At 39.1% G+C, this 144,179-nt stretch overlaps 2 protein-coding genes across 2 annotated transcripts in view; one reads left to right on the forward strand and one right to left on the reverse strand.

Annotated features, from left to right (window-relative positions):
• Positions 1-15,483: 15,483 nt before the first annotated feature.
• mrpl23 (mitochondrial ribosomal protein L23) lies at positions 15,484-105,189 on the reverse strand. The gene is made up of 5 exons (XM_061970014.1): positions 105,053-105,189; positions 98,655-98,777; positions 69,326-69,408; positions 61,290-61,363; positions 15,484-16,430 (listed from the first exon to the last, which is right to left on the reverse strand). The coding sequence occupies exons 1-5, from the start codon at positions 105,070-105,072 to the stop codon at positions 16,266-16,268; spliced, it is 465 nt and encodes a 154-aa protein (XP_061825998.1). The 5' UTR covers positions 105,073-105,189; the 3' UTR covers positions 15,484-16,265.
• A 32,245-nt stretch (positions 105,190-137,434) lies between these two features.
• Positions 137,435-144,179, forward strand: part of LOC133612143 (SITS-binding protein) — an 89,206-nt gene continuing 82,461 nt past the window's right edge. The window contains exon 1 of the mRNA XM_061969310.1: positions 137,435-138,152. Within this exon, the coding sequence (XP_061825294.1) occupies positions 137,682-138,152 (471 nt within the window). The 5' untranslated portion in view covers positions 137,435-137,681. The remainder of the gene's footprint in view (positions 138,153-144,179) is intronic.

The raw sequence follows: 144,179 nt of genomic DNA on the forward strand, positions 1-144,179 counted from the left end.
GTTTTGTTTAGTTATGTTCTGTTAGTTTTGGACTTCTTTAGTTCCCGTTTAGGCTTCCTTGTTTGCTTTTGTCACAATGGCGACTTATTGTGTTCACCTGTCTCTGATTAGTGCTCGCCCGCTCACCTGCTTCCCGAGCACTAATCAGAGGCATTATTTAAGTTGCCTTTGCCAGTCAGTCGGCCTGGCTTCACTGTTTATGTCACGCCTGTACCAAGTGAGTTTCTTGTTCCACGCCATAGCTTCTGTTTAGTCCTAGCTTCACGTGTTTTAGGCACGCCTTTCTTTTTGTTGTGTTGTTTGTGTTTTTGGTAGTTTGGATTATTTATGTTAATAAATCCCATCCTACCTTTACGCCTTCGTCCGGAGCCGTCTTTTTGCATTGAAAGAACGAACCGCAGCAAGCTGCAACCCCCAAGTGACACCCGTTGCATTTTGTGGCTTTAAATGCCTGAAATACTGAACAAATGTTTACCTAATCCCAATAAACATCTGTTCAGTATTTTAACATAAAAATGTTTGATTGTGAGGCATTATAAGCCACAAAATGCAACGGGTCCATCAGACCCACAAACGCTGGCTGAGTAACAACAATATGAATGTTGCACGGATTATTTCTCTGCCAGTTTCTGCATCCCACAGGGATTCTTCTTTTGTGTTTCTGCACCTGCGGTTCCCACACAAGGTTGCAACATTGTTTGTCAACACTGTCTGCTCTCATTTTCTCGCACAATTGACCCTCTGATGTTCTGTGTACCTACACTCTGTCCTCCTCTTGTCTAGGCCTGCTGTGTGTGTGTGTGTGTGTGTGTGTGTGTGTGTGTGTGTGTGTGTGTGTGTGTGTGTGTGTGTTACACAGAACATCAATTTCCACACTTCTATTAGCCCCGGGTCCAGTGGACCTGGACATCTTATATGTAATAGAAATCATAGGGGGGGTGTATGGTGTGGGGTCATTAAATATGTATTCTGATAGATGTTCTTCACAGAAAATGAGCCAAAGTCAGTGAGTCTCAATTTGAAAAATTAATTAATTGTATAATTTTTCTTTTAATAAAAAATGTCCCACAGACCCGAACACCACACAAGGTGTTAAAGTATGTTATGTTTATTCAGCCAAAAGGGACTATTTAAACGTGGATGCATATGCAAAAGTGCAATATATTTATCTGTACAGTAATCTATTTATTTATATCTGCACCTTATTGCTCTTTTATCCTGCACTACCACGAGCTAATGCAACAAAATGTTGTTCTTATCCGTCCTGTAAAGTTCCAATTTGAATGACAATAAAAGGAAGTCTAAGTTTAAGTCTAAATATACCTTATTAGAAATGTTTACAGTCCACGTTTAAAATAATTAATGCATCACACTTTAATTGATTGTAATTATTATGTTTGTGTGAATCATTTGTAAATGTACTATTTTATCTTGCTTTATTATAGTGAAGATCATGTACCGTATTTTTCGGACTATAAGGCGCACTTAAAATCCTTTAATTTTCTCAAAAATCGACAGTGCACCTTATAACTCGGTGCGCCTAATGTATGGAATAATTCTGGTTGTGCTTACCAACCTCGAAGCAATTTTATTTGGTACATGGTGTAATAAGTGTGACCAGTAGATGGCAGTCACACATAAGAGATACGTGTAGACTGCAATATGACGCCAGTAAACAACACCAACACTTTAAATGTTTTATTGAAAATAAAGAACATTACACACGGCACTCAAAAATCTGTCAAAATGTTTTAGTATGACTTTGAAGCCGCACCGCTTGATGGATTGTCGGCCCATCACGGCTACCGTAGTCAGATATACAAGTATTACTATGGTGTGTGTATAAGGACCGCAAAATGGCACCCATTAGCAGACATATTATCCAGCGTTTTGTTTCACAATATTATGCAAAACCAAGTTTTCTTACCTTCTAGTACCTGCTGATGTGTATTTGAGATCTGCATAAGTCCTGAAAATTTGTGCACGTCCGCCACTGTAGTAACGTAGTCGATAAACTTCTTCTTTTTCACTATCTTCTTGTTATGGGGTATTCACCCTCCAGTGTTGCCATTTCTAATGTAAAGTAGCAAAAAGTTCTAACTTATATCTCCCCATGAAAGCGCTAAAAACTACCGGTGTAGTGAGTATACATTATTCACCCAAGGACCTTTAGTTATTAGAGAGTTCCGGTCGAACGTTTTTCACGGGACACATTTCCGGCGTTGTTGTTGCACTAGTGAGCCACAGATGAGGAGATGCTGCTCCGTTATTGATTTAAGTAAAGTCTGAATGTCACTAAAACAGTTAGCTCTATCTTTTGACACTTCTTCCACTCCCGTTCTTGCACGCTACACCGCTACAACAAAGATGACAGGGAGAAGACGCTGTCAAAGGTGAGCCCACAAAACGGCGCATCCGAAAGCGACTGTCAGAAAGTGCCTTGAAGATGATCTGTAAAACATCATCTATGCAACATTTTGACCAAAGAACCACCATTACATGTTATGTAGACCACAAGGAAGTGTTTATATTTAGAACAAATTATAAAAATATGACTCCTTTAATGCGCCTTATAATCCGGTGCGTCTGTTGTATGAAAAAAGACCTGAATTCTGCAGTGCGCATCTGCGGTGCGCCTTATGGTCCAGAAAATACGGTAATTATGTTCTTATTATTATATATTATATTCTCACTCTCTCTTTTGATATATTTTTTGTTATTCCTACTTTTTTCTTTCACATTGTTATCGTGTGACATTTTGGAATGATGGAAATTACAAGTAAATGATACAAAAAATGAGGAGTTCCTGGAGTTTTTTTGTTTGTTGTTGTTGCAAGCAGGAGGACAATGAAGTGGAAGAGCGTCAAGATAAGGCTTCATTAGGACACTATAATAAGTATTCAGAGCCTTTGCTCAATACTTTGTAGATGCACCTTTGGCACCCCCCCCCCCCCATACACACACATACATTCTTGTATTTGCTACCTTCTTGAGACCTCCAAAAAATGCCTACCTCTTTAGGACCACCCTTTCTAGATATATAAAGATTTGTATTTACATTATTAATATATACATACTATGCAAATGTATAAAAAAGGCAAGACTCTAGTCATTTTTGTTTTTTTGTTTGTAATTGTTTTTTAATCTTCATTATTTACTTGAAGTTATTACAGCATGTCTCGATACATATTTATTTTTTTAAATTATTTTTGGCCAAAGGGGGCGCATTTCAATTTCTGACACACACTTGTTATTACATATGTTGGTCAGAGGGGGAGCACTTCAATTTTTTTTTTTTACACACACTTGTTATTTCATATGTTGACCAGAGGGGGAGCACTTTTAAAACAGACATCCATTTTCTACCGCTTGTCCCTTTCGGGGTCCCTTTGAAAAATCCCTCCTTTTTGGGACCACCCTAATTTCGATATATTTCACCACCAGGAGTGCAAATGAGACATTCTCTATTAGATGCAATGGTTTTTTCTGTATTGTTCACCGGTCCTCATATGGAAGGTACTTTTCCTTGTTGATGTCTCAAGAAGGGTAGGAACACACACACACACACACACACACACACACACACACACACTTTAATGCCACTGGTGCGCAGGGCCACCCCTGACAGAAATGTTGAAATGTAATATAAATGTCAATTAATATATAATTGTACCACAAAAGTATTACTAGCCTCTCCCTGCTCTGTCACTGGTATGACACATTTTACCTAAACTTTTCACTAAAATTAGTGCTGTTCATGTCCCAGATCAGAGTTGTCTCTGCTGCAAATTTGTTTGGAGTAATTCATTATTTTGCACTTAAAAACCAAATATTAAACCATTTATTTCCCATGAATTTGTTTTAGTACAAAACATGCATCAAATTAAATTCAAGTCTCATTAAAAAAGTACAAGTTGTGTCACTTTTTTTTTTTTTTGAGATAAAGATTATTTATGTATTTAATATTTGTTTACTTACTATGGTATATTATTTATTTATTATTTATTCACTGTTCTGTTACAGAGAACAAGGAAATGGGATAAAATTGCTATGGTATGAAAAGGGATAGGATTAAATAAGCTCAGCTTCTTCCTACTCCTTTTCGGACGTGCTGTAATGAAACAACTGGAAATATGTGATGCATTACATTGTATCGTATGCATGTTCAAAATAAACTGAAACTGAACTGAACATACTGCAAACAAAGTCTGAATGTTCTTGTCGTCAAGGTTTGGGGGCCTCTAAATGAAATTCTGCAATTTAATCAGGGAGCCGCATCCATCCCATGATGTTTCCCAAGTATAAGAATGACAGCACAGTCAGATCAGAGGAAACTGACGCCTCGCCATTGTTTCTCTGTCTGAACTCTTGCTGAAATATTGCAACATTTCACAGCAAACAAGTTATATGTTGACTAAGTTGACCCATCTTGAAAGATATCCACACAAACTGCTATTTTCAAATAAACATTTCCTTTAATTTCCATCACATGTCTTCTGGGACCGGCTGCTCCCAGGCCAAGCAGCTGACTCGGTCACGTGTTCTCATAACTCTGGTCATCAACAAGGTAGTTTTTACGAGGTGTGACACAAAATATATATTTCAAATCCAAACTACCAAGTTTCCCCCCTTGAAGTACAGTGATTCCCCCAGGAGTCCAACACACTTTCCCAGCCTACATGAACTCTTGGAAGGATTCTTCCTTGCTCCGTTTAGTCACGGCCATCTTCATGTCTTCAAAACAGGACCCCTTTCATGCCCCCCTTGAGCTTTGGAAATGAGGGGGGGAAACACGGGGAGTCAGGTTGGATGAGTAGGAACTGTCCGATGCTAACGGCACGACTCCTGCCTCAACTCTCCACTGGCCGTGTGGCAACCACTGGCAGTGGACCATGCACCACACTTTGAAGAATGCAATCAAAAGTCCTGCAGCTTTGCTGACACATGCATCAAGTATTTCTTACATTTTGACTCTACCTTTAACATCAGTGCTCACTTACTTACAAACCCCGTTTCCATATGAGTTGGGAAATTGTTTTAGATGTAAATATAAACGGAATACAATGCTTTAGCAAATCATTTTCAACCCATATTCAGTTGAATATGCTACAAAGACAACATATTTGATGTTCAAACTGATAAACATTTTTTTTTTTGCAAATAATCATTAACTTTAGAATTTGATGCCAGCAACACGTGACAAAAAAGTTGGGAAAGGTGGGAATAAATACTGATAAAGTTGAGGAATGCTCATCAAACACTTATTTGGAACATCCCACAGGTGAACAGGCAAATTGGGAACAGGTGGGTGCCATGATTGGATATAAAAGTAGATTCCATGAAATGCTCAGTCATTCACAAACAAGGATGGGGCGAGGGTCACCACTTTGTCAACAAATGCGTGAGCAAATTGTTGAACAGTTTAAGAAAAACCTTTCTCAACCAGCTATTGCAAGGAATTTAGGGATTTCACCATCTACGGTCCGTAATATCATCAAAGGGTTCAGATAATCTGGAGAAATCACTGCACGTAAGCAGCTAAGCCCGTGACCTTCGATCCCTCAGGCTGTACTGCATCAACAAGCGACATCAGTGTGTAAAGGATATCACCACATGGGCTCAGGAACACTTCAGAAACCCACTGTCAGTAACTACAGTTGGTCGCTACATCTGTAAGTGCAAGTTAAAACTCTCCTATGCAAGGCGAAAACCGTTTATCAACAACACCCAGAAACGCCGTCGGCTTCGCTGGGCCTGAGCTCATCTAAGATGGAATGATACAAAGTGGAAAAGTGTTCTGTGGTCTGACGAGTCCACATTTCAAATTGTTTTTGGAAACTGTGGACGTCGAGTCCTCCGGACCAAAGAGAAAAAGAACCATCCAGATTGTTATAGGCGCAAAGTTGAAAAGCCAGCATCTGTGATGGTATGGGGGTGTATTAGTGCCCAAGACATGGGTAACTTACACATCTGTGAAGGCGCCATTAATGCTGAAAGGTACATACAGGTTTTGGAGCAACATATGTTGCCATCCAAGCAACTTTACCATGGACGCCCCTGCTTATTTACTTATTAACTGTTGAACAACTTAAGCTGTACATCAAGCAAGAATGGGAAAGAATTCCACCTGAGAAGCTTAAAAAATGTGTCTCCTCAGTTCCCAAACTTTTACTGAGTGTTGTTAAAAGGAAAGGCCATGTAACACAGTGATGAACATGCCCTTTCCCAACTACTTTGGCAAGTGTTGCAGCCATGAAATTCTAAGTTAATTATTATTTGCAAAAAAAAAAAAAAGTTTATGAGTTTGAACATCAAATATGTTGTCTTTGTAGTGCATTCAATTGAATATGGGTTGAAAAGGATTTGCAAATCATTGTATCCCGTTTATATTTACATCTAACACAATTTCCCAACTCATATGGAAACGGGGTTTGTACATGGAGCCTATAGGAAACAATAACATAAACCTTGTTTTTGTTGTTGTTGATGGTCCGTGCGTGGGGTTAATCAGTGTCCTGGGCATGACGTTAAAGTGCATCCGACAGTGGAGTTTCCTCTATGGGGTCTTGGGGCACTTAACCCTTTACTACTGTTACCCCAGGTGGCCCTTGGCAAAGGCCTAGTACCTGACTGCCCCCTAGCCAGGGATACGGTGAAGACCTCAACGGCGGAGCAGGCGGAAGACGGTAGATGTATGAACCACCACAACGGCTGCGATGGCGGAAGAAGGCACCCCCACATCCATGTGGGCTCAGTTATGCGGAAATAACAACCCAAGACCTCAACGGTGGAACAGGCGGAGGATGATTGCTAACCCTATGGAGCGTCACAACGGCTGGGATGGCGGATGAAGGCTGCAGCAGAAAAGTGTCATAACGGGGACTATAGGGTGTTTGTTTTCCCGAGATGCAAGTAAAGTTGGATCGGACATGGCTCGGAGGTAAGTACATAATTTATTTTAACACTGACAAAAGGAACAAACTAAAGGCGCGCACAAGGCGGAAGAACAAACTTGGCTTTGAAAACAATAAACTAGCACTTGGGCAAAAGCTATGGACATCAATCAATCAATCAATCAATGTTTATTTATATAGCCCTAAATCACAAGTGTCACAAAGGGCTGCACAAGTCACAACGACATCCTCGGTACAGAGCCCACATAAGGGCAAGGAAAAACTCACCCCAGTGGGATGTCGATGTGATTGACTATGAGTAACCTTGGAGAGGACCGCATATGTGGGTAACCCCCCCCTCTAGGGGAGACCGAATGCAATGGATGTCGAGTGGGTCTGACATAATATTGTGAGAGTCCAGTCCATAGTGGATCCAACATAATAGTAAGAGTCCAGTCCATAGTGGGGCCAGCAGGAAACCATCCCGAGCGGAGACGGGTCAGCAGCGCAGAGATGTTCCCAACCGATACACAGGCGAGCGGTCCACCCCGGGTCCCGACTCTGGACAGCCAGCACTTCATCCATGGCCACCGGACCTGTGTGTCTCCCCCTCCACAAGGGATAGGGGGGAGCAAAGGAGAAAGGAAAAGAGACGGCAGATCAAATGGTCTAAAAAAGGGGGGCTATTTAAAGACTAGAGTATACAAATTAGTTTTAAGATAGGACTTAAATGCTGACGTTTTCAATGGACATGGAAAACGAAAACACTTACTGAGACATAAAAATAGACAAAACTCACTTGGCATGGAACTATGGTAACATGGGTAGCAGAAGTCATCAGAGGTAAACAGGGGTAACAGAGTTAAATGTCGCCAGGCCGACCAACAGAAAAATACGAAGTGCGTGAGTGAAAATGTGAACCAGGTGAAACTAATGGTTGCTATGGTGACAAAGCAAGGGAGTGAAAACAGGAACTAAAAAGAGTCCGAAAACCAAACAGAACATAACTTAAACAAAACATGATCACAGACATGACAAAAAGGGTCCCCAGTCGTCTTGGTCTCCATGCCACCGCATCTGTCAAGGATCGTGTGGTGACTGTCTGTGCACCAGTCTCCCCGCGTTAAACAAAGTCACGCACAGGCATCCTCCATAAAGGGATACCGCCCTACCAGGAGGACGTCATACTCGCTTCGAGTGACCGCCGATGATGATGGGGTTAATCAAAAAAAAAAAAAATAATAAGTGCGGAAAAGGGTGGAGTGCCATCTTCTGGTTGGGGAGGAGACCCTGCCCCAAGTGGAGGAGTTCAAGTACCTAGGAGTCTTGTTCACGAGTGAGGGAATAGTGGATCGTGAGATCGACAGGCAGATCGGTGCGGCATCTTCAGTAATGCGGACGCTGCATCGATCCGTTGTGGTGAAGAAGGAGCTGAGCCGGAAGGCAAAGCTCTCAATTTACCGGTCGATCTACGTTCCCATCCTCACCTATGGTCATGAGCTTTGGGTTAACCGGTAGGAGGCCACGGGGAAGACCCAGGACACGTTGGGAAGACTATGTCTCCCGGCTGGCCTGGGAACGCCTCGGGATCCCCCGGGAGGAGCTGGACGAAGTGGCTGGGGAGAGGAAAGTCTGGGCTTCCCTGCTTAGGCTGCTGCCCCCGCGACCCGACCTCGGATAAGCGGAAGAAGATGGATGGATGGATGGATAATAAGTGGACAAAACCCAAAACCAGTGAAGTTGGCACGTCGTGTAAATCGTAAATGAAAACAGAATACAATGATTTGCAAATCCTTTTCAGCTTATATTCAATTGAATAGACTGCAAAGAAAAGATACTTAACGTTCGAACTGGAAACCTTGTTATGTTGTTATGACACAAACCTAAAATCTAAATTGTTTCAAACGCGTATGTTGAAGCTTTTTAAAACAAAACCTCCACTGGGGCTCTTTCCCAAAATCGTTTTTAAGGACAAAAATCAACATTAACATGTGGACGATAGCCCAAAACACACATTATTAAAATATCTGTGTTCATGTGGACATACTGTATCCTAAGACATACATTTTATGTTTTATGTTAAGCTTAATAAGACAAAAGAAAAGAATGGAGGTTTAAAAATGTGTTAACACATCACAGCATCATCATGGATTCCCAGAAAACATGCACATGTGCCCCCTAGGGGCTGCCAACAGTACAGTGATGACGTCACTGCATCATTGACACATTCCTGTTGCATCACTGCTTTTCTCTTTCATAAAGAAGAAATGAATCATCATTGATCATATAAAACTAATTACACAATAAAACATTCCAAACGTGGAGATGTCGGACACACAACTGTGTCAATGCTTGTTTGTCAGCACTGACACAGGTGTGCTGTGGTGTGCGCACTATGAAGGTTGGATGACTCATCAGTCCTACCTCCAGTCATCATGCAGACTTTAGAGGACTTGGAAAAATCCAGAACTATGGTAACGGTAAATGGAACATACTACTGCTGTGTAACGCTGTCTCCTAAATGTAGGAGACGGTATAATGTTTCAAGGTAAATGTTGCATTCAGTGGTCGACCTCCGTCTTCTTTTAAGCCAAGATCTTATGCCATCTGGTTTATTCACTACCAAGCACGATGTTATTTAGGCTACATTTCCCCATTTATTATAAAGACTTTATATATTTTTAAAACTATCGTATTCCAAGTAAATCTATGTAATTATGGCAAGTATATGAGGGTGTAAAATTCTAGTTTGTACGTCTGGACCACGACTGCCAGTGAATCATTCAATAGTTTGACACCTCCTGCAGCTGATGCTTGTTTATTTTTCACTGACTTACTCATCATGGTGAGCAACACTGAGCTCATCAACAGACTGACCGAAGATGTTGTGGAAAAACAAGCTTCAGATCGTTTTCTCTATGTGTCATCATTCGACCAATCAGCATTCGGCATCAACACAACTTTACAACACCATACAATTTTTAATGAATATTAATTAGAATTGCTCTGTATGAATATCATTGTGTCAATTATTTTTTTTAATATTGAATAAATAGCCAAATCTACTTTTCTTAATAGATACAATTAGGGTTGTACGGTATACCGGTATTACTATAGTACCGCGATATATTCGGTACTATACCGCCTCTAACAAGTACCGTTCCAACACACCTCACATCCACTGTAATGATATCAAGTACAGGAGCGTATCTAGGCGATATTACTATGATTAAATCGATATTTTTTAGCATGACAAAATCTTTTTTCATTTTTTTAAAATGTATATTATGTTTATAAACTCAGGAAATATGTCCCTGGACACATGAGGACTTTCAATATGACCAATGTATGATCCTGTAACGACTTGGTATCGGATTGATACCCAAATTTGTGGTATCATCCAAAACTAATGTAAAGTATCAAACAACAGAAGAATAAGTGATTATTACATTTTAACAGAAGTGTAGATAGAACATGTTAAAAGAGAAAGTAAGCAGATATTAACAGTAAATGAACGAGTGGATTAATAATAAATTTTCTACCACTTGTCCTTAATAATTTTGACAAAATAATAGAATGATAAATGACACAATATATTACTGCATATGTCAGCAGACTAAATTAGGAGCCTTGGTTTGCTTACTTACTAATAAAAGACAAGTTGTCTTGTATGTTCAGTTAAGTTAAGTTAAAGTTAAAGTACCAATGATTGTCACACACACACTAGGTGTGGTGAAATTTGTCCTCTGCATTTGACCCATCCCCTTGTTCACCCCCTGGGAGGTGAGGGGAGCAGTGGGCAGCAGCAGTGGCCGTGCCCGGGAATCATTTTGGTGATTTAACCCCCAATTCCAAGCAGAGAGGTAATGGGTGCCAAGCAGAGAGGTAATGGGTCCCATTTTTATAGTCTTTGGTATGAATATTTTATTTAAGGACAAACTTGCAATAAGAAACATGTTTAATGTACCGTAAGAGTTTTTTGTTAAAATAAAGGCAATAATGCAATTTTTTGTGGTCCCCTTTATTTAGAAAAGTATCGAAAAGTACCAAAAAGTATCGAAATACATTTTGGTAGCGGTACCAAAATATTAGTAACATAAAACATAAAAGTAACCTAAAACATAAAAGTAACACATTTAAACATGTTCCTGGATAAAATGCCCATACAATTGCATGTGTCCAAATTCTGAGGCCTTTCTTAAGTTAATTCAAATTATGCAAGCGAGTAATAACCTGTGATTAACCATGAATCCAAATTCAAAAGTTGTGATTATTCCGATTTAAAAAATGAATTACTGTATTTGCAAAAATGCACAACTTAAAAAAATAATGCTGAAATATTGATACTTAAAAATAAATATACCGTATTTTTCAGACTATAAGTCGCAGTTTTTTTCATAGTTTGGCCAGGCTCCAGTGCGACTTGTATATGTTTTTTTCCTTTTTATTATGCATTTTCGGCAGGTGCGACTTATACTCCGGTGCGACCTATACTCCGAAAAATACGGTATGCCTGGATTGGAAATGAAAGAAGCATCTCCCAGAAGATGCCTTGATGTAAAAGAGGCCTCTTTTTGGGAAAAAAATTATTGTATCTGCTAATAATGTGTGTGAATGGGTAAATGTGACATATCATGTAAAGTAAAGGACTTTGGGTATCGTGCAGGTATAGTAAAGACAATTTTACCATCTAAGCGTTTATTTAAAATTGAACCAAAACTTTAAAGGTCTAAATTTACCATAAAACCTTTTTTGTACAAACTACAGTATATAAATACATCAAAGTGGCCACCCACATCCTTTTGGATTTTCAGTATGCAACCCTCAGTGGAAGAAGTTTAGACACCGTATAGATCAGGTATGTCCAAACTATCTGACTTGGGGGCCGCATTGGGCTAAAGAAATTTGGCCGGGGGCCAAAAGTCGACTGCATGTAAAGTAACAATATATATAGCCTATGTACATATTATATTAATATAATGGAGATATTCATACTATAAGAGAGAGTATGTGAAACTTCGACTCCTACCTTGTTTACTTTTGTGGCGACCTCCTTAGAGTTTTGTAATCAATCAAAAAATATCAAGCAGCTAAAATGCATCAAACACAGATAAGTGTGGAGAGAGTGTTTTGCATTTTTTCCCATCTGACATTTTAATGGATTTAAATGGGTGTAATTTTTAAAGTTTTATGGTGATTGGACATTTTTATAATACCCACAAGGTTTTTGTTATGTGTGTTGACTTTTTTTTTTGCGCCATGAGTAGTAGTAGTGAATTTAGTCATAAAAGTGAATGCTTCTAATCACAATTCATGGTCATTAACCTGATTTACTCACATTGTCCACAAAATGGCAGAACATTTGCTGCAATCAGATTGTCAGATAATTCAAATTAAAGTAAAAACACCCCACAGGGGCAGCACGGTGAAAGAGGGGTTAGTACGTCTGCCTCACAATACGAAGGTCCTGAGCAGTCCTAAGTTCAATCCCGGGCTCGGGATCTTTCTGTGTGGAGTTTGCTGTCACGGCGCGGATTCGAACCCGCTTCTACCCTGCAACTGAGTGTCACAGTTCCTCCTCTGGCTGCTCGGCTGGACACGCTCACGCTGAGCGCAGCACGCCCACGCAGCGACAAGCCTGCACGCAATCGCAATCTGCACACCTGCGACTGATGAAGATGAGCTAGATAAAGGACCAGTGGACCCAAGGATCGGCGCGGGAACTTAGTTACCTCTTTGTGTACCGTAAGCCTTATGCTCTCTTACTGTGTTGTTTTTCCGTCCGTGATCCTGACGTCCATGTTGCTCTTCCGCAGTGCCTTCCCGAGTCTTCTCTCCTCGAGATCTCCCGTTGTTTCCCCGGTGTTTTGGACTGCCTTCCTCGTTTCCCGACTCCTCGCTCGCCCCTGGACTCTGACGTCTCTCTCTGCCCCACGGACCCCTCGCTGATCTTGGACCCCTTTTGCCTTGCCCTCTTTGGACTTGTCTGCTTTTTCTCATCAACACTTGGTAACACACACTTCAGATATCTACACACAGTCTTACACCACACACACTCTTGTATTTTAGTCACACACTCCATTTCTATAGTTTAGTTGTATTGTTTGTTATTATTATTATATATATTTATTATATATAATAAATTATTGAACATACTGCCCTCTGGTGTCTGAGCCGTCACCTCCCCTTTAGTCTAAACACAACATTTGCATGTTCTCCCCGTGACTGCGTGGGTTCCCTCCGGGTACTCCGGCTTCCTCCCACCTCCAAAAACATGCACCTGGGGATAGGTTGATTGGCAACACTAAATTGGCCCTAGTGTGTGAATGTGAGTGTGAATGTTGTCTGTCTATCTGTGTTGGCCCTGTGATGAGGTGGCGACTTGTCCAGGGTGCACCCCGCCTTCCGCCCGATTGTAGCTCCAGCGCCCCCTGCGACCCCGAAGGGATTAAGCAGTAGAAAATGGATGGATGGATGGACACCCCACAGGCCAGATTCCCTATTAAACTCATGACGTTTTACGGGCCAAACTGAAGACGCCGGCCCCTGGGTCGTAGTTCGAACATCACTGGTATAGATGATAACACAGCATATACTCACGTTTAACATGCCTAAATTATGTCATTTGGACTACCGTATTAAAGGAAGTGCTTCTTTCTTTATTAAATCGCTGACACTTGCAATTTTATATGGCCCCATCAAAAACAGCATAGAGAATCCATCAATCACCAAGGTGTGGATTATTTGTTTGGTCCGAGGAATGATATGCAGGCAAATTGACTAGTTTGTTATGCGCAGTGTTTGGTCGTACAATAACTCAAGACAATACTGTATAACAACTGGGGCAATATTATAGCAAAATTGTGTTAAAAACAGAATGCAAAAAACGAGGTATATTTTCAATATTATCATTATGTTTCTGCGCTAATTGGCTGAGATAATTGCATGGTTGTTCTTTCTTATAATGAGGTGTGTATCTTCGGGGGTCGGAAAAAGATGGGGGGAAAAATATTTGTTTTGTTTTAATATGGTTTATTTAGGACACACGACATAAACCTTCCTAATTGCTAGAAATCCCACTGTTTATAATAAACATGCCTCACTGATGAGAGTATTTGGTGAGCGCCATTTTGTCGTACTAATTTCGGCGGTCCATCGACTCACTGTAGTTTGTTTACGTGTGCAACTTTCTCCAACGCTGCCACAGAAAAACGTGTTTTATGCCACTCCTTTTTTGTCTCATTTTGTCCACCAAACGTTTTATACTGTGCGTGAATGTACAAAGGTGAGCTTTGTTGACGTTATTGACTTGTTGGAGTACTAATCGACATATTTGGTGCGTGCAACTAATCAATGCTAACATACTATTTAGATTAGCTGTATGTACATATTGCATCATTATACCTCGTTTGTAGCTATATTTCAGCTCATTTAATTTCCTTTACTTATGTCCTCTGTGTATTTAATTTATATTTGTCACATTATTTGTATGTAATATTGGCTGCATTTCTGATAGTTGTTTGTGTGCCATGTCGTTATGGACTGCAGCAAACGTTACTCAGCATGCTAAAAATTGTAATAAATCCATTACAAGAAGACAGCCTGCCGTTTCCTTTAAGTTGGGACACACACATCTATGCCTTTGGTGATTCTAAGCCAATAATTTCCAGGAGTTATCTCACCCCCTTTACAATGTTGTAAAAATGTGTAGAATAAATATTACATTTCAACAATTCTGTCAAAGAAGATTTGCGTCAGCTTGCAACACATAGTCATTTTGATAGTTGGCTAACATAGCTAATATAGACACCACATCATGTGTTGCCTTCATTATAAGACTTATATAAAGTGTAACATTTTTTGCGGATCCAGACATCTTTTTGTTGTCTTTTTTATCCCAATATTGTTCTTTCAACATGTTGGGTTGCCAACCCCTGATTTAGACTGAAGTTAAAAGTTCCAAATATGTAATGTTTCCCTAAAAATGTCTACCTTTTGGGGGTCAAATGGGGCGAACATGACAGAAAGAAAAGAAGAATTAGATGTTCTAGTTCTTTTGTGGTCACAGCAGAGGAAATTGGAAAAAGTTAAAAAAAGACAAAGTAAGTGAGTAAAAACACAACAGACAGAAAAATAGCGAAGTAATAAGCATATTGTTCTCTTCAAAAGTGTCCTGTTTTACAGCAGCACAGGGGGTAAGCGGTTCCAGGCAGCACACAATGGGCCAACAGGATCAATATTGACATTCTCCTTAGTGATAGCGGTGTTGGCTTGCTCAGGGTCAGCGACTGGACCTTTTGTATGAGCCAGCATTTTGTGGTCACGGCTGGGGGACACTTACAGTAACCTTGGCCTCAAGGCATAATGGAGGGTCTGAGCGAGACCTGGATAGGTCCCTCCCCTTTATGGGCCTTTTTACCGTAAGAGTGCTCAGCCCTCCAGTGGCCCGATTCAATCACAGATCATTACTTTGTCAAAACAGCTACCAGACCGTGTTGGCACATGCGCTCGCCAGCTCGTGCGGCGAGCAGCAGCGTGGAGTGCCAGTTGTTCAGTGCAGCAGCAGAACAAGACAGAGCAAGCACACCAATTTTGTACGAGTGACTGTTTATTACTTCTAATTGCAACAAGTAGTAACAATTAGACAGATTTTCCCAACGTTATGGTGAGAAGGGCTATAACTAAATCATAAAACACTCCATGATGTTGCATTGCTCAACCAATGTTTACCCAAACTGGCCAATTAATCCGAGGCGAAATCATAAAAAGGAAATGATGCAAGTTATTTTGGTGGTCTTTTCCAATTGGCTGAAAGTCAAATTTGTAAGGGATACCACGCAACTTTGTTTAGTGTGAGAGGAAGATCAGTGAGGGAACGCAAGGAAAAGAAAGAAATATGAACAATAGCAGGCATGGGAGTTAACGTTCAGAAAAGCCTCTAATGTTGAATGCTCGAAAGGTCGTACATTTGGAATTTAACCAAAATATGCATCTGGAGTTGCACAAAATGCAAGCTTGGTTCAGCGAATATCAAAGGGTCAATGATAGATCATTTGTATTATTTCATAAAGGTGATGATGGGTAGAAAAAAAATGTGGTCCAAGAGAAGGAGGTGAGAAAAACACATTAGAGGTAAGACAAGGTCATCTGAGCAGATGGGGTTCTGTAGGGTAGGTTGATTTCATGAAACATCAGTGCAGAGTCGTTCTTTTTCTTCTGGGATTCTCTCACTCACACACACATGTGCATACATCTTCATTCCTCTGTCCAAACTTTGAATGCCGAAATAGACACTCCATCCATGTTGTACCTGATGTAACAGTTACATACATGTACGTACAGGCAAGAACGTCTCCTAGTCGGTGGGCCGCCTCAGAGTCCGAACCACTCTGTGATCCCTCCTCTCCTGGGGTCAGGTTTCTGCCTCTGTTTCTCATCTTCCATAAACTTCTCCTGAATTTCCTCCATGGAGCCCTCCGCTGGCGTGTTGGCCTTTTCCGGGAAGATATCAGGGAAGGCGAATGTCTGGCCTTGAGCCTGAAATGCAAAGTTAAAAACAGAAACTGTTAAAGAAAACTGAAGATTCTCTAATAAGGAAACACTGAACCATGCACTTTGCGGTCTATTCTCCTGGTTGCACATAGGTTAGGGCTGGGCGATATGGACGAAAAAGTATATCTCGATATATTTTTACTTAAACTCGATATTCGATATATCTCTCGATATATTTTCCGGTAAAAATAATACATATAAAGATATTAATTTTTGAGCGAGATTCACTGAAATTGAAGTGTAAACGGTCAGTGGCACTTTTATTAACCCAGTTAGTCAAGATGGGTTTTAACAGCACAGAAAACAAACTGTTTAAGTAGCACAGAATTACATAACATAAATAAAACAGAAAAAATATTCTTTCTACGTAAAACAAATAACACAGCTGTTCAAACAATACATTTTTGGCAGCATTTCTCGAGCTAAATATTCCAAGCTTGGCAACTTGAGAACAGTTTGGATTTGGGCTTACATGGTAAACAACTCAAATGAAGTTTTATATATCTTACAAACTCGATATAACATAGGTGCAATTTTACCCACTTGTAGTTATGCACATTTCTCCTATTCGTATTCTCCCATCCAACCTGTGCACATGCCCACCCCACACAAGTTTGGCAAAAGTGTTTAAGTCTGTAATGAAGGTGGGCTCATTAGTAATTAGGCAGACTTTGCTACAACAATTTTCTTTTTCTGGCTGTGTAAAAAATGTGGACCATGGAGTTATACTAACACTGGTGAATGTCATTGTAATCCATGAAAAAGATAACATGTTAAATTGTATATAGCCGTATCAATCCACACATCGCTTGTCACACCAATATGTGTCGTCATGGTGATGCGTGTGTGTGCATGCTACAACAGCTTATTCTTCCTGGCTGGATGTGAATAATAATCCATGGATGAAACTTTGTTTACTTGTTATCATAACTACCCTGATGTTATTTGTGATTTAAAGAGTTATGTTTAGTAAAAATGTTTGTAAAGCCGTGACGCATCATCGGGGCCAAAAAGCTGTGTGAGGGAGCGTGACAGTTTGATATTAACTGTCAACTAGGGATGATGTTTGATAAGAAATTATCGAGTTTGAGCCTATTATCGAATCCTCTTATCGAACCGATTCTTTATCGATTCTCTTATCGAGTCCAGATAGGTTGTTGTATATGGAAAAAAACACAATATTTGGTTGAACAAAAGCTCACTTTTATTATATAAGAAAAAAATAAAATCTAATAAATAAATAAATATTGACTGTTACCCCCCTAAAAAAATAAAATGAAATGAATAAATATTGACTGTTGTTACCCAAAGTATATTAAGTGGGATTTTTCAGAAAAACAAATATATACAGTAACACAAAAACAACCTGTCTCTGCGATTACTATAGGTGTATAAATAATAATACAGTGTTAAATAAAATCAGTCCATTGGGCACAAAACTGAAAATAATACAGCTCTCCAAAAAGTGCACTTCTGCTGCTATTTGACATAACTGTTTGTTATGATGCTTTGACATTTTTGCACTTTATTTCTTTATTGAAAGAAAATTCTATGAAGAGAAAAGTTGTTTGCAAATGTGGTTACAATGCTAAAAAAATGAATAGTTAAAGCTAAAAAAACAAATACACTTTGTTGAGTTAACATTATTTCTTTATAGGGGGAAAGATGTGATGTTATGAGTTAGTGAAAATAACAACTACACTACCCAGCATGGAACGGGAGTGACGAGCATGCGGTAGCCCCGAAAAGTGTTGTTGCATGTTGTCACCCGGCAGCTAAGAATGAGGTTATGAGCACGCTGTGAAAGTAAACGTCAAAAACTCAGCCAACACGCCTTGTCTGCATTATTTATAATTAGACAGACAACACATATACAGTGGGATTTTGTTTTGTTTACAGGGAAAGAAAAACAAAAGTTAAAAAAGGGAGATGTCATGTATGTTGTATATTTATGTATGTGCTGCGGTTGCTTTAAGAACGTTGCGACAGCTGCCGTAAAGGAGGTGCGTTGCTAGCCTGGTTGGTATGTTTCCTGTTGGTCGTAAAAGTGTTCGTCATGTGTTTGTACCCTGCTCAAATCTCTCAGTAAAGTTATTCATTGGATTATACCTTTTGTTTTGAACTTTATTACATCTTGGAGTGCTTTTTCCGGTCCATTGTTTTCCTGCTTTCGCTATCTGCGCCTAATGACTGAGCTACGTGACGTCATTTCTTGTGATGTCACACGGAGCTTTTCTGGTCGGGACGGGATTCTTTCCCAGGGATTCGAATAAAGAACCAACTCTTTTTCTTTACTATAGTGATCTCGATAACGGGTACCGGTCCTCAAAAAGGGATTCGAGTCCGAGGACTTGGTTCTTTTCTTATCGAACAACCGGGATAACCGGTTTCGAGTATCATCCCTACTGTCAACAAATCAATTGAAACACTTGATACATGCTACATTATATATATATTTTTTCTATTAAATGGCTCATAGCTTAATGATCTTGGTCCAGATTAAATTGTTGCATTAAACGTCTAATAGTACCAGAATGTTCAAACACAGCAGATATAGGCGTGGCCCCCGCCTCTGCTGCGGTCAAACTCACAAGACAACTATGTGCATTTTGATTTTTGATAGTTAATAGAGATAGTTAATAGACATCATTGTCCTTTTATCTTCATCTCAATGGATATTTCCGGGTGTCTCAATTGAAATGATCAGAATAGATTAAATAGTTTCTTTACTCATTTAATTATGTGTGGTGTACAATACATTCCCCCCTTTAAGTGCAATATAATATTTGACTCTACAGGAGTGCTCAGCTTATTCCAGCCTCAAAGGTGCATAACAATAAAAGTATTTTGGTCAATGGGAGAATATGCGAAACCTCCCTATTTAACCCTTGCTTCATCCGCAGTGCTCATCTTGGATGAAGGTGCAGAGTGACAGTCTTAAATTGAGGGGGAGAATACTGCACGGCCAGAATCCACGCAATTGCACGGCTTTTTTCACTCAAGCACTTTGGAGAATAGGGCCCTTTTAGAATACTTCTTTGTGGACATACAACGTACGATCTTGGAATGGACAATATAGTCTAAAATCCATGTTCTGATATAAAGTATCTTGCAGCCTCTTGCAATAACGATATACTCCAGGGCTGCACAATTAATCAAATTTTAATCACAATTTTAGTCAAATGAGGCTGATCATTGCAGGCTCCGCTGGACATCAAATCAAGTCCTTTCATATTCTACGGGGAGAAACGAGCAACAGCGGCTCATTTTAAAGACCCGTAAAAGGGCACTCGTCTAGGCCAGAAGCCATTGTGTATGGACACATGACTTCACCGGCCGGCAATATCAACATTCTCCTGGGCTGCTGCAGCTGATGAGTAATCAAAGTCAGCAAGTCAGATCCGTAACTTCCGGACGCTGGTCTACCAATGGCAGCTTTTTTCCAAGAGTGATTTAGCTTTATTTAAACAGTAAAACTGCATTATCAGCTGTATTATACACATTCTGTGTTAATGTCTTACTGTAGCAGCTGGTCATAAGCAACTTTAAATTATGTATATTTTCTTTGAAATACTATCATTTTAATCTTCTGGTATGACAAGTTTTTCATTTAACTTCTGGCAACCCTGCTCAGTGTATTTGCTTTGATTGTACCGTATTATTCTCTCTGTAGACTCTTTTTAATCCATCCATCCATCCATTACGTAATAACTTCCTGTTCATAACTGGTTACCGTATTTTTCGGACTATAAGTCGCAGTTTTTTTCATAGTCTGGCCGGGGGTGCGCCTTATACTCAGGAGCGACATATGTGTGAAATTATTAACACAATAGCGTAAAAATATCTAATAATATTATTTACCTCATTCACGTAACAGACTAGACGTATAAGATTTCATCGGATTTAGCGATTAGGAGTGACAGATTGTTTGGTAAACGTATAGCATGTTCTATATGTTATAGTTATTTGAATGACTCTTACCATAATATGCTACGTTAACATACCAGACACGTTCTCAGCTGGTTATTTATGCCTCATATAACGTACACTTATTCAGCCTGTTGTTCACTATTCTTTATTTATTTTAAATTGCCTTTCAAATGTCTATTCTTGGTGTTGGGTTTTATCAAATACATTTCCCCCAAAAATGCGACTTATACTCCAGTGCGATTTATATATGTTTTTTCCTTCTTTATTATGCATTTTCGGTCGGTGCGACTTACACTCCGGTGCAACTTATACTCCGAAAAATACAGTACTTGCCACTGTGATATGGTTCCAGCTACACTTAAGTTAAAGTGTACTTCTAAGCACTTACTGTTTCGCTTTACATTTCAAGCTAGCTTAGCAATTAGCATTACCTCTTGTCTCAGCGTGTTGCATTTTGGCTGTTGTTCCAGTGATGATGACAATTGATATTAATGTAGTTTATTTGCTGCCATGGAGGCGAAGATTAGTAGCTTAAGCGGCTCCACACTGTGAATGGATAGACTTTGATGCTAGCCTTCACTCAGGACCCTGCATTGCATTACATTGCAGTGACCACACGTTCATTGCTGCCTATTGCAGCTTGCCGCTCACAAATTTGTGGGACACAGCTAGAATGTGTCTTCAACATGCATTATCGCAGAAGGGTGATAGAAATACATTTTTTATCGTAGGCCAAATTTATAATGTTTATATCGTACATCGTGCAACCCTAGTGATATTCATTCTCATTAGATTAATTTCTCTTCCGGTTATACAAATACTCTTCCCTTGCTGACTTTCGATTTCTCCAGCCGTCTCCTGGATGTCTCTCTCCCTTTCTCTGGTCCTGATTTATTCAGAGGTAAAGGAGGGTATCCATTATTTATTCCATACCAACCCATCTCTCGCCATGGCTAATGCATCGCTGGCACACCAGTCTGTCAGGCTGGTGTGGAGTACAGTGTGTATGTATACAAACACACACGTACACACACACCGCACATTAACGAACGAACACACGTGCACACACACACACACACACACACACACACACACACACACACACACACACACACACACACACATTAACAAGTCAGTGGGTGCAGGCATACACACATCCAAAACTGCCTGTCCTTCTCATCCTATCCAATAGACACCTGGCAGTGCCTTTCAACTGGAGCCAGCTCTCTGCAGTCCTGAAATGACTCCACTGTATCCACAGCCAGATCGTAACTCGTGATCACGGTTTGGATCATGTGAAAAACCATTAATCATCATAAATCCATCACCCCAGTTGATTTATGCTTGCAGACGCACTTAACGGAACCTTCCACTATCACCCTGTTATATGTACTTCAATTATCTTATGATGATGTTGAACACTGCAACATACATTATCAGCATGTACACCACAGTATAACAATATTCTGTTCCTATGAAGTATTCAGTTTGGGTTCAGTAAGTAGGCATAAAATAATGCCCCAACTCTGATTTAAATGTTATATTATCCGTTTCCAACCCTCCCAAATACCAAGAGACAAGCTTTTCATTAGCACATTTCAGGGGCGGTCTGTGCTGTCGAATGCTGATTGGTTGAACACAGTTGGGGGCGTTCCTAAAACTTTTTTTTCAAACACACAACCGCCATTGGTATAAACGCGCTGACTTGTTTATTTCCTATATCTTGTGCAATTCTATTACCTTATTTTTCAGACCATAGGACGCACCGGTTTATAAGGCGCACTATCGATGAGTTGGTCTATTCAGGTCTATTTTCATACAAAAGGCGCAGCGGATTATAAGGCACATTAAAGGGGTCATATTATGATTTTGGAAATGCTGGAAAAACAACACCAAAATTGTAGTTCAGTCCAAAGAATTTGAATACTATGGAATTTGAAACTGTGAGTGCTTCATATTTGATGGTTTTTTTGGACATATTATTTCCCCAAACACTCAAAGTAAATGGTTGAAGGTTTGACGTTCTACTGTATATACTCTGTAAAACTAAAGAAAAATATATGTTCTGCCTCTTTATGATTTAAAACAGCAACTTGGAATTTTTTATTTTATAGGACATTCATTTCATTTTACTTTTTACAGCATGTCCACTGTAATATAATTTTTTTTTAGCTATGGTACTACAGGAAGCGGTGTTTTCTTTATTGTAATGAAGAGTGGATCTTGCAATTGACGTATTGCATGTATGTTTTGCCCTTGCAGCCTTGGTTTTGGCACCTGTCTGCTTGGCTGCAGTCTACCATCGCTGGCATGTGTCTGGCCTCATATTTTCTTTATGATGCTTTTGGTATGGAATTCTACTTTTAATGGATGGCTCACACTCTACTTTGCTCTCATTGCGATCATCTACTCTCTTTGGAAATCCAAAATGGCATTGCTGAAACAAGTAAAGAAGCTGTAAGGTACAAATGTGAACAAGAACGAACACCTAACTAAACGCAATGCTGATATCGCCAAGAAAGCACGCGGCTTGAGGAAGCAGAGGAAAATTCAGGGAACCGGGAGCGCCTACTTTAAAACTGAATCAAACTGAATGGAGGTTCAGAAGCAAGAATACTTGTTGTCAAAGACATCAAGGATCTGGACAATTATTGAAGCTCTACGACAACAAAGGAGTATGAATGAAAACAAACATCGAGATTCAACTTCAAAATTACAATGCTACAGGGGATTACTGAACAAGAACATCTGTACTTAGGAGCACATTCATCCATACTTATGGACATTTGTAGAGCAACACAAAAGATTGCTGAACAGGAAAATGTAGAACTGAAAACCTTCTTCAACATAGAGTATAATAGTCTGGATTTGAAGAACGATACGTATCAAAGTACAAATGTTTTCTCCCACATCGGGAGTAACTGTTTTTATTATACAGATGAACAATATAATAGCAACCTTAAAACTGACAACAAACTGCAGATAATAAATTTCAACCGCAGAAGCTTGTATGCAAACTACAACAATGTGAAGCATTTTTTAAACAATTCAGCAAACCCTTCAAAGTGATCGCTATCTCAGAAACATGGATAGATAACAAACAATGAATAGATTTTGATCTGAAAGGATATGAACTAAATTATATCAACAGAACGAACAAGAACAGAGGAGGAGTAGCTGTTTACGTGATGAAGAACTTGAACTACAAAGTGGTAAAAAACCATGTCATTAGTTATCAATATTTTAAAATGTTTCACTATTGAAATATGTATTGAAAAAAGCAAAATCAACTGCACATATAGAAACACCTAAGTCAAACATTAGCCACATGTACATGGGCAAAATGTATTTAATCGGATCATCCATCCATCCATTTTCTACCGCTTGTCCCATTTGGGGTCGCGGGTGGTTGCTGGATCCTATCTCAGCTGCATTTGTGCGGAAGGCGGGGTACACCCTGGACAAGTCGCAATCTCATCACACAGTCACACTCACATTCACATAATAAGGATTAAAATGTTACAGTGTACATGGGCCCTGAACCAAATTATTTGATTAGGACGTGCATTTTCATTCTTCACACCTTAAATCGGAATACTTTATTTTGACATGCGCAACTAATTGTAATGTAATAAATTGTAACTGTATGCATGTTGGAAATAAACTGACACCAACCAACATGCCAATGCTGTCAGGTTCTTGGTAGTTCATTTGGTATTTTGCCAGATGCAGTTTGAAGTCCAGGAACTGATCCGTGTTCTTTGCTGATTAGTTAAACACTCTGCTGTCAAACTTGTAATGCATCCAGAAATTTGTGATGGCAACATCACAGAAATAAGCAATCACATGATAGATCCATTCCTTGAATCTGCCTGTCATGCAACAGAAGCGGAGCATGCTGTCACACAGGTCCACATCACCCATGTTGTCATTGTGCTCCCATTTGACTGAGGTTCCTCTTATCTGACCCTGTACTTGGTTTTAGTCGACCATATGACATATTTAGGATTCTTCAAATGTGCAGAAGCCATCATCACAGACTTGAGATGGCCGACTCAGGATTCTCTTACAGTCACTGACGCTCTTCGCTCTTCTCTTTTCAATAGTTAGTCTTCCATGAATTTGATCAAATTTCTAACCTTCGAATAGCAAATGTGGAAATCTGGAATGCGGCCACCGCGGTACGAACACTGTATTTTAAAGTCTAGCGTCAAACTATCTTGGGAAGGACGGACAAAAATCTTTAAGCCTGTAGGAAATGGCGTGCGTGGAACAAATTGCCTGATGAGACAGCAACCCTGAAAATGTCCAATCATTTAGTTATTGTTACTGACATTTCCTGGATTAATCAGGCTAAGGTACATGCTGTGTTCAGAAGAGCCCTGACTGTATTTCGTCTTTGTTTCCTCTGTTACATACAGGTCATTGACAATGTTCAGCGAGTTCCTCAACTTGTATAACCTGCTCCTTGTCATTTTCTGGCTTATTATTGGCACTTGGATTTTGCTGGCCCAAAATATGTTGATTCTAGGAAAGCTGAGGCAGATCATTTGGGTTGACATGCCAGAGAAGGGTCTTTCTTCGGCGGTGGTGTTAAGGGAGACATTGCTCATGTATGTGAAAGCCAAGTTTTCTAAGACTTTGAATTCCATGTACTTTGAAACATATTCCACAGGACTACAGTTTCTATAACTGGTGGGGTTAGACCTAATAGATGCTAAGCCTTGGTAAAACATTGGAATCTATAATTGGAATCTACAATGGAGAACTCCCGCCTCCAAACAATCAATTAAGTGATGAAAACAATAGCCTACTTATCTTATCTATGTATCTATTGATCTCATGATGTGTGCCTCCAGCCTCTTATTCTGAGCTGCGCGGTATACACGGCATGAAACGATATAAATTTGGCCACGGGGAGATTTGTGCTCTACCATCATACCGTCGATGACGTAATCGCACCTGTCTCTGTGTGAAAATGGCCGCAAGCATGGCAGAAAAAGAGAAGCTGGTAAAAATAAAACTACATTTGTGATTTGGATGTGGTTTGGGTTTACAAAGTCGGATGTCGAGCAGAAAAATGTCATTACAATTTTTTTATACAATCGTAGTACTGGGCCAATAGTAGTAAGTCAATCAATCTAACAGTAAATGAAAATGAACTCAAGAACTTTGCCGTCATCGATACCTTGCTACTACGTCTGTGTGTTTCTTATCTTTGGCTGCGGCTTTCAAACTGGATACAAGATGTCTTGTAACGTCCAGTCCGAAAGTGTAAAAAGCGCTACATCAATATGGCAAAATGAGATGGCTCTGGGAGCCCAAACTTTGCCATTCTTTGGTGACTGTAGGTGTGTAGTCCTAAACTGTGACACATGTCATGTTAAAAAGGAAGCTGCACTTTTTTAATACACAACTCCTTTATGTCAGTCGTCTCCAGTTCAACACACATAAGCTAACTTTGCTAAAATTAGCAGCTGTTGTGAGTTGTGAAGCAGGCATCGATGTGACCGAGGGTGGCCTACAAGGCAATTATCACAACAGACCACAACTCTTATTTTCTGACATTCCCACAGTAAATGAATTAATTAAGAGTTAATTCAGCTGCCTGACACTTTATTCATAACTTTCTATCTATTGTACCTATTTTAAACAACTTAGAGGGGATACAATACAATCTATTCAATATGTTTGAATGATTCAGCTTATTTTAATGCATCTAAAGGATGCATTAAAATGTTTAAATCAGTCATCCATTTCCGAACACATGCATCATTTGCATTTTTAGTATGATGTTTATTTATTATTCCATGAAGTCTTTTTGAAATATTTAATTTGTATCTGATTTAAAAATCTGTCCTCCAGTTTGTGACTATTATAAGACATATTTTCTGAGTATATGCATTTTTACAGCATGTTTTAAAGAGAAAACAATTGAAAAATGCCTCAAGGGTATATTATGTTGATCAACTAATTCTTATTTAGAGGGCTTTATGGGCAGAACAAAGGCGCTCTCAAATAATTACATCATATCTTCTTTTTTTTTTTAATCAATTTAGCTTTACTAAGGGTCTACAAAACCCATTCAGAAACACTTTTATTGTAAATTATACAGCTTAACAGTTAGACCGCGCTATATACCGTTACAGTGAATGGATTCAATTTAATAATAATAATGGATTACATTTTATATCGCGCTTTTCTATTATTAGATAATTAAAGCGCTCACACAGAAGTGGGAACCCATCATTCATTCACACCTGGTGGTGGTAAGCTACATTTGTAGCCACAGCTGCCCTGGGGTAGACTGACGAAAGCGAGGCTGTCAGTTTGCGCCTACGGCCCCTCCGACCACCACATTCATTCATCATTCATTCACCAGTGTGAGCGACACCGGGGGCAAGGGTGAAGTGTCCTGCCCAAGGACACAACGGCAGCGATTTGGATGTCAAGAGGCGGGGAGCGAACCTGCAACCCTCAGGTTTCTGGCACGGCCGCTCTACCCACCATACCATACCGCCCCTAAATTTATATTGTGATATACATTTTGAGTGATAGCGCCCTGCCCAATCCTTACTTTGAACTCTAATTTAAGATATAAAACAAAATACTATTATAACACTGCAGATAATCCAAAAACACAGAGCAGGGTCAGCCCTCTTGTGTATAAACATAGTAAAAATGAATCATCTTTGCCAGAGTTAGACCCAGAACAAAAACAAAGTCATGACAGTGTAGTGACCAAAATACTGCAGCACGTTGCACAAGTCTTATTGTTGGCAACAGGCCGCATACTAATCGTTTATGTATGTGTTAAAAGTCTACTGGACACAGCAAGACAAGGTCCTGGCAGAACGCAATCGTATCATCAATATTGTATCAATCACACGAGAATACAGTTTCAGCTGGTGTCCCCTTGGCCCCCATGTGATCCCAAACAAAGTTGTGTGTCTTGTGTGTCTGTCCATCTCCTAGTATATTTGCCTGTGAGAAATAGAGAATTTAGATTGAATGATTTATAGAGAAGACTGAGAAGAGGCCAAAAAAGGGCAACGATGGAGCCATACTGCCTCCACAACAAATGGAAAGTGTGGAGACTTTTTTGCCATCCTGCCATCATCTTCCCTAAGCTTTCAATTGAATCAAGCTGCCATACAGAAATACTGGGACGAGGCCCCACGCTGTGAGCCAAATAAACATGCCCCTCTTATGCACATGATCCATTACACTTATTACACCCACTCTGAACAGGAAGAATGAAGGTCTCATCCTCCCATCTGTGTGTCAGTTTTATTATTAAGGTCCAGTTTAAAGCTCTGTTTTTGTCCAGCCAGTTTGCTACAAGTTACTTGCATGTAACCATCAAAACACAAGTAATGTTAAAAAAATTGACCTGAACAAACCAGAGGCGACGTTTAGTACTGTGTTCAAGCTTTTGGGTGGATCCATTCCAGATCCATTCCAACTTTCAGTTCTGATCTGATGCTAAAATATAGAGCTGAAATATTTTACACCAAGGTACCTAAACTAAATACAATAACGCATTTTTAGAAGGTGTATCTTATTCGATTTAGAATTTGCTAGTATTGTTCTAAATCCGATTATGTATGAAAATGTGTGGTACTGAATTTTGCATACATTTTTTTCAACAAAATTAGGTGCATGATGACTAAACAAAAGCAAAAACTGCTATTGCTCCCATTTAAAATGGTCATATTATAATTGATGTATACCTTTAAAATACCTCCTTGTGGTCTACATGACATGTAATGGTGATTCTTTGATCAAAATGGTGTATAGATTATGGGTTACACATCGTCTTCAAGTCAGTTCTTGACCGTCTCTTCAGGATGCACTGTTTTGGGGCGGTCTTATTTACGTGCCTCCACTTTAACTGCGTCTTCTCCCCACCTGCCATGTTGTAGTTTTTAGCGCTTCAATATCGAGTCTACTGTCATATCCTGTAAGTTAGAACTATACGTCACAAAAATGGCAACAGCGGAGGATGCATGTGCATGTACAAACCATTCTGCCCCACAATAAGATGATAGAGGAAAAAAAGGAGCTTATTATCGACAGCGTCGTACTACAATGGTGGCAAAGTCTTTCGGGTAAATCTCTACAATATATGGAGATATCCGCTGAAATCACACTTGGGAAATATGGGCAAATTTCAAACGGCTGTTGTGGAGGAAGTAATATTGTTTTAAAAATATTTTCGCCACGCTTTCATGGTTTGATTTAAAAAAATTTCGGGACTTATGCAGATCCAGAATACACAAAAACAGGTACAATTAGGTAAGAAAAGTTGGTTTTGCATAATAGGTCCCCTTTAAATCATTTGGGTTTTGCTTTTAAAGCCTTCCTTATCCAATAAACAATAACAAAAACGACCAATAAAAGGATTTTGCTATAAAAACAAAAGGAAAAATATCGCTCTAATTACTTTAATATCGTTTATAGACTTATTCTAAAACGAGTACCCCTACTTTACATTCAAACTTTAGCTGTTAGCTTTTTGTGTCGTCCTGTGTGTCTGTTTAGTATGCTTAGCTATTCCTTTTCCCCCTAATTCTTTTCTTATAGTTATGATACTTGAAAGAAATTTAGTGGTGAGGATTAGTATGTTAGTGGTGGCTTCGCACTGTGGATACACAACACATTTGTTGCAGCTTACTCTCAAATATGAGCCAGTGTTCTGGAAAGACATGCACCCTCCTGGAATTCATGTAACTCCTGCATGTGTGTAGCAAACAGAGGTGGGTAGTAACGCGCTACATTTACTCTGTTACATTTACTTGAGTAACTTTTGGGATAAGTTGTACTTCTAAGAGGAGTTTTAATGCAACATACTTTTACTTGAGTATATTTATAGAGAAGAAACGCTACTTTTGCTCCGCTCCATTTATCTACATTCAGCTCGCTACTCGCTACTGATTTTTATCGATCTGTTAATGCACGCTTTGTTTGTTTTGGTTTGTCAGACAGACCTTCAAAGTATGATCTATCGCATGCCTGCATTTCACCAATCAAATACAGTCACTGGTGACGTTTGACTACGTTTCACCAATCAAATGCTGTCACTGGTGACATTTGACTCCGTTTCACCAATCAAACGGAGCCAGGCGGTCACATGATTAACAAGCTTAAGCTTACATGAACTCAACGTCAAATTTGAGGAAGCACATCGCGGTAAGTAAAGTTAGTAGATATTTTGGCTGTCACCGTAGGCTGATGTTAGCTTCCCTGCTATGAATCACTGTCAAATGTACATCGTGTGGGTACATTTATTAACGCACTGCAGCCTCATAGACAGACAGACAGAGACATACTCACATGCATGCATAGAAACACCAATTAGAAGTGCACAGTGTGTTCCCAGGTGCACCGTGCAGCCCACACCTATCAGTTTATGGTTTGCGTAAAGGCTAACTTGTTATTTTCCATTGTAATTTCTGCCTACTGAGCCTATGGTGCTGTTAAGTTATTGTGGCTCAATTTGCCTTAATTTTTTTATGTTAATGTATCATTATTTAATATATAGTATTGTTTTAGTTGCTTAAGAGATCTTCCTGGCTCTGAATTTGCTCATTGCTATTTTTATGTTTTTGTGCATTAGTTGTTGCCGTCATCATTAAACGAACAGGTTACTCATCAGTACGTAGTTTTTTCATAACATACTTTTTACTTTTACTCAAGTAAATATTTGGGTGACTACTCCTTACTTTTACTTGAGTAATAAATCTCTAAAGTAACAGTACTCCTACTTGAGTACAATTTCTGGCTACTCTACCCACCTCTGGTAGCAAACAATATGGAAATGTCATTGTGTCTCCCTAAATGTGCATAGTTTCTGAAGGATTCTTTGATTTGAGTATAGGCATGCGCAATAAATCGAGTTTATCGATACATTAGAGTTTTTTGTTGCAGACATTTGAAAAATAAAAAATCCAAGTTTTTCTCCTCTTGCTTTGGGGTATACATTTTGCCCCCAGGAGCTTCCGTAACTTCCGCCATGCCCTCCTCTTTATTTCCTTAGTGGAGATTCAAACACAGAGCTACAACAATGCTACTGCTAACGCAAACAAGAGCGAGAAAGAAAAGTGTTGTCAGTGGTTTGGATTTGTGACAACAAACCTCGTTTGTCTTTTTTTAAACTACTAGTTTTTCATCAAATAAAAGCAAAACTTGTGTTGAATTATCGGTCATTTGTATTTATTGGTTTCTTTAAGAAGTAGGGGAAAAATCGTAAATCAATTTTTTTTGTTAAAAAAATCTAATATATTATTTTTAGGCCATATCGCCCTGGAATACATGAGTACAATCTTTAGCCATGTAAACACTGGGATACAGCTGGGGTTAAGATTGGCTGGGCTTGGCAGCTCATCGATTAAAAAAGGCAAATATCAGCTCCCGATCAGATCCCATGATCAGGATCGGGACAACTTTAGTTTTCACTGTCAAAGTGACAATCTTTTGAAAGAAGTCTGGTCAATAAGTGTGACAGGTACTGTACTTATAAGAAATTACTTTGGGGTAGGTGTAAGTACAACAGACAATGCAAAATGTACCGACATTTGCTATCAACAAAACATTCTAAAATGTCATGGACAAAATCTCACTCATCCACAGTAAACATACACGCATAATGACACACTATGGGGCAGGTTTTTTTTTACACCCGTGAAGCGATGATGAGCGAGTTGCGCTGCTCAAACATAGGTCAGCGGTGATCAATTCCAGGTAGTAAAATCAAACCTTTTGATCATCTGCAAATTTTGTGCCCATATTGTAAATTTTTACTGGCTTCTTCACTAGTCTCTACAGCAACGTTTACCATACTTAAGGTCAATTTCCACTGGGTCCCCGATCGTCAGAGTAAAAGGTTATGTCATGATTTGTTTTCATTGCTGAATGTCTCTTTATAATAATACATATGCATTCATATACTGTATGTTCTAGCAACCATTAATGCTTTTTTGTAAGTTTGGGTCCCGGAAAAATGCCATAAATTCAATTTGGGTCTGATGCTGAAAGCGTTTGGAGAACACTGTTCTAGAAAACAAGTTCTTCCATTAAATGTCCCTAAATGAAATATGGGTTTAAGTTTCTGAGTAAGATTGTCCCATCTGTAGCCACACAGGAAATGGAGACACACAAAGAATAACTGTGTTCTATTCAATTGACCTTTGTTTGTAATTTCCAGCAAAAATGACCATGACGTACAAAAATAACTTGCGGGAAAAAAGTTTTTTTTTGTGTATTTAAGAAGAAGAATTTCCCCCTTATGAAAAAAAGGGAAAATCTGTAGAGTGTCCAGCAATTTTGCAATGCATGTGAAATCAACTGAAGGAAAATGTGAGCAGGGCAAATCTTCTAGTATTCATAAGCTGAGATTTAACAATTAAATATAAAAGACAAAGTTGTTCTCACTTGTTAAAATGTATTTGATAAAAACAGGGAGTTCCAGATTTCCTATAATTGATGTAATTGATCGTGGCGGCTTGCCAAGGCAAAATAAAAGCTGCCACACCTTATAAATGAGGGTTTTTTTTTACACAAAAACAAATTAGAGTGCGATGTGGACATAATATAGCCAAGATATACCCACCAAATATTAAGAGGAGAGTGGCAGCTTTTAAGGGGGAAAAAAAGCAGTTTGATCCGCAGCGCGAAGCAAGTCCAACTTCAGGCTCGCTGCAGCTGTCATCGTTCGTTGTGGACAGTGTGCGACAGAAGTAGAGTCTCTAAACACAAGTGCAGTCTTCAAAATCACCAGAAAATCGTTTTTTGCTAGTCGTTAATAAAGAAAAAGTCACTAAAAAGAATGGAGAAGTCTAAAAAAAATAGAGAAACATTTTTTGATATAAGAATAAATGTATGTTATTACTATTTAAAAATACCACTTTTTTTTAAGAAGATAAGACAAATTATATGATGATCATATTGACCAGGCTCCTAGCCACAGTAATATTGGCAATCTGGGAGAAAACCCTGAAGGTGTCCGAGCATGTACAGAATATCTTCCAGTTCGTGGCTGAATACAACATTATGGCACAGTCACATTATGTGGGCACTAAAGGTGGATTCAACCCACTGCTTAGAGAGCAAAACCCCACCAGTATCAACTAAACTCAGAGCAATATGAGGACAACACAACATCAAATATAAGTCATGTTACATACTACTGTATTTGACAGGCCTACTAATTACTTTTTTAAAGTAATTTTACCAACACTACAATAAATATGAATACTTGTTAACATAACCATGTAGAGACAGAAATGACATGCGGTTGTATAAATAAGCTATCTTTGTTGAATAAAAAAGCAATGTATAAAATGGTTCTCTATGGTATGTCTCCTATATAAGAAATGAAATTTCAATACAATTAAACTGACCTCGGGTTTGGAGTGGGGGTACTGTTTGGGGAATGGTAGGAGAAACACTGCCCCCATGATGCTTGAGTCAGCCAGCATAGTACCTTAAAAGTGGACAGCTACAAAACAACTTGACAACAGATGGCAACATGGACTCAAATGATCCAAGACAATATGAAATAGAAAATACAACACAGTCTTGAGCTTAGCCTTTCTTATGTGGCCTCGCAAAATTTCAGAGCACTTGTTGAGCTCAGTAAGAGCAGTAAGTACTCCGACTTATTGGGTGACCGCACATGACCAAAATTCCGAATAGAGGAACTCTCACCGAGGTCATAGTGTTAATAAGGCTTTAAACAGTCTGACAATGTGACTAAGTTTTTATCAATTGTTGAGTAGGTATAATCCAAAAGCCTTTAAAAAGAAGACACTTTTACAAGGCAGTTCATAAATGCAACCAAATGTTTGGCAGTTGGGTCTTTGACTAGGACCAAATCTGGCCCGTACATTTCAACAGAGGTGTTGACGAACGCAATGAGAAATCTCTTGAGACTGCGGGTCTTGTGGCCATGGTGGCAGTGTGGTGGGAATGAATCATACCAAAGCAGTCACTTTGACAACTGATGGAGTGTGCGGCTGTGTGTGTGTGTGTGTGTGTGTGTTTATGTGTGTGAGTGAAAGCGACGGAAGGTATTCAAAGTTGTGGTTGAATTCAATTTGACCACACGATAAGAGAGTCTGGCAAACGACAGTGTGAGACCACAGTGGTGAGGTTACAGGGATTAGAACTGAGGGTGACCCTAGTCTCTGTTTTGTCTGTGTGCAGTTTTGATAAAATGTACACAACTATTCTTCTAATGTTAACTGATCATATAAAACATCAGTGACGACTTAAATAGAAATGCCGACAGATAGAGATGTTTGTTCTTTTTTAAGTCTAACCAACACTTGGCAGAGATTAGTCCCTCATTTAAATAAAGCATAAAAAGTCAAACTGAGGTAGATGTGATCTCACATTTGCAAGTCAGCTTTCTTTTGGCCCCAAACACAGGTGAAAATCCACGTTGCTACATTTGTCTTTTTTTTGTCCATTGAAGGTCACTAAAAAGTGCAGTTTGTAAACCAAAGTCAGATGGACTCACAGAAATTTGCCAACATGTCATTTTACAAGGTTACAGATTTTGGCAGGCGAGTAGAGGGGAAAAACAACAACAAATGTGATTCCAGTTATTTTAGTTCAAAAACTAGTACTGTGTTTAAGTTATTAAATTTTTTTCATTATGTCTGCATCTTATATCAGAAAAAGTAGTTGACTTCAGTTGACAAGTGTGATATAAAAAAAGAAAAAATAAGTTTTCTCGGCCACCGGGGCAGTATCTCCTTCAAGCTCGGGTCATCTACAAGAGGCCTTGAAACTTGAGGGTATTGACCTTATGGTTTCTGTGTTAATGTAATCGTGAAATGAATCTCGGAATTTGCAAAAACAAAAAAAAATTGACATACATATGAGTGGAATGCTGTCATTGTGAGGAGAAGAAACAATTGTCTGGGGAAATCATGTGTTCAGGATTGCTCATTCATCCCCAAGACACTGAACCGTCCGCTATCGAACAAAACAATGTCGAAATGGCAACTTGAAACACTGGCTAAGTTTACAAAGAAACTACGAAGTTAATGCTAACCAAGACAACCTATAATCCTGCAACACATCTCATCTGCTTGTTATGAACGACATCACTGAATCAAACTCAATGTACAGACAGGAGAGAAGCTGTAACAAGAGAGGCCCTATTCATTTATTTCAAAACAGCCTTAAGTCATCTCCACACACAAAAACATATCAGTTGTCAAATGGAGAACAGCAGCGCACTTCAGATAACAGTGCTGTGTGCAACATTCGGTCATAATGCGCTAGCAAAATAAAGGTTTCAAATTATGTACATTTTGTACCCAAAGGGGTCATAATATAATGTTTCACATTTAAAACACTTCTGTGTGGTCTACATACCATGTAATGGTGGTTCTTTGATCCAACTTTTGCTTGGATTATAATTTACAAACCATTTTCAAATCGCTTTTTGTCTCTTTAGATTGTGCCGCTTTGTGGGCTGTCTTAAAATGCGTGCCGAAATCCGCCTCCAGACCAAGCCCCTTCGAATGTGTCTCCATCCAGTCAGTCATGTTGTAATGTTTAGCACTTCCATATCAAGTCTACTGAGAGATGTAAGTAACAACTATAGGCTATTTTGTATTAGAAATGGCAACAGCGGAAACTTTAGCATGCGTGTGTATGTACAAGCCGTCTGCCTGACAACACGAGAATAGAAAAATTAAGGAACTTATTGATTACAATTTTGGACTACAACGGAATAACAAATGCAGACTGGCGCAAAGCTCTTTAGGTAAACCTCTACCATATATGGATACATTCACTAATGTAAGTAAGGCAAAATACGTCATTTAAGTCTCAAATTCCAAATGGCTCGTTTGGCGCATGTTTGAAAGAAGGCAAGATTGTTATATAAATATCTCCGCCATGCTTCTATGTTTGGATTTCAAATTTTCAGCACTCATGGGGATCACATGTTAGATTCAAGATGATTAAAAATACATCAAAAAGTTCAGATGGCAACTTTCAACTTAATTTAGTTTTTATACTGATTGGGTTCAGAAGCGCTCGAACATCCAAGATAGATTTAAAAATGCATGCCATACAAGAGTTTGGATTTTAGAAGGTTACAATACTTGTCAGAATTGTCCAAAGATGTATTCCACCAAAATATGTAAGGATTTTTGCATTGCATTGACGGACATTTTTTTTTAATTTTATTTATGACACAAACATGAGACACTATGGTGTGAAAGGTAAAACATGGAATTCCCAAAAATGTTAATGGAAAAAAACCTGAATTTTGGAAAAAAATTAAACAATTTCAAAAGGCCCTACTTCGCTGTTTCCAGACAGAGATGCAAGATTTTGTTCCTGTTATCTGCTTAAGTTATCCACCCAGCTTGGGGGTTTCTGCCCCCAGTGTACCGATCAATCCTGGCACCACTGTTGCCTTCACACCACATATGTTCTTAGCGCTTCCTTCAGCCCTTTGTATTTTCAAGCTGTTGGTGTTTTTTTTGTGGATGTTGCTATCACTCAGGATTGCTACATCTATTTTCTGATGTTTATCCACCACTACTCTGTCAGGCTGTTTGGCCACCACCATTTTGACAGGCTGTATCTGGAAGTCCTACAAAATCACAGTCGGTTTGTTCTCAATCAGCATCGGTGGTGTCTGCCATCTTGACTCATTTTTTCATTATTTATTTATTTCAGGCAATGACATAGAAAAGTACAAAGTTGACAACACATAATAATATACATTAATATAGTGCAAAAAGTAATGTATAGTATGTAATGCATGATTGTCCAGTTTTGCCTGAAAGGGAGTGGGAAGAAGATAATTTATTTAATCCCACCTCCAGTTCTCCATTCAGTGATTATTCACATGAGTTTCACTGTTACTTTGTTCAAGGATTATAATACAGATGTTGTATCATAGTGGCATTACCACAGGTAACAATAATTATTACACTGTAACAATAATTTGTATCAGGCTGCTGGTTAGCGCCTTGCATGGCAGCTCCCGCCATCAGTGTATGAATGTGTGTGTGAATGGGTGAATGTGGAAATACTGTCAAAGCGCTTTGAGTACCTTGAAGGTAGAAAAGCGCTATACAAGTATAACCCATTTATCATTTATTTATCATTTATAACAACATTGGTAATAGACAAAATGCCAACAATGGTAATAGACAACATAGCAATAATGGTAATAGACAACATAGCAATAATGGTAAGGAAACATTGAGCACATGTTAACACTTTGAGACAGAGTACAACAGCAGGTCAAATTAAAGACCCTCATCTCTATATTTGAACCAGACCCCATGTTTGTATAATAGTTTAAATCGATTAATAGTTTGGCATTGCTTGTGTTGTAAGTCCAGTTTGTTCCATAGTTTTACTCCGCATACAGACACACAAAAATGTTTACGAGTGGTTTGAGCTGTCGGCAATGAGAAATAACCAAAGCCTCTCAAGTTATGAGCCTGCACTCGTCTTATAAAAAAACATTGTAGATTAGGCGGCAATAATTTGTTAAATGCTTTATATAAGATTATTAATGTATTATTAATGTAATTAATTTACGATTTCAATTTGGGTACCATCAATACTTATTTTCTGTTCAGACATTATTTTGCGATTTTCAAACATCACTATCTTAGTTTTATTTATATTCAAATATATTTTTTTTTGTGTCCATCCATTTTTTTACTATGTTTAGTTTTGTGTTTACTGTATTTATGAGCTCATTATAGTCATCACTACTGTAGAATATATTTGCGTCGTCTGTAAATAGTATACATTTCAGCACTTTGGATGTATTAAACATATCATTAATATACACATTAAACAGTTTTGGCCTTGGGCGACACCACAAGCAATGCCAAGAGTACCAGATAAAAATGTACCCATTTTTACAAACTGTACCCTCCCTGTTAAATAACTTTTTAACCAGTCACCAGCCAGCCCCCTAATTCCATATCTTTCCATTTTATCGAGTAGAATTGAATGATTAATGGTACCAAAGGCTTTCTTTAGATCAATACAAATACCAACTGCATATCGTTTATGCTCCAGTGCATTAGTAAATTCTTCAATAATAATAATACCTGGGATTTATATAGCGCTTTTCTAAGTACGCAAAGTCGCTTTACATGTAGAACCCATCATTCATTCACACCTGGTGGTGGTAAGCTACTTTCATAGCCACAGCTGCCCTGGGGTAGACTGACGGAAGCGTGGCTGCGATTTGCCCCAACGGCCCCTCCGACCACCACCTATCATTCATCATTCAATTCACCGGTGTGAGTGGCACCGGGGGCAAAGGGTGAAGTGTCCCGCCCAAAAAAACAACGGCAGCGATTTTTGGATGGTAAGAGACGGGGAGCGAACCTGCAACCCTCAGGTTTCTGGCAGGGTTGCTCTACCCACTACTCTATGCCGCCCCCAGCTTCAGTTATCGCCATTGAGGTTGTTCGTTTGGACCTAAAGCCATACTGACCGTCATTGATTATATGATGCTTCTCAAGAAAAGATTCAAATCGAGAGTTAAATAGTTTCTCTAAGATTTTTGAGAACTGAGGCAAAAAAGAGATTGGTCTGTAATTGGTGAAAGCGTGTTTGCTGTCCCTTTTGAAGAGCAGAGTTACCTTCATTTGACTTAGAAAGCGGCCAGTCTGGAATGATAGGTTACATATATAAGTTAAGGGTTTTACAATATTCAGTATAATCTTTTGAACCAATATCATGTTGATATCATGGCAGTCAGTGGAGCACTTACTTTTACACTTCCGCACAATGTTTATCACTTCCTGCTCATTTGTAGCTGAGAGGAAAAAAGACGAAGAATTCTGTTCAATAGTTGATTTTGTAACTCCATTGTCTGGGATATCAACAGCCAACTTAGGACCAATATTTACAAAAAAACTATTGAACTTATTCACTACATTACTCCTATTATAATCTTTACTGTTTTCTTCAATAAAGTAATCAGGATATGTCAACTTTGAATATCCTTGTTTGATTAGACTATTCCAAACATCCCAAGTTCCTTATATATTGTTTTTGTTTTCATATAGTTTTTTTTGATAATATAACCGTTTGCTTGTTCTTATAATATCAGTTAATTTATTTTTGTACTTCTTGTATCGTTGTTCGACTTCTTTTGTTTTTATTTTGATGAACAGTTTATAGAGATCGTTTTTCGTTTTACAGGCATGAATTATCCCTTTTGTGATCCAAGGGCTATTTTTATGTTTTCCTTTTATAAAATATTCTTTCACAGGGCAATGTTTCTTATGCAGGGAAGTAAAGATGTCTAAAAAATTACAATAAGAACTGTCCCATTTGGTTCTCTGTAAACTGAAGTCCAATCCTGAACTGCTAAACTATTGTTTAGGGCACAGATTATTTCCTCAGTTATTCGTTTAGAGACTTTTGCCATAGTGTCTTTGGTTTTCTTGAGATGACAGTCATATAAAGTAAAAACAGGTAAATGGTCAGTGATATCACATATAAATAGGCCACTGGTGACTTATTTCCCATAATGTTAGTAAAAATGTTGTCGATGATTGTGGCACTATGTGTTGTTATTCTGCTTGGTTTGGTTATGGTTGGATATAGAGACAAGCTGTACATTGTGTCAATTAAGTCATCAACATGTTTTTGCTTGGTTGAGTTTAACAAATCAATGTTAAAATCACCACAGATAAATATGGTTTTATGGTTCACAGAGGAAAATAGTTTACTCATCCACTCATTGAAAGTTTCTATGCTTGAACCAGGTGCCCGGTATACACAACTCATGAAGATATTTGTCTTTTTGTCATTTAGGATTTCCACGGTTAAACATTCAAATAATCCATCGACTGCTATGGTCATGTGTGTTAAAACTTTAAATGTAACAGATTTATGAATGTACAATGCAACCCCTCCTCCTATTTTATTTATTCGGTTTATATATCTTAATTCATAGTCATTCAGGCTAAAATCAATACCTTTATCATTGTTGAACCAGGTTTCAGTAATTGCAATAATGGCAAATGGATGAGGAAATTATTTCAAGTAATCCTTGATAGCGTAAAAGTTAGTGTACATGCGTCGACTATTGAAAAGTATTATTGATAGACTATCTTCTGATTTTACACTGTTTTCATATTGTTCACGGGTAAAATAATTACAGTTTTTAACAATCGCAGAGAAAAAATTATTATCAGGGTCTATCTCCATATCAGTCTCTGTTGTGGCGTGCTCTTGATACTCACACATGTCCAGTTATTTTTGTTGATGTTGTAGGATCTTCTGTAACATGTCCATATCAATACTTGGTGTGGTCTGTGTTCTTGGTGTGGGTAGCATTGAGATGATGTAAAGGTCACAAAGCTACATTGATACCAAGTACTGCATCAATGTCAATACTTATCAAGATCTTCTATTTTCCTTATGACCAAGACTTTTGCTTCCTCCGGCGTCCCATTTAGTTTAATGAAGATCTTACAGTTTGTTACCCAGGTTTGTTGAATCTTGCTTTGCCTTTTAAGTTGTCGTGCGACCCTTGCGATGTCAGCATTTTTCTTGGTCAAGTGTTCATTTATGAAAACATCTGTACCTTTCAGTTTGCGTCCTTGCTTTAATAATGCGATTTTCTTTTTCCTGTTTGCGAATCTCATGATGACAGCTGGTGGTCTCTGGTTCCTCATGGACAGTGGGTGACAAGCCTCGATGTGCTCCAGGTCCATCTCTATTCCCCTGCTCTGGAGATAGGAAGCCACCTGCTGCTCCACCGACTGTATCTCCTGCTCGCTGGGCTCCCCACTGTCCGCGACCACCGTACGCGCGTAGGAGCGCGGCTTGATCTTGATGCCGGTGATGACCACATCATTCATGCGGGAGTATTGCTCCAGCTCATCCACTCGCCGCTCCAGGTCCACAATGCGCCGGTCTTTTTCCACGTTCTGGAGGCGTAGTTGTTTCACCTTCTCCAATAGGCCCAGAAACTGCTCCTGGTGCTCTCTTACCGCAGTCACATCGCCGCACAGGAAGTGGAGTGTGAGCCTCATCTCCTCGAACTCCTCCGATGTCGGGCCTTTCCTTGGTCCAGGCATTACGATGGTCCATATGCCGACGCATCCAGCAACAGAAGAAAAAAAATCACACCTCCGTATCTCCGGCTGCTAATGCTAGCCGGCTTTGGTGCGCCAGCCCGCAGCACCGATTGACACAAACCGCAAGTGTCACGGCACAGTGACACAGCGAAGCCAAAAAAGCACAAAAAAGTACAAAAAAAGATGTGCTGGTTTTGCACAAGGTGATCGTCAAACTCAGCAGCCCCACGTCGAAAACAGTCAGTCAGAGGCGCACGTACTCCAAACAGGAGTTGGCACAGAGGTTCCGGTACACAATGCCTACATGTACGCCTTGCCTGCCAGCATCTTACACCCTGCCGCCCCTCTCCTAACTGTTTCACGCCACTACTTTGAAAGTAAATTTCCTCAGAATTATGTTGACCTTGCATTTGCAAATACAATTAAATTAACTAATTTTACATATGGGAAACAAAATAAGCTACTTAGGGCTAAAAATCTGCAGTTGTTGTTGGTCTCAGTCGAAAAAAACAGTGGACATATTCTTCTTGAACCTTACAAGAACAAATGCTACTGTTCTGTCTTTAGATTGCATACCGTATTTTTCGGAGTATAAGTTGCTCCGGAGTATAAGTCGCGCCGGCCGAAAATGCATAACAAAGAAGGAAAAAAACATATATAAGTCGCACTGGAGTATAAGTCGCATTTTTGGGGGAAATTTATTTGATAAAACCCAACACCAAGAATAGACATTTGAAAGGCAATTTAAAAATAAATAAAGAATAGTGAACAACAGGCTGAATAAGTGTATGTTATATGACGCATAAATAACCAACTGAGAACGTGCCTGGTATGTTAACGTAACATATTATGGTAAGAGTCATTCAAATAACTATAACATATAGAACATGCTATACGTTTAAAAAACAATCTGTCACTCCTAATCGCTAATTCCGATGAAATCTTGTATGTCTAGTCTCTTACGTGAATGAGCTAAATAATATTTGATATTTTACGGTAATGTGTTAATAATTTCAAACATAAGTCGCTCCTGAGTATAAGTCGCACCCCCGGCCAAACTATGAAAAAAACTGCGACTTATATTCCGAAAAATACGGTACTTAAAAGGTTAAGTCAAGGGCTGGGCAATATGGCAAAGATCACAATTATTTTTTCACTTCATCCGATCTCAGTTAAAATCACGATTATTTATTTTGTTATTAAAGGCGGATTGTCCTCTGCAGAACTATAATAAATAAAAAATAAAAAAAATATATATATATATATATATATATATATATATATATATATATGGAGATGAGGTAGATCACCTCGACTTGGTCATTTGAAAAGCCCGCCTGCTGAAAAAGTGTGGGCACCCCTGATCTAATGGATAATGATAAACAATACAAAACATACCAATGTCCTTAGAGAAGTCCTTAAGGACGGCAGCATATTGGGACAGACTGTACAGTGTGTCCAGTGAGACATAAATAAGCACACAAGTGCATACCTACTTCCATACTTCTGCCTGGTAACAAACTGAGTCAGTGTGTGTTTGTGTGAGTGTGTGTTTGTGTATGCGTTTGTGCACGCGCTTGAATGAAAGCGCATGTGAGCATTTTCATGTCTGGACATGTCGGCTCCCAGCCTGCTACTGGAGACATTGGACCTTGGTAACAGAGCTCTCAGGAAAAGAATCATCACCATCTAAATACACACCCAGCCACCCACAAAGATACTGACATCCATCTGGTGTTGAACTGGACACTCAGATGATAACAACAAAAACAACACAATCGAATATTCCCATGCTAGATGTGATGGACAACAAACCGTGTATCAGATTGTCTCCTATCTTGAACCGCCCACTTTGTACCTCACACCTAAATCTTGCCCAACGCGAACATCCACCCACACATTAACAGCTGTTCACTATCATTATCCCTTCCATCTATGTCACCCCCAACCCCCACAAAGTACCCCATTTCTCCCTCGACGACACATGTAAACAACAAACCCCCATTACAATCACCTCTGTCACCTCCAGCTACAACTATCTAGGCTACCACACACACACACACACACACACACACACACACACACACACACACACACACACACACACACACACACACACACACACACACACACACACACACACACACACACACACACACTAAGACCCCTACGCGAAAACACTTACACAGTCACCCCTTCGTGCACATGCAACGTAAACATCCAGGCAATGCCCCTGCCCCCTCTCCGACTTCGAGGAATGCAGGACCAGCTGGTGAAGAAAATAAAAACGAAGACGCATTCCAAAACAGGAAATGCATCAACAGGGGCCTATCAGAGGGCTTTATCAGGCCAGTGGCAACACTGCTGAAAACCTGGGTGGCGCCACATGCTGATTGGCTGATCAAAGTGGCAGCTGTGTCATTACAGGTCAGAAGGTCAAAGGTAATCAAGAAAAGTTACAAGCATGCACATTTGTGCATGTGTGTTGCCATGGCTATCTAAATGAGGGGAAACTGGAGGAAATATGAGAGGAAAGGGTGAGGCGGGAGAAGGTGAAGGTGCTACTGAGCGAAAAGATACAATAAGCAACAGTGGAAGAAAACAAAAGGAACCAAATATGCAACGATAGGAGGGACCAACCATGAGACAATAACCGTGCTAACTAATTTATATATATATATATATATATATATATATATATATATATATATATATATATATATATATATATATATATATATATAATATATAATTGGCATCAATTTCCAGTTGTTAAGTTTTTTTTAAAGAAATACGAAAATACATTTTAAAAAATCTAACCAAAATGGTGAAACACAATTAACTCTAAGCACAATTAACAGAATCTGCAAAGTACTTAATTTACATAAAAGCATAAAACAACTTAAACTTAGATCAAGGTCAGCATTTCAACTAGGGCTGGGCGATATTGCCTTTTTTTAATATCGCGATATTTTATGGCCATATTGCGATACACGATATATATCTCGATATTTTGCCTTAGCCTTAAATGAACACTTGATGCATATAATCACAGCAGTATGATGATTCTATGTGTCTACATTAAAACATTCTTCTTCGTACTGCATTAATATATGCTACTTTTAAACTTTCATGCAGAGAAGGAAATCACAACTAAAAAAAAATCACTATTTTTTTCATACGGTGTTGATCTGGAACGGAGATATTGACGTGCGGAGTAAGCCCTCTTCATTGTCTAGCGGGTGGCTTTTCAAATGATGCTACATATTAGCAGTGTAGCCGAGTGTCCTGGGTTCGCCTATACAGTGTACTTATCTAATAAAATAATAAACACATTAGAGCAGGTTCGGTAGCCACTGCTTCTTTAATGTCAACATCACACACCTCCTTCCACAACCACACACACCCTACGTCACAGCCCTAAGGCAACAACTCTGGAGGGACAAAACTCCTCCTTACCTAACACACTCCGGTAACTTGGGACACCCTGAACTGTTTGTTATAGCAGTAATGCTACTTTTTATAGCAACGCTTTTGCCCCACACTTGACAAATTACGGTTGTCTGTTCGACATATTTCCACTTGAAGCCAAACCACTGCCAGACGATGGACCCCCTGCTGTTTTTTGGGGGAATTAATTATTCCTTCATTTGTTACCAGATTCGCACCTTCTTTCTCTCGTATTACCGCTAGCATCACAGCTAACGTTAGCCATGCTGCTACCTCTCTGCTGGGAGAGGGCGTATACGTATGTGATGTATGTGTGACAGTATGTGACGTTTGTAAGAAGGTGCGCTTGCTGTCTGTGAGAAGGAGAGACAGGAAAGAGTGAGGAGAGCCTGTAGTGTAATGCCCGCAGCTAAAAGCAACTGCGTGAGAACGTATACTCGATATCACGATATAGTCATTTTCTATATCGCACAGAGACAAACCCGCGATATATCGTGTGTATCGATATATCGCCCCGCCCACAACAATGCAAAATGTTCTTTTAATGTGTAAAGACAAATAAAATTGCATTAATTGTATGTATTAATTTCATATAAATGCACACGCACTCACACACACACCCACACCCACACACACACACACACACACAAAACCAGTGAAGTCGGCACCTTGTGTAATTCATAAATAAAAACCGAATACAATGATTTGCAAACCCTTTTCAACTTATATCCAATTGAATACACTGCAAAGACAAGATATTTAATGTTAGAACCGAGAAACTAATTTTTTTTTTGCAAATAATTATTAACTTAGAATTTAATGGCAGCAACACATTGCAAAAAAGTTGGCACAAGGACATTTTTACCACTGTGTTACATGGCCTTTCCTTTTAACAACACTCAGGGAACTGAGGAGACCAATTTTCGAAGCTTTTCAGGTGGAATTATTTCCCATTCTTGGAGTCCAGGGTCTCCATTGTGGTATTTTAGGCTTCATATTGCGCCACACATTTTCAATAGGAGACAGGTCTGCACTACAGGCAGGCCAGTCTAGTACCGGCACTCTTTTACTGTGAAGCCACACTGTTGAAACACATGGCTTGGCATTGTCTTGCTAAAATAAGCAGGGGCGTCCATGATAACGTTGCTTGGATGGCAACATACAGTTGTGGTCAAAAGTTTACATATACTTGTGAAGGACATAATGTCAAGGCTATCTTGTGTTTCCAATACTTTCTACAACTCGTATTTTTTTGTGATTGAGTGATTGGAGCACATACTTCTTTGTCACAAAAAACATTCATGAAGTTTGGTTCTTTTATGAATTTATTATGGGTCTACTGAAAATGTGACCAAATTTACCGAACCAAAATTTTTGTGTACCGTTACACACACATATACACACACATACATACATATATACATATACATACATATACCTACATACATACATATACATACATATGTATGTACCTATTAGGGGTGTAACGGTACACAAACATTTCGGTTCGGTACGTACCTCGGTTTGATGTCACAGTTCGGTTCATTTTCGGTACAGTAAGAAATCAACAAAATATAAATTTTTGGGTTATTTATTTACCAAATTTGCAAAATCTTCCACCAAAAATATTTTTCTTAGTGGAATATTTGATGTGAAGTAATCAGAACTTTGGATAGGTCAATAATTCATAATAACATTGATTTTGATTCAATATTATGTTTTGAGCAATGACAGTTTGAAAGAGAAAAAAAACAGCTTTGTTTTATTAGTCAACATTGCAACTTTTTCTAAATTACATTTAACCTTTAAGCTTTTTTATTTCACTTTTGTTATGTTTTTGTTTATTTTAATAGTATTTTTAGAATGTGCCGTGGGCCTTTAAAACATTAGCTGTGGGCCGCAAATGGCATCCGGGGCACACTTTTGACACCCCTGCTATAGATAATAAAAAATTAAATCTAATAAATCTATGGATAAAAATCAGAGCCTGGCAACGCATGCACGTTTATCATAACTCTCTCGCTCTCTAAGTCTCTGCCCCTCCCTCACGAATGCTGCTGCGCGCACAATTTGTTTTGTTTTTAACCCCTTCTTAACCCTGAACGTACATTGAAAATACACGCAACCCTAACTCAAAATGCCGGACATTTGAGGCATTTAAGAAACTCCGCCCTGACAGCTCCGCAAAAGAGGACATGTCCGGTGAAAAGAGGACGTATGGTCAGTCTATCGTAGCCCGTTAGCAGCTAGCATGTTGTGCCTCGTTGTGCATTGTTTACACAACGAGCGTAACGCTACTTAATATGTCCGTGTGGAAACTCGTTCGGTACACCTCTGAACCGAACCGGAACCCCCGTACCGAAACGGTTCAATACCATTACACGTACCGTTACACCCCTAATACATATATATACATATACATACATATATACATAGATATGTCAAACGGTGTAACAATACTAACGATATAATATTAAAACACTAAAGTTAGTGAGAAATTACTGACTTATATTTAATATTAATTGAGAGCAGGTCTACTTTTTCAGAGAGCTATGATGTAAATAAAACTGTTAAATAACTATTGTAAATTACCGACATGCTGGTGTTAATCTGAATGGTCATGTTCAGAGTTCACAAATGTTTGTAAATATACCGTGCCTGAAAGATTATGGATGGAGATCGAGAAGAGTTGTGTATGAGGGAAAAAGACGTGTGTACGCTAGAAAGATTACGTGTAGGAATTGAACATGTTAGGCCAAAATTGACAACAAAAGTTGAAAATAGTGTCGTAGTTCGTGACTTCTTCTGGACCAACAATAACTAAAATAAGCTAAAACACACACATTCACAATTATTTTTACAGCGCACCAAGATATTAAGTACACAATATTAGTTTTCATGCAAATGTTTAATCCATGTTGTTATTTTAATACAAAAATGTGTGCTTTTCTCGCACAAAAGTCTGCTCGCCTATGTTCAGGGACCCTTGGCAAAAACTGATCAATCACAGCTCTGCGTTCTGCGTCACAGAACCTAGGATTTTTTGGTGACACGCGCAAGCCTGGCGAGAGGGTACGCAGGGGGAGGGTGCATGACAGTGTCGCCTACGCAAGACAAGAGTATATTCCAGGCTTTATTGCCCATACGTTTCATTTGCGTGGACTAAAAAGTAAAATTGTCACCTGAAATTAAATCAAATCAATTTAGATGACTACATTTAAATATGTTGGCAAAATGAACACTGTTTAGCCATAACAAGCTTTTGTAATGATGTCATGATGAATGTGTGTGTGGTAAATTTAGCATAGATGAGCACTTAATTGCACGATGACTAAGAAGGTGCAATACAATGTAATGAAATCCAAAACCTTCTGTCACTTTATGAATCTATACAATAATTAGTCATACTGTTGACGTGACCATTTAGTGTGGTTTTATTTATAGTTACTTATTTTAATACATTTTGTTCCTTTTAGTCAAATCACTTTTCCCCAATGTGTTTTTTTGTATTTTTATTAATACAAATTTCTATACAGGAGCTCCGCAGAGCCCGGAACACGAAAATGATTGGCTGGATTAGGGCTGGGCGATATATCGAGTTTGTAAGATATATCGATACATTTTTAAACAAGATATGAATTAAGAAAATATCGTAATATCGATAAAATGTATTTCACGTTAAAATGACCAAACGCCGCTTATTTGTTGTGTTCCTCGTTCTCCCCCGCTCCTACTCCACGGGCTACTAAACCCCTCCCCTTCCTCCTTCCAAGACGTGCTTGCACGTATAAGAACATCAACGATTGGTTGGTTGTTTACTATGATGAGTCACGATTGGTTGAGATTAGGCCAATCAGAGGCAAGATAGGGCGGTTCATGGAACCAGGAAGTGAAGTCACAACAGACATCCCAAATGACGACAAGAGAGTTGTAGAAGAGAAGAGGGAATTCTCAAGCGGGCGATTTATATATTAAATAAAATAGTGGAAGATGGCAGATTCTCTTCCTTAGATTTTTTTTTAGCAATATTGACGACGTCCAGGAAACCCACAATGCGTCTACTTGGCCACATTTGGACAAATGTATGCGTCTGGATAAAACATTCATTTGAGTTGTTTACCATGTAAGCCCAAATCAAAACTGCTCTCGAGTTGCCAAGCCGGGCATATTTCGCACGAGAAATGCTGCCAAAAATGTATGCCGAACTGAGGAAGATCATAGCCGCACAATTAAGGCCATTCACTTACTTGGCGCTGACCAGAACCGCACGTGTGTGACAGTCCATTACATCGTCGACTGGCAATGAAAGAGTGCCTGCCTGTAAATTAATTTTTAATCTGAGTTTGATACATTTTGTATTATTTGCACAGCTATGTTATTTATTTTACGTAGAAAGAAAATGTTTCTATTTTATTTATGTTATGTAATTATGTACTACTTAAACAGTTTATTTTCTGTGCTGTTAATGCCCATGTTGACTAACTAGGTCAGGGGTCGGCAACCCGCGGCTCTAGAGCCGCATTCGGCTCTTTAGCGCCGCCCTAGTGGCTCTCTGGAGCTTTTTCAAAAATGTATGAAAAATGGAAAAAGATGAGGGGAAAAAATATATTTTTTGTTTTAATATGGTTTCTGTAGGAGGACAAACATGACACAAACCTCCCTAATTGTTATAAAGCACACTGTTTATATTAAACATGCTTCACTGATTTGAGTATTTGGCGAGCGCCGTTTTGTCCTACTAATTATGGCGGTCCTTGAACTCACCGTAGTTTGTTTACATGTATAACTTTCTCCGACTTTCTAGGACGTGTTTTATGCCACTTCTTTTTCTGTCTCATTTTGTCCACCAAACTATTAAGGTGAGTTTTGTTGATGTTATTGACTTGTGTGGAGTGCTAATCAGACATATTTGGTCACTGCATGACTGCAAGCTAATTGATGCTAACATGCTATTTAGGCTAGCTATATGTACATATTGCATCATTATGCCTCATTTGTAACTATATTTGAGGTCATTTAGTTTCCTTTAAGTCCTCTTAATTCAATTTATATCTCATGACACACTATCTGTATGTAATATGGCTTTTAATTTTTTGCGGCTCTAGACAGATTTGTTTTTGTATGTTTGGTCCAATATGGCTCTTTCAACATTTTGGGTTGCCGACCCCTGAACTAGGTTAATAAATGTGCCACTGACTGTTTACAGTACAGTTGTCATTCACTTCAATTTCAGTGAATCTTGCTAAAAAAAATGAATATCTTTATATGTATACTTTCACCGGAAAATATATTGAGATATATATTGAATATTAAGTTTAAGTAAAAATATATCGAGATATACTTTTCCGTCCATATCACCAAGGCTGGATGGATAATACAGGTAAAAAAAACACACTAAGACTTTGTACAGTGAAATGTAATGTATTGTTTTTCAGTGATATACATTGTCTATGCATTGAATCAGTGCAACTGGAAGTTGAGCTACTGTGTACGACACTGTGGTGTCAGAATGTAACTACAATACATATTGATTACATTACAAAAGCAGCTAACAATAACATTTGAAAATACGAAATTTCCCTTCCCGCTATTACACAGCAAATTGGGCCAAATACAGAGGGCGATGTGGGCAAAGTGGCACAAGTTAAACATGGTAATTGATGTAATAAGCAAAGGTGAGACAGGACAGGGAAGGGAAGGAAGCAGAGCAGCAGCCAGGCAGGCCGACAGGGCTCAGTGAGGAACGCCTGTGTTTGCGTGACTAAGTGAAAAATAAGAAGAGGGAGGGAATGAGAGTGGGAGCCACAGCAATCCAAATAGTTGAAAATAATAAAATTCCACACAAATAGGCAACAATTCCCCCTCAGCCCAGTACAGTAACATCACAGAACCGCAGCTTCACTAAGACCAGAGATCAACAGAAAGGTTGGGGGTTGCACACTCTCGTCATGCACCGCTTGCCAACAACATACCAGTCAGTAGTCAGTAAGGTGAGGTAATGTGTTCGCACATTTTCAACTCTGTGCCATTACTTCCTATATATTCCTGGTTGCGTTCTTTTTACCTGCTGGCCAAGTAAAAAACATGTAGTTTTGTTTTTTAAAAACTGGTTGAGGAACGTGGATGGTTCCCTTTACCTTTTTTATTATATAATCAAGAACCTGTTTGCAAAAACCATAACAATTATTCAACAGGTTGATCACTAAATTGCCTTGCAAAAGATAATAGATCAATAAATCAGAAAAATAAAATATGGGTGCACATTTAGGGCTTAAATGATGATTGCACCTCAAAAAGATATTACAATGTGGCCCATTGCCTATCCTTACGACCCCTTGAAGATATAGTTTAATTTGAAACAGCCACAGGGGGGTAAGGTAACACTGAGGCAAAACGTTGCCATCTAGTGTCAGTCAAACAGATATAAGTCAGCTCCTCCCTCATAATCGCTTAGTAGGGATGTTTTGTTTGTCCACGTTTTTCTCTCATTGTCATAAAAGTTATGGTGACTGTAAAAGTTTACAGAAACACACATAAAGTCAATTCCAAATATGTATTTTGTCATCCACATTTGACCGTCAAATAATACAAAATGTACAATTATATGGTATTCCAAAAATGTTTGTCTTGTTGATTTCCACAACTAAAGCACAAAAAAATGTCATGTTTAAAAATTATTTGTGATTTTTAACCAGGCATCATTACGTGCCTGAAAACTGAACTAAATACATAAACTATTAAAAACAAAGAAAACGTTTGAATTTGAGTGATTGTATTAAAGTAAGTACATTTGCAAAATAACTTGTATATACACGTAGAAATATGAACAAGCAATAATAACTACACAGCTTCACCCCTTTTGCTTTGCTGTTTTAAAGCACAACAATATTTACTAATCCTAAACTTTCTTTCCTGGACTTGTGTTTCTCTCTCCTCACCGATGACCTCCCACACCCACTTGTGTCTGCTCCCAAAGCTGCCCTGAATGATCAAGTTGATTGTCTGAGTCATGTCACATGAGAGGAATTACAATGTGTGTAGTTGGTCTGTGTGTGTCCAGTGTAAGCGGATGCTTGAAGTAAGTGTAAAAAGGAGTCGACATGGACTTTCCTTGTGTTCTTACTAGTTGGACATGTCGGATGTGTGTCAGCTGTGTTACAGGGCATCCGTTTGGTATGCAGTGTGAGTTAAGGCTTTGTTGGCAGGAGTGACACCCCGCTGCGTTCAATGATTTCTGGCAAATGAAAGCATCATATATTGCCATCTACTGGCTTGTCCTTGTCAAAGCTCAAAGGTACTTGATTTGAACTGCATGAAAGCCAAACAGGTTGAGATAGGATGAATTAGGAAAGAGTCTTTCAGAAGTCTGGGTCAGGATCTAAACGAGAGGCCAGTTTTTGAGGATCCCTGAACCCTTTTTGAATATTATTGCAATCTGAGGTTGTTGGGTCAGATCAGGTCAGGTCCTTTCTATCTGAACCATCAAGTAATTTAAGTTGTGCATCCAGTTTTATATGCTGCCATCAATGGCTGGTGCTCTAATAGCAACTTTGTCACCTAAATCACACCTTAGTATAGTAAAACAAAATTATTGTGTGTAATGAAGCACTGCAAATTCAATATTTTATAACATGACATTAAAATGTTGACAAATTCTAATGCTCAGATTTAGTTTAGAATGTTTTACTAAACCAGTTACTTATCTCATGATTATGTCCAAATGTAACAAACACTGGAAGCTCTCTATGCCTACTCTGCCTTCTGTTGGAATAATTTAATTTATTGGACTACTTTCACTCTCAGTATAATAGTTTGAAGCAGACATTCCTGTAATTATTGTATGAGTGATAAAGGTGATGCTCCCAAGAAGCACAGAAGACTAGTGATGCAATCAACGAGGCTCATTTCTCTGCTTGCGTTCATTGTGTGTGAAACATCTGTCAAGCAAACATGACATTGTGGATCTAAATACTAAAATGTTCTTAGCATCCCACAGGTGCCTGGAAGAGCCATGCACTGCCCAAAACAGAACCCAAATTGTGGTTCCACCACTCTAAAAACAACATGAGGAAAATGTTTGAGATTATCTTCGATACATGGACGCAATCACAGCTTTTTAGGAATATGTTGGGGGTCAGCTAAGGCTGCATCTTGCTTAGCAAAAGATAGAGAAAGTGCATGATAAGTTCAGTACAATGACTTTGACTGTGCAACAAAAACTGCAAATGAATTAGACGTTCTTCATACCTCTGTCACATTGATGATTTCACCCACTGTGCGGAATCTGCTGACACTCAACTGGATCATTCAGAAATGCTGGTACCCATCCAACATCCCATTCATATATTCCCAGCTTCACTCTCAGGGAGCTTTCAACGTGCACCCTCATCACTTCGCTCACTTAAGTGCTGCAACTGGAAGCGACCGGCAAAGCTCGCATACTGTTGCAAGTCCATAAGGAGAGAAAATATAAACGACTATAGATAACTAGACACAGGCTTTTTTATTTTCAATGTTAGGGATTTTACGTAACTTTGAGATCTTTGCAGGGGAAAAATTACAAAAATGTTAAAATGTAGTAAAATTCAAAGTAAAAAATTACACAGCATCAGGAGCAGCTCAGGGTTCAGTATCTTGTTCAAGGATACTTTGGCATGGTGACAGGGGGACTGAGAAAGTTTCCACAGGTATCAGCAAATCTAATGTAATACTTTTTAATGCCATTTTCAATGCCACTTAAAACAATGTCCTACAACATATGGCTATTACATATAGCGAGAAGCTTACAATTGTCTATATAAAGACAATCATAAACATTTGACAATGATAATCTTGAAAAGTTTAAAAGTTGATGCCCATTGAGAAAAGTCTGGAGGTCTTTTTGCACAGGCTGCAAAAAGTGTCTCTGGGTTTACAATTGACAGGCTTTAACCAAGTTCAGAAAAGTTAGCCAGCCAGCCAGTATTCATGTTCTCACTTTCGCCAGAGCATGAGCATGTTCACAGGATGTAGCATTCCAAGTATCAGGTGTTCTGACTTCATGCACCGGCCGTAGACAATAGCCAATTAAGAGGTTCCTTCCATCTGTCAATCATCACACTGTAACTTCAATCAAAATAATTAAAGGGAAACTGCACTTAAGCCCTCTAAATAAACATCAAATTCTGAATTAGTTGAGCAACATAATATACCCAGAAGTCTTTTTTCTATCTCTTTAAAAACATGCTGTAAAAATGAAAATATGCCTTTTAATAGCCACAAACTGAAGGATACATTTTTAATCAGGATACAATTACAAAAAAATAGTTTAAAAGTTTTATGGAATATTAAATGAACATTATTCTAGGAATGCATATGATGCATGTGTTTGGAAATTGATGACTGATTTAAACAGTTTAGAAAAAGACATGCCATAGAATGTTATTTGGAAAAATGCCAATAAGCCCTTTAAATGCATTAAAAATAGGCTAAGTCAAACATCTTAATTATAATTAGATCGTATTTTACACTCTCTTAGGTGTTTGAAATGGGTACAGTAGATAGCAAGTCATGTATAAAGTGTCAGGCAGCTTAAAGGGGAACTGCACTTTTTGGGGAATTTTGCCTATAGTTCGCAATAATTTTGAGAGACAAGACACAAGTTTTTGGGTTTTTTTCGCATTCTAACATATAAAAATTGTCTTGTTCTTGGTGGATAGCAATGCAGCTAATGGGAGCAATCAATTCTACCTCTAAATGACTTTAAACATGCAGTCAAAAACTGTCAACAATACTTCATTTACATTCTGAAACCTGTATAATAACCAAACTGGAGCGACATTGTTATTTTAAGAGCGAACACTGAGGAACTCTTTTTCCAACGAACTATCACATCGGCGTGCTACGGTATTAGCCGTAGAAGCTAACTACGGAAAGAGATAAACTAGCTTCTACGTCAGCACGAAACACGTTTGAGTTTGTAATGCACAACACAATGCGATAAGACACCAATCTGTACTGACTGAAAAACATGAACAATCATATTACAGTATCTGTAAAGTATTAGCCCACATTTCGTGTTTTGTTTGTACACAGCTAGCTCGACAGCATATGCAGTGTAGTGTACGGTGATGTGCTGCATGTATCATGATCAATAGTATAGTGACTCACTCGATGGGACAGTTGTCTGTTAGGTGAAGCTGGCCGGGGACGTTTCCAGTTGATTTGGGCACTCCATTAATTTGGCATAGCTTAGATCAAAAGTTCCAGATTTGCAGCGTGACCATGTCGCATTCTCTCAGCTTCTGTTTGCGCCAACGTTTCCGCCTCTTCTTCGTGCTCGCTTCTATAAGCATCCTCCTTATATTTAGTTTAAAAAAGATAAGTTGTGAATCCTAAGTTGACCATAAATAGCCTTCTTAGTTGTCTATTACCAGGAGTGGAAACGTAATTGTTGTAGGAAGTCGGAAGTTCGCTGCTATAGAAACGGAAACATATGCGCATAAGAATTAGTTACGGCTGTGTATAAAATGACCAAAATATAGGAGTGTAACGGTACGTGTATTTGTATTGAACCGGTTCGGAGATGTACCGAACGAGTTTCCACACGAACATATTAAGTAGCCGCCTCCGCTTCCTTCTGCCTCTGTTTCTGTCAGTACTCTACACAGCACCCAGCATTGTCCCACCCACACAACCATCTGATTGGTTACACGCAGAGCGGTAACAGCCAATCAGCAGTGCGTATTCAGAGCGGTAACAGCCAATCAGCAGTGCGTATTCAGAGCGCATGTAGTCAGTGCTTAGCGTTTAGCAGGCAAGCTTCAGGTAGCGGACTCTCCCCAAATTAGAATAAACACCTCCCAGTCAACTACTAGTAACATCACTATGAGCCCGTTGACGTTCTAGAAACATAAACGGCAGCTTCAGCTCGCTCGCAGTCCTGGCTTGAGGTGAAGGCTAATTCACTTTTAGCGTAACGTTAGCTCATTTTGTGGTGTGTGTGTGTGTGTGTTTTACGGACAGCAAAGCCCTGTCTGTCTGTTATTTCACTTTACCTTTTCTGTGTTGATTGAGCTGTGTTGAAGCAGCAAAAAAGGACATTATGTTAAATGAAGAGTTTCTGTCTCTGATAGTTGATAAAATAATGTAACTGCATCATTAAGCCTACATGAACTCCATGGTGCTCAGGGATGAATAGTCTCTCCTATTGCTATTGTACCATTTTTTCAGTTATAATTACATTAATCGTTAGTAATGCAGCAGCCTGGTTTTGAATGGCAGGGTCCCTGCTATCACATATTGATAAAAATATAACATTTACATAATAAATCAACTACATCAATCAATCAATCTTTATTTATATAGCCCTAAATCACAAGTGTCTCAAAGGGCTGCACAAGCCACAACGACATCCTCGGTACAAAGCCCACATACGGGCAAGGAAAAACTCACCCCAGTGGGACGTCGATGTGAATGACTATGAGAAACCTTGGAGAGGACCGCATATGTGGGTAACCCCCCCCCCCTCTAGGGGAGACCGAAAGCAATGGATGTCGACAGGCTTCCCAAATGCTGTAATAAATTAAGCATGATGAGTTGACTTGAAACTTTTTAATGTTGCACTTTTTATACGTAGAAGAAAAGTTTTGTCATTTTATTTAATCTGAGCAACAACTTGAGGCAGTTTAATGTTGATTAACGTGGGCAGAATTATTATAATGTTCCCAATGTTAAAAGGATAAAGCCATTGTTTACAAATTTGGTAAATAAATAACCAAAAAATGTATATTTTATTGTTTTCTTAGTGTACCGAAGATGAACCGAACCGTGACCACTAAACCGAGGTACGTACTGAACCAAAATTTTTGTGTACAGTTACACTCCTACCAAAGTATGGTAAATATGGTACATTTTACATATTGTTATAATCGTGTCTGTTACTACATTATATATAGATTTGCAGTGTGTATATAAAACGTGGATGGAGGCTTTTGAAGTTGTTTTAGAAGCCTTTGAAGGCTGCAACGGTGACTCCCATTGGCTATGGAGGCAGCGCTTTTGGTCCTTACGAGACCTTGTGTCCAGTTTGAAAGCCAGAGACGAAGAAAAGAAACACACAGACATAGCAATTTATTGATGACCGCAATAATATTAATCGCTTGATTGAAGGACGTCTTGACTATCAGCCAAGTCCTACAATTGTATTACATTTTGTATTGTCTCTGGACATCATATTTAATGCGTTTTAATGCCGTTTAAAGCCTTAATTTTCGCTACATCCATTTTATGACATTTAATGCTGTCTAATGCCCTGCGGATACCCTGACTGAGGATTGAACCTGCAACCATCCGGATTGGGGCCAACCACTCTACCATTTGAGCCATGCTGCCCCAAAAATATGGTCATAAGTCACGGCGTGTCTTCGTGAAGATCCCTACTGAGTCAGTCTCTCCAAAGGATTTGTAAAGTAAATACAATGAGTCACATTTAGGTTATAAAACACAACTTACAAAACAGCAAGACAGCAAGAAAACAGGGTCAAAAGTGTAAGGATGTTTTCACAGAGTATAAGCCCTTTGCAGAATCAATCAAATCCGAAACAAGTTTGACCCCGAGGGCAAACCTTAGCAGTGCTTGAAAGCAGTCTGACTGAACAGTCCAAACTAAAAAACAATCTAATTGACTTAATAATTTTTATTTTTTTTGACTGCCGTTTCTGCCACCACAGCAACAGCATGTCTACTCTGCTGTGTTACACTCACACGCATGCTTTGCCCCGTCTCTGGACCTCTCCGCTCTGGCATGACTCCATCATGGCCTAAGTCAACTCCCCTGCTCAGCCCCCCCACACACACACAATTTCCCACACACAGTGCAGATTTCACACATGCAGACTCTTCCCCCAATAGTGGAATCCCCCCCCACACCATCTAAGCTTGAGGAAAATGGCCGTCACGGAACCCCGCTAACAAGAGGCCTCCCCTTAACCACAAACCAAGAGTAAGGCATGAGAGAGAACAAACACATCACAGATGCAATATTAGCTGATGGAGGGAACATGGAGAAAGAGGGTCGAGATGTAGGGGGAGAGGGAAAGACGAGGGTAGAAAGGGGGGGGCTCGATGTGAGCATCAACCTACAGAACACTCTCCCACATGTGGAGTCAATTAGGAACAATCTTTTGTACCCACTGCTGCAATGGAGAAGGTTCTCCGGGGTTGTATGCGTGCGTACGTACGTGTGCACGTCCGTGCAGCCAAAAAAATAGGTCAGATATTTGGTTTATTTGCAAACATTTTTAAAAGGTGGCCGTGGGCCCAGTACAATACTGCACACGTATGTCATGTGATGAATGCAAATGCCTACTTGTACAACAGAAATCACAGATCGATTCAAAATAATCCACAAAGTCAACGCGTACAGACACATGCACACACAACATACTGTAGATGTCATTGGAGCAGTGTAAGTTCAGGCCAGCAGGGAAGGAGAGAGAGGAAATTGGGCCCAAGTTTGGAACGGCTGAAATGGCACAGTGAGTGCACCCTCGTCCTCTAGGGCCCAGTATGCATGAATTATGTACATACAAGGTTTTGGTGAGACGAGGCAGGATCTCAAACTTTGCAGTGAATTCCAGACCACTTCCTTGATAGCAGAAAAGAGGTAGTCTCCACTTTTGAAAGTTTCATGGCTGCTTTAATTATGTATCTAATTTGTTGTGTTTACACAATTTTCATTATTCATCCATTTCAAGACAGATGGTTGCCTGTCAGGTGGAAAGTGCTGCATAAACAAGCACCAGCATTGGTCTTAGGGTATCTGGGCAAGATCAAAATGCAAGAAATAAAACAAAGGCCTCTTGCTTTTTAGCTGTGCTTCAAAGGAGAAAGTATTGTTTGATTTCATCGACAAGAAGACTTCAAACACTGTCAGTAATGGCCGATGATAAGGACACAAACCTGGGCTCAAACACAGGTGTTAATACTTTTTAATAGGGATGTCCGATATTGGCTTTCTTACCTATATTGCTCACTTCATAATTCCCTTCCGACACTAACATCAACCAGTTTTTCCCTCAAATCAATGTCAGGTGTTATAGAACAAAGTATTATGTAAGGGCAAACTGTAAAACAAAGTATGAAACTGTGTACTAATAGAATATTTAAAAACAATCACTTACAGGTATTTTTTATTTATATTTTTTGCCAACAACCCCCTTTCTTTCTTTCACACAGGAAGGGAACTAAATTGGAACTAAATATGTAAAACTTACAGTGTGAATGAATTAGCAGTATTAGACATGAAGAGGTAGGAATAAATATAAGCTTTCTTCTCTTGTATAAATGTAACAGGTCTGAAACAATTTGTATCATATCATATAATTATAAAGAGCTGCTAATTTATTATTTTTAGCAGGTGTTCTGAATTAATTCTGACATCACACAATAGATGTGTGACATGATGCAGGAGAAACTCTTTCTGGACACAGTCACAGATAGACATGTCATATCACATTTTTCTCTACCTTATCTCTGTTTTTTTTTTGTAGTTCCGCCAGTCGCTTTCATTATTTTGCTGCACGTTACGTGGACTGAAGTAAAACATTGAGAGGTTTTAATGAGTCTAATTAAAGTACTGTATTGAAGGAAGACACCTTACTCACCCCACATAACCAACACTTTACACTCATATAGCAGATTGTACTTTTTCAATCAAAAGGACAAATATGAAAATAATTTCAAACCGCAGATGTATGACGATAAATCCGATATTACGGTTATTGTGACCAAAATTGTCACTGTTATCCTTATAGAGGTATTGTTGAATGTGCTCAAAAAGTACTTAAACACCAACCAAACTCTTAATAATTTTTTAAATAACTAAAATATATGCAGTGTAGGCCTGGGTGATATATCGATTTTATCGATATATTTTTTTGCTGTAGACAATATCAAAATTTAAAAATCGATTATATTCTCCTCTTGCGCCGGCATACTTTTTGCCCCTCAGGAGCTTGAGTAGTTGGCGCCGTTCCCTTACTTCTTTTACGGCACACATAGCAAACCATGGCTAATGCTAACGCTAACAAGAGTGAGGCGTTTGTTCTAAAGAAAAGTGTTGTCTGTACTTTGGTTTGGAGCAAAAGGCACAACTTTTCCTACATGTTTCGTTACAGCCTTATTCCAAAATTTTATAAATCAATTTTGTCCTCAAATTCTCCACAAAAATTCCCTTATAATGACAATGTGAAAAAGTTTTTTTTTAAATAAGTTTTTGCAAGTTTAAAAAAATAAAAAATAAACTAAAGAACTAAAAAAACACATGTACATAAGTATTCACATTCTTGATCAATACTTTGTTTATGCACCTTTAGCAGCAATTACAGTCTCAAGTATTTTTGAATACGATGCCATAAGCTTGGAACACCTATCTTTGGTCATTTTTGCCCATTCCTCAGAGATATTTAATCGGATTCAAGTCTGGCCTCTGGCTCCACTCTACCATACAGGCCTAATTGCTGTATTGCTGCAGAGATGGTTGTCCTTCTGGAAGGTTATCCTCCCTCTATAGAGGAATGCTGTGGCTCTGACCGAGTGACCATTGGGTTCGGAGTCACCTCCATGACTTGGGACCTTCTCCCCCAATCCCTTAGTTTAGACAGCCGGCCAGCTCTACGAAGAGTCCTGATGGTTCTAAACGTCTTACATTGCTCACTGGGATCTTCAAGGCAGCAGATATTTGTATTTACCCTTCCCAGATGTGTGCCTTGATACAATCCTGTCTCAGAGGTCTACAGATAATTCCTTCCACTTCATGCTTGGTTTGTGCTCTGCCATGCACTGTCAAGTGTGAGACCTTATATATAGACAGGTGTTTGCCCTTCCAAACCATGTCGAATAAACTGAATTTACCACAGGCGGACCCCAATTAAGCTGTAGAAACATCTCAAGAATCCATCCATCCATCCATCTTCTTCCGCTTATCCAAGGTCGGTCTCGAGGGTGATCAGTTGAAACAGAATGCACCTGATGTCACTGATAAGCTTCATGGCAAAGGCAGTGAATAATTGTGTACATGTGATTTCTTAGTCTTCAAATTCTAATAAATTTGCAAAAATCTAAAATAACTAAGAAAATGTTTTCACATAGTAAGTATGGGGTATTTATTGTGTGTAGAATTTAGGAATGTAATGCTAAACGGTATAATGAAAAACCGCGGTAAAATTTTCGACGGTTAGTAATACCGTTTAAATTTTAAATTAGAGAAAAAACTTCATTTATTGATGAATTTTAGGCAACACTGCTTACTTCCTGGAATCAAAGTCGCAGCAGCGCTGGCACATGCTTGCTAGTGCCGTTTGGCTTGAAAATCATGACAGACAAACTACACAGACTTTGCCTCTGAGATTTCCGCTTAAACAGAGCCAAGCACTTGGCTTAATTTCATTTTCCTTAGCTTAATTTCTTGGCGTCTCGCCAGATGGCGACAGGTGTGGACAATATTGGAGACGGACGCATCTGTCCCACACTAAAAGTATACAGCGAAGGAGAAAACTTTTTGTTGCTTTTATTTTCTCAATACAATGTCCATCAACTTTTTGATGTTGCGTTTATTTTCTCAATCATCTTTATGTTACGACATTCTGTGTATGTGTCTAAGACTAGCAGTTAGCACTTAAAGTAGCTGTAATATCGCGAAAAAAACAGCTTGTTAAGACGACAGCTGGATCCTTTCTTTTATTGTTACATAGACACATGACACTTCAGACTATACTTTTGTTTTTGCTATCAACAAACTCAACAGAATTTAACGCTATGCCTGTACATGTTGAATTGGGGGGTGTGGGTGGGGAGACAGCAGCAAGACAATCGCTTAATTCCAAGACTATTAAATGTAGTCCCCGCTCCACCACCAAAGTATGGCTGACATTAAAGACATTCGCAGTAAAAATAATTGTAACCCGAATTTTGGGAAAATGTGTTTTCATGTGCTACAATCCGAATAACTTTCGGCATAAACCACTTGCTTCGATTGGAATTAAATTTGGAGCCAAACGTGTGTGATCGAGTCAGAATATTCCGAATGGCGTGCTTACATGAAGCATTTTTATTCCGGTTAGGTTTTTGATCCGATTAAATGTGTCCATGTGCACATAGCTACTGTTGTCCCGTGAAAATATAGGATACATTTTTTTTCAGAAATGTGAGGGGTCATGCATCATATATACATTACATATACAGAGGGTTAGGGACAGAGCAGTAAAATAAGTGTAGAGATCTCCATCTCCCACAGTGAACAAGACAGGAGTCATCCAGCGCTTGCTTTCTGAACAACATACAGAATAGGAAAAAGCGCACGTGTGTGTGTGTGTCTTCTTACCAGCTGAACATATGCTACTTTATAGTCAGGTTGCTTAACCCTCTGGTTGAGGTGATTCCTCTTCTTGTTGGAACCTGACAAATACAAAAATAGATTGTATTACCTCCATGTTTAAACTACATAGAAGGCAAATATGAATTGTTAGACAAGCATTACATTTCAATGTCATGAGAGAAAATGGAATCATTACATTAGTCTGACTGAAACCATACTGTTAGAATAGAGTACCCGTGTACATAAAGACACCCTGATTAGTGTTTAATCAATACATTTGTACAGAATATGAACCATTCCTCCTATTTGGTATAGTTTGAGAGAAAATTAAACAATATATTTTTGGCTATGGAAACAAATCAGTATTTTTTGATGGTTTAATTTTTAATCATAAAAAAACTATAGTATCGTTTTGCTAAATTCAATCGGACAACATTATTGTTCCTGTGCATATTTATTTTAGCTATAGTGGATTGTCAATTGTCATCAGTGGTTTCCGCCTTGTGAAAAACATGTTTTGTTTACTGCAAGACTTCAGGTGCAGGCTTGTGATACAATATTACAACTGCCTTCTTGAAACAGTTTCTGGCCCATCCCACTGTTATGTTTATCCATCCATTTTCTACCGCTTGTCCCGTTTGGGGTCGCGGGGGGTGCTGGAGCCTATCTCAGCTGCATTCGGGCGGAAGGCGGGGTACACCCTGGACAAGTCGCCACCTCATCGCAGGGCCAACACAGATAGACAGACAACATTCACACACTAGGGCCAATTTAGTGTTGCCAATCAACCTATCCCCAGGTGCATGTCTTTGGAGGTGGGAGGAAGCCGGAGTACCCGGAGGGAACCCACGCAATCACGGGGAGAACATGCAAACGCCACACAGAAAGATCCCGAGCGCAGGATCGAACCCAGGACCTTCGTATTGTGAGGAGGACGCACTAACCCCTCTTGCACCGTGCTACCCACTGTTATGTTTATCTTATCTTTTATTTGGTATCAATCAAAGATGCTATATTTGTTTTCTATGGTTTTCAATGCCTTTTAGTAAGCAGAGTTTGCCAGCACATTCCTTTTTAAAAAAAATATAGTGTACCAGATGGGAGATTTGGCTACCCCAACAATTTTGTCAACCTGCCAGCTCGGTGTGTGTTGTAATAATTGCACCATCCTTCATCCTTCAGTCAAAATTTCCAAAAAAAGCTTAACTATTTTATTTAAATCCATTGAGTGGATTTTGGCTAAATACATGCACACATTGCATTGCAATTGCTGCTCTACGTTACATTTCATAAGTAACAAATAGTCAATTAAAGGTGTGTCATTTAATTAATGTGATCCTCTGCATGCAACAGAAGATGAGAAACTGTCTTTCTGTGTTTCCAGTAACTATGCTGTAATCTGTCTTTATGACAGTATGTGCTGAAGTAAAATATTGTTCAATAATGTGCAATATTCAGAATAAATGGTAAACATGCCGCATGTGTAGACAAACATGACATGCCGTCATTTAAATAAGACAAATAAAATAAAACTATTCATTTTGTTTAATAAAACAAGGCACAGACCTGTTAAACAATAACGGTACCCTAAATTTCTTGTTGTGAAATTGACATTTTAGAGAGAAAAAAACACACTAAAAAAAAACGTTCACTTTCCTGAGGGTATCAGAAATGATGCAAATAAATACACAACTAAGTGTATCGCCTGTCCTTTCCCTTCTTTTAGGGCCACGGTTTTGCTTCTTTTTCTGAAATGTTTGTGAGTAAAGACAACTTTTTTACCTCTCAAAGTTATTTTGTTAGTCATCACAAACTTCATTATAGTAATCGGTGGTGTCCTGAATACTATGATACTTATACTTAAAGTTAACATTTACTAAACAACACTTTCAAATTATTATTTGTATTCTTTGACTACTTGTACACATCAGTGCTTCTCACCAATGCTTTGGCAAACAACAAGTGGTGACCTTGATTGTTGGGGTTTTTAAAACTCAAATACCATAATACATGTCCATAAAAAAGTCAAAATAAGTCCAATATAGAAGGCACGCTCATCAAAATGTTCAAATCCGTTTGTTGATGGATACTAGTGGTGAAAATGCCATTGCCATGGTAACAGTTTATAACATTCAAAACATTCCACTGTGGTAGGTTATTAGTGTATGTGTGTCGGGTACATATTGCGAGTAATCACCAAAAAAGTAGCCAACTGCTCAGAAAAAGCCCTTAGCAGAGTTGTAAAAGACTAATTCCCTCCCACCCAAAGCTAACTAGAGGACCCTATGTGGGTGGGAAACCAAGTTAAGATATGTTTCGCTCTGTGTGTGTGTGTTTGCAGTCAAGCTGAAATGTACAGGGAAAATTGAATAGCTCTGACATGTAAGACACTGACTTGTCCCACCATAAACAATAATACAATTACACAATGGCTATGAAGACACACACGAGCATGATGGAAAAACATAAAAGTTCAGGTAATCCTTTCCAAACACATACACACACAGGCAATGCTTTCATAAAACACTTGCAAATGCAAGCACTCCTACTTTCTCCCACTTAGAGATTGCGGTTTGGCAGCCAGATATCACATTACAAATCCCAGACCAGAGGGGTATCCATGGCAACTCCTTCCAAAATAGCCCTGCTACCCATGGAGGAAAGAAAGGGTCCTTTGCGCCCCTCACTCTTCTCTGCCTCTTCAAGCTTTCAATGGAGTGAAACTCTCAACATAGACAGGGATACCTTCTTTGACGCACTACGGGAATCATAGAAGCCCCAAGACGCCCCTTTCTACTCATGCACCACTCACGGTTTCCTCCTACCCCTCTCTTGAGGGGCTCTCCAAGCTTTAGTAAACACATTTGAGGGTCATTCACAATGTAGACTAGTGCTAACAGGGATAAGGCTAACTTGTACCCTTAACACACTGTGGTTATACATGTTTTACGTTTGAGAATTGCAAGTCACGTGCTCAAGGATATACCAAGATCATGACTCTTTCAGAAGGCTGTGCATACTGTGGACAATGTATGGAAGCTTAAACCGATGTTTTAAGTAGCTGTTCCGACATTGTTTAGTTCAGGGGAAGTGGTAAAGTGTTTCAAAGACAAATGAGTGGACCCGGAAACATGATTTCCGCTGACAAACCTTCCTTGTCTTCACGATGACAGCATTTACCTTAATTTCCCGTCTATAAGCCACTACTACTTTGAACCCTGCGTTTTTATACAATGCTTCCCCTAATTTATGATTTTTTTCCGGGTTCACAAGTTTCACATGCCGTCAATAATTGGCCTTGTCACGTCATACCATTGAAGTTGCTCAATGGGTCACGGTTGACCAATGTAATTTGTTCACATAAATCCAACATACTGTGCACTCACCCTCATCTCAGAAAGGACGCAAGGAAATGCTCACTACCCAACAAAAGCCGAAAGCTTTCAACCCGACGTTGGAAAAAGGAAACGGTCCGAATGAAAATTCACCTCCACCAACGGGCTTCGAAAGTCCAGACCACCACACGTGAAAGAAGGAAGAAGCTCAGAGGCCATCCGCCTCCAGACGCAAGTCTCGCCGTGGGACGAAGCAACCCCAAATCCATCCATGGACTGACTGGCGCTAGCTCGAAAGCTTAAATGCTAACATGAAAACATTAACATCTTTCGCGATTCTGCCCACGGTTTCTTTGACGTGGAAATCATAGCCCTACATATTAAATACAATTAAATAACATGTACTTGACTTTCAAGGTGAGGTAGGGACATGCCGTTAAGGGTATGGGGGTAATATGATGGTAAGAAAAATACTGGTTGGTGCGTGCGTGCGTGCGTGCGTGCACGTATAACTACTTAGGGCTCTAACGCCAAGTAAAAGCTGTGTGTTTGTGTGCAACCCTACTGGGTTGTCTTGGGACATCTGGAGGTTGGAGTTCTCAATCATAAGATAGTAAGATAAGCAACAGTGTGTGTAAGATGAAAATGCAGCCAGGCAAAATTTAATAGCAACTAGATGCTAGAATAAGACAAGGCAACCAAACCCAACTCGTCTGTGTACACAAGATAACGTCTCACTGCTCCACTGTGTGACAAACCCTGACTATGTTTCCACGCACTAAATTAGTCTGATTTCTCAAATACTTTGTTTTTTTGTATTGTTACACCTACATGTGAAGTCTCAGTGTCCATGCATGCTCTCTAATTCAACTACTGGTCATACTCCGTGTGCCTCCCGTACACTGGGGGGCACTTATTTCCTTTTAGCATGGATTAATGGATTAATTTTCCGGTTGACCTACGACGCCACACCAAAACAAGAAATCTTTGCAGCTCTTTACATGTCAACAGCCTAGTTCTTGTTGTAGCCGATGTCCGCTGTAATATTGCCACAGATTACAAATATTACGCATTTAATGGCCATGCTGGTGTTAAATAGCAGACAGAATCAAAAAAGTGATCTAAGATTAAGAACAAACATGACACTACTACCACGAAGGTCTCAGAATTGCTGGATTGGATGCGGGTCCAAAGCAAAGACTTTTGGGAGAGAGTTGTTTTGAAGAATTTTGGGACGGAGAATGGAAAGACAACTTTTGAATGTCTCAAAGTTCAATCAATAAGCTCTGTGGATTGATGGAATGAGTTTTGAGTCCGAAGGTATAGACCAGCGTTTCTCAAAGTGTGGGGCGCGCCCCACTGGTGAGGAATAGAGACATGACAGGTGGGGCGCGAGGAACGGGAGGGAATTTCACTTTAATTTTTTTTTTTTTTTTTTTTTTTTTTAGATTTTTTTTTTTTTACTATGCTTTCATTTTCTATACACACTGTAAATCACTTTGTGATTCTGTCTGTGAAATCCGCTTTATAAATAAATGTAAATTACTTATTTTTCCTGTAGGCTTTACATTTCTAGGTAGGAGCAAAAGTTTGACAGACATAGCAACAGTAACTAATGGGGGCGGGGCTAAGCGGAACAAACTTGACGAGACAAGGGCAGCAAAATGAAAAGCTGTCCCACTGTCAAACGACACAGTTGCGAGACGTATATGCGACATTGCAAGTGATCTTGAGGAACAACTCGGAGACAAATGAAAATAAAGTCGTTTTGCTTTACAAGTGGACGAAGCTACTGACAGCAATAAAGACTGCCTGTTCATCGCATACGTCCGCTTTGTGAATGGCGAGTCACTGTGCGAGGATTTGCTGTTTTGCAAATACATCAAAAATAGAGCCTCTGCTGATGAGCTGTTCAAGATAATGGACAGTTTCCTCAAAGAACACGACCTTAAATGGGAAAACTGTGTGGGCTTTTGCTCTGATGGCGCAATGACCATGGCAGGGTCAAGAAACAAGCTGCAGGCTCTAATAAAGATGGTTGCGCCAAATGCGCATTGGACACACTGTGTCATTCACTGGGAAGCACTTGAGTCAAGGCAGCTCAGCCCTGAACTCAATGAGGTTTTAACAGATGTGAGCGCGGTAAATTTGATCAAAACACGACCACTGAAAGCGCGACTATTCTCTGCACTGTGTGAGGAAATGGGAGCTGATCATACAGCCGTGCTGTTTCACCATACTTGCCAACCTTGAGACCTCCGATTTCGGGAGGTGGGGGTGGGGGGCGCGGAGGAGTATATTTACAGCTAGAATTCACCAAGTCAAGTATTTCACACACACACATATATATATATATATATATAAAAGAAATACTTGACTTTCAGTGAATTCTAGCTATATATATATATATATATATATATATATATATATAAATAAGAGAAATACTTGAATTTCAGTGTTCATTTATTTACACATATACACACACATAACACTCATCTACTCATTGTTGAGTTAAGGGTTGAATTGTCCATCCTTGTTCTATTCTCTGTCATTATTTTTCTAACCATGCTGAACACCCTCTCTGATGATGAATTCTGCTTCGTCTCCTTGTTGTGTGCGCAGTTGTGCACTGCACTCTCTAAAAGCCCTAGATGTTAATGTCACATATGCATGTACATTAGATGGCAGTATTGCCCTGTTTAAAAGTGTCACAACATTGCTGTTTACGGCAGACGAACTGCTTTACGGTAGACGAAAACGTGACTGCTGTTGTTGTGTGTTGTTGCCATGCTGGGAGGACGTTAATGAAACTGCCTAACAATAAACCCACATAAGAAACCAAGAACTCGCCCTCGATCATTCTACAGTTATAACGTGATTGGGCAGGCACGCTGTTTATATTGTGGGAAAGCGGACGTGAAAACATGCTGTCGACACGTCACTCAGGTACGCCTGAATTTCGGGAGATTTTCGGGAGAAAATATGTCCCGGGAGGTTTTCGGGAGAAGCGCTGAATTTCGGGAGTCTACCGGAAAATCCGGGAGGGTTGGCAAGTATGTGTTTCACAGTGAAGCAAGGTGGCTCTCCCAGGGCAAAGTGCTGTCACTTGCCCTGTCTTCCCAAATGCATAGCTCCTCCTTTTTTTTTGCAAAGATTGCAAAGTGGCACTTTTATTTTATTTATTTTGAACTTGATGCAAGTTATTTGATTTATTATTGAACTTGATGCAAGTTATAACACTTTTATTTGATTTATTATTGAACTTGATGCAAGTTATAACACTTTTTTTGATTTATTATTGAACTTGATGCAAGTTATAACCCTTTTTTTGATTTATTATTGAACTTGATGCAAGTTATAACACTTTTGTTTTATTTATTATTGAACTTGATGCAAGTTATTTTATTTATTATTGAACTTGATGCAAGTTATACCAGGCAGCACGGTGGAAGAGGGGTTAGTGCATCTGCCTCACAATACGAAGGTCCTGAGTAGTCTTGGGTTCAATCCCGGGCTCGGGATCTTTCTGCGTGGAGTTTGTATGTTCTCCCCGTGACTGCGTGGGTTCCCTCCGGGTACTCCGGCTTCCTCCCACCTCCAAAGACATGCACCTGGGGATAGGTTGATTGGCAACACTAAATTGGCCCTAGTGTGTGGATGTGAGTGTGAATGTTGTCTGTCTATCTGTGTTGGCCCTGCGATGAGGTGGCGACTTGTCCAGGGTGTACCCCGCCTTCCGCCAGATTGTAGCTAAGATAGGCTCCAGCGCCTTCCGCGACCACAAAGGGAATAAGCGGTAGAAAATGGATGGATGGGCAAGTTATACCACAGCTGCACAGTTATTTTATTTATTATTGAACTTGATGTTATTTTATGTTATTGAGTTTGAATGTATACAACTTGATGTTACTTGATGTTCAATAAATTTGAAAATGTTAAGCTTGGCGTTAGCGTTCTGTTGGGGCGAAGGGGGCAGGTGGGGCTTGAAAACTCGCCCTTGTCCAAAGTGGGGGATGACAAAAAAAGTTTGAGAACCACTGGTATAGACCATTCATTCGTGCCCAGATACCGCTTCAAATGAGGGTTTCTATTGTTCTGGACATCCTTTCCAGTTGTGCTGGATACAGATTATTGCTAATCAGTTTAGAGTTCATAAATGCAGCATGAAAATATTTGTGTACGCTTTCTTCTTTGTCTAGTATACAGTACCTGCTTCTCTTCCATCTCACCTGTATTTGTTTGAGAGTCCAAATGAAGCCAGCATTTTCTCTTTCTTTGGCTACCTTTTAAAATACATCTCAGTTTATTATTGCTTGCTTGCTCCGCTGCTTGTATGAATAAGTTATCACTTAACTGTTTTGGTCTTTAGGAGTGGGTAGTTATCGGTAAGCTTGAAAAAAATAAGTATATAGTGTGTCCCTACTTCTTATCATTATTTGTCTGCACATGAACACAGATTCTTTCTGAGATGTGATATTTGATTGAACACCTTGCTCCCACCTTGCATAACCAGTTTGAGGAAGTAATTTGTGCACGCAAAAATGATGATAATCAGCAGAAAGAAAAACTTTACTAGTTTGACCCAATATTTAATTTCTATGCCAATATCAGTTGATAATATCAGTCGGTCGATTTTATCTGACATCCTTTATTAACACTAATAAATAGGGATTCACTATGTCTGGCCAAAGAAAGATAGACACTTACCAAATTGTATCCTGGTGCGAACTACTCCCACTGGGACGTTATAGATCTTCTCCAGGTAGTTTTTAACGTCATTCTTCGTCATCCTAACCAGACATGCCAGGGTCAAACAGAAGATAGAAAAAACAGACAAGGTCATGTAAGACTCTTGGTAGCAGTATAAAAGGGTAATGATTATATTTATCTTGAACCAATGGAGGCCAGGCAGTGACATGTACACACAATCTGCTGTAATATGACTTATTATACTGCAAAACACTATATTCATAAACACTGTATATCCAGTTGTATCCCTTTGAGGCAAGAAAAGTCAGAACAAAAATGTGAGTGATGGTCTTCACCTAATTAGCTGTATGTATTGATCGTGCACAGTGAAACCCTATACAGGAAGCTGGCTTGACACCAACCAATCTCCTGGCCCATCCAAGCTTACGGTAGCCCACTGGGCAGCATTTGAAACATACCGCTCTGACCAGAGGAAGAAAGGCTTTTAACTGCTAATCAATTTAGCCAATTGGATTAGCCTGGTAGAGAGCACTTTCCAAATGCCTGACAAAGTGCTTTAAAGTGACGCTGTGGTCTAACATAAGTACCTCGGATATGGCATCTATCACATGTGCTTCTTTGATTGAATGCGATAATGTGCATCTGAATTTTATAAGGATACAATACAATACCTTGAACGGTTGGAACAATATCAAGTGAGGCAAACAAAAATCTATTCTAGAAACATAAATAATCCTTCAACTTCTGGGTTGTGTAATTATTGTTCAATACTAGACGATAAATTTCCTTTTGCACAATAATGGCATAGATTTTCCTATTAAAACCAAAATGTACCGTTATAATGTTTTGTCTGAAAACAGTTTAATTGGCAGGTAAAAAAATTACACTTCCTTCTCTGCGGAAAGGATCTATAGACATGTACACATTGACAAGACCACTACGGAGTTGTTGAAATGGCTTGTTATATGCCCTGAGAAAAGATCATTTTATTTAAATAAAAAGAGAGATCTTAAAAATTGCAAACAAATAGTGATTCATAATCACAATGAATTATAGCCAATCCAATTCTGATACAACTGTCGACATTTCCCCTGTTAAATTGCAGAAAAATGCACCTTTTGCATCAGATCTGCATACTACAGTGGGACAATTTATTGTTTGATGCCCTTCTGAAATGTACACTCTTGCAAGGACACAGGAACAGTACATCATTTTTATGGTATGTTTGTCAGAGAGAGTGAAAAAATATAATTAAAAACATAATGACAAAAACAATGTGAGTGAAATAAAAATGTCATTATCTACCAACCGGTAACATGATGACCCCCACAGACCGTTATGTCCCCTGAAGCACATATGTTAGTCCAGTCCCTTCAGCAAGTAGCTTGGTGATAAAAGAATACTGCTGTCATAATGATTTTGATCCATTTGTATTTCAATTGTACGGTACAGAAAGCAGATTTCTTGACACGGAAAAAGTGAAAAAAAATGCTACTTCTTAAAGTAGAGTGCCTATCATTCACAATCATTATGACAGACAAAGACACGTCTTTATTTTTAATTAGGATTTTAAAGATGATAAAAAAAACGCTTGGAAGATGTGGCTAATGGGAGTCACCGGCGGGGGTTGGGTCGGCGCATTTTAAGCATTGCCGGAAAATATTTCCTGAGCACACTTATTTCGGTTTCCAAGCAGTGCACTTTCGACATCCGGCAACAAATGTTTGTTCCTACTTGCGGGAACAAACGCAAGTGTGCTTTAATCATGACAGAATTGGAAACTACCGTATTTTTCGGATTATAAATCGCAGTTTTTTTCATAGTTTGGCCGTGGGTGCGACATATACTCTGGAGCGACTTATTTGTGAAATGATTAACACATTACCGAAAATATCAAATAATATTATTTATCTAATTCATAGAAGAGACGAAGCAAATGTCAGCAATCGTCATACACACGTCAGCAATCGTCACACACACGTCAACCAATAAGAATTCGGTGGGTGAGGGTCATGGCAGAAGTGCATTGTGGGTCATGGGATGCTAACTGCTATATGATATATGCTACTGCCGTAGCTATTAAAATGGATCATATCAACATTGGCGGTAACTTATAAAAACTGAGAAGGGCTGAACAAAAATGGCACCGAAAAGGAAATCATATACTAAAGATTATAAACTGGACGTAGTGAAATGTGCAGCAGAAAACGGCGATTGAGCAGCAGAAAGAAAAGACGCTAGCGGCGCATACCAGGAGCGACAACGAGGAAGAAGATTTCATGGGATTTAGCGATCAGGAGTGACAGATTGTTTGGTAAACGTATAGCATGTTCTATATGTTATAGTTATTTGAATGACTCTTACCATAATATGTTACGTTAACATACCAGGCACGTTCTCAGTTGGTTATTTATGCCTCATATAACGTACACTTAGGGAGAGGGAAGTCTGGGCTTCCCTGCTTAGGCTGCTGCCCCCGCGACCCGACCTCGGATAAGCGGAAGAAGATGGATGGATGGATGGATAACGTACACTTATTCAGCCTGTTGTTCACTATTCTTTATTTATTTTAAATTGCCTTTCAAATGTCTATTCTTGGTGTTGGATTTTATCAAATAAATTTCCCCCAAAAATGCGACTTATACTCGAGTGCAACGTACAGTATATATGTTTTTTTCCTTCTTTATTATGCATTTTCGGCCGGTGTGACGTATACTCCGAAGCGACTTATAATCCAAAAAATACGTTAGAACGTTTTCAAGATGCTTTCTCACCAAGGTGCGCCGTTTTGTGGGCGGTCTTATTGACTTGGCTCCACTTCAACAGCGTCTTACATGTTGTAGCGTTTAGCTAAATTCCTATATATGGAGATATCCGCTGACGTCACAATTGGGAAATAACGTCACTATTGGGAAAAAGGTCACTATTGGGGAAAATTCCAAATAGCTAGTTTGGAAAAGGTATAAAGGCAGGCAAGATTTTTTTATAAATATCTCCGCCATGCCTCCATGGTTTTATTTCAAATGTCCAGGTCGCAAATACAAAAAAACAAAAGGTAAGAAAACTTGGTTTTGCAAATTAGGTCCCCTTTAAAGGATTTTCATTAAAATGTTCAAAGAATAGTTTAGCAAGAATACTTTCTCGTCACATTAAAATCTAAATAAATCTGTTGACAAAACAATAACAAATGGAGGCCAAAATCTGAAATAAATATGGCAGGAAGACAGCACTACATGTGCTTCCACAACTCCCATACAAAGTGAAGCACACTGACAGCTGGTGGTACAGTAGATCGAGAGGAGAAATGAGTAATTGCACCAAAAGATTACTTTTCCTAGAAAGATGGAGCAGGGAACTGGAATAGAAGAAAGTGTTTTGGGGACTGTAAAGCCTCCTGTGATTCAGTAGGGGGAATGCTGATACTGATTGATGATGACAGGTTCAAAATCCCTTCAGGCTTTGATATTACACTTAAGTTGTTCTTCAAAATTGCAAAAAATATGCAATTCAGATCTGGTATCATATTAAGTAAAATATAGTGGTAAATTATATTTTTAAAAGTGTCAATATGTAACAAAACAAACAAAGCTGCAGCATTCAAGCAAACTACAACTCCATATCCTATTTCATACTGGTGGGTTACAATAAATCTGGGATAGGATACTCTTGTTGGTTAAAGACAAAAGTCAATCAATATTGTGGGTTCCATGTTGTGGGTTTTTACCAGTTTTTTTCTATATACACTGTTAACAAAAAAGCCTTAAAAACCAGAGGATTAAAATTTGAATTAAAAGTATTCAAATTTTGCGCTGGTGGATTGCAACCAAATTGTAAGTAGATCATCAAAATGCAAAAAGAACAACCAGGGTCTAAATTTAAAAAAAAAGGTTGATCATTTATAGTAATTTTAATTTGATCTACTGATAGCAAGATTTTGAACTGACAAGCAAGGCCTATGAAAACTTGTGACTATGGGGCAGAGACTTGAGGTAAATACCAATGCTTGTCATCTTGCCATAAAAGTAATTACTAATGCTAATTGCAGCCCAAAAACTATATACAGTATATATTGCCCCTTTTCCACCAAATGTCGGACAACGTTGAGTTGCTAGAATCTTAAGTTCTCCCCTTCACGCTGACGCGTTCATCCTCGCCCCGGCAGCCATTCTCTGTAGTTTTAGAAATAAACTTCCCGCAAGCTACTGAAAAATATTCTACATTTTAAATTTTGAATTACATTTTTGAACAACCAAAGTTATATATTATATACATGTGGAACATTGACATGCCTGATGAAATAATAATATAACATTTGTGTTTGACAAAACTTACAAGCCGAATACTTTCTTGCTTTTATTATTCACTATCGGTACTATGGACACCAGCTACACCCGTCAAGACCTTATGGACATCGTTTTCGCCACTAGCCATCTGTTTTGAGTGACTTTCACCACATGTACAACATTCCACATGATATAGCAAGACCAGCGGGCTCACCATGGTTTGTTGTCGGTACGAGGAGACAACGCAGGTGTAGTAGCGAGAGGAAGCAGAAGTGAGGCTGCAGGGCTGGTACTGTATGCTAAGGGTAAACCTCGACCGAGTCTGTAGCTCCCTAATGCTAGATACATATGTTACGTGCACAACACGTACGCTCTCCCCTGTATGTTGTTTGTTTATTCTTTCTCCCTTAATGTTTGTAGGGCGTGATTGGACAGCAGACAAGGAGATAAAGCCGAGGGAGGGAGGGAGGGAGGGAGGGAGGGAGTGATCTCTCTCTCTAGCTTTCTCTCTCTCACTCTCTCAAGACTATACAAACGGCACGGGTACAGTAACATAATAGAGGCTTGTCCAGGAATATTTAAAATCCTCTACAATTAAAAAAAAAACATAATTGGAGCGTTGTTCGAGAGTATTTTAAATCCTTTAAAATAAAAAATAAAAACATTATTGAGGCGAATAAACCTCGGTCAACTTTAAAACACTGTCATAATGAGGTTTCATTTATATTCTTTATAGGCTGTTCTTTTTGCAACATATAGTTGTACAAGTTGCCGCGCTTCGCATTGTGCCCAATGTTACTGCTCGTGTGTTTCCTCATACAGTCAAAACACTTTTTGAATGCACTGTTCGGGAACATTTAGATGGTTACAAACTTGATATTGTTTTCATTTTGCGCCAAAGCTTTGACCTACTTTTGAGCGACAATCACATGATTACCATGTTGTTCGCCAGTGCTAAAACAGAACCTGCCGCATTTTGACATGAGTGTGCATGCGGTATATGTGGTGTTTTGACAGTGTATGCGCAGGAAGCACAGGTAAGTGCACCTTTGTGCAAAACAACATTTGCGTTTAGCGACCAGTTGTATCCTTGTCAGGCTGAAGAGAAGTCGTCCCTTAGGGCGCCACTGGTTTATTTTCCTATAGTGTTGCAGGGCCGCAGTTCACTACTTAGTGTTCTCAGGAGCACATCCCTGTGAGCTTGAGGGGTTGTCTATTGCAGATTACTTACCAAACCCGCTGGTTTTATACCTGTCGCAAAACTATGTGAAGACCAGCACGGTATACACGGAGTCTTAACATTTCTTAAATCTAGTCATGCATAAACTTCAGTCTTTCTTTGAAATGTTTTGATTTTTGAGGACGCTAAACGCAACTACAAAACGTAACTAAAGTAGGCTACTTTGGCTGCCCGGTCAGAATTCCACGCTAGCCTAAGCCCACAGCAAAGCCTAATTACTTGTATGAGATGGGTAATTCCAAGTTCAACTCTTGTGGTTTCAGAACGATCAATTTAATGCATGGTTGAAGCCGGTGGATGGAAACAAATATAGGGTTTGGGACACAGATGTTGAAGAGGGAAGCGTTTGTAAACATTGCGGTGGAAGTGCATGGAATGATAATGTTAAAGTCAAAAGATGCTTAAAGGCCACAAACACTTGAACAACTATACAAGAATCAACATAACGCCCCCAAAGGAGTGTTATGTGGGTAAAGTGGCCCCAATTGCCAAAAGGAGATCAATATGAGATCATACTATTATATACAGTAAGTATATTTGTCTGTGGTAGTAGTGTACTCAGAGCAATACAACTATAAAAAACATCCATCCATCCATTTTCTACTGCTTGTCCTTTGCTGGTGCGTGAGGTGGAGAAGTTTCATCTAGATCTAGTCAAACTCACTTCGACGCACAGCCAGGGCTCTGGAACCAGGACTTTGCTAATCCCGCCTTTTTCGGAAAGAGAGGTGGACAAATATTTTGTCTTATTTGAGCGTTTAACATTATAATGTTCGAAATAGCTCAATAGTACATGAAAATGGGATGTATTAATGTGAATCTAAAATCAAGTGGTTCCACAATAGTTCATGAAATACAGGCACCGAAACTGGATGAATTGTGTGCCTTTTTTCTAAACCATGTGACATTATTTTACAGTGTGTGTGGGCATTAAAACAGATTGTTTTGTTTTTCCCACTCGTCCGTCACAAATTCAGATTAACCTGTATTCTTATGACAGACAATCCCAGATGTAATTCATCCACAGCATGACCTTTACAGATTATGTGTGTTTCTATAAAGTAGACTAACTTTCACTCAGCCAAGAAGATTAAGAGTATCAGTTCCAAGTAGTTTAAGGCGGTCTAATTACACATGTGCACTAAAAGCGTATGCCATGACAATGGTAGGTGAAAGGGCAATAACCTCCCCAAAAAAGTACCCGAACAGAAGCAGAATTTACAACATTTGATGACAAAGACACTTATTATAGACTGTAAGCCCTAAAACTAAAGCCCCTTTGAATGTTTACTTGAACACAGAATATTAAAGCAACCGCTGAAAACAAATTCACCATTCATTTTGCACTGTAGTGATAGTACAGTGTCAGTGATGATTAATGTGGCAAGATGTCCATGTTCTGACCACATCTTCACATAGATTAAATTGTGTTAAGGTCATATAAGTGCACATTTTTGTAATGTTTAACTATTGTAAATGTTGTTAATTGAAGTCCAACATACAGTTTTTCTCAAAGAGTAGGTATACAACATATAAACATACAAACTCAGTGACATCAAAGTAGAGCACATCGTTGTGCCTTTGTTTGGAATGAAACAGAAGAGCTGTTGTATGCACAGATAAAAGGGCAAAAAATAAAGGCACTTCTTATTGTCAGTCTACTCTATTGTCAGGTTTGGGTGGAGATAAGCACACTCACTACCTTAACACTCCCATCTGCTAGACAAGAGGATAATAGCAGACTTTGTCTAGAGGAACTACAACTGATGAAAACTGAGACTTAATGACAGAAAAGACAGCTGAGATGTTGATAATATAAGAGCAGTGTGTGAAGGATTAGAATTATTGTTTGGGTTTTGGTCTAACAAAAGAACAGAAATAGATTAAAGAGCTGGTCACCTGAAGTCGCAATACAGACATGTATCAGTCCAAATTGTCACGTCCTGTCAACGGGAGAGGACACAAAAGGTTTTTTTTTAGTATTTTAAAGTTTTCTTGACCACTTACTGTGATCACAGCTACAGAAGAGTTTGTAGACATCTTTTGCTGATAGCTCAAGGAACGGAGGGAGGCAAAAATTTGCTGAAAAAAGCGAATGGGAAGCGCCACTAGCCTTTCAGCTGACAGCTCCATTGCAATTCACAAAGTGATTTCATTTAAAGAGTTGACAACTCCAATTGAGCGCTGATCTGCGCAAGGTATGTTATTGTTGAAATATGCAAGTTAAAAGTGCCGCAAGTCGCCAAAGGAGCAACCACCGTCAGCGAGCTGCTATAGCAACGATGTCGAAACCCAAGCTACGTAACCAATCAGAAAGCCCGGAACCTTCTGTCTCATCAAATGAGTTTCTGAAAACAGAATACGAATAGAAGCAGGACATTACATTGGTCATACAAAAACTTAAAACCTAAATTTAAAAATAGACAAAACAGACAATTTGCAGTCAATCATGAAATCAGATCAGATCAAAAAGCAGAGATGGCATATATAGAAAGACTACAAACCCAAAATAACAGCTTTGAAAGGAAACTTTGTGATCTCAGAGATAATGTGATGAATCTCACAAAGGAGCAAACAGAAATGTGACAAGAATAAAGGTCTTCTGAGAGAAAAATATAACAATGTATCAAGAGATGAAGGTTCTGCTACAAGAAAGCATCGCTCTGAAGAACATCATAAATTATATGGATCAGGATTAACAAATTGATACAATCGTGACAGGGATGCAATTCCGAGATCTTACACCAGAGCTGTAGATAATAGAGGAGAACCAGATGAAATTGATGTCACCTCAGCAGAGTAACAAGTGGTCAACTTTCTGCAATCAAAGTAAATTGATGTCATTAATAACACAATGGACACATGCATTCCACTGAATGGAAAAAACAACAACACCTCTGGAGTGATCCTCGTGAAGCTTGCCAGGAAATCAAAAATTGCACTGCTGAAAAAGCGAAAGAAGGGTACAAATGTGTACATGAGTACCTCACTAAACACAATGCTGATATCACCAAGCCGGGAACAATTCTGGGAACTTGAGAGCGCCAACTGCAAAATCTAAAAGTCTCCGTCTAGCTGAATTGAGGTCCAGAGTAAAATTATTTTTTTGTCAAGGACATCAAGGATTCATACAAGCATTAATGTTCACAGCGCTTTGACAGCAACAACGATAATGGGAGTCTGACAGAAAACAAACATCTACATTCAACATCAACACTACTACATTCCAAGGGATTACTGAAAAAGACTACCGGTACTTGGATTTGTCAAGTGTTGAAATGTTTGAGAATTGGAATAAGGAAATATATATATATATATATATATATATATATATATATATATATATATATATATATATATATATATATATATATATATATATATATATATACATATACATATATACATATATACATATATATATATATATACATATATACATATATATATATACACATATATACATATATATATATATATATATATATATACATATATATATATATATATATATATATATATATATATACACATATATACATATATATATATATATATATATACATATATATATATATATATATATATATATATATATATATACACATATATACATATATATATATATATATATATATATATATATATACATATATATATATATATATATATATATATATGTGTGTGTGTGTGTGTGTGTGTGTGTATATATTAGGGGTGTAACGGTACGTGTTTTGTATTGGAACCGTTTCGGTACGGGGGTTTCGGTTCGGTACGGGGGTGTACCGAACGAGTTTCTAAGCTAAAGTCTAAACAAGCTGCTTTGCTTCTTCTGCCTCTGTCTCAGCACCCAGCATTGTCCCACCCACACAACCATCTGATTGGTTACAAACAGAGCGGTAACAGCCAATCAGCAGTGTGTATTCAGAGCGCATGTCGCTATCGCAGTTGCGCTGCTAACAGGTAAGCATCAGGCAGCTGACTCTCCCCAAATTATAATAAACACCTCCCAGTCAACTACTAGTAACATCACTATTAGCCCGTTGACCTTCTAGAAATATAAAAAGGCAGCTCAGCTCGCTCGCAGTCCTGGCTTGAGGTGAAGGCTAATTCGCTTTTAGCGTAACGTTAGCTCATTTTGCGGTGTGTGTGTGTGTGTGTGTGTGTGTGTGTGTGTGTGTGTGTGTGTGTGTGTGTGTGTGTGTGTGTGCATGTGTTACGGACAGCAAAGCCCTGTCTGTTATTTCACTTTACCTTTTTCTGTGTTGATTGAGCTGTGTTGAAGCAGCAAAAAAGGACATTATGTTAAATGAAGAGTTTCTGTCTCTGATAGTTGATATAATAATGTAACTGCATCATTAAGCCTACATGAACTCCATGGTGTTCAGGGATGAATAGTCTCTCCTATTGCAATTGTACCATTTTTTCAGCTATAGTTACATTAATCATTAGTAATGCAGCAGCCTAGTTTCCCTAGGGTCCCTGCTATCACATGTTGATAAAAATGTAACATTTACATAATAAAAATCAACTACAGGCTTCCCAAATGCGGGAGATCTTAACGAGGCAGGGGGGTCTTCCAGCTCTGGCTTTTACATGTTGTCCTAGCCCGGTCGCTGCTAGCATGTGTACTCGTTCGGTACACCTCCGAACCAAAACCCACGTACCGAAACGGTTCAATACAAATACATGTACCGTTACACCCCTAATATATATATATATATGTATATATATATATATGCACATATATATATATATATATATATATATATATATATATATATATATATATATATATATACACACATATATATATACACAGTATATACATACATATATATATATATATATATATACACATATACATACATATATATATATGTATATATATATATATATATATATATATATATAACTATATATACATATACATATACACTAGAGATGTGTATATATATATATATATATATATATATATATATATATATATATATATATATATATATATGTATATATATATATATATATATATATATATATATATATATATATATATATATATATATAAACTATTGACATCGTGAGAGGAAAAGAACCATCCGGATTGTTATAGGCGCAAAGTTGAAAAGCCAGCATCTGTGATGGTATGGGGGTGTATTAGTGCCCAAGACATGGGTAACTTACACATCTGTGAAGGCGCCATTAATGCTGAAAGGTACATACAGGTTTTGGAGCAACATATGTTGTATGTATAAGTTTGAACATCAAATATCTTGTCTTTGTAGTGCATTAAATTGAATATGGGTTGAAAAGGATTTGCAAATCATTGTATTCCGTTTATATTTACATCTAACACAATTTCCCAACTCATATAATAATATAATATATATCAATACAGTCTGCAAGGGATACAGTCCGTAAGCACACATAATTGTGCGTGCTGCTGGTCCACTAATAGTACTAACCTTTAACAGTTAATTTTACTCATTTTCATTATTAACTAGTTTCTATGTAACTGTTTTTATATTGTTTTACTTTCTTTTTTATAAGGACCTTATCTTCACCATACCTAATCGTCCAAATTAAGCATAATAATGTGTTAATTCCACGACTGTATATATCAGTATCGGTTGATATCGGTATCGGTAATTAAGAGTTGGACAATATCGGAATATCGGCAAAAAAGCCATTATCGGACATCCCTAATATATACATATACATATATATATATACATATACATATATATACATACATATATATACATAAACAGATACATATATATACATACATATATATATATACACATACATACATACATTTTATATATATATATATATATATACATATATACATAAAATTATCTGAAAAACAAGTCACCATCAAGAAGCAGTTATATTTCCTAATTAACGCTCAATGGCCTATCATCACAGACAGAAGATAATTAGTTAAAGTTAAAAAAAAGTTAGAGTTAAATGTGGTGAAATTTGTCCTCTGCATTTGACCCATCCCCTTGTTTACCCCCTGGGAGGTGAGGGCAGCAGTGGGCAAAAGCGGTGCCGCGCCCGGGAATCATTTTGGTGATTTAACCCCCAATTCCAACCCTTGATGCTGAGTGCCAAGCAGGGAGGTAATGGGTCCCATTTTTATAGTCTTTGGTATGACTCGGCCGGAGTTTGAACTCACAACCTACCGATCTCAGGGCGGACACTCTAACCACAAGGCTACTGAGTAGGTGAGAAAAGGCCCTGGTTTACAACCTTAGTCATGCATTTGGGAGGTGGAACAAGCAAACAAAGAGTGTTCAAAATGGTGACAGCGGAAACGTTTGATCAGACATGTATTGTACAGCTATCAGACAATAGTAGTTGCTGTAAATGAGGCTCAGTTTTCTCATGTCAGATTACAGTGAAACATCACTGCATGGTCTGGTTTCCTAGTTATTAGGCAGCATAGTAGCATAAAATGTGATTGGGGGGTAGGCTGAACAAACTGTTCTGTGTTGTGTGTTTTGTGAATGTCCATGCGAGGTGAAGAACTAAGATCTAGTGGGAGGAAACCTAGAAATTTGATGATGTTCCTTCAGTAGTAAAGAGGAAATGCTAACACTACACAAAAGATTTGAGAACAAACAGAAGACAAAGACATACTTCCTTCTAGTAGGTTGAAAATGAAATTAGCAAAGAGTATAACCCAGGAGACTGGCACACAAAGTACCCAAGAGCGTCTGATTTAAGATGCTTTGTTAAAAAAAAAAAAATTTTTTTTAAAAACTAGAAAAGGTAAAGGCAACAGAAGATCAAAGGATGGGACTGAAGGAGAGAAGATAAATAGATTTTCGATACTTCTTTTGCTACTAATCTTTTCAGAGCATAGTTTTAACAATACCATTTGACCACACAATTACACAGCAGTTATCCCCACCACAACCAACCTTACTAACTCCATAAAACTCTACTCTGACCTATTCATAACCACATAATCCTAACCCAAACCCCAATAGTAAGTTATAAATCCCAACACTAAACCAGGACTTTGCTGTAGTGACTGACGGGTTATGTCAAATGGTATGGCATTAATCTGATTGTGTTTTTGTTGTAACATGCAAATGACCCCAAACACACCTCCAAGATAACTACCTAACTAAGGAAGCTGAAGGTAAAGAGCTTTCAAATGTCTATTCTTGGTGTTGGATTGTATCAAATAAATGTCCCCAAAAAATGCGACTTATACTCCAGTGCGACGTATATATGTATTTTTCCTTCTTTATTGTGCATTTTCGCCCGGTGCGACGTATACTCCGGAGCGACTTATAGTCCGAAAGACACGGTTGTGGTTCAGTGTCTTGCTCAGGGACATCTCGATTCCTGCAGGCCAGGAACGAAATGGTAACCCTAAGGTGGTCACTCTACTCACTGAGCCATGCCTCCCCTTAGTGCAAGTGTGCTACTTACATTTGTGACTAAAAATAGATGTGTCAATTTAAAATGTGTATAGAAGCACTTGTGAGAGTTACACAAGTCACAATAAAGACCAGTGCTGGGAACTATTTGCAGTCGAGCTGCCAGTGTCAAAAACAACATCCTATTATTACCCTATTATTTTTGACACCATCTAAAAATTAAAAAAAATGGTGGTCTTAATAACAAAGCCTTAAGCCACGGACACCTACACTCTGTTGCACATACAGGGAGGGATGTACTCATATTTGAAAGCTCCCAGGTCAAAACAATTTGTTGCTATTCCTAAATGGTTATATATACAGTACATTGAGATTCATGATAGTTGGAAATAATCCCACTTTAAAATAACATGCACACTTTTGTAAGAATATATGCTAAAATTGATTACATTCCAACATTCTTCGTCATTTTAGTCAATTAAATATTTATCAGGCAGTCAATCACACTTGTGGCTTTCCAAAAGCTGGCTAAAAACAGCCACATGTAAAATACATCTTGATTCTCATCCATTGGAAATGTTCTATTTGTTGCAAGTGGGATGAGGGGGTGGAGAGAACAACATGATGGACAACATCTGATAATTTTTAGGGATTTAGGGATGTAACAATATGGAATTGTATATCAGTTTTTGTGACCAAAATTGTCACAGTTATCATTCCTATCACGATATTTTTGGAATTACTCAAAAATTACTTACCCACACAATGAAATATTTAACCATGGTTTACTTAAAAAGCCACGTTAAAGTTATTTGAGTCTTAAAATAGATTTATTTTGTTCCGAATTATTTAACAAAGGTTTTCTTGTTTTTATGTTTATGTGGTTTGATGTTAATGTTTCCCATGATTATAAACACACTGTCTGTGCCTGAAAGCGGATTGGGAGAAAATGAGGAAGTGTTGTGTGTAAGGGAAGCAGGGAAAGAAAGTGTTGTCACGGGAAGTAAAATCTGTTGGAATCGTGCAGTTTGTGAGCATAAGATTGCCAATAAACTTTAAAAATAGAGTCAGACATTGTGTGACTTAGGGCTGGGCAATATAGCCTTTCATTAATATTTCAATATTTTTAGGCCATGTCACAATGCACGATATATATCTCGATATTTTGCCTTAGCCTTGAATTAACACTTGATGCCTATAATCACACCATTATGATGATTCTATGTGTCTACATTAAAACATTCTTGTTCATACTGCATTAATATATGCTCGTTTTAAACTTTCATGCAGAGAGGGAAATCACAACTAAGTCCATTTACCAAAACTGTATTTATTAAACAGTTATTAAGCAGTGGCACAAACATTCATGTCATTTCAAAACAGAAAGTGCAAGATTGTCAGACATTTTAAAACAAGCTATTTTGAGCATTATGTCACTAAGATGACATATCAAAACAATACTAAATTAAAGTGTACTTTTTGTACAGACCGACTGCGGATGGATGTTAGCTGCTAGCTAGCTAGCTAGCCATGTCTTAAAGCACCTCTTCCTGAGGGCATTTTAGTGTTAAAGCTTAACCTTCGTTAGTTTTTAGGGCAAAATGCGTCCAATGTACCATTTCTGCCTACACACCTTGTCTGCTTATAAGTACTGTGTTGGTTTTATAAACAGAGGAGCATGTTCGGCAGCGAACAATCAAAATGTCAAAGTGATGATGCGCCGCCAAGCCCGTTAAAAATTTAAAAATGGGGAACGGGTACTTTTCAAACAGTATAGTACTGTTTTTGATTCATTAGTACCGCGATACTATACTAATACCGGTATACCGTACAACCCTAATATGTACATATGTGTATATATACATATATACACATATATATATATATATACAAATATACACACAGTTATCACATGTTGGCCCTGTGATGAGGTGGCGACTTGTCCAGGGTGTACGCCGCCTTCCGCCTGAATGCAGCTGAGATAGGCTCCAGCACCCTCTTCACTACTGTGGTATGCTGGGTAATGGAGTTCTTATGCTACGTAGCTCATAACATCACTATATATCTGCCTTAGGCCATCTGGAAGGCCTTACTGAAGTATTGAAAAGTATCGGTATACATTTTGGTACCGGTACTAAATTATTGGTATCGGTACAACCCTAATATATATATATATATATATATATATATATATATATATATATACATACATACACACACACACATGGTGTGTATGTATAGACCTACTGACCTACTCAGCGGCCTAGTGGTTAGAGTGTCCGCCCTGAGATCGGTAGGTTGTGAGTTCAAACCCCGGCCGAGTCATACCAAAGACTATAAAAATGGGACCCATTACCTCCCTGCTTGGCACTCAGCATCAAGGGTTGGAATTGGGGGTTAAATCACCAAAAATGATTCCCGGGCGCGGCGCCGCTGCTGCCCACTGCTCCCCTCACCTCCCAGGGGGTGATCAAGGGGATGGGTCAAATGCAGAGGACAAATTTCACCACACCTAGTGTGTGTGTGACAATCATTGGTACTTTAACTTTAACTTTAACATGTATAGATATATACACAGATAAGTATACACACACATATATACGCACACATATATAAACATATATATATATATATATATATATATATATATATATATATATATATATATATATATATATATATATATATATATATATATATATATATATATATATATATATATATATATATATCTCACAATCATATATACATATACAAACATTTATATACATATGTATACCGTATACACATTCATCCATCCATTCATCCATTTTCTATCGCTTGTCCCTTTTGAGGTCGCGGCGGGTGCTGGAGCCTATCTCAGCTGCATTCGGGCGGAAGGCGGGGTACACCCTGGACAAGTCGCCACCTCATCGCAGGGCCAACACAGATAGACAGACAACATTCACACTCACATTCACACAATAGGGTCAAGTTAGTGTTGCCAATCAGCCCATCCCCAGGTGCATGTCTTTAGAGGTTGGAGGAAGCCGGAGTACCCGGAGGGAACCCACGCAGTCATGGGGAGAACATGCAAACTATACACATTCATATGTATATTATATATATATATATACACATATATATCAGTGGTGTGCCGTCAGGGCCAGCAAGGCCTTCTCTGCTGGCCTAACATAACCAGAAATCATGATCAGAATTAAAGATAAAATTAATTTTTGATTTACTTTCCCTAAATATCTAAAAGTATTTATATTCTCTTCATGTCATATTATGCTCCTTCCAGCGCTGTTGTTTTTAAGTTATAGAGTTTTTATACAATCAGAATTCAGCTAGCTTATGTTGCCATGCTGTACCAAATCTGCCTAGAGTCTTCAGAATAAACAATGCGGGAGTCTATGCACTGTAAGTGAACGGACGCAAACATTTGACAGATAGTTGCGATAGCCAATCAGATCACGAGTTGTTGTGAGTAAGGCCTTCCAAATGAAGGCAGATATATAGTGATGTTATGAGCTAAGTAACATAAGAACTCCATTACCCAGCATGCCACAGTAGTTAAGAGCATGCGCAGTAGCCCCGTTTAGGTTGTTGAATGTAGACATGCAGCGGGATGTTTTTGATGAGCACCTGTGGAGTAAACTTTAAGAAGTCAGCCAACCACCTCATCTGGCTCCTCTCGATGTGGAGGAGTAGCGGCTTTACTTTGAGTTCCTCCCCTTTACTTTGAGCTTCTCACCCTATCTCTAAGGGAGAGCCCCGCCACCCGGCGGAGGATACTAATTTCGGCCGCTTGTACCAGTGATCTTGTCCTTTCGGTCATAACCCAAAGCTTATGACCATAGTCATAGGTGAGGATGGGAACGTAGATCGACCGGTAAATTGAGAGCTTTGCCTTCCGGCTCAGCTCCTTCTTCACCACAATGGATCGATACAGCGTCCGCATTACTGAAGACGCCTCACCGATCCGCCTGTCGATCTCACAATCTACTCTTCCCTCACTCGTGAACAAGACTCCGAGGTACTTGAACTCCTCCACTTGGGGCAGGGTCAACACATATATTTGCAAGGCCATTTTCAAGAAGAATATTTAAAGAGAAACTACATCTTGTGAGATGATGTTGACCAACCTCGGAAGATAGCTCAGCTGTCCCGGCGATGAATTGTGAGTTCAGATATGTTATTTATTTATTTTTTCACGTTTAATATGTTTTTGGCCATTTTAATTCTGACAGTACCACATAAGATATGTTTTAATTGCTGATGCAGGTTTATTGATTTTTAAATGCGCCAGAAAATAACCCTTTTGTACAATGCCCAGTAGTGCATAAATGTGTTTCTGTATAGTATTTCTCCAGCAATGGTCATGTGGGGACATCAATGAGGGTATTTTGAGAGGTAATCATTGAAGTCGGACATCACTGAAGGACTAGGTGGGAAACGCACGGCCCACCACTGATATATATATATATATATATTTATATATATATATATATATATATATATATATGCATAAAGTTTTCCCTATGTGTATCTGATCGTGGCTAAATTAAAGCCGCCACACCTTAAAAATAGGATTTTTTTTTTTACATAGAAAAAAATTAAAGTACAAAACCTAAAACCAGTGAAGTTGGCACATTGTGTAAATCGTAAATAAAAGCAGAATACAATGATTTGCAAATCTTTTTCAACCTATATTCAATTGAATAGACTGCAAAGTTTGAACTGAGAATAGTATTTTTTTTGTAAATAATCATTAACTTAGAATTTATTGGCAGAAACACATTGCAAAAAAGTGGATAAATACCCAATTTTGTCCTGACCAGGGATAGTGAGCCAATGAAAAAGAGTGATCAAAAGGGGGTCGCCGGGCTTTCGTATTATGATTGGATGACCTGTCAGGGCTGAATCACTTTTTGATTGACAGCAAAATGAGCAAATCAACAATTTTAAAATATAAAACACTGCCAAAGCATTGTTAAACTTTCATTCCGTTATTGCTGTTGATATGGAGACATTCACACTATATTATTCTGCACCAAAATTGATATATTTATTATTATTCTTTCATAGCATTTTTCATCCACCTCTAACTCCCAAACTGTTCATCCGATTAAACCCGTTCAAGAGTCAAAATGTTCAGTGCTTTCAGGACATGCAGGTCATTCAACAAATGTTCCCCAATATTACTGGTTTTACAGTACATCATAATTTTCATATATATATATATATATTAGGGGTGTAACGGTACACAAAAATTTCGGTTCGGTACGTACCTCGGTTTAGAGGTCACGGTTTGGTTCATTTTCGGTACAGTAAGAAAACAACAAAATAAATGTTTTGGTTATTTATTTACCAAATTTGTAAAAACAATGGCTTTATCCTTTTAACATTGGGAACACTATAATAATTCTGCCCACGTTAATCAACATTAAACTGCCTCAAGTTGTTGCTCAGATTAAATAAAATGACAAAACTTTTCTTCTACGTATAACAAGTGCAACATTAAACAGTTTAAAGTCAACTTATCATGCTTAATTTATTACAACATTTGGGAAGCCTGTAGTTGATTTTTGTTATGTAAATGTTATATTTTTAGCAACATGTGATAGCAGGGACCCTGCCATTCAAAACTAGGCTGCTGCATTTCTAATGATTAATGTAAAAAATGGTACAATAGCAATAGGAGAGACTATTCATCCCTGAACACCATGGAGTTCATGTAGGCTTAATGATGCAGTTACATTATTATATCAACAGAAGAGACAGAAACTCTTCATTTAACATAATGCATACCTGCCAACTTTTGAAATCAGAAAAACCTAGTAGCCAGGGTCCAGGGGCCGCAGGCCCCGGTAGGTCCAGGACAAAGTCCTGGTGGGGGGTTCAGGGGGGCGACGCAAAATGATTGATTGCATTCAGACAGGTTCAAATGTTGCTAAAACCATCACTTTTCTATCAGTCACAGTGACTTTTCAAAACAAAAATATTACAGCAAAAATCATATGGGTTGATTGACATGTTTATTCTGTAAACTAACTTCAATAGTTTGAAATTATTTTGACAGTTAATGCCAGTTATCCTGTCAACCTTTCACAAGACTTCAATTTGTTAATTGAAAGTATAAACACTTTTTACAGTAAACAAATGGTAAAACAGTACTAAACAATTCCATTAAAAAAAAAATTGGTGTCATGATTAACTTTCTGTCCAAGCTTGTATAATCTACTGCCTTGTTCAATTGTAAAAAATATTCTGTGCCTAAAATTCACATTTCTATCACAATTATCATACTGTAAACATGGTAAGCTAACTTCATTAAAATTAATAGTCCTGTCAATAGCATGGAATTACAATTCAAATGTAGTTTTTTTGTAAGCCTATCAAAAGAATTCAAAATATGAAAAATTAATGAAAATTAATTTAAGCCATCAGACACTTGAAAAGTGGCACATCACATCTCTAATGTAATCATTTTAACTTTTCAACAGAAATAGCACTGCAAAAATATTAAGGACATACTTCTGTATTTTGGTAGTTATGCTGTCAACATTTAACAAGATTTCTTCAACTTGGACTTGAAAGCATAAATAGTATAAACACTTTTAACAGTATAACAGTACTAAACAATTCCAATAGATAACATTGGTGTCATTACCTTTTTGTGGCTAAAATCCAAATTTACGTTGAAAGTTTTCCACTTGTATCGCTAGCAACGGCATTAGACTTGTGTTTTTTTGTCCCAACGTGGTCTTTTACATCGCTAATTCCTCCGTGTCCGATCGAAAAATCTTGTCTGCACAAGGTGCAATTCGCGTAGTTTTCACCCTTTTTGGAACGGATAATTATTCCCGGATAGGCTTTTGAATATTCTTCACGGAATGACTGCCGTTTTCTTTTCGGTTTAAGACTCGTTTGCGATTTTTCTCCGGCTGATTCCATGATCGTTCGCTCGTTTGGAAACAATGACAACTGGTGCCTCGTGCTTGGCAGCGGTGCTATATAGACTCGCGCATGGCATTCGAAATGGCTTGATAGGAAGTTACGGGAAGCAGTATCGATTGTCATTGTTGTTACGCGATTTTGTGAATAAAACTTTCAAAAAAATTTTTTTTTAATTAATGAAAAACCGTATTTTTTATCACTGCAACCGTAACCCGGAATAGGTTGATGAAAACCGTACTAATTACGGGAAAACCGGAGTAGTTGGCAGGTATGCATAATGTCCTTTTTTGCTGCTTCAACACAGCTCAATCAACACAGAAAAAGGTAAAGTGAAATAACAGACAGACAGGGCTTTGCTGTCCGTAACACACACACACACACACACACACACACACACACACACACACACACACACACACACACACATCGCAAAATGAGCTAACGTTACGCTAAAAGCGAATTAGCCTTCACCTCAAGCCAGGACTGTGAGCAAGCTGAACTGCCTTTTATATTTCTAGAAGGTCAACGGGCTCAGAGTGATGTTACTAGTAGTTGACTGGGAGGTATTTATTATAATTTGGGGAGAGTCCGCGGCCTGATGCTTACCTGCTAAACGCTAAGCACTGACTACATGCGCTCTGAATACGTACTGCTGATTGGCTGTTACTGCTCTGTTTGTAACCAATCAGATGGTTGTGTAGGTGGGACAATGCTGGGTGCTGTGTAGAGGACTGACAGAGACAGAGGCAGAAGGAAGCGGAGGCGGCTACTTAATATGTTTGTGTGGAAACTCGTTCGGTACACCTCCAAACCGAACCCCCCGTACCGAAACGGTTCAATACAAATACACATACCGTTACACCCCTAATACATACATACATACATACATACATATATATATATATATATATATATATATATATATATATATATATATATATATATATACACACACACACAGTATATACTGTAGATGAACTTTGTCTAGCCCCTGGCTTTAGGGGTGTCTTTGTGCTTGTCAGAGCTTATATCTACCATCAGAGTCAATGTGCTTGGTTCCTAGCGATTGACGCTATATGCTACTGAGCTGTATTCTGTTCACAGTGCACACAACGGCATTACACAGAGTCAGACTTTTATTTTGGCTGTCTTCAATGCCGCTTTGATCATGAGCTTAAACACATTCACAAAAAACATTTTTAAATTGAGTCAGGAAGCCGGTAGACGGGTTCAATTTCCATTACTCTTCCGCACAATCCGGAAGAGTTGGCAACTATAGGATAATACTCAGCGTCTGGAGTTTTACCGCGGTTTATCATTAATACTTGTAATCATTAACGTACATCCCTAATACCTACAGGAGGAAAGAATGGCAGAATTTGTTTTCTCACAAAACACTCTTCTGGGAAAACGTGAATATAAGTTTAAGACTGCAGTCAATGGGTAAAAGCGGCTTTTGAGACAAAGGCCACATTGTGTTATTACCCTGAGAACACCAACATTTCCACATCTCATTAACAGCTGCTCAGCATCAAAACAATGTATCAGCACAGACAGTGCCTGCGCTAAAAGTCATAACAGCTTTCACTGTCATAAACCTTCCTATTTGATAGTAAATAACAGAATGATTGAAAAATAAATAAAATGTGTTCAGTTCCTCAGAGGTAAGAAATGGGATTACGAACTGGAAATAAAAAATGCTGCACTTCAGGCAAGGCAAGGAAATGTACGAAAATAAAATATAAAACAAATATCGACTGTTAAAACCGTTGCACTTGTCTGCATTGTTGCACTTTCCTGAATAGAAATGCCATAGAGTATGGGTGTCTAAAGTGCCTGCCAAATAGAGACATTAAGTTGATCATATGTGTGAATGATTTGTCTGTATGTGCCCTGTGATTGACTAACAACCAGTACAGGGTGTACTATGCCTCCTTTAGGAGGATTACTCTCCAGTTTAACCATGACCCAAATGAGAACCTGCAGTAGATTTTGTCACCAGGCAATTTGTCCTGTTCCTTTAGGAAAGTACTCCTTATCTCAACTATTTATGCAGGTACAAAAACTAATCTGTGACAATTGTTAAAACTGTTACTGTTCACTTGTCTGCATCATTGCACTTCTCTAAAAAGAAATGCTCCTCGGTGACAAAATCTGACAAATGTATGTATGGGAAGACATACCGTACTGTTTATCATTATGATTTATCAATGACTTAAACCCAAGCTCGATCTCGTGCAGATAAGCAGCATATATTTTGCAATGAACTGATTTCCACAATACCATTTTAAAAATGTTCTACTCTTTCATGCATTCACCACATGACCACCTTGTTTAATCATCTCTATTATGATAAACAAAATCATGTCAGTACTGCGATATAATCACAAATATTCGAGCCCTAACTGTAAAAAGTAAAACATACAGTACATGTACAACTTCAGGCCAATGGAACCTCAGGAGGCCTAAATATGTATGCAAGTACAGCAAACATATATTGTACATGCATACACACTCAAAACTAATTTACTTCCGCTAAATTACATACATGCCATCCATGGTTCTTGCCCGGAAAAGGGTGGAGTGCCATCTCCGGGTTGGGGAGAGACCCTGCCCCAAGTGGAGGAGTTCAAGTACCTCGGAGTCTTGTTCACGAGTGAGGGAAGAGTGGATTGTGAGATCGACAGGCGGATCGGTGCGGCGTCTTCAGTAATGCGGACGCTGTATCGATCCATTGTGGTGAAGAAGGAGCTGAGCCGGAAGGCAAAGCTCTCAATTTACCGGTGGATCTACGTTCCCATCCTAACCTATGACAATGGTCATGAGCTTTGGGTTATGACCGAAAGGACAAGATCACGGGTACAAGCGGCCGAAATTAGTATCCTCCGCCGGGTGGCGGGGCTCTCCCTTAGAGATAGAGTGAGAAGCTCTGCCATCCGGAAGGAACTCAAAGTAAAGCCGCTACTCCTCCACATCGAGAGGAGCCAGATGAGGTGGTTTGGGCATCTGGTCAGGATGCCATCCGAACGCCTCCCTAGAATGGTGTTTAGGGCACGTCCGACCGGCAAGAGGCCACGGAGAAGACCCAGGACACGTTGGGAAGACTATGTCTACCGGCTGGCCTGGGAACGCCTCGGGATCCCTCGGGAAGAGCTGGACGAAGTGGCTGGGGAGAGGGAAGTCTGGGCTTCCCTGCTTAGGCTGCTGCCCCCGCGACCCGACCTCGGATAAGCGGAAGAAGATGGATGGATTAATTACATACGCTTGCGATTCCATCATTAATTAATTACACGATGACTCGTCCATAACGATTTCAGGCTGACTGCGACACTTTGACAAAACTCGCTACATCAACACATGCACATAGATTTCTGTGAGCCACACTTACGAATAGGGATGGGTACCTTTCACATTTTAACTGATATGGTACCAATTTCTGGTACCAGGGAATTGATACCAGTACGGTCTCAATTTTCAGTACATTTGTGTGTGTTAATAAATGTCACTTGTTTAATAATAACATCTCATTTGTAATGTGATATGCACCTGGGGATAGGTTGCTTGGCAACACTAAATTGGCCCTAGTGTGTGAATGTGAGTGTGAATATTGTCTGTCTATCTGTGTTGGATGGATTTTTTAATTATCCAATTACGATTATTGTGCTGTCTGTTCAGTTGTTGCATTTTGTTTTCTTATTACATTTCAGAGTCTTATTTGCAAGTACCTTTGCATACTTTGCATGCAGTTGTAATTCCAAGACGTTAAATGGCAATAGTATATAGACTACGGCAGCGTTTCTCAAAGTGTGGGGCGCGTCTCACTGGTGGGGAATAGAGACATGACAGGTGGGGCGCGAGGAACGGGAGGAAATTTCACTTAAAAAAATTTTTGTATTATTATATTCTTAGATTTTTTTTTTTACTATGCTTTCATTTTCTATACACACTGTACATCACTTTGTGATTCTGTCTGTGAAATCCGCTATATAAATACATGTAAATTACTTATTTTTCCTGTAGGCTTTAAATTTCTCGGTAGGAGCGAAAGTTTGACAGACATAGCAACAGTAACTAATGGGGGCGGGGCTAAGCGGAACAAACTTTCGCGCGGATGGGTAGCAGGCTAATGTGTGAACCACAATTACACAAAATGGATACATTTGTGACTCGCACCTCAAAGGTCGTCGAGCCAGAGCCTGCAGAGAAACAAAAATCTGACGGCCCTAATCAACCATAAAGCCAACCGAAAAGAAAATATGATGAAAGGTATCTTGCTCTTGGATTCACGGCAGCGGTGGTGGGGGCAGAGGAGAGACCCCTGTGTGTTCTGTGTCTAAAACCGCTAGCAGCAGACAGCATGAGACCCAACAAATTAAAGAGACACCTCGAGACCACACACCCCAATCACGTCAATAAGCCACTTGATTTCTTTCAAAGAAAACTGGCAGAGTACCGTCAACAGGAGAAGCGCATGGTAAAAGCTGCATCAGTAAACAGTAACGCTCAAATGGCTTCATATAGAGTTGCATACAGAATTGCACAATGCAAAAAACCACATGTTATGTCCTCGGTTTCATCTACATGCTTATTTAGGTGTTTTAATTTAATAATGATCAGGCAACACGTTTCAACTCAATGTCTCGGATCGCTCCCGTTTATTAACAACTTCGAGAGTCCAAACTCTCCCTCCCTCCCGTGACGTCACACACTGAACACATGCTACGGTGGCTCGGACAAGACAAAACAGTACATGACACCACACACAATTGCTGAGCAGCTCATTCTCCCCGCTGCAATAGACATGGTGTCAGTCATGCTTGACGAGACAAGCGCAGCAAAATTAAAAGCTGTCCCACTGTCAAACGACACAGTTGCGAGACGTATATGCGACATTGCAAGTGATCTTGAGGAACAACTCATAGACAAATTAAAAGAAAGTCATTTTGCTTTACAAGTGGACGAAGCTACTGACAGCAATAAAGACTGCCTGTTCATCGCATACGTCTGCTTTGTTAATGGCGAGTCGCTGTGCGAGGATTTGCTGTTTTGCAAATACATAAAAATAGAGCCACTGCTGATGAGCTGTTCATGATAATGGACAGTTTCCTCAAAGAACACGACCTTAAATGGGAAAACTGTGTGGGCTTTTGCTCTGATGGCGCACAGACCCTGGCAGGGTCAAGAAACGGGCTGCAGGCTCTAATAAAGAGGGTTGCGCCAAATGCGCATTGGACACACTGTGTCATTCACCGGGAAGCACTCGCGTCAAGGCAGCTCAGCCCCGAACTCAATGAGGTTTTAACAGATGTTGTGAGCGCGGTAAATTTGATCAAAACACGACCACTGAAAGCGTGACTGTTCTCTGCACTGTGTGAGGAAATGGGAGCTGATCATACAGCCGTGCTGTTTCACAGTGAAGCAAGGTGGCTCTCCCGGGGCAAAGTGCTGTCACTTGCCCTGTCTTGCCAAATGCATAACTCCTACATTTTTTTTTTTTTTTTTTTGCAAAGATTGCAAAGTGGCACTTTTATTTTATTTTTTATTGAACTTGATGCAAGTTATTTGATTTATTATTGAACTTGATGCAAGTTATAACACTTTTATTTGATTTATTATTGCACTTGATGCAAGTTATAACACTTTTATTTGATTTATTATTGAACTTGATGCAAGTTATAACACTTTTTTTGATTTATTATTGAACTTGATGAAAGTTATAACACTTTTGTTTTATTTATTATTGAACTTGATGTAAGCTTTTTTATTTATTATTGAACTTGATGCAAGTTATACCACAGCTGCACAGTTATTTTATTTATTATTGAACTTGATGTTATTTTATGTTATTGAATTTGAATGTATACAACTTGATGTTACTTGATGTTCAATAAATTTGAAAATGTTAAGCTTGGCATTAGCGTTCTGTTGGGTCGATGGGGGCAGGTGGGGCTTGAAAACTCCCCCTTGTCCAAAGTGGGGGATGACAAAAAAAGTTTGAGAACCACTGGACTACGGTGTGTTTCCTAGCTGGGAAGTAGTCTTTGCCATTATGCTGAATGTCTGTCTAGTTTTATGCTGTGCCTTGCAGAGTATTTAAACTGTAAGCATTGTACTTATTACACACGTTCTGTTTGGTTGTAACATGCCTCTGAGTGATAGTTTTCATTGACAAATGTGCAGGTGTTGAAATGGCCATGTAAAATCATTAATGCTAATCAGTAGCATGTATATTGCAAAAGCCAGTGTAAATTAGCATTAGGTTAGTGTCATGTTTGTCCTCAGACAGAAACCATAATAAAACAAAAAACTTTTTCCCCCCCACACCTTTTTCCATTTTCATACATTTTTTAAAAAGCTCCAGGGAGCCACTAGGACAGCGTTTAAGAGCTGCATGCGTCTCTAGAGCCGTGAGTTGCCGATCCCCGGTTAAAAACCAAACAAACACATATTATATCCCTTAAACTTCCCTTTTATTCTCTGCTGGAGGTTTTGGACCTCTCAGTTCTGTTGCTTGGCTCACACAAGCGGTAGAAGATGGATGGATGGCATTGACAACTTAGTTAAACATTAGGGCGTGCTAATAGTGTATTTATTAGATGAAAAGTGAACTTGTTAACCCTGGTTAAAGGCTGGTTTATCACAAAATTATTGCACAGTGTATATATATATGAATGTATTATTTGTATTAAAGAGGGAGCAATAATGTGTGAAATGAGATCTGTATAGCATATTCCAAAGGTGTTTTTCATAGAATGAACACTTTGCTTTCCTTACCTCGGTTGATATTAATATTGGCGCCTTTTGGTAATAAAATTGTGACGTCTGGAGTCAATCCTAAACTGCCAAAAAAAAGTTTCCACTCCATTTCCTCTTATATTGCCTGTGTTAGCCTGTCACAAATCACCATTGCAACACATCTCATTAAAGGCGACCTTTTGGTGCTGGAAGGATTCTGTACAACTGACTGATTCACCTGACTTCTGTCACTGACGTTATCACACCACCTTGTGGCCATAATGCAAATTGCCGGTCACATTATAGGTGCAAAGAAAAGGCATTGATTGAGCCTAAATTGTTTAACGTGTTCATTACATAGTAATCATGGTACCGTAATAGAAAACAAAATCCACTGATTGTATGCTGTTTAATTACTTGAATGGACATATATCTGTAAATGTACATTAGGAATGGGTGATATGGCCTAAACATTTATATTACAATATATATTGCAGCCTTTTGCAATTATAAATATCACAATATATTATTTGGCATATAGATAATGATAGAGCCATTTCAAAACGGGTTACAATGGCTCCTGAATTAGCTGCTGAATGAATGCGGTAACATACTGTGTCATTTCCAGTTGTATTATTTTCTTAAAACCTATAATCTACTTGAATTACTTTTGTAACATGCTTATATCTACAATTCTGTTAAAATGTAATAAACACTTATTCTTTCTTTGTCTTCTAATTAATATTAGTTTTGGGCAATACTACATATTTTGGTGTCGATCCATCCATTACCAAGTAGTTACAGGGTCAGAATTAACCATACCAATGCTCACACTTATCATTTTAAAGATCAATAAATGATTACATTTTTTAACTGTAATCAGACAAAATCACAGCATGTGTAATCATACCAAATAATATTTAAATTGTTTCCTTATTGTTTTTGATTACATACAAAATGTATCATTTTGTATAAGTTAGTAAAACTAACTTGACAAAAACTCAAATTACTATTGATTCTTATTTCCTGAGTTTGTAAACAGTAACAAAAACGACAAAATAATATTTTGTGATAATAAAAAATATTGATGTAAACACTTTAGTATCGAGCGTATACTGATACTATACTTGGTATTGTTACTGTCAATATTTGTATCGAGCCGCCCACCCCGTTTACATTCAAGAGCTCTAGCTTAGCTGTTATCCATGCAATTTTTGTATCCTCCAACGGTGTGTAGTGTAGCATGTTTAGCTTTTCTTTGTCCTCTAGTGATAATAATATTTGTAGGAAACAATTTATTTTCCGTAATGGAGGCGAGGATTAGCGATTTAGAAGGTGGACTGTGGAGGGACATTAGCCACTAACTTGCTAGCGAGGATGCGACATTGCGTTGAGGACGCGACATTGCGTTGAGGACGCGTTTGTTTGCTTGTTGCTGTCAAATTTGCGGGACACAGCTAGAATGTGTCATGGTGACAGTATGAAAAGTTATATCATCAGACACATTTATATTGTGTATATTGTACATCATCAACACTATTGCCAAGTTGGGCAATCAAACTGTAAATTACCTATTTATATACATTTATGGGTTTAGAAATACATTTTACATGTATTTCAAGGTTTTGTGCTCGGATGAGTTTTAACTTAAATTTCAAATGGTGCTAAAGCTTTTGGTTGTCTTTAACATGTTAAAAAAGTATGTTGGGTTTGCTACATATTTGACTGAAGATAACCAAAGTTGTCAAGTGACACTAAATAAATAAATGTAAAACAGGCCATGTAATCTTGTAATAGTATAATTGACAATCTACATTGGCCATTTTTCTAAGCTCGACTACTACTACCGGTTATACAAGTGAGCAAACTGACTATTATGTTTCCTTTAGAAGCACACAAACAGGGATGTAACGCTAAACGGTATAATGATAAACCATGGTAGAATTCCAGACGGTAAGCAATAGTTTAAATTTGTAATTACCGAAAAACGTAATTTATCTATGCATTTTGGGCAACACTGCTTATTTCCTAGAAACGGAAGTGCTGCAGCAACACATTCCAATGGGTTTTAAGCATATTATACCCCTTCCTCTTCAACTTTAGCTTGTGCATAACACTCTTAGTTTGTGTTTTATCAGCTAATGATTTAGATACTGTTAGTTACATTGAATGTATAGTTTATCGTAATAACATGAGTGTCAACTGTTAGTTGCTTCACTGAGACTGCATTTGTGTATGTGCACGTGCTCCTTGCATGTACGTGTGGACGAGACAGCTGTGAGGAACAAGCCCGAAAACTAAACAATTTCCTCCAGCCAATGAGCAATTTGTAATAATTAATAAATTATAAAACTTTTCAAAAATAGACAATTTAAAAATACATCCATCCATCCATTTTCTACTGCTTGTCCCTTTTGGGGGTCGCTGGAGCCTATCTCAGCTGCATTCGGGTGGTAGGCGGGGTACATAAACCACTAAACATGCTCATGGTGTTTTAGTTATATTTTTTTGTTTTGAAAAATATAACTGAGCTAGTTACAAACAGCCACTTTAGATATGGCAGCATTTTAATACACATGTTTATCACCTTAATATCTATGAAATGGTTACATATTCCATTGGGTGTAAATCAAAGACGAGCCTATTTTTTTAATTTGGGAGCACAAGGGTTCCAAATGGAAGAAGTCTGCCTAAAGTATGTTTACACATAGAAAACAAAAACTTACACCATTGGGATGCGGAATTGCACAGTGTCAGGAGGTTGCTCCTTTCCAGGCCTCACCAGCGTCAAGAACCAGTTTGGTCTGAATATTCGCAGCTGCGGGTTTCCCAACTGGTAGAGATGAAATCTGTAAAAAGAATAAGATACGCGTAAATGTTCTTTGCGTATTTGTACTCTTCAAAGAAAATAAATAAGGTGTAATATTTTGTTTTCAATCATCGCCATTTAAATGTGCTCTAATACTAGTGTGAACTCCAGGGTTTCCCCTAGATGTAATTGATCATGGCGGTCTGCCAAGGCAAAATATAAGCTGCCACACATAAAAAATTAGGGGGGAGGTGTTTAACGTGAAAACACATTTTAGTAATATATAGTATGAATGGATATATGTAGCATATTATTTGTGCACTATAGACTAGTGATGCACTGAAAATTTGGCCACAGAAAAAAGACTGCTCACCAGCAGGTTTATACATTTTGCTTACAATAAATAATTAGAGAAATATATCATTTGTGGGGAATTTGTTCGTATAATTTGTTGCACACCAACTTTTTTTAAATTAAACATATAAATTAATCGAAAAAATAATCGATAGATTAGTCGATTCGAGAAATAATCATTTGATGCAGCCCTAATACCGATATTGATCCAATACAATATCATCAGGAATGATATATATTTTTATTATTTTGTGTGGAATGTTAGAAAAGGTTTGCTCAAGTGAAAATACTCAAAAGAGTGAACAATAGTAGGCATGAATAACACTAACCTAAGTATCATTAACAGTCTGGAATAGATTTATGCTGTTTTTAAGTTGAAATGGAGTGGTAATTGTGACCACAATAATTCATCAAGTTAAGCTCATGACACAGGAAGTTTATAATTTGCTTCTGCCTTGGAGACGCTGTATATGTAAATACTATACAACTATAATTATTTGATTATTGTTTATATTGACAAATGTGGTGTTTAGACTGCAATATTGTTCAATTAAGGACACTTACTACGTACAGTATGCCTAGCTTCTGTGCTTAGCTGTTGTGCAGCTTCTAGCTTCTGGTAGCTTAGCCTCATAGCCTTTTAGACCGCATTTTGTGAATGACTTGGCTAGAATATAGGAATAGACCAACCTTGCTTATTGGAGGACATTTAGCTGTTAACTAGCTGTTGAGATTAGCACAAATAAAGCCCCTGCAGGACTTTTTGTATTGGAGTTTATTGAAAACGTTACACGCAAATCAATAATCACAAGCTTAAACTTTTGCTGATACCGGACTGATATCTGCTATCAATATCAAATCTAGACACCCCTAGTGAAGTTTAAAGAAATCAGTATAAATTAGAGCTGAAACGATTCCTCGAGTAATATGAGTAATTCGATTACAAAATATATTCAAGGAATTTTTGCCGTTAATTTTTTTTTACGGCATTTTGCCTCGTTTAATAAATAGCAGTCAAAGCTCGCATTTCGCACGGACTGTTTAGGTGTTTACGTCACAGATCATAGATAATGCACTGCACAACACCGCTCTTTTAAAGACGCTTGAGTTTAGAAAACGTTTTCGCCGACATAACTCACAATGGCAGACGCCGCAGAAAGCAGTGAACAAGAGTCATAGCAAAACGAGGCATATAAGAAGCGCCAAAAGTTGTCTTAAAGGTGTGGGAACACTTCACACTAAAATCAAAGGAAAACGCATTAGTATGCAAACATTGCAAAGTGGAGCTCGCATAGCACAATAGCACAAGTTCGATGCTGTAGCACCTCTCGAGAAAGCATCCGATTGAGGGTCGTCCAGAGGCGAGGTAAGTCAACTATTATCAAATGTAAATGCAAAAGTTGTGTTAGTAAAATAAATGTTATTCATTATGATAACCAGGATGTGTTCTCGCACTCCCGCGAGGTCATCAAATGCCACCAAAAGGTGTTGAAAACTAACAATGCTATCTGAGCTGACGTGTTCAATTAGCCTTTCATTAGAAAGAAGTTGTGCAAAGTTATTCGGGTTATTCAAGTCATGCAACCACATGCTACTTGGATAGCTTGCGCTTGCACCCACTATAGTCTCTGTAGAATGTAAGAGTTCCAAGTCCTTGTTCACAGTGGTAGCACTTGTGTGACAAGTTCCTGTCAGCAATATTGGTTCTGAATATGAAGTTGCACATTTCAAATGCAGTATTAAAGGCACTACCTGATCCACTTTTTATGTTTGTTTGATATAATGAAAACTGTTCCTAGTTTTTTTTTAATAATAATATATTTTTATTTTAACTTTCTCAGCGAATATTAATTTTGAACTAATTTATATACCGTATTTTCCGCACCATAAGGCGCCCTGGGTTAAAAGCCGCGCCTTCAATGAACGGCATATTTCAAAACTTTGTCCACCTATAAGCCGCCCGGTGTTGTAAGCCGCATCTAACTGCGCTAAAGGAATGTCAAAAAAAACAGTCAGATAGGTCAGTCAAACTTTAATAATATATTAAAAACCAGCGTTCTAACAACTCTGTTCACTCCCAAAATGTACGCAAATGTGCAATCACAAACATAGTAAAATTCAAAATAGTGCAGAGCAATAGCAACATAATGTTGCTCGAACGTTAATGTCACAACACACAAAATAAACATAACGCTCACTTTCTGAAGTTATTCTTCATTCATAAATCCCTCGAATTATTCTCCTTCGTTGTCCGAATTGAAAAGTTGGGCGAATGTGGGATCCAAAATGTCGTCTGGCGCTGTCTCCCTGCCTCCCTGTCTTGGTGAACGTCACGTGTGTTCGCCTTCTGTCATCCACTGTTCCCACGCAGTTAGCAGTCTAGCTTCGAATGCCCTGTTGACACCAATATCTAGCGGCTGGAGGTCTTTTGTCAATCCACCCGGAATGACGGCGAGTATTGAATTAAGCGCGTAAGCGTGTCTCTTAATGTGATGTTATGAGCTAGCAAATATAACAACTACACTACCCAGCATGCAACGATAGTTACGAGCATGCGCGGTAGCCCTGAGAAGCGTTGTATGCTGGGAGTTAGAATGTGGTTATGAGCACGCTGTGAGTAAACGTTGAGAACTCAGTTAACACGCCTCGTCTGCATTATTTATAATTAGACAGACAACACACTTAATAGGAGCCATTTTGGGGTCTTTACATAAACACACAAATGGAAATGAAACGTCACATATCCCAGCATGCACCGCGCGCTTCTTCTACGGGGAAAAAAGATGGCGGCTGTTTACCGAAGTTGCGAGACCGAAACTTTATGAAAATGAATCTTAATATTTATCCATATATAAAGCGCACCGGATTATAAGGCGCACTGTCAGCTTTTGAGAAAATTTGTGGTTTTTAGGTGCGCCTTATAGTGCGGAAAATACGGTATATTTGTTTTCATCTCAAACATGTTATGATGGCAAAATGAACATTGATTACTATTTTGCATGCAATGAATGCAGTGAACTGCATTACATTCTTAAAATGTAAAACTGCTGTCATTAAGTGGTTTGTCTTTTTCTATTGTTTATGTATTGTTGGCGGGTTGAAAACAGCTCAGCGAATTTGCGCGGAGAAACCAACTTTTAAACGGCACCGTATAATAATCATCAAAAACGCACGAGAGACAAGAACTTCATTTATGCGGTCACACCACACAGCACATAGGGCTGTGAGCACACCTGTTTTTATTAGCACACACAAATTAGCACAATCAACAACAGACACATTTTAGCTGTGCGTGTCAGCCTTCAATAATGAAAACAGGCATTTAGGGGAAAAAAGACAATTAGCCCAAACGCAATAATTGAGGGCACATCTTAACATGTATAATTAAATTAATTCGGCAAAAATATGATTTATTTGATTATTCAATTAATCGATCGAGATATTCGATAGAATACTCGATTACTAAATATTCGATAGCTGCAGCTCTAGTAAATGATAAATGATGAATGGGTTGTACTTGTATAGCGCTTTTCTACCTTCAAGGTACTCAAAGCGCTTTGACACTACTTCCACATTTACCCATTCACACACACATTCACACACTGATGGAGGGAGCTGCCATGCAAGGCGCTAACCAGCACCCATCAGGAGCAAGGGTGAAGTGTCTTGCTCAGGACACAACGGACATGACGAGGTTGGTACTAGGTGGGGATTGAACCAGGGACCCTCGAGTCGCGCACGGCCTTTCTTCCACTGCGCCACGCCGTCCCTAAATAAATATGTGTTACATTTGGCAGGTCAAACCAAACGGCTTCCAAATTTGGTCTCTTGGCCCCACCTTTGGCACTCCAAAACATTATGCTAAAGCAGGGGTAGGGAACCTATGGCTCTAGAGCCAGATGTGGCTCTTTTGATGTCTGCATCTGGCTCTCAGATAAATCTTAGCTGACATTGCTTAACATGATAAGTAATTAATCATTCCGCTGTTAATCACAGTGTTAAAAATAACGTTCAAATGATAAAACATTCTCATGCATTTTAATCCATCCACCCGCTTTCTATCGCACCTGTTCAAGAAGTCGCATTAATGGTAAGAAGTATTATATTTATTATTGGTTAGCTTTAGAATAACAATGTTATTAAAAAGAATAACAGACTTATTATACCATAAAAATGTTGGTCTTACTTAAAAATGTTTAATTGTTTAGTTGCATTCAGTGTTAAAAAATATTATATGGCTCTCACGGAAATACATTTTTAAATATTTGGCTTTCATGGCTCTCTCAGCCAAAAAGGTTCCCGACCTCTGTGCTAAAGTAATGTCCTTGCTCTGCATAATTTGTTATAATGTCACTGTGTTTAATCCTTGACTCTCACAGGATATATTGAATTGCAAGCAGGAGTACATGAATATTAACACCCCTATTGCTACTACGGAATAGTATTTATAAACATACCAATAGATGTCTCACTATCATTTAAACAGGTTAATAGAATTAAATTGTATTCAGAACAAATCTGGGATCCATCAATTTTCTACCGCTTGCGCCTTTCGGGGTCGCGGGGGGTGCATTCGGGCAGTAGGTGGGGTACACCCTGGACGAGTCGCCACCTCATCGCAGGGCCAACACACGATAGACAGACAACATTCACACTCACACACAATTTAGTGTTGCCAATCAACCTATCCCCAGTCCCCTACCCCCAACCTATGTCTTTGGAAGTGGGAGGAAGAAAGAACATGCAAAATCCACACAGAAAGATCTCGAACCTAAGCCCTTCGTATTGGGAGGCACACATACTAACTCCTGTACCACCGTGCTGCCCCCAAAATAGTCATTATTGCAAATTAAGTAATCCATCCATCCATCCATTTTCTACCGCTTATTCCCTTCGGGGTCGCGGGGGGCGCTGGAGCCTATCTCAGCTACAATCGGGCGGAAGGCGGGGTACACCCTGGACAAGTCGCCACCTTATCGCAGGGCCAACACAGATAGACAGACAACATTCACACACTAGGGACCATTTAGTGTTGCCAATCAACCTATCCCCAGGTGCATGTCTTTGGAGGTGGGAGAAAGCCGGAGTACCCGGAGGGAACCCACGCAGTCACGGGGAGAACATGCAAACTCCACACAGAAAGATCCCGACCCCGGGATTGAACCCCAGACTACTCAGGACCTTCGTATTGTGAGGCAGATGCACTAACCCCTCTTCCACCGTGCTGCCCAAATTAAGTAATCGAAAACAAAAAATACTATTGGCTCTCATTCAAACCCTTGTGGGGTTTGTTGTTTTTTTTACCCCAGACAACATCCACACTCACACACTAGGGCCAATTGTTAGTGTTGCCAATCAACCTATCCCCAGGTGCATGTTTTTGGAGGTGGGAGGAAGCCGTCACAGTCACGGGGAGAACATGCAAACTCCACACAGAAAGACCCCGACCCCGGGGATCGAACCCAGGATCCCGTATTGTGAGGCACATGCACTAACCCCTGTATCACTGTGCTTACCTCAAATCTGGGATGATATACCTATAACAGGCTGTCAATTTGCAAGACGGGGATTAAAATAAATTACGTTTGGGATTCTTTAATTTATGTGCTTTATTGTCCAATCAACGCATGAAGGATAACATTTTTTTATAAACTTAGCCAACAGTACACCGCTGCTGATATTGTTTTTAGCATATAGGGCTAACACTAGAGACAAGTCTTGTCGCACTCAGTTCTGGCCTTAGGACATTGTTAGCGAATTAATGTGACTAAAGGGAGTACACAAACATGAAATTAAAACGATAAACGTTCAAGTTTACGTGAAATCAGAAATGAACATTAAGTGGTCTAAAGGTTAGCAGATACTGCTAGCTTAGTTGGCAACTAACTGAGACGGACGCGAAACTAAAACGTATATTCAAGTCTGTTAACAGCTCAAATGGCGTAGAGGACGATAACTTACAATGTTCTTGTTACTGGCATCTCTGTTGCGGTGTGTTGTATCAAACAGGCTGACAACACGCTGCTTGTGTATTCCTTTCAAGGTTGTTTTGGGACATGTGCGAGTATGGACTTCCGGGGACAAACCCACTGCGCATGTGTGCTTTTTTTTCCTGCCCATGCGCATTTACGAAAACATTACCTCCTCGGCAAAGAAGGAAATGTTTTGTTTTTGAATTAGTGCAGGTTTTACAGTTACCGTGTTTATTTATTTATGGCTACACTACGGGGGCTGGAAAGTGCAAAAGTTTGTTTCGAGCTTGATCAATTTGTTTTGTGAAATAATTGAGTTGATGCAAATTTGTTCTGGTAAATAACTATTTGTAACATATGTTTGCACTGTGATTGATGGGTCTGTTGTATTTATTCAAATTTTCTGAAGCAGATGAAAAACAACAAGTTCAACATTCAAGCCTTTAACACAAAAAAGTGTTTTTACTGTTTGTTTGTTTTGTATGTTTTAAATTCAACACTAATAATATGGACCGGATGTTTTATTTTAGTAAATGAAAGAGACTGCATATGTTCAAGTCTGTTAAAAACAATAAATGACTTTTTGGAGCCACGTTTTTGTTTAAATACCTATCTTATTATAATGTAATGAATTTAAATGAAAATATCCCAAGTTAAGGGCTTTTCTCTGCCTTTTTATAGATTTAAAAAGGAGATTAGTTAATTACAGATCATGAAATAATAAATCACTTTTTTTTAATCGCTTGACAGCACTACTAGCATACATTTATTGATGCTGTCAGTTATTTTAATGTACGTGATTCACCTTAATTCCTAACAGTATTATTTAGTCCCATCGTAGTGTATTTTGAAGCAAAATTTGTCAGCGAGCACACCAGTTGTATTTTACTCACATATTTTTGCACTTTCAAAATATTGATACCGCCGATACCAGATCTTTGTGCTCTAAAGTTGATTCTCAAATGAAAATATCATTAGTTACTGTATGATACTCTAGTTATTTGAGATAATGTGACCCACCCATAATGTGTCACATTTTTGTGTTGATATATTTATTTTATTTTATGGTTTGAATTCGTTTTTGGAGCTGTCATTCCACATTTATCAATATTCACATTGGTCAGTAGGGGGCAGCAGGGTGTTTCTTCCCAATTGAATGCGATCACCTACAGACCGGAAGTGTCTTGTCATTCTGACGAGAGCGACCAGTCTGTGACCAACTGAAACGTTCTGTGTGCTTATTTCCTCCTGTTTAACAGGACAATATTATCTGACTGCTTGTCCTGGCTACCTGGGACCTGCAACAGATATTTGGGGGCTCGTCCGGGATCGGCAACGCCATTGATGGTTTGACGGTTGCTGATCCAGTGATATATATATGAACCCGTAAGGCCAGAGTGACTGCACGTTACTGAAGTGAGGTGGCGTGTCTGCGGTGCGGCGACAGAGCAGAGGTGGTGTGTCTACAGTGCGGCTACAATGTTTCGGCAGTCACGGGTGATGAAGTGCCTTACGACGGATGGGTTGAAGTGGTGGTAAACCTGCAAGGCAATGATGATCCAGACTTATCCATCCGTGTACCCTTCCTAGTGAGTTGCCTGAAACTAGACAGACCATTAGTTGGTTTTAATGTAATCCAAGAACTCATTAAGAGTAATGAAGGCCGGCCTAAACTCATGTCCATTCTGTCTAACCTCCTTGCAGGTGCCATGGAGATTGATGATGTTAGTGCTGGGGCCATAGTGAGTTTTATTCGGACTCAGAACTCCCCAAAAGAGGAAAATGCTGCTGTAAAAGTGGGTTTCAAAGAGGTCACAATTTGTTCAGGTCAGGTAGTTCACATTAAGTGCAGGGTTCCAGCCAATATCAACCCCTCAGAGTCATTTGTGTTGTTTGAACCCAACCTTGACAGTGTACAGCTGGAGTCATTGAGCATTGGAGCAGGCTTAATGGAGATTCACCAGACAGACAGGTGTTTCATTAAAGTTCCAGTGTCAAACCACTCCCAACATGATGTGACCTTGCCAAGCTTCACAGTCCTAGGCATCATTGAGCCCATTGACAAAGTCATAGAGACAGACAGTCCCCACAGTGACCATAAGAGTATTCATGTTAACACTGTTGACTCCTCACCTCCCCCCAATTCTAATCAGGTCCCACCCACTGCAGACCTGTGGCACCCACCAGTGGATGTCAGTCATCTGACAGATGATCAACAAGAGGAGGTGAAACAAATGTTGATGGAGGAATCAGGAGCTTTTGCTCGCAATGATGGTGACATTGGGAACATCCCAACCCTCCATATGACCATCAGTCTGAAAGATGACATTCCGGTCCAAAAAACATATTCATCCATTCCCAAACCACTCTATCAAGAGGTCAAACAGTACATCCAAGAGCTGCTTGCATATGGTTCAAGGACATTGACCCCCGCTGAAAAGAACTATAACTTTCACTCTGGAAAGCTGGAGTTCTTAGCCTTAAAGTGGGCGGTATGTGAAAAATTCAGGGATTATCTGTTTTACGCCCCATCCTTCACAGTGCATACAGACAATAATCCACTAACATACGTGATGAGTACTGCAAAGCTGAACGCCACAGGCTACAGATGGGTTGGAGAGCTTGCTGACTTCAGATTCAACCTAAAGTATAGGCCAGGAAAAGTCAATGTGGATGCTGACACACTGTCTCGTCTCCCACTGGACATAAACCGTTATGTTGAGGAGTGTACTGAAGAGCTCGACAGAGATGCAATACATGCTACTTGGGAAGGAAGTGAGGCTGCAAAAAGGTATGACATTGCCTATGTTGCTTCTCTTAACCTGGCCCAAAGTTCAGAGTCTCAAGTTAAGTCCCCAGTACCGACCATCAGCCAAAGTGAACTAATCAGATCTCAGAGGCAGGATGCAGCCATCAGTGAGATAATCAAGCTGAAACAGACAAAAACAGCACTGACAAATGAGGACAGGAAGAAAGCAGGTGGCCCTGTGAAAAGACTCATGCATGAGTGGGGTAAACTGTATATGGAATGTGGCCTACTGTACAGGAGTGCAGGGGGCCGACAGCAGCTTGTCCTACCTTCTGAATATCGGCCCCTTGTATTGAAGCATCTCCATGATGACATGGCTCATCTAGGATCAGAGCGAGTCATTGGGCTGGCAAGAGATCGTTTCTATTGGCCCTTCATGAAAAAGGACATTGAGGTTTATGTCACAAAACAGTGCCCCTGTATCAAGAAAAAGAAACCTGTGGTCCATGATAGAGCACCAATGGGCAGTATCACGACCAGTGCACCTCTTGAGCTTGTGTCTATCGATTACATGCACTTGGAGCAAAGCAAGGGTGGATACGAATACATCTTAGTAGTCATAGACCACTTCACCAGATTTGCCCAAGCATATCCAACACGAAACAAGTCAGGCAGAACAGCTGCAGAGAAAATATTTAATGACTTCATCCCTCGGTTTGGTTTTTTATCCAAATTGCACCATGATCAAGGCAGAGAGTTCGAGAACTCCCTGTTTAAGACCCTTCAGCAACTGTCTGGGGTGGGACACTCCAGGACAACCCCGTACCATCCACAGGGAAACCCTGCCGAGAGATTCAATCGGACGTTGCTTCAGATGTTGAGAACACTGCAAGAGGAGAAAAAGAGCAACTGGAAGGATCATTTACCACAGGTGGTGCACGCATACAACTGCACTAGACACGAGGCCACAGGTTTCTCACCTCACTACCTCATGTTTGGGCGCCACCCCCGCCTCCCTGTTGATCTGCTCTTTGGTCTGTCCTCTGAAGAGGAGGGTGAAACACCCCAAGGGTACGCCGACAAATGGGCTGTGAGAATGAAAGAGGCCTACCGCATTGCATCTAAGAACAGTCAGCAGTCCAGTGCACGAGGCAAGAGACGATATGACCTTCATGTGAAGGGAATTGTTCTACAGCCTGGTGACAGGGTTTTAGTTCGCAACATGAGTGAGAGAGGAGGCCCAGGAAAGCTCAGGTCCTACTGGGAACAAACGGTAAACATTGTTAAGGAACAAATAAATGACAGCCCTGTTTACAAAGTGTCTCCAGAGACAGGTGGTGGCAAAGTCCGTACTCTACATAGGAATCTCCTCCACCTTGTAAACGACTTACCTGTGAGTGTGGCTGAACAGTCAAAGAACCAAGCACCGACTAAAGAGAGACAAAGGAATAGGAGTCAGGTTGAAAGGAATGCAGAGAGAGAGACATTCCAAAGCAGTGCTTCATCTGACTCTGATGAAGATGGCCCAAGACCACAGTACTGGCTCAGAGTATCAAGGCCAGCCGAGTCACAAAGGTCAAATATAACAACCACCCATGTGCCTCATAGAAACCATGTTACTTCTCCATCCTTACATGAACAAGCAAGGCTGACCACACAAGCAGGAGAGCACAGACAGCCTCCCAGCTTCACAGCAGAGGAACCTGAACTGATGGAGCAAGAACAATCCAGTGAACACGAATATGAACAGAATGCTGAAAATGAACATTGCCAAGCCAGGTATGACACTAACCAGGACAGTCCTACTTCCCCTCAGTGTGGTTCAGTCAGGAGACCAGTGCGAGTCAGGAGACCACCCAGGACACTGACTTACGAGTCTCTTGGTCAGCCATCCTACCAGTCAATTGGGTCAGTCAACAATATTGGACTTTGTGGGCCGCAGACATTGCCAGCATGGGGAATACAGTCAGGCCCAACACCACATTACCCACCCTATCCCACACTATACCCAACACTGCCATACACCGTCATGATGCCATACATTGTAACTTCCTTTGCATACTAACATACAAGTTTTGATTTGAAAAAAAAAAGTGTATTGAAAAGAGTATTTTGTTTTGAATGCCGGGAGTCATTTTCTTTGTCGGGGAGCGTGTGACCCACCCATAATGTGTCACATTTTTGTGTTGATATATCTATTTTATTTTATGGTTTGAATTCGTTTTTGGAGCTGTCATTCCACATTTATCAATATTCACATTGGTCAGTAGGGGGCAGCAGGGCGTTCCTTCCCAATTGAATGCGATCACCTACAGACCGGAAGTGTCTTGTCATTCTGACGAGAGCGACCAGTCTGTGACCAACTGAAACGTTCTGTGTGCTTATTTCCTCCTGTTTAACAGGACAATATTATCTGACTGCTTGTCCTGGCTACCTGGGACCTGCAACAATAATGTAAATCATTATCAGGAACACAGCTTAAATATCTGGTCTAAACCATCGGGCCCCCTAGAGCAGTGGTTCTCAAATGGGGGTACGCGTACCCCTGGGGGTACTTGAAGGTATGCCAAGGGGTACGTGAGATTTTTTTTAAATATTCTAAAAATAGCAACAATTCAAAAATCCTTTATAAATATAAATAAAAACCTATCTTTTTTTCCAAATAGTTCAAGAAAGACCACTACAAATGAGCAATATTTTGCGCTGTTATACAATTTAATAAATCAGAAACTGATGACATAGTGCTGTATTTTACTTCTTTATCTCTTTTTTTCAACCAAAAATGCTTTGCTCTGATTAGAGGGTACTTGAATTTTAAAAAAATTCACAGGGGGTACATCACTGAAAAAAGGTTGAGAACCACTGCCCTAGAGACCTGGCAAAAAATATCAGTTTCTCACCAGCGGTCCGTATGGGCCACAGCAGTACCCAGTTGTAACACATTTTTCCACCACTTGTGGCAGTAATAACAATCTCAAACAAACAGAAGAAGTCTAGAGCTGAAGTCATGGAGAAGTTTCTTAAACTCCAAAATTATGACTAAAGTGGTGAAGCAGCTGTCACGATCTGCGGTTGTTCTCCCGGGATGCAAAACGGACAGCTCCGGACGACAGCGTGAAGGTCGGATAAGATTTAATCTTTGCAAACCATAACACATACCAAAAACAGGAAGCAAACCAAAAGTCGCACGTGAAGCTAGGGTACAAACTTAGCAAAGGACTCAAGAACATAGAACTCACTTGGCAAAGGCGTGACGCAAACAATGAAGCCAGAACGAGTGATCAACAAAGGCAGACTTAAATAGTAGTCTCTTGATTAGACACAGGTGTGTCCCAAACAACAGAGGCAAGTGAAAATCATAAGTAACCATGGTGACTAAACTCAGGACGTGCACAAACAGGAACTAAAGGAGTCCAAAACTAACAGAACATGATCCGGACCACGGATCATGACAGCAGCAACACTTAAAATACACAACTTTTACATTTTACCAAACACATTAGGTATATTTGCACAAAGTATCGGTATTGGATCAGTGTCACCGATACCAGCCGAAATGTTACTCTGTAACAGAATGGAAAGAAAATTTGTGGTACTGCATATCACTATTGATCACTGGTCGTATAACAACCCACACAGTCTTTCGGGTAACCATCCGCGGTTAAAGTAAAGGAGCATGTGGGGAAAAATAAATCTGGTACGTAATCTGCGTTAATACATGCATGATTATTGTGATCATTTATGTGATTATCTTGGTGCTGTGATTTTTTTCAAAATCCAACCTCACTCTCATCTTTCGTCTGCTCCAACGTTTCACCCTATCTTCATGCTCGCTTCTATAACCAACTATTCATCCTCCGTATGTTCAGCTTCAAAAAGGTAAGGTTGTGAATCCTCATTTGTCCAAAGATAGTGGTCTTTGTTGTCTGTTAACAAGTCTGTCATGATTAGAACGCACCTACTTCCGGTTGTTTCCGGAAGTAGGAACACACATTTTTTGCCAGAATTCGGAAGTACGCTGCTATGGAAACGGAAATAAATGCGCTGAGGAAAGAAGTTCCGGCAATGCTTAAACAGGCCAAAATACTGTAAATATTGTACATATTACATGTTGTTATGAACGCGTCTGTTAATATATTATATATACACTTGCAGCGTGTACATAACAAGTTGATGGAGGGTTTTGAAGTTGTTTTAGAGGGCTTCGAAGGCTGACTCCCAAATAGTCACATTTTGCAAGCATCTTGTATTATCTTTAAAATCCTAAAAAAAAAAAAAGATTGTCTCTCATAATGATTGTGAACGATAGGCAAAATAAAATAAAAAGTGCAGTTCCTCTTTAAGTACAGTTAACATTTCAAGGATGTTGACATTGGTACATACTGTGATTCACATGTAGAGCTTTAGACATAGCAGCAGAGGGAGACTTTGTCCGACTTCTACAAAATAATGTGTTTGAAACATCACTGAATAGAACACCAGGAGTTCCTGTCTCTGTTAAAAATACCACACTGACAGCTTAATGTTTGTTTGGCTGCATATCTCTGCTATGCTTGTCCATTGGATTGTGGAAACAAGTTTTTATGCAGCAGTTGGTTGACAGTCAAACAGTAATCATCACAATGCGTCTGTTCCGAGAGAGCAAATTCAGAATGATGTACCATTACTGCCCTAATCAGTATCATATACTGTCGAACATTATTGGACAATTTCTCAGTCATATTGTGGCCTAAACATATTTCAGCATATCTTGAAATGCTGGGATACAAAATCTTAAGACTAAGTGGAAAGTATTCGCATTTAATGAATATTATTTTATTTAAACCTTTATTGTTTTGTATTAATGTGTCAGTTAGTCTAATAAAATAGTTGACTCAATCAACATGTGTGCGGTAGCAGCAGTCTAATACCAATATAGAATTGGTCTTATCAATATTGACACAAAAAATGGTAGCATCATTAAATGATAACATTTTTGATAACAACTGTATTCCGAAAAAAACACAGGATGGCTGTTCAACAATAACAACTAATATTTAAGTTATTTCCCTATTTCCTTTTTTACATACAAAATCCACAATAAAGTCATTAGTGCAAAAATAATTAAAAGCAAAAACAACTATTGGCTCTTATTGACTGAGTTTGTAAATAAAAACAAAACATTGATGTAACAATAAAAAAATATTGGTCTCATCACTGTATTATCAACCATATACTCATACTGTCATTAATATTGTTACTGTTGATAATTATATCGATCCGCCCACTACTGTTTAAATTCAATAGCTTAGCGGTTAGCTATGCATTATTTGTAGTGTAGCATGTTTGACTATTTCTCGTACTCCAGTGATAATGAAACTTGCTAAATTAAGCTTGTCCAAAGCCACTGTGCTCCGAAGACAGCAGGAACTCGACTTGGTAAAAAAGAAACAACGTAAGTATGGCTTCCTGTTCTTCATGCACCTTTCTCATGGATAGGTGTCCCTGCTAGAGGACTGTTTCCAACAGTTAGAGCAGAGTAACTTCATAACTTTAGACGCCGCGGACACGTTTGCTAGCGTTAGCCGTAGCGAGCTGACTAGCCAAGCTTGTAGTAGCCCTAAGCGGCCGACAAGCGTCGGTGAACCGGTTATGACACATAGCCCTACACCCCAGTGTACTGGACACCACACCTTAGTTATAGGAACACACAACTTAGTAAACCAGTTCAAGCAATCTGTATTTCCAGTGCCAGAGCACCAAACATTGAAGCTAATCTTAGGGACAAACACGTACGACAGGCTAATCGCATCACTAGCTACTCGAACATAGTTGTACACTATGATGGAACAATCATAGATTACAAAGAGCTAGGACTTGAAATCTTACCATACAAAGTACTTGTCTCGGACCCTCTACTTGCGAGAGAAAAAGATGAGAGGTATAGGAAATGAGTCTTGCTTAACAGGTGGCTGGCTAGTTTTTGTAAAGAACAGGGACTCATTTTTATTGATATCTGGCCCTCTTTCTGGGAGATAGATCATTGTTTGAGTCACATTTTACATAACTACACTAGAACAAGCTTGGTAAGTAAAACTGTTGTCCTTGGTAAGTAATATCCAATCGCTACCTTATAAAATTTGAAGTTTGGACCTATTGTCAACAAGCTACTAATAGCCAATGCTGCAGCAGCCGTAACATTAATGCGTTCACAACTACAACTCTTGCTGGCCTACTGCCCTCGTTAATGGCACTATTCCCAAATTATGTGGGCTCTATTGATAACCTCACTAACAACTTTAACGATGCTCTGCGCAACGCCATTGATAGTGTAGCACTGCTAAAACTACAAAAGGACCCTAAAAGCCGTAGCTCCTGGTTCACGAAAGAAACCAAAGCTCTTAAACTATCATGTACAAAGCTGGAACGCAAATGGCGTGCGACTAAAGTTGAGGTTTTCCATCAAGCATGAAGTGATAGTTAAAAAAATTATGAATCTCCTCCGCCTCAATAAAAACTATCCTAAATATTTGTTTAATCCAACCGGGGTATTCTCCCAGTAGCTCTTCCCACTCTGCTGATTACTTTATGCAATTATTTACTAAGAAAATTTAGCTAATTAGAAGGGAGATTAAAGATAACACGTTCCAGCTCCAACTGGGTTCTATGAATGCAGATACAAATGTATGTATTACAGATAATGCTCTCCAAAATAATCTTTCTTTTTGAAGAGATAACATTAGAAAACTCCTGCGATTCATAAATGGGACAAAACAAACATGTTTACTTGACACCTGCGATGAGGTGACGACTTGTCCAGGGTGTACCCCGCCTACCGCCCGAATGCAGCTGGGATTGGCTCCCGAAAGGGAGAAGCGGTAGAAAAAATGGATGGATGGATGGGTTCACTTGACCCACTTCCTGTGAAACTTATCTAGAAACTGTTTGTGATATTAGGACCATCAGTGCTAAATATTATTAACTTGTCACTCTCCTCTGGCACTGTTCATCCTCTGCTCAAAAGACCTCGATTCTGACTTCCTGTTAAACTACCTGCCAGTGTCCCACATTTCCTTTGTCTCAAAAATCCTTGAAAAATTGTTGCACAGCAGATAAAAAAACTTAGAGTCTAACAATCTCTGTGAACCCTTTCAGTTCGGTTTCAGGGCAAATCACTCTATTGAAGCAGCCCTGGCAAAAGTGACTAATGATATATTGGATGCTGATGCGTCACCTGTGTTGCTGCTACTTCATCTCAGCGATGACCGTAACTTTCTATTAGAACGTATCAAAACACGTATTGGTATGTAAGACTTATCCTTTTCTTGGTTTAACTCCTATCTTACTGATAAGATGCAATGCGTCTCCCATAACAATGTGACCTCGGAGTATGTTAAAGTAACATGCAGAGTTTCACAAGGTTCAGTTCTTGGGCATGCGCTCTTGAGCATAATATGCACAAATACGGTGCAAGCTTTCACTGTTATGCTGATGACACTCAACTCTACATGCCCCTAAAGCTGACCAACACTCCAGATTGAGTCTAGTGGAGGCGGCTCTGAATGAAATTAAACAATGCAGTCCAGCAACTTTTTGCATCTTAACGCTAAGAAAACGCAAATGTTGATTATTGGTCCTACTAGACACCGGCACTTGCTTAATAATACCACCTTAACATTTGACAACAAAACAATTATACAAAGCGACTCGGTAAAGAATCCCGGTATTTTCGACACAACTCTCGTTTGAGTCACACATTAAGAGTGTTACTAAAACAGCCTTCTTTAAACTCCGTAATGTCGCAAAAATGTGTGTCCCATTTTGTCCACCACCGATGCTGAGATCTTTATTCATGCGTTCGTTACGTCTCATCTCGATTACTGTAACATATTATTTTCCGGTCTCCCTATGTCTAGCACAGTGGTTCTTAACCTGGGTTCGATCGAACCCTAGGGGTTCGGTGAGTCAGCCTCAGGAGTTCGGCGGAGCCTCCGCCGTGGTGGTCAAGACACACCTGACTCATTGTGTAAATAAAAACTTCTCCCTATCGACATATTATGGATACCCCCAAACAATGTTCCCTCTAATTTTCCATATGCGTGAGCAAACGTAAAAACTTGAGCATTCAGTGGAGCACATGTGAGCGACGTCAGACGTGCACATGCACTGTGACCACACCAGCAGCACACCTGTCCCAAACCTGACTAAATAACAAGTTAAATGTTTTATTATTATAATCAAATGACAGCAGTCATTTCCATGAGATGATTTTCTAATATAAGTGTTTTGGCCCACTTAGAATGACAATAACAAAAAATATTGTTTTTCATGAGCTGTGCACTAGTATTGTATGTCTGGGTGGGGGTCCTGCGTTGGAAATAATTTGTACCCCTTTCAGATATCGCATTTAGTTCCCACTAAAACATTCACATGTTGCACAATGAGATGTAAACATGGGATCATGTATACATTCCTGTAACTTTCTGTATGTAAAATATAAATTTATTAGTGTTTATTTAATATAATAACATAATTTCATGATTAATATTCATAAATTAAGATTAAATTAAGAAAAAACATTTTTTTTTTCACTAAAGAAGGGTTCGGTGAATGCGCATATGAAACTGGTGGGGTTCGGTACCTCCAACAAGGTTAAGAACCTCTGGTCTAGCATTAAAAGATTACAATTGCTGCAAAATGTGGCTGCTAGACTTTTGACAAAGACAAGAACGTTTTGATCATTTTTACTTATTTACTTACGTATAAAATACAGAACAGTCTAGCTCCATCCTTTCTTGTTCAATGCATTGTACCATATGTCCCGGCCAGAAATCGGCGTTCCAAGAACTATGGCTTATTAGTGATTCCCAGAGCCCAAAAAAAACTCTGCGGGCTATAGAGTGTTTTCAATTCGGGCTCCAGTAGTCTGGAATGCCCTACCAGTAACAGTTAGAGATGCTACCTCAGTAGAAGCATTTAGGTCCATCTTAAAACTCATGTATACACCCTCACCTTTAAATAGACCCCTTTAACCCAGTTGATCTGCCACTTCTTTTTTCTGCTCCGTCCTCATCTCCTGCGTGGAGAGGTTATCCAGGTGGCCATGGATCAGTTTCCACGGAGAAGGCGCTAGCTGTTCCAAGTCGAAACCCGTGTTGGACCACTTCCTCATGCATCAGTTGGTGACGTCTCTGTGCTGCTGACTTGTCTACATGCAAGAAGACCCCACTGCTGAACTCCCTATGGATTGGACTCTCACATTATGAAGATGGGACCAGGGGTTGACCACTCGTCTATGCATCAGTCGGTGACGTCTCTGCGCTCCGACTTGTCTACATGTGAGAGGAGCCCCCCTGCCGACCTCCAATAGCGCGGGTCACCCAGGGGTGAGGTCCCCAAATCTGCAGTCCCTTCCAGGGTTTCTCATTGTTCCCATTGGGTTGAGATTTTTTTCTTGCCCATATATATATATATATATATATATATATATATATATATATAAAACTCACATGTCTCATATATATGTGTGTGTGTGTGTGTGTGTGTGTGTGTGTGTGTGTGTGTGTGTGTGTGTGTGTGTGTATTAACATACACACAAATAGATAGCCCGGCCCCTGGCCAAATTCTTTTAGGGGACCCCTGGATTAGTCGATTACTAAAATAATTGAGAGCTGCAGTCGTAGTATTTGCCACCAAATAAGATCAAACTAATCAGCTCAGCCTCAGGCAACATTGCCATATTGAATTAAAAGAGTGTAAAGGTGACCATAGGGTGGCATTTCTTTTTTAGAAGGCTCCTATAATGTTGAAAATTATACTTCAAAGATAGTAAACAGGGTTTTTATGTTCTAGCTATGAAAATATTTATAAATACATATTCAAATAATAATTAAATATGTATAATTCATGATTACATCTTCACGGAAATTCATTTATTTTTTTTTTGCTGACAGTTCAGTAAGGCAGGTGTCATAATCTGTTAATAGCCTGCTAAATGGCAGGGTATGTGGCAGACTGTAAAACACATACAGTAAGCACACAGAGAGGCAATCATTATTCCACGTTTATCCCGTTCCAATCAAACAGGCACGCACAGCAAGGTTCAGGAAGAAAATGTTAAATTACTAACTTTACTGACGCCACCATGATGTGTTTTTGAGTATCAAAGAGAACTGGAATGAAGGTTCAGGTCTGGGGCAGTGGAAAGCGTCAGAAAGTGAGAGAGGTGGATAGACGGAAACCGTTCAGTACACGGCGGCGTGTGTTTGGAAATTTCCCCCTTTCGACTTAAAGGCAGCTGGGGACAAATTGTTGGTATTGAATATCCTGGAGAGGAAAAAAAAGAAGCTGTAAATTGAAGATCCAGACGTGTAGATGGAAAGGTTGCATTCAGTGGGCCAAACTGTTTAAGCAAAACACATCGCTTAAACTTTAAGCGATTCCCCTGATGCCACTTTTCATGAAGAATGGAGTAACTTGTGACTCTTCAAAGAGATCAAGTCTCAATACCTGATGATACGTGAAGAGACAGCCCATATAAAATAAGTGGATTTTAAGGCCGCGCAAGACGGCTGATAAGCAATCATAGTTCAAGACTTAATATACATTGACATGAAACATACTTTGATACATTTTGTACATTAAGGGGAACTTCAATTTTGCAAATCATTCACAATCATATTTTTATCAATGCATTCTGATTCGTAATATACGGCAAGTACGAGGTAGCTAACAATGTAGCCAATGGGAGTTTGATTGATTGATTGAGAAGTTTATTGACATCTTAAAGAATTGAATCCATGTAATGCTTTAAAAAGGCAAATGGATGGCACAAAAAGCCAAACAGCTTGTTTCCATTGTGGTCCCTTAAATATTCATCACATTTGATACATTCAATAATAAAATATATATAACCTGTAACATGTATATAAAAAAATTACGTTAAAAAATGGATAAATTATGTGCATATACACAGTATACATGTCAGGTGATGTGAAAAACAATATATACAGAAAATGGAGGGGGTGGGGGGTGTATATACTATGTACATGACACTATGTAAATGACTATGCACATGTTGACTCCTAGAGTGTGCAAAACAGAATGAGAAAATATATACAGACCATAACCACATATAAACCTGTTTGATGATTCGGAAAGTTGCTGGGGATCAATTTTGGTTCAGATCAGGTAGAGGTTGAGCTGAGCAGTGATTGTATGGCAGTTTTAAAATTTAATAGTGAAGTTCGAATTTTAAGGTCTGTTGGTAGTGCAGTCCACTGTGTGGCGGCAAAATAGTAGAATGCATTTTTTCCCCATGAGAGTATTGAATTTGGGGAGGACGAGGTCTGAGGAACTCCTTCTCGTGTAGTACCTGTGAGCATCACTTACTCTGGTGAAATAGTTCGACAGGTACTTGGGGACAGTTTCTCTGAGTATTTTGAATACCAGGCACATTGCGATTTGGTGTACTCTTTCCTCAACTCTAAGCAATTCCAATTTGATAAAGTGGGCTTGAGTTAGGTGAGTCCTGTATGGGAGGTTGATCAGGAGTCTCACCAGCTTGTTTTGGGAAATTTGCAGTTTTGTACTCTAATGCGCCCTTTAGCACTATAAAAATCATTAAAAAAACCGCAACAATACTTAATTTACATCTCATGAATATTACCCAAGTATTAGCGATATTGTTATAAGCCAATTTGGCCCGCCGTGTAATTTCATTTGGCCCTTGAGGCAATATCAAATTAACATTAGAGCTGGCCCGCCAGTATTATACAGCGGCGGTGCCGCTGTAACACCGCATTCACCGCTAATACTCATACTTGCCAACCCTCCCAATCTTCAGTGCCCCTCTCGAAAGTCTCCCGGGGCAACCCTTCTCCCGAATTTCTCCCGATTGCCACCCGGACAACAATATTGGGGGCGTGCCTTAAAGGCACTGCCTTTAGCGTCCTCTACAACCTGTCGTCACATCTGCTTTTCCTCCATACAAACAGCGTGCCGGCCCCTGTCACATGATATATGCGACTTTTACACACACATACGTGCATGTAAGGCATACTTGATCAACAGCCATACAGGTCACACTGAGGGTGGCCGCATAAACAACTTTATCACTGTTACAAATATGCGCCACACTGTGAAACCACACCAAACTAGAATGACAAACACATTTCGGGAGAACATCCGCACCGTAACAACATAAACACAACAGAACAAATACCCAGAACCCCTTGCAGCACTAACTCTTCCGGGACGCTACAATATACACCCCCCGCTACCACCAACCCCCCCCCATCCCCGCCCACCTGAGCCCCGACATTAATGAACTAGCATCCCAGAAAAGATGGCAGGTATCTGGCTTGGGCACATCAGATTAGATCAGTGTGTCGCAAACTGAGCAGTAAAAAGGCCTGAATGGTTGATTTATTCATTGTTATTTTATTTTCCACATCGAGAGGAGCCAGATGAGGTGGTTCGGGCATCTGGTCAGGATGCCACCCGAACGCCTCCCTAGGGAGGTGTTTAGGGCACGTCCGACCGGTAGGAGGCCGCGAGGAAGACCCAGGACACGTTGGGAAGACTATGTCTCCCGGCTGGCCTGGGAACGCCTCGGGGTCCCACAGGAAGAGCTGGACGAAGTGGCTGGGGAGAGGGAAGTCTGGGCTTCCCTGCTTAGGCTGCTGCCCCCGCGACCCGACCTCGGATAAGCGGAAGAAGATGGATGGATGGATGGATGGATATTTTATTTTCAAATTTATTAGCCTGTGGAAAAAGTTAATGTTGATATTTACCTCAGAAGGCTGCAAATAGAAAAGAGGCATTCCATTTTTTATTTAAATTGTATTTAATATACCATTGATGTTTTTTCGTTTGTTTTTTGAAAGTTGATTTTGCACTATTAAGTTTTATAAGCGTTGCTTGTTCCATATTCAGTGTAAAAGCAAATCAGTGTAGCAAACTGATCAATAACTAATGTTTTGTTCATGCACTTTCTCTTGCTACTTCAAGGCTTGAATGTTTGATTCATTCATTATTGTTATTTTATTTTCAAATGTATTATTAGCCGGTGGAAAAAGTTTATTTTGATATTTACCTCAGAAGGCTGCAAATAGAAAAGAGGCATTACATTTTTATTTACATTTTATTTGATATGCCATTGATATTTTTGAATTATCATTATTATTAGTATTTGAAACTTGATTTTGCATGTCACTCTAAAGTTATATAAGCCTTGCTTGTTCAATATTCAATGCAAAACTTGTTTGGGTCCCTATTAAAAGGTTAATTTGTTCAACCTTGGCCTGCGGCTTTGTTCAGTTTTAAATTGTGGCCCACTCTGTATTTGAGTTTGACACCCCTGGTCTAAAACATTATGCATTTTTATTCAAAATGATCTTTGAAAACGCATCAAGTCAGTTTTATTAATAGAGCCCCCAATCACAAGATAAGTTATCTTGAGAACTGATCAGATTTGGAACCACACTCCTTTTTCATTTAAGAGAACCAACTGAAACCCAGAAGTGCGACCCCGTTGGGTTGACATAGAGCAACAGAGACACAGCCCTTAAGACTAATTTTTAGTAGTAAAGGGAATTATATTTAAATAGTGCTTTTCCTATGCCCATCAAACAACTGTATGTGAATAAAATAAGGAAGTAATTCAACATTTGTAATGATATTGTTACATTGTCAATAGCATTCACTGTAAATAAACAAAAAATACATATATACTTAAAGCATGTGATTGGTATCAGTCAATTTCAGTCATGGATGATCAGAATCAACAGAGTAAACAACAGAATATGTGGAGATATATTTAATGTAGTTTTCAGAAATAAAGTGAAACTTTTGTGAAAGTGTGCCTGTGTGGAAAGAAACGTCATACTATTGTACTGCTTAAATATAGCCCCATGAAAAATATCATAGTACATGTTGACCATTCTTCTTAAGAGAATAAGATTTGAGAATCGTCCAAATTCAAATGATGCCCAACCCTTGTGGTTAGAGTATGTTGATAGTTGTGATATATTTCAAAAGTACATATCGCTTGTCCTTAGGGTCCTTAGGGTGAACTTGAGCCAATCCCTGCTGAGTTGGACTGATCTAGGAAATAAACAATTCACACCTATGGACAATTTAAAGCAGACCTGGGCATTCTGCGGCCCGCGGGCCAAATCCGGCCCTTTGTGCGTCCCTGTCCGACCCGCGTGAGGCCAATCATAAATTACAAAATAAATTTAAAAAAGTATCTATGTCGAGAGTGCAATACAACGGTGCTGCTTTTGTTTTGAAAAGCGTTATTTGTATAACTTCCGTGTGGACGTATGCGCGTGCGTGATTGTGAGTGAATGTGAACAGCAGCAATCACAAATTACAAAATAAAGTTTAAAAAACATCTATGTCGTGCGCGCAATACAACTGTGCTGCTTTTATTTTGAAAAGTGTTATTTATGGACGTATGTCCGTGTGTAACCTGTGAGTGAAGGTGCACAGCGACAAGTGATGCACGGTTTACCCCCGAGACGCTAAAAAGAGAAAAGTTGATGACGAATGCCGTGTTTTCAACAAGACATGGACTGCCAAGTATTTCTTTACAGAAATTAAAGGTAAAGCCGTGTGCTTAATGTGTGGTACACAGGTGGCTGTGTTTAAAGAATATAATTTGAATCGCCACTACATGACGAAGCACGAGGAAAAATACCGGAATCTGTCCAATGAAGTGCGCGCAAAGGAGGCTGATGCGTTGATGGTAAAACTGCAAACCCAACAAGGACTTTTGCTATATTTCACACCCCCAGAATGCAGCAGTCAGGACAAGTTTCGTCATTTCTCACAAAATAGTTTATTAAGGAGTGCTTATTGGACTCTGTTGCGCTGATATGCCCGGAAATTTGGAGCTTCAGCTAAAGAACAGAACGGCTGACTGACTGTTTTTCGCTGGCTTTGGATGAGAGCTGCGATGTACGTGACACCGCCCAGCTGCTCATCTTCTTATGTGGGATAACTGCTGACTTTCAAATCACGGAAGAGCTGGCAGCCATGCAGTCAATTAAAAGGGACAACCACAGGTAATGACTTGTTCACATAGGTAAATGCGTGTTTGGACATGTTAGGTCTGAAATGGGACAAGATGGCAGGTGTGACAACAGATGGTTGTCCAAATCTGACGGGGAAAAATGTTGGACTTTTAAAGAGGATGAAGGATAAACTTTAAATTAACCCTGTGCAGAAATTGACATTTTTGCATTGTATTATACATCAGGAAGTGTATTGTAAGACAGTGTTAAAAATAAAACCATCAAAAGCAATCAGCTTTTGGTATAAAGTTAAGTTAGGTTAAATGAAAGTATTATTATTATGAACAATGATTATTATTATTATTATTATTATTTATCTTACGGAATATCAAAAATAATATTGAGCAAAATTTAATTGAAATATTGTCGAAGTGGCCCTCCAGCAGTGCTCGGGTTGCTCATGCGGCCACCGGTAAAAATTAATTGCCCACCCCTGATTTAAAGTCTCCAGTTAGCCTCTTGTGCATGTCTTTGGGCTTTAGGAGGAAGCCAGAGTACCTGAAGAAAACGGCAACAAAATTTGAGCTCTCAGTCTTCTGACCGTGAGATGTATTGGCGCGGGGATGATGACATGAAAGCAGAGCTTGGAGCCACTTGTCATGCTTTGCAAGAAGAAGCGGTCAATGTGGCACTTAGAAAAATATGAGAACATTTCCTCCACGGTTTTTCTTGAAGTATACGCATTGTTTAAAATTGAGTATTAAGACACTTTTCTCCATTCCCTAAAATCACACAAAATAAAGCATCATTAATACCATCACCAATCTTCCATCAGAACTAAATAAGTGGTCAAAATATGTGACTATTTCAATCAATCAATCAATCAATTAATCAATCAAAGTTTATTTATAAAGCCCTTAATCACAAGTGTCTCAAAGGGCTGCACAAGTCACAACTGCACAACTGCCTTGTGGTTAGAGTGTCCGCCCTGAGATCGGTAGTTTGTGAGTTCAAACCCCGGCCGAGTCATACCAAAGATTATAAAAATAGGACCCATTACCTCCCTGCTTGGCACTCAGCGTCAAGGGTTGGAATTGGGGGTTAAATCCCCAAAATGATTCCCGAGTGCAGACACCGCTGCTGCTCACTACTCCCCTCACCTCCCAGTGTGTGGAACAAGGGGATGGGTCAAATGCAGAGAGTAATTTCACCACACTTAGTGACTATCAGTGGTACTTTAACTTTATCTTTAACGACATCCTCGGCTCAGATTCCACATTAGGGCAAAAAAAAAACTCAACCCAATGGGAACAATATTTCAGGTCCGATTTGTCTTGTTAATGCCCCACGTTCACACTCTCTGAGGGAGTGGATGCATGCCAATCAGCAGTCCTCGTCCTATTTATAGCCGCAAGGGATGGAACCGAGTGGGGGGTAAATTCAGACCCTCCCTTGATGTTCCGTTGATGTCATTAGCCTGACCTCTAACCCAGGAGCCCGACTGCTGCAATGCCCATGTTGAACTTGAACAGACCCACATGCATGCATGCACTATGCTGTGTCCCTGCCCCTGCCAAAGTCATGTGGTGGATTAGGATCTAAGGGGGTCTGACATATATACAGAGGGACAACAGCAACTGATATTTAAGATATGTCAAGCAGCTCCTCTTAGGACATCTGCTGTGGCGCTGTGGAAGACTTTAACCTACAAACACACCATTGTTAAAGCTATGGCAATTTTTAAGAATAATTATTATTCTGGGGCCAATAATGTGGTATTATATTAAAATGATATTGTCAGACCGGTTTGGCTGACTGTCAGATCTTCACTATAAGGTGTGTTTCACCGTCATTAAACCTGTATTGAAGGCACCCATACGTTATCAAAGAGCTTCAGTGGCACCATGTTGACACTGACAGACACAATGGACGGTGACAGTCCAAATAATAGCAATTTGACCTATGACCAATCGCAGTGCTGCATTTGAGGCTCACATAAACAAAATAGTTGAGTTGAGTTGAGTTTGTGTTTATTTGGAACATGCATGCATACAACATGATACATCACAATTTTCAGTTTCTCTATTCAACATGTTCGAAAAGGACTAGGAAGAAGCAGAGCTTATTTAATCCTACCCCTTTTCCTTTACATAGCAGTTGCTAAAACTTTTGTTCACTTCCTGTTCTCAATTTATTCACAATATACTCCATAAGTCATAACAATAAAAATAAATAAATACATAAATAATAATTAGTGAAGTAAGTTATATTTCATATGGTGAGATAAATGGGATTATCTAGAAAATGAATGGATGGATGGAATAAATTCAGAATGTTTATCATGGTTCTTCTTCTTTGTACTTTGTAAACACTTTAAGTTTGAAGAGTTTCTTGAAGTGGATTATATTAGTACATTGTTTGATTTATTTGCTTAATTAATTCCACATACTGTTATACACTGAAGGTCTTAAGTGTTGTAAGTGCGTACAAATGTTTTAAATTAAATTTTTTTCTAAAATTATATTTCTCCTTTTTTGTTGAGAAGAATTGTTGTATATTCTTGGGTAGCAGATTATAGTTTGCTTTGTGTATAATTTTAGCTGATTGCAAATTCACTATGTCATGGAATTTCAGTATTTTCGATTTAATAAATAAAGGGTTTGTATGTTCTCTATATCCAACATGATGTATTATTCTAACTGATCTTTTTTGTAACACCGTTAATGAATGAAGTGTACTTTTGTAGTTATTTCCCCATATTTCTACACAATAACTCAGCGAGTACCCCTCTTTCACACTCGGACAACTGAAGCCACACAGCCCGACTCATGTACACAATGCATGAAGATTGATCAAAACATTCTATGGCTGTAGATATCGATTATTTTAGTAGTCTATTGAGCTATTGATTACTTTGTTCATTTAAATTTGTAATCGAACAAAACACACTTTATAGCCTCGATGTCTATTTTGAGGAAAATAGTAGGAATAAACTTTTTTTTTGCTTGCCATAAACTTCATTGTTTGTTCGAATAAAAGCACGTCATCCACAATGAAGTTGCACTTTTTAACATATGTGTATTCATCAGAGGTGTGGACTCGAGTCACATGACTTGGACTCGAGTCAGACTCGAGTCATGAATTTGATTACTTTAGACTCGACTTGACAAAATGTAAAAAGACTTGCAACTCGACTTAGACTTTAACATCAATGACTTGTGACTTCACTTGGACTTGAGCCTTTTGAATTGACATGACTTGACATGACTTGCTACTTTCCCCAAAACCCAAAGATGAAAAAGTTATTCGGGAGCGCTCCGTATTTTTCATTGTGTACTTGTCTATCAGCGTTGCGTGTGTCAGCTGGTGTGGTCTCAGTACAACAGCCAATCAAATTAGATCTACTTTGTTTTCATCACACAGCATTCATCCAATCAAATTGCAGGACAACCAACGAAGAAGACATGTCCAAACCACACGCCAGTGAACAAAAAATGATACCTAAAATAATTTTGTTTGGGTATAAAAATTACGAGGTGGTCAACACAAAACGGTTTGCAGTATGCAACACATGCGGTTCGAAAATTACTGATGGAGAGGCAACAACTTCCAACTTCGTCCGGCATTTGAAGTTGCACAAAGAACGGTAAGTTTTGAATGTAAGATAACGTTTATTGGCTAAGTAACGTGACTTTTATTTGCTGTGTAGTTAAATCAGTGAGGCTGTAAACTCACTGCTAACGTTATAACGTTATTGCAAACACGGGAATCTGTTGCAGTTCACTACCTTATACATACTTTTTGTTCAGTGATTTTTTTTAAGCAGGGTTACGTTAGTCAATATATCACACGTAACGTTAGACGGCGGTCAGCAGCACCAAGTATTTTAGCCACCTAAAAAAAGACAAAAATAGTCAAATAAAGGTCAGTTAAAATGTATACTATATTGTGAATATGTGTACCGTTTTAGCTAGCTTTCTGACATACTGTTGGTTGTTTACCTCAGTGGTCCCCAACCACCGGGTTGGGGACCACTGATAATAACTGACGGTCACTGGTCCGTGGATCGATTGGTATCGGGCCGCACAAGAAATATTTTTTTTTTCTTTTCTTTTTTTAATTAAATCAACATAAAAAACACAAGATACACTTACAAGTAGTGCACCAACCCAAAACAACTCTCTCCCCCCTTTTGTTCTGGGCATTGAACATGAAGACTCTTCCTTCACTGTTACGAGTGGCCATGAGAGTCTTGGCAGTGCCTGCCTCCAGTGCTCCAGTGGAGCGAGTTTTCAGCCATGGTGGCATCATACTACGCCCCCATCGTGCACAAATGACTGACAGACTCTTGGCTAATTTGGTCTTTTGCAAATGCAATGCAGCATAGGGCCCTGACATATAAAAAGTACAACTTTTTTGTTATGTTAACGTATATGTCATGTTTTTTCAATGTTAACACTTTTGTACAAATAAGTACATTTGCACTTTATTTTTCAATGTGTTTGTTCTGTAAAGGAATGAGTTAATGTTTAAAATGACTGGTTAATAGTGCTATTATAAAGTGCAATGTCAGCACAATTTTCTTTCCTGCAATTTAAAATGCACTTGTTTTAATAAATAAATACAGCGTTTGAAAAGCATACACAATCTGTGTTAATATATTAGTCTGTGGTTAAAATGACTTGAAAGGACTCGAAACTCAAAATGCAGGACTTCGGACTTGACTTGAGACTTTCCAGTCTTGACTTTGGACTTGACTCGGGGCTTGCCTGTCTTGACTCGGGACTTGACTCGGACTTGAGGGCAAAGACTTGAGACTTACTTGTGACTTGCAAAACAATGACTTGGTCCCACCTCTGGTATTCATCATTTTAAAAAAGCTTTCCTCTGTTTACTGTCACACAAATCACAGCACCCCGCTTTATTGCAGAGACTATTTTAGTGTATTTATTGTTTCTTGGACTCCATCTGACCCGGATTTAAAAAAATATGTCATTAGTAACACTCATTAAACGATTAAGCAACAGCTTAAGCTTTTTTCCAATTAAATAAATCTATTTAATTGAATAATCATTGCAACCCTACTCGTATAAACGCAACACTTGTTTTTGCTCCCATTTTTTATGAGCTGAACTCAAAGATCTAAAACGTTTTCTGTGTACACAAAAGGCCTATTTCTCTCAAATAATGATCACTTAATCTGTCTAAATCTATGTTAGTGAGCACTTCTCAAGATATTATATCCAATTTAAAGTTGTGACATATCCAGATGCTGATTACACAGCATGATCATTGCACAGGTGTGCTTTAGGCTGGCCTCTATAAAAGGCCACTACAAAATGTGCAGTTTCACAACAGGTGTAAAAAAAAAAGGGCATCTCTATCCTCCTTCAAAACCGCACTAAAAGAACACCTCCAGGCAACTACAACCCTAAACTAACACCCGCCCTTCCACGTAATACCTCTTTGTATTGTAAATAATCAAATGTAAACAATCAAATGTAGACACTTTTTCTTATACTTTCTGATCTCTCTCTCTACTTGCTGTATATATCCTACCAAGTCAGACCTACACTGTTTCAATGTCCATTTCTCTGATGATGCAATTGTTGATGCTGATTGTTGATGACTGAAATGTTGATACCAACCAAACCTACCCCCCCCCCTCCATATCCCACACCCCGGATTGTAAATAATGTAAATAATTCAATGTATATACTCTGATGATGATCTTGTGTGATGACTGTATTATGATGTTAGTATATATTTGATAGTACATATCTGTATCATGTATCAATTTAAGTAGACCTCGACTTAAACAAGTTGAAAAACTTATTCGGGTGTTACCATTTAGTGGTCAATTGTACGGAATATGTACTTCACTGTGCAATCTACTAATAAAAGTTTCAATCAAAAATGCAATCAATCAATCAATCACTGTATTGGGTGGGCTCAGAAAACCACACTTCGCCAATTTGCCCGATATAGTATAGAATGTGCCAATCCAGAGCATCTCGGACATGCCCGGAGAGTATTCTGGCACCCGCAAATTGTGTACAGATCACGCTGCCTGCCTTTTGCCCTGAACAGTGAATACCGTGATTCATCCATGAAGAGAACACCTCTACAAAAGGCCACATGTCATTGAATGTGAGCATTTGCCCACTTAAGTCAATTACGACGACAAACCGCAGTTAAGTTTAGGCTCCGACGAGGGCAATGAGCATGCGGATCAGCTTCCCTGACATGCTTATTGACAGATCAATGATTTAATTCCGGTAAACCCAATAAATGCAGCAGCTATCGAGTGGCTGGTCTCAGATGATATTAGAGGTAAAAGATGCTGGCGATCCTGAGCTGGTTTGGTAACATGTAGTCTGTGGTTGGATCTACTGCCAAATTCTCTGAAACGCCTTTGGAGACGGGATTTGGTAGCGAAATGAGCATTCACGTCAGCTCTGGTTGACATACCTGCAGTCAGCATGCACATCTGTGGGATTTTGAAAACTCCACACTTTGCCTGTGCAATAATAATGCTGTCTAATTAGCACCTTATATGTCACACTTGTGGGGTGACATATAAGATGAAGTAATCACTAATGCAGATTTAGACAGGGCCGCCCCTCCCTTCATGATCCATGGGTGCCCTTGTTTTGCGTTAATAAGCACATGCAAAATAAATGAATGACAAGGCGCTCTATATGAACATTTACCGCAAAGGTATATCTAGTCTCTTCCTGCTCCATCATTGATAAGAATTTAATGGCAATTTTCCACAAATATTTCCACTATCCCCTGTGTTAGTACAGGGCTGCTTCGTAGACGAACTGGGGTTGAATCCCAGCCACGGATGTGCCAGGAACATATTCAGCTTTATGTTTTGATTATGTTTAATGTCATGATCTCTCATGACATTTATTATCAGTTTCCTTGACTTTTTTATTTCCTGTCTACTGCTCTTATTTTTACGCTTCTCGTTCACAACTATTTGCCCACTTGTGGTCTTAACGCTGGCCCCCTCCCCTGTCCCTGATTGGCAATGAGGACACACCTGTCCCTGGTTGCCAATCAGGAAGCCTTGTATAGGGGACCTAGAATGCAAAACCAACTTTGTTTCTGTTTTGTGTGTTTGGGATCTTCATAAGTCCCAAAAATTTGAAATCAAACCATTGTAGAGGTATTTATGAAACAATCTGGCCTTTCCCCATACAGTACTTCTTTCAAACGAGACATTTTGAATTGGCCCAATTTGTGTTGTTTTTCCAATTTTTGACCTCTGCGAATATCATCAGTTAATCAATCAGTACTTATGTGTACGGTCCCACAAGTGCCTCAAAGGGCTTCACAAACCACAAACACATCCCCTGATCTTAACCCATCTCCGGGCAAAGAAAAACTGCAACAGCTTAAAATGTGAAAAAGAAGAAATCTCCTGGGTGCAATGGATGCCGAGTGGGTCCAGTTATTGAACTATTACATTCATGATAATGTGAGAGTACAGCCCATTGGAAATCCAGCAGAGGATTGTAGGGGGATCTTTCTTCCATGTAGACAAGTCGACAACGCAGAGATGTCACCACTGGTGCATAAAGGAGTGGTCTATTCAGGGTCACAACTTTGAACAGCTAGCGCCTCTACCAGACGGGTACCTCTCCAGTAAGTGTGGAGAGTGTTTTGCATATTATCAGGCTTTTTATAATGTCCACAAAGTTCAGTGAACAAGTTCAGTGAACAGGTTGTGACATCCATTGCATTCGGTCTCCCCTATAGGGGCGGGGGGGTTACCCACATATGCGGTCCTCTCCAAGGTTTCTCATAGTCATTCACATCGAAGTCCCACTGGGGTGAGTTTTTCCTTGCCCTTATGTGGGCTCTGTACCGAGGATGTCGTTGTGGCTTGTGCAGCCCTTTGAGACACTTGTGATTTAGGGCTATATAAATAAACATTGATTGATTGATTGAGTGTGTTATGTGGGACCATGTCAGTTGACTTTTTGTGCTGGTTATAGTTCATTCGCACCATGAGTGTGAAGGGTGTTTGGATTGGGTTATGTAAATTGATTATCTGCTCTTATCACTTAAGAGGAAAAACTCAGTCACTGACCAAACATACTCTACACCAGTGTTTTTCAACCACTGTGCCGCGGCACACTAGTGTGCCGTGAGATACAGTCTGGTGTGCCGTGGGAGATTATCTAAATTCACCTATTTGGGTTTAAAAAGTATTTTTTTGCAAACCAGTAATTATAGTCTGCAAATGATGTGTTGTTGTTGAGTGTCGGTGCTGTCTAGAGCTCGGCAGAGTAACCGTGTAATACTCTTCCATATCAGTAGGTGGCAGCCGGTTGCTAATCGCTTTGTAGATGTCGTAAACAGTGGGAGGCAGTGTGCAGGTAAAAAGGTGTCTAATGCTTAAACCAAAAATAAACAAACAGGTGAGTGGCCCCTAAGAAAAGGCATTGAAGCTTAGGGAAGGCTATGCAGAACAAAACTAAAACTGAACTGGCTACAAAGTAAAGAAAAACAGAATGCTGGACGACAGCAAAGACTTACTGCGGAGCAAAGACGGCGTCCACAATGTACATCCGAAAATGACATGAGAATCAACAATGTCCCCACAAAGAAGGATAAAAACAACTGCAATATTCTTGATTGCTAAAACAAAGTAGATGCGGGAAATATCGCTCAAAGGAAGACATGAAACTGCTACAGGAAAATACCAAAAAAAAAGAGGAAAAGCCACCAAAATATGAGCGCAAGACAAGAACTAAAACACTACACATAGAAAAACAGCAAAAAAGTCCAAATAATTCAGGGTGTGATGTGACAGGTGGTGACAGTACACCTACTTTGAGACAAGAGCTATAGTGATGCATGCTTGGTTATGGTTTAAAGTCATATCCAACAATTGTGACAAGGACTTTTTACTGTCAACTGAGTTTCGTTTTTTAGTGATTTTAGTGGTGTGCCTCTGGATTTTTTCAATGTAGAAAATGTGCCTTGGCTCAAAAAAGGTTGAAAAACACTGCTCTACACAATATGGTGGCATGGTTATAGTGAAACATATCTCAGGCCAATCTTCTGATTAAACTTGTGCCACCAAGAACGAGACAATTTGTATATGTTAGAATGCCAACAAAAACATTTGTCTTTTTGTCTCACATAACGATTGTGAACGATAATAATTCCCCCCAAAACGTGCAGTTCTTCTTTTATGGCCTCAAAAAGGCATCTAAACCGGCAGAGGAATAAGAATAATAAACATCGCAATTTCAATAGCACCTTCGCTGCTCGGGCCCTATTATGTAGTTCTAAACATACCCCAGCTCATAAACTTACAATGAAACATGGTTTTATTTCATCGAAGTATAATTTTGCGGCCATATTTGACACACTCTGCTACATTCATGCAGTGTTTGAGTGACCAGCAGGCTAATGCGCATCTGGCAATAAACTACACAATACACAGAAAGACCAAAAATAACAATATTAAAAACAGCTTATTACCATAAAAAATCTGGGTATTATCTTCGACCCAACTCTCTCATTTGAGTCACACATTAAAAGCGTTACTAAAACGGCCTTCTTTCATCTCCGTAATATCGCTAAAATTCGTTCTATTTTATCCACTAACGACGCTGAGATCATTATTCATGCGTTCGTTACGTCGCGTCTCGATTACTGTAACCTATTATTTTCGGGTCTCCCTATGTCTAGCATTAAAAGATTACAGTTGGTACAAAATGCGGCTGCTAGACTTTTGACAAGAACAATAAAGTTTGATCATATTACGCCTATACTTGCTCACCTGCACTGGCTTCCTGTGCACTTAAGATGTGACTTTAAGGTTTTACTACTTACGTATAAAATACTACACGGTCTAGCTCCAGCCTATCTTGCCGATTGTATTGTACCATATGTCCCGGCAAGAAATCTGCGTTCAAAGAACTCTGGCTTATTAGTGATTCCCAGAGCCCAAAAAAAGTCTGCGGGCTATCGAGCGTTTTCTATTCGGGCTCCAGTACTATGGAATGCCCTCCCGGTAACAGTTAGAAATGCTACCTCAGTAGAAGCATTTAAGTCCCATCTTAAAACTCATTTGTATACTCTAGGCTTTAAATAGCCCCCCTTTTTTAGACCAGTTGATCTGCCGTTTCTTTTCCTTTCTCCTCTGCTCCCCCCTATCCCTTGTGGAGGGGGAGACACACAGGTCCGGTGGCCATGGATGAAGTGCTGGCTGTCCAGAGTCGGGACCCGGGGTGGACCGCTCGCCTGTGCATCGGTTGGGAACATCTCTGCGCTTCTGACCCATCTCCGCTCGGGATGGTTTCCTGCTGGCCCCACTATGGACTGGAATCTCACAATATTATGTCAGACCCACTCGACATCCATTGCATTCGGTCTCCCCTAGAGCGGGGGGGCGGGGGGGGGTTACCCACATATGCGATCCTCTCCAAGGTTTCTCATAGTCATTCACATCGACGTCCCACTGGGGTGAGTTTTTCCTTGCCCTTATGTGGGCTCTGTACCGAGGATGTCGTTGTGGCTTGTGCAGCCCTTTGAGACACTTGTGATTTAGGGCTATATAAATAAACATTGATTGATTGATTGATCGATTGATTGATACCATCATTTTGCCAAAATCTTCATTAGCTGTGGACCAACAACCAGAGATAAATTATGACTTTTTTCCATATTTCTGCACAATAACTGGCGAGCGGTAAAGAATATGGAATGATTTTTGCTCCAGAACATATTCATTATTGACATATACTACTGAATTTAGAATTGTTTTTATTAGATTTCCAGTGTATTTTCTCATCTATTATTACACCCAACATGTGGTTTACTTTACTCTTTCAGTGTCTACTCTGTCTATTTGTTGTTTGACTTTGTCTTCTACTGTTACCGAATGGCATTATTTTAGTTTTACTGAGAGTCAAAGATAGTCTGTTTTTGTCAAACCATCCTTTAATTTGTTCATTTGTTTTGTTTTTATTTCTACTAGCTTCTGTGTGTTTTCTACTGAACCAAACGCATATGTTGTGTTGTGTGTTTACCTCGCACAAGACATTGTAATTGGTGGCTCTCCATTGTTGACGGCGAACCTTCACTTCCCATACTTGTCTTCTTTCCAGGTTGTTAGGAAAGCATGTAAAAAGTTTCCGCAGTGCCCTTTGAACAATCACTGAGGAGACTCTGCCACTAGGGGTACGCGGGCTTCAACTAGTGGTACAACAAAGAATCGCTTGATTAGAGTACAGTGTTTTATTTTCCTATATTCAAACACAGTGTTACTGTTCAAACTATGTGTAATTTGACAGTGGCCAAAATATTAAATATATACTGTTAAGTAAAACATCGGTTTTGTTTTAATGAATATTTAGGCCTACTACGCTACTGTATTTTAATGTTGGTAATTACGGTGGCACTTTGAGAGTCAAGTGTTTTCTGTGGTGGTGTAAAAAGTTTGAGAACCACGGGTCTATTCTTGTTACGTACGGCGGGGGAAGGAGACGACACCCCGGCAGGAATCAGTTCAATAGGTTTATTGAACTTGATGATTAGGTGGGATGTGTTTGCTACTCTAAGTGACAGGTGCAAGACGATGTGAAGAATTAACCAGAGTTTGTTGTATGTGCGTGTTGGATGAATCCTTCGTCAGACCAAAGGGGCGAGGCGAGAAGGCAGTCCGTGGGCAGGCAAGCGGTCGGGGGCTGGAGAGAAGCAACGATGTCCGTGTCCAAGCAGGGGTCGAGGTTTGAGGGAGGAAGTCCGGAATCCAGTGGGAATCGAGGCACAACGCTTGATCACGGGAGACAGGGGAAGCACTGCGGGGAACACAGAGGACATAAGACACAGGAACAGGGAAGACACAGAGAGAGAGCAAGTACGCTGGAGGGAAGCCAGATATGGGATGCTTACTACAAGAGTGAACTACGTTCCGGCACTGGATCTTCGGGTCCGCTGGTCTTTATGTTTATTTTCAATCCGAGACTCCATTCAGGTCTTCCACATCAAACACTTGTTGTCTCGTGCTGCTTTCTTAATTCCATCACATATTAATTGTACCCCCAACAATGTGAACAACAAAAAATATATACCCCTCCAATTTGCATGGGTTTTGTAATGAAAATTAAGTAAACATAAACTTGCATGAATTAACCAAAGGAAATAACTTTTTAATCACATTATGTGTACAATATGAACTTATATTTATGCATTCTAATTATTTATTCTCACCAACTATGAAATGATATAACATCACATGGACAAAGATAAGGCTTTCTGGAGGAAAGTTCTGTGGTCAGATGAAACAAAAATTGAGCTGTTTGGCCGCAATACCCAGCAATATGTTTGGAGGAGAAAAGGTGAGGCCTTTAATCCCAGGAACACCATCCTACCGTCAAGCAGTGGTAGTATTATGCTCTGGGCCTGTTTTGCTGCCAATGGAACTGGTGCTTTAAATGGCACAATGAAAAAGGAGGATTACCTCCAAATTCTTCAGGACAACCTAAAATCATCAGCCCGGAGGTTGGGTCTTGGGCGCAGTTGGGTGTTCCAAAAGGACAATGACCCCAAACACACGTCAAAAGTGGTAAAGGAATGGCTAAATCAGGTTAGAATAAAGGTTTTAGAATGGCCTTCCCAAAGTCCTGACTTAAACATGTGGACAATGCTGAAGAAACAAGTCCATGTCAGAAAACCAACAAATTTAGCTGTCCTGCACCAATTTTATCAAGAGGAGTGGTCAAAAAATCAACCAGAAGCTTGCCAGAAGCTTGTGGATGGCTACCAAAAGCGCCTTATTGCAGTGAAACTTGCCAAGGGACATGTAACCAAATATTAACATTGCTGTATGTATACTTTTGACCCAGCAGATTTGGTCACATTTTCAGTAGACCCATAATAAATTCATAAAAGAACCAAACTCATACTTACCAACCCTCCCGAATTTTCCGGGAGACTCCCGAAATTCAGCGCCTCTCCCGAAAACCTCCCGGGACAAATATTCTCCCGAAAATCTCCCGATTTTCAGCCGGAGCTCGACCTCCAGCTCCATGCGGACCTGAGTGAGGACAGCCTTTTTTCACGACGGGAGGACAACAGGATGACAAGAACTAAATCATCCAGACTAGAGATAGATTGTATTATTATGTTTACCTTACCTAAAAATATATATATTTATTAATTAAAATAAAAATAAAATAAATACTATATTTTGCTAAAAACATCAAAATTGTATTTTTATTTGTATTTTTTCTGACTCCTTATTACATCCAGCCTTAGAATTATACATTAAAATAAACATATTTGAAATCATTAATTTTCAATTATCATAATAATTCAATTAAAATTAACATATTTAATTATTAAAATAATTGCTTGTTTATCAACAACTTTAGCATTTTATTTATTACATTTTGAAGCTCTCAGAAGCCAAGTTATGTTATATTCCTTAAGATTTATTCATGCAAGTTTGAAGTATCAATTATCTAAACACAGTTTTGTTTGCATATTTTCAAGATGTAGATTAAATATATATATATATATATATATATATATATATATATATATATATATATATATATACATACCGTATTTTCCGCACTATAAGGCGCACCTAAAAACCTCCCAATTTTCTCAAAAGCCGACAGTGCGCCTTATAATCAGGTGCGCCTTATATATGGCCAATATTGAGCCACAACAGGTCTCGCAACTACGGGATGTAAAACGTAACCCCAGCCTCTACTGTAGCTTCTATTCTATGCGCCTTATAATGCGGTGCGCCTTATAATGCGGTGCGCCTTATATATGAACAAAGTTTTAAAATAGGCCATTCATTGAAGGTGCGCCTTATAATCCCGTGCGCCTTATAGTGCGGAAAATACGGTATGTATGAAATACTTGACTTGGTGAATTCTAGCTGTCAATATACTCCTCCCCTCTTAACCACGCCCCCCAACCACGCCCCCAGCCCCAACCACGCCCCCGGTCCACCCCCGACCACGACCAAACTTCATGAATATTTTTGTGACCAACAAGTATGTGCTCCAATCACTCTATCCCAAACAAATAAGAGTTGTAGAAATTATTGGAAACTCAAGACCGCCAAGACATTATGTTCTTTACAAGTGTATGTCACTTTTTGTTGTATCAAAGATTTTTTGTTATCATTGCTAATCAACGTTTACATAAGTCTATCCTAAAATGCGCCTGTATAATTTAATTCAATCGTAGATATGTTTTGTCCATACTCTCTAAGAAAAATGTGAAATGCCACAAGAACAAATGTGGTTAAAGTATGTCAAGTGTCCCCACTCCCCCGCAGAGTACCATTACCCACCCAAACGCACCACCAGTAGTCCCCGTTCAGGCTGGACGTACACCTCTTTACGCACGCAGAGCGCACGGAAAGTCTGCAGCCACGCATTCCCTTGGCTCGACCGTGGCCTCCTCGCCCACGCTGGCAGCTCCAAGACTCTGGCAAAGACCCCTGATCCCTCACCCCCACCCCACCCCCCTCCCTCTCCACCTTGCATGGGAAGAAAGAGCGCGGCGTTACGTCAGACGGTACACGGCGCAAGCGAGAGCGCGTCTTCGGGGCTATTCGTCGGCACTGCTGCCAAACCGGGGGCAGCTCGCCGCTTTATTGATAGTTCGAGCCTTTTGTATGCGGCGTCACGATGCAGTAAGTCACGTACCCATTCCTGCGATTTTGACAGGTTTGCTGGACGGCAAAGTGGCGCAATAACGAGTGTAGTTGAAGGAAATACACGCGCAAAGATGGCACCATGAAGCTTTTGGCGCACGGAGCTTTCTGCAGCATTTCTCGGTGTTTGCGTCTTTGCTGATCGGAAAAAAAAAAAATGCCTCACGCTCGAAATAGGAACCCCAGCCCCATCCCGGAGGTGACATGGGACACGGGTTTGAAGGAGATGAACGAGACGTGGAAAGGAGCGATCGCGTGTCTCGGCGTGGCTGTTTTCTTCGTCATGACCATCGGGATCATATACTGGCAAGTGGTGGACCAGCCCAACAAGAACTGGATCCTCAAGGGGACGTTCAGCGGACTCATCTGGGAGAGAAGGACCCACTCGTTGGTCATCCAGACCCTGGCGGAGGACAGGACCTACGTGGAGATAGACGTCGGGAACGTGGGGGACCCCGACCTGGAGGTTCCTTTTGTCAGGAACCTGTGCTGGCTCAACAAGACCGAATTCTGCTACACCTGGGACAAGGTGGCCGAGATCAAGATCTCCCTGGACGTGGACGAGGACGCGGGGAGCGAGTGCTACAGTATGACGTGGACGCCGGTGCAATGCCATGTGCAGCTCAAGGTAGAAACATCTAGCTCCCCTTTAATATGTGCATACTAATACTGGACCTTTCATACATGCGCATTAGACACCCTTAAAACGATGCATCACTTTTATTTGTGCAATTTGTCAATCTGCATGCATGGAAGCTATATGTTTAGCATTTGTCTGATTTCACATGTTTCACTGTAAATAATTTCATTGTGAATTCACGACAAATTTACTGGGTAATAATTGCATTACTTACACCGTAGTATTTACAGTAATTGTATTTGTATGTTTAGGACAGAACAATTTATATTAGTTGTGCATACTCATAACTATGTATGTGCTATAATCTATAATTTGCATATTCATGGCATAGTGATTTGTATACACATATATACATTATACAGTCGTGGTCAAAAGTTTACATACACTTGTAAAGAACATAATGTCAAGGCTGTCTTGAGTTTCCAATAATTTCTACAACTCTTATTTTTTGTGATAGAGTGATTGGAGCACATACATATATATATATATATATATATATATATATATATATATATATATATATATATATATATATATATACATACATACATACATATATATATACAGTATATATATATATATATATATATATATATACATATATATATATATATATATATAAATAAATATATATACATATATATATATACATATATATAAATATATATACATATACATATATACACACATATATATAAATATATATACATATACATATATACACACATATATATAAATATATATACATATACATATATACACACATATATATATATATACATACATATATGTACATATATATACACACATATATATATGTATATATATATACATACACACACACATTATATATATATATATATATATATATATATATATATATATATATATATATATATATATATATATATATATATATATATATATATATATATATTAAGGCTGCGAATCTTTGGGTGTCCCACGATTCGATTCAATTTCGATTCTTGGGGTCACGATTCGATTCAAAATCGATTTTTTTTTTTTCGATTCAGCGCGATTCTTGGTTCAAAAACTAAATTTTCCCGATTCAAAACGATTCTCTATTCATTCAATACATAGGATTTCAGCAGGATCTACCCCAGTCTGCTGACATGCAAGCAGAGTAGTAGATTTTTGTAAAAAGCTTTTATAATTGTAAAGGACAATGTTTTATCAACTGATTGCAATAATGTAAATTTGTTTTAACTATTAAATGAACCAAAAATATGACTTATTTTATCTTTGTGAAAATATTGGACACAGTGTGTTGTCAAGCTTATGAGATGCGATGCAAGTGTAAGCCACAGTGACACTATTGTTCTTTTTTTTTTTTTTTTTTTTTTATAAATGTCTAATGATAATGTCAATGAGGGATTTTTAATCACTGCTATGTTGAAATTGTAACTAATATTGATACTGTTGTTGATAATAATCATTTTTGTTTCACTACTTTTGGTTTGTTCTGTGTCGTGTTTGTGTCTCCTTTCAATTGCTCTGTTTATTGCAGTTCTGAGTGTTGCTGGGTCGGGTTTGGTTTTGGAATTTGATTGCATTGTTATGGTATTGCTGTGTATTGTTTTGTTGGATTGATTAATTTCAAAAAATAAAAAAAATAAAAAAATTTTTTTTTTGAAAATTAAGTAAATCAATTTTTTTTTAAAAATCGACTTTTGAAAAATGAGAATTGATACTGAATCGCACAACGTGAGAATTGCGATTTGAATTTGAATCGATTTTTTCCCACACCCCTAATATATACAAACCCCGTTTCCATATGAGTTGGGAAATTGTGTTAGATGTAAATATAAACGGAATACAATGATTTGCAAATCCTTTTCAACCCATATTCAATTGAATGCACTCCAAAGACAAGATATTTGATGTTCAAACTCGTAAACTTTTTTTTTTTTTTTGCAAATAATAATTAACTTAGAATTTCATGGCTGCAACACGTGCCAAAGTAGTTGGGAAAGGGCATGTTCACCACTGTGTTACATCACCTTTTCTTTTAACAACACAATAAACGATTGGGAACTGAGAAAACTAATTGTTGAAGCTTTGAAAGTGGAATTCTTTCCCATTCTTGTTTTATGTAAAGCTTCAGTCGTTCAACAGTCCGGGGTCTCCGCTGTCGTATTTTACGCTTCATAATGCACCACACATTTTCGATGGGAGACAGGTCTGGACTGCAGGCGAGCCAGGAAAGTACCCGCACTCTTTTTTTTTATGAAGCCACGCTGTTGTAACACATGCTGAATGTGGCTTGGCATTGTCTTGCTGAAATAAGCAGGGGCGTACATGAAAAAGACGGCACTTAGATGGCAGCATATGTTGTTCCAAAACCTGTATGTACCTTTCAGCATTAATGGTGCCTTCACAGATGTGTAAGTTACCCATGCCTTGGGCACTAATGCACCCCCATACCATCACAGATGCTGGCTTTTGAACTTTGCGTCGATAACAATCTGGATGGTTCGCTTCCCCTTTGGTCCGGATGACACGATGTCAAATATTTCCAAAAACAATTTGAAATGTGGACTCGTCAGACCACAGAACACTTTTCCACTTTGCACCAGTCCATCTTAGATGATCTCGGGCCCAGAGAAGCCGGCGGCGTTTCTGGATGTTGTTGATGAATGGATTTTGCTTTGCAAAGTAGAGCTTTAACTTGCACTTACAGATGTAGCGACGACAGTGGTTTTCTGAAGTGTTCCTGAGCCCATGTGGTGATATCCTTTAGAGATTGATGTCGGTTTTTGATACAGTGCCGTCTGAGGGATCGAAGGTCACGGTCATTCAATGTTGGTTTCCGGCCATGACGCTTACGTGGAGTGATTTCTCCAGATTCTTTGAACCTTTTGATGATATTATGGACCGTAGATGTTGAAATCCCTAAATTTCTTGCAATTGCACTTTGAGAAATGTTGTTCTTAAACTGTTTGACTATTTGCTCACGCAGTTGTGGACAAAGGGGTGTACCTCGCCCCATCCTTTCTTGTGAAAGACTGAGCATTTTTTGGGATGCTGTTTTTATACCCAATCATGGCACCCACCTGTTCCCAATTAGCCTGCACACCTGTGAGATGTTCCAAATAAGTGTTTGATGAGCATTCCTGAAATTTATCAGTATTTATTGCCACCTTTCCCAACTTCTTTGTCACGTGTTGCTGGCATCAAATTCTAAAGGTAATGATTATTTGCAAAAAAACATTTTTTTATCAGTTTGAACATCAAATATGTTGTCTTTGTAGCATATTCAACTGAATATGGGTTGAAAATGATTTGCAAATCATTGTATTCCGTTTATATTTACATCTAACACAATTTCCCAACTCATATGGAAACGGGGTTTGTATATACATATATATATATATACACATATATACTAGAATACATATATATACACACACATATATATATATATATATACACACATACTTCTAAACATTCAACTTAGTGCACTTCTGGATTTTATGGTAAACTACATCTTGTTACCCTGTGTTCGTTTATGTATGTTTAAAGACAATACAATAAATCCTAATTCTAATTTAATGTGAAATATATTTACAGCAATTTACTGAGCTGTACATTTTATGGTTAATTACAAATAAACTTACAAATACATGTTGTAACTTAAAAATGGTAATTTTACAGTAATAAAAAGTTTAACAACATAAGGCCACTTACTGTACAACAGTGTGCGACACAGTCTATACAGAACCCGTTGAAACACATATCAGTTTGAAATTTACAGTAATTTGTTATGATATTACAGAGGACTTGTTTGCAGTTTTTTACTGTTCTATAACAGTCATTTGCTGTGAAATACAAGGAGTTTTTTTTTTACAGTCACTTGTACTGTTACAGTAAATTTGATTACAGTATTTTACTGTGAAAGAATACTGTTATGCTGTGATTTCCTGGTACAATTCTACAGTGTATTTTTGAAATATTTGCAGCACAATAAATGTTAACCGTCCTTACACTTGCTCAATCAAAGTTATGTTATCTTTTCGAAAGTTTGGGAAATGTCATCAACAATTTATAGCAGTATTAACCCTCAGGAGACAAAGGTGTATTTTTCTGTCTTTTCAGTAAATTGTTGCTGTATTTTGGCCATTTCTCCTTAAGTCTTATTTAAATGGTAACTTTTAAGTTTGCCATGTCCAATTATTTTGCGGTCTGTTCTATACACTGGCAGTTATTCAACAATACTGACATATGAGTCCTTTATTTTTTAAAGGGCAAAAACATTTTAGATTTATTTTTTGTTTTTTTGCATTTTAAAAAATACCAAACGTGTAATGTTATTTAAATGTTTTAGGCTTAGGGGTTTTAATTAAAATATGTCACAGTTTTCAATTAGTATAAATTTGCACAACATGTTGGTTTACTAATTTAAACCTGTGACAGTAAAAGCCTTTCGAAAGGTAAAAAAAACAAAAAACACATGTTCTTTTGTTTAGGACTGAAGTTGATTGAGAAATTTGAGCAAAAAAAGCATTATTTCAAAATGTTTTAAAACTCTTTTGAGGGTTCCAGGTTCAATCCCACTTCCACCATCCTAGTCACTGCTGTTGTGTTCTTGGGCAAGATACTTTACCCACCTGCTCCCAGTGCCACCCACACTGGTTTAAATGTATCTTAAATAATGGGTTTCACTATGTAAAGCGCTTTGGGTCTCTAGAGAAAAGCGCTATATGAATGCATTTCACTTCACTTCTATACTGTTTGGCTTTAACGATTAAAATCAAATGTCCCCAGGTTAATAATTTCTGTTTGCTATGCATCATTCTTACCCAATATGTTCCCTTGCATGATGCTAAATAAGGTAATCAAAATATTAGGACTACCTTACAGTATAAGGGCAGTCCAGTTACAATAATTGATATAGTGTAATACTATTCTGACACTATGTTAATCAAAACTGAGGAACATCTTGTATTTAATTTTTTGCCGTGCATTATGCTCTGTTATCACGCTGCAACTGCATTTTTATGTTAGTTTTTACAAGTTTCCTGACATGGTGGCACTTTTAGATGTTGGCACAAATAGCCGAAATCATATGATTGTTAAAATGACTTGTAAAGAAAATAACATTCCATCGGCCCCCACTTTGGAGCGGCCCGGCACATATTGTACTTTCCCTCGGCTTAATTCTCACACGTGTGTCCATCAGGATGCTTGGGGAGGTTAATCTGTCCCAACCACCGTTTCTAGTCATGTGGCGGGACCGTGTGGGCTTAGAAAGCACAATTTCCCCAAATCCTCAGCTGACCACTTGGCGCCTCTTCTGAGACGCTTAGATTTGAGGCAACATCAATGAGCGGCTGTTAATTGACATGTCCTGCACATTTTCATCTACTGTACACATAACACCTAGCAGATTAGTGCTAATGAACTGCTCTCAACTCATGTGACGCAGTGCAGGGCCAGAGCAAACATTTGCAATATTGCTCAATTTGGATGAAAAAAATGTGTTTATTATTGTGGTTGTAGTTTGCACCGGTGGAGAACTGCACATTGGATCAGATCAGGGGCCGATATTTGTCTTTTTTACCTGATCCTTGATCAGCTTATGAGCTGCTGAGCCCAGTGGAGCATTACCACAGCTGTGTTCCAGTGTTTATATGGCTAAAGATTGTACTCACGTGAAAGATTCCTTCAAAAGGAGATGCACCCGCAGGGAGACACAATTCAATCAATCAATCAATTGGTGACCTGCTCAGTGGCCTTGTGGTTAGAGTGTCCACCCTGAGACTGGAAGGTCGTGAGTTTAAACCCCGGCCGAGTCATACCAAAGACTATAAAAATGGGACTCATTACCTCCCTGCTTGGCACTCAGCATCAAGGGTTGGAATTGGGGGTTAAATCACCAAAAAATTATTCCTGAGCGCAGCCACCGCTGCTGCTCACTGCTCCCCTCACCTCCCAGGGGGTGAACGTGGGGATGGGTCAAATGCAGAGGATAATTTCACCACACCTAGTGTGTGT

Source organism: Nerophis lumbriciformis, linkage group LG10 (assembly GCF_033978685.3).
Source record: "Nerophis lumbriciformis linkage group LG10, RoL_Nlum_v2.1, whole genome shotgun sequence".
Lineage (NCBI taxonomy): Eukaryota > Metazoa > Chordata > Actinopteri > Syngnathiformes > Syngnathidae > Nerophis > Nerophis lumbriciformis.

Coding starts and splice junctions, on each gene's coding strand:
- mrpl23 (XM_061970014.1), bottom strand. CDS start 105,072: ATGCCAGTAACAAGAACATT. Junction 69,409..98,654: donor CAATTCCGCATCCCAATGGT/GTAAGTTTTTGT, acceptor ATGTCTGGTTAG/GATGACGAAGAATGACGTTA. Junction 61,364..69,325: donor TCGCACCAGGATACAATTTG/GTAAGTGTCTAT, acceptor TGTATTTGTCAG/GTTCCAACAAGAAGAGGAAT.